Source organism: Tamandua tetradactyla, chromosome 8, assembly GCF_023851605.1.
Source record: "Tamandua tetradactyla isolate mTamTet1 chromosome 8, mTamTet1.pri, whole genome shotgun sequence".
NCBI lineage: Eukaryota > Metazoa > Chordata > Mammalia > Pilosa > Myrmecophagidae > Tamandua > Tamandua tetradactyla.
In genome coordinates, this window is record NC_135334.1 from 108,080,318 (window position 1) to 108,202,861 (window position 122,544).

A 122,544-nucleotide genomic window follows, 5' to 3' on the forward strand; every position below is an offset into this window, starting at 1 on the left:
TAACCAAACATAGAAACTGTCTTAAATACAAGGCAGGATTGGAGATGGGGTTATCCAGAAAAGATTTGTGGATAACTCTGTTGACTGAGGCTTTGGTCCCTGTATGTTACAAACCAAGTCAACACATTTTTTTTTCTGAGACCTGTATAAAACCACTGTCAGTCTGGACTGGAAGGAACAGAAAATGGGCAGTGTGAAGGAAAATTAACCTCAGAGGCATAAAATAACCTCATGGAAGCTAAGTCTGAAGCCAAGAAACCTCAGGGCCAGGAAAGCAGTTCCACCCGTGCATGTGGAGGGGCTGAGTTTGCCCCATAGGCAGAGGGCAGGCCTTCCACCTTGATGTTCAGGAAGAGTTCTGGCGCCCCAGGCCTCGGAGAGGGTGGAGTGCATAAACTGAGGATTTGGGGGAGACTGGCTGCCACCCCATTGTTCAGAAAAAGTTGAGATTGTGCTCAGGAGAATCCAGGTGCCACCCACATGCTTGAGGAATGTGAGGCCAAGTAAAAGGTGGTCTCCCCAGTGTTCCCCAATGTTGCAACCCTCATCCCAATGTTTGCAGTGAACAGGGCCACTGAGTAGGCCTTTGGAAAGGATAGGATTTTTGCCTTCTAAAGCCCTGAGCCCTGAATGACTCTCAGATTTTGAAATCTAATAGAGTTTGCCTTGCAGGTTTTCAGAATTGTTTAGGTCTGGTGACCCCTACATTTCTTCCAATTTCTCCCTATGGTAATGGAATTGTTTATCCTATACCTGTTTCTTCTTTGTATATGGAAGCAGATAACTTGCTCTAAGTTCAGAGGTTCACAGGCAGAAGATAATTTTGCTTTAGGACAGGCCATGCTTATAACTGACTTTGATGAGATTTTGTACTATTTTTGAGTTGGTATTGTATTTGTATAATCACTGAAATGATTTAAAGCTTTTGTTACATTGTGATGAAATGAATGTATTTTGCATATAGAAAGATCTAGAGCATTGTATGCAGGACAGATGAGCATTGTTAGGTGAAGAACTATGTCTATTATTGCTTTCTATTTAGAGATTAAGTGCAGTTTAATGTGATGTGTATATTTGCCAAGTTGACAAGGAATGGACACTGTAGCAGTAGGTTCAGGTGTTACATAGACCAAGTAATGGTTGCCTAGCTGTTCAATTGCTGTGGACTTAAATCATTAGCATGTGAAATTCTTGGCCATTACTAGTTCAAATATTTCTTCCACAGTTAAGAAAATATAACACCTTTTGAAATCATCCTGCAGTTCTTGGACATTCTGTTCTTTTAATTTATTTATATTTTCATTCTTTCTTCTCTTTGTATTTCAGTTTGGAAAGTTTCTATTGACGTATTTTCAAGTTCATGTATTCTTTTCTGGCCCATGTAGAGTCTTGGAATCAGAGAGCAAGTACATCCATTTTAGCACATTAAGTCTTTCAATCCAGAAACATGGAATGTCTTTCCATTTATTTAGATCTTTAATTTCTTTCATCAATGTTTTGCAGTGTAAAAATTTTGCATTTCTTTTCCTCCATTTATCCCTAAATAGTTCATTCTTTTTAATGTTATTGTAAATGGAATTTTCTTAATTTCATATTTGAATTGCTCATTGCAAGTATATAGAAATTTAATCAATTTTTGTATATTAATCTTGCATACAACTATAAATTTCCCTCTAAGTACTTTTAACAGTATTTTTTTTTGATATGTTGTGGCTCCATTATCATTCATCTTTAAGAATTTTCTGATTTCTCTTGTGACTTATTGAATATTTGGGAATATGTTGCTTAATTTCCATATATTTGTGAGTTTTCCAAATGTCCTCGTCTTCTTGACTTTTAATTTATTCCATGGTAGTTGGAGAACATGCTTTGCCTAATTTCAATCCTTTTAAGTTTATTGGGGTTTGTTTTTTGGCCAAGTATATGATCTATTTTGGAGATATTCCATGTACACTTGAGAAGATCGTATATTCTGCTATAGTCGGGTGGAGTGTTCTATAGATACCTATTAGGTCTAGTTATTTTTGAGTATTGTCAAATCTTCTATTCCTTTTTAATCTTAATTTCTATCTGTTATTGAAAGTGTAGCACTGAAGTCTCCAATTATTATTGTTGAATTGCCTATTTCTAGTTCCACTTATGTTAGTTTGCTTGATGTATTCCTGATCATTTGGTGTTTTTATTATCATAAAATGTTTCTTTATATCTCTGTAACATTTTAAAGTCTGTTTGTCTGATATTAGTACAGGCACTCCAGTTTCCTTATGGTTGCTATGCATGATAGATATTTTTGATCATTCTTTTCTTTCAATCTATTCGTATGTTTGAATCTAAATTGTATCTCTTGTAGGCAGGATGCAGTTAGATACATTTTTATCCATTCTGACAATCTCTTCTTTTTGATTTGACTGTTTAGTCCATCCCAATTTAATGTTACTGAAGGTATCATTGGATTTATGTCTGCTCATTTACTTTTTTTCTAGGTGGCTCATGTCTTCCTCCCCCCTCTATTCTTCTTTACTGCTTTATTTTGCTTTAAGAAGATATTTTCTAGTGTGACATTTTAATTCCTTTAATGATTTTCAGCATACATCTTAAAGTTTTTTTCATTTGACATTGCTCAAGGGCTTACATCATAACTCATTGGGATCCATTTCAGATTTATACCACCTAATTCCAGTAAAATATGAAAATATGACTCATAAATAGCTTTATTCTCTTTTCCCATTTTGTGGTTTTATTGTTATACATAGTATATCTATATATGTCACAAACCCTAACACATAGCTATAATTGTTACTTTACATAATTTTAAGGCTTTTACAGAAGCTAAGAGCAGAAAGAAGAGCAAATATATATTTACAGCTTTTGTTATATTAACCTTCTTATTTACCATTTCTGGTTCTCTTCATTTGTCCTGTGGATTTGATTTATCATCAGGTAATTATGACATTAAAATCTGACCACATTAAAATCCTTATATTCCTTGGCAGGAGTTTTATGTGGAGAATTTCTTTGGGAGGATGTTCTGAACCTGAACGAAGTGGTGGGAATAATCTTTGAAAATTCACAGCACAAGAGTGTCACTGATAATATATGAGATATGAGGAGGGAGTGATGTGCACTAGGATGGCACTAAGAAATCTTGGTCCTGGACACCTTCACCATCACTTTTCCATTTTTGTGTATGGATTTGAATTTCTATCTGAGGTCACTTTCTTTCAGCCTGAAGAACTTCCTTAAGTATTTTGTGTATAGTAATTCTGCTAGTAACACTTTCTGTCTGTTGTTTTCTAATCTGGGAAAGTCTTTATTTTGCCTTCACTTATGAGAGATACTTTTGTGGCTATAGAATCTTTGGTTGACAATTTCGTTCTATGAGCACTTTGAATATGTTTCCCCTTTGCCTTCTGGCTTCCATAGTTTTTGCTGAAAATCAGCTGTTAATCTTTTTTGGATTCTGTACTGGCTTGAAACTGTTATGTATCCCCCAAAAGCCATGCTTTTCTAATCCAGTCTTGTGGGTGCAGACCTACTGTGGGCGGGACCTTTTGATTAGGTTGTTTCCATGGAGATGTGACTTACCCAATTCAAGGTGGGTCTTAATCCTTTTACTGGAGTCTTCCATGAAGAGAACAAAAGGCAGAAAACATAGAAAGAGCTCAGAACAGACACAGACATTTGAAGATACAGAAGAAAAATGCCCTAGGAGATGTCAGAAGCTGAGAGAGCCATTTGAAACCAGAAGTCAGGAGAGAAGGACAGCAGACATTGCCATGTGACTTCTCATGTGTTCTAGTTTACAATCTTTATGAAAAGGGAATTTTTTTAAGTAGCACATTTACAGTTCTAAGTCTGTGAAAATGTTTACATTAAGGTACCAACAAGAAGTTACCTTCACTGAAGAAAGGCGGAAAGTTCAAGGTTTCTCTCTCAGCTGGGAGGGCACATGGCAATGTCTGCTAGCTCTCCCAGACTCTTCTTTCATGAAGCTCCACCAGGGGCACTTTCCTTCATCTCCAAAGGTCTTTGGCTGTGTGGACTCTGCTGGTACTGGCTGCTCTAAAACTTTTTCCAAAATGGTTCGTTCTTAAAGGGCTCCAGTAAGCAACTCCACCTTGAATGGGTGGAAACACATCCCCATGGAAACCATCTAATCAAAAGTTACCACCCACAATTGGGTGGCTGACATCTCCATGGAAACAATAAAAAACTCTCACCCAGCAATATTGAATGAGGATTAAAGAACTTGGCCTTTCTGGGGTACACAACAAATTCAAAACAGCACACCACACAACAAAGAAGGCCTGGATGTAATCAGCCTTTCTTGAGAGAAGCCATTCTCTTGTTGGTGCCTTAATTTGAATGTTTTCATGGCCTTAGAATAGTAACTTGTAACTTAATAAATCCCCCTAATAAAAGCCAATCCAGTTCTGGTATTTTGGATTCCAGCAGCTTCAGCAAACTGATACAGATATTGGAAGCAGACAACTTACTCTAAGTTTCACAGGTCCACAGCCAGAGGAGAATTTTGCCTTAGGCAGACCACACCTGTGACTGATTTTGATAAGACTTTGCACTGTTTTTTACTTTGTGTAGTGTTTGTATTATTACTGAAATGGTTAAAACTTCTTGTGATATTGTGATGGAATGAATGTATTTTGTGTATGGGAAAGAACATCTTTGGGGGGCCAGAGGGTAGAATGTGCTGGTTTGAAACATGCTCTTCTAATCCAGTATTGTAGGTACAGACCTGTTGTGGGTAGGATCTTTTGACTAGGTTGTTCCAATGGAGAGGTGACCCATCCAATTGTGAGTGGGACCTTTCAATTAGGTTATTTCCACAGAGATGTGATCCTACCCATTCAAGATGGGTCTTAATCTCTTTTTGGAGTCCTTTAAAAGAGGGACATTTTGACAGATGTTTGTCGATGCAGAAGGAAAATGCCACAAGAGAAGCTAGAAGCTGAGAAAGCCATTTAAAACCAGGAGTCAGGAGAGAAGGGCCAGCACACAGCATCATGTGCCTTCCCATGTGGCAGAGAAATCTCAGACACAATTGGCCCTTCCTGAGTGAGGGTATCCTGTTGTTGATGCCTTAATTTGGACATTTTCATGGCCTTAGAACTGTAAATTTGTAACCTAATAAATCTGCTTTGTAAAAGCCAATACATTTCTGATATATTGCACTGCAGCAGTATTAGCAAACTGAAACAGATTCCCTGTAAGTAATGAGTTGTTTTCTTTTGCTGCTTACAAGACTTTCTCCTTGTCTTTGACTTTCAGCACTTTGACGATCTCTTTGCATCCATCTACTCGGAACTCCTTGAATTTCCTGGATGTGTACATTATTGTTTTTCAATAAATTTTAGACAATTTATTGAAATTTTCAGCTGAAATATTCTGCTTCTTTTATTCTCTGTTTTCCTTCTGGTACTGCCATTATGCATGTGCTGGTGTGCTTAATAGTGTCCCACATTTCTCTAAGACTCTGTTCATTTTTCTTTCTTCTTTCTTCTCTGTTTTTTGAATTACAAAATCTCCATTGATCTATCTTCAGTTTCACTAATTGCTTCTTTTGCCAATTCAAATCTATTATTGATCCCCTCTAGTGAATTATTCATTTCAGATATTGGACTTTTCAACTCAAGAAATACCATTTGGTTCTTCTTTTTATATACTTTCTACCTCTTTTTTATATACTATATTTGATGACATACTGTCATCATACCTTCCTTTACTTCTTTAATGACAGCTTCCCTTAGTTCTTTAAACATATTTATAATGACTACATTGAAGTATTTTTCTACTAATCTGACATCTGGTCTCTCTCATACTCAGCTTCTTTTGCCTGATTTTTTTCCCTGTGTATGTGTCATATTTTCATAATTCTTTGCATGTCTCCTATTTTCTTTTGAATACTAGATACTTCAGATAACATATTACAGCAATTCTGAGTACTAGTTTCCACCTTGTCCCCCCTCCCCCAACCTTGTTTTATGCTTATTTATTTGTCTAGTACCTGGCAAAACTATTTCAGTGACATTTATTTCTCCCTACATTGTGGAGGCTCTCACGACGTTCCTCAGAAGATGCATCCTCGTTCTGGGATGACATTCATTGTAGCAGAACTCTCTTTGACTGTCTCTTTTCCTGATCATACCCAGGTATTAGAATCCACTAATTCTCATTGCTTTATTGTTTTAGATAATGTTCTGGAGTATAAATTGCTTCAAGGTCTGGTTCTTAAATTCAGACTCCTTTGCATGGGTAGTTTTTTAAGGTCAGTGTTTGAAGTTTGTTCTGACCTCAGGAGAGTGCTTTTTAGTTGTCTCTTTCTGTGGTTCTATCTGGTAAACTAGCTGGTCTGTGGTTTAGCTCTTATCTCTTAAAAAGCTACCAGTATCTTAATTGCCTTCCACCAAAATCTCTATTGTTTTTTTAGAGTGCCTTGGGATTGAATTTTCCCACACTCTGCCTCAAATAAAGTCAGTTTCTTTGAGGAGTGCTTTAGAGCTCTCTGTTTTCTGGCTTGCCTCCCCCAGAGGACAAAATCTTGAAGCCACATTTCTGGAGCTGGGGGCAGTGACAATGATGTGTCTTTCTCTGAGGTGCATGCCTGCTTTAGGATGGGGTATTAGTTTTAGTAGAGGGCAGTATCTTCTGGTCGTCTCAGCTTGCTTCCCCTAGTATGGACCCTCCACCCTACAAAGGAGCTGGAGTGAGGGCAGCTGGGGCCCTATTATTCTTGGTGAGCCACATCTCAGATAGATTTTCTTGAATGAAATATTCTTCATTTGTTGTATGCCCTTAGAATTATCATCAGAGAATTTAAATGTTTGTGGGTATTTTTTTTTCTTTATTAGAAATTACTTGTGGGTTTACAGAACAATCATGCATAAAATACAGGATTCCTACCATCTTGTTAACACTTTGCGTTGGTGTACAATATTTGCTGAAAGCCCATTTTTATAATTGTACTGCTACCTATAGTCCACGGTTTAACTAAGGATTTACTGGTTTGTGTATTACAGTTCCACAGATTTTTTTTAAACTTTTTTTATTCTGTTACATAATCTAACATTTCCACTTTTAACCACACTCAGATATGTATTTCAGTACTATTATTTATGTTCATAGTGTTGTGCTGCCATCACCACCAACCATTAGCAAAACATTTTCATCACTCCAAATAGGAACTCTATGCATTTTTAAAATTTATTAATTAAAAAAATTAACAACAAACAAACAAAAATATTAACATATCATTCCATTCTACATACACATCAGTAATTCTCAATATCATCACATAGTTGTATATTCATCATTTCTTAGAACATTTGCATCGATTTAGAAAAAGAAATAAAAAGACAACAGAAAAAGAAATAAAACAATAACAGAAAAAAAAAGATTATACATACCATACCCCTTACCCCTCGCGTTCATTTATCACCAGCATTTCAAACTAAATTCATTTTAACATTTGTTCCCCCTATTATTTATTTTTATTCCATATGTTCTACTCATCTGTTGATATGGTAGATAAAAGGAGCATCAGACACAAGGTTTTCACATTCACAGAGTCACACTGTGAAAGCTATATCATTGTTCAATCATCCTCAAGAAACATGGCTACTGGAACACAGCTCTACATTTTCAGGCAGTTCCCTCCAGCCTCTCCATTACATCTTGAACAACAAGGTGATATCAACTTAATGCGTAAGAATAACCTCCAGGATAACCTCTCGACTCTGTTTGCAATCTCTCAGCCATTGAAACTTTGTCTCATTTCACTCTTCCCCCTTTTGGTCGAGAAGGTTCTCTCAATAACTCCGTGCATTTTAAACCTGAACTTTCCATCAGTTTTTCTTGCTTTTCTGCAAAGCAGAAATGAATGGCAGACTTCAGCCATTCCAAAAGTCTCATTTCCATCTTTTATTCTGAAAGGTTTTCTCTTTTTTTTTTGGATATAGAACTCTAGGTTGACAGGAGCTTTTTCGCTTCTAGTACGTTAAAGATATTTCTCTACTGTCTTCTCACTAGTGTTTCCAAGAAGAAATCTGATGTCTTCCTTATTTTTGCTTGTCTGTACGTTATGTGTCTTTTTTCTCTGTCTGCTATAAAGATATTCTCTTCATCACTGTTTTTAAGTAATTAGAATATGATGTGCTTTGATGGAGTTTTCATCATATTTCTTATGCTTGGGGCTAATTGAGATTCTTAGACCTATAAGTTTGTGGTTTGCATTGTCTGGAAAATATTTGGTCATTATTTCTTCAAATATTTTTTCTGCTCCCGTCTCTACTTCAGGGACTAAATTTACTTATATATTAGGCCACTTTAACTTTTCCCAGAGATCACTAATGCTCATTTCATTTTTAAATTCATTTTTCCATGGATGTTTAATTTTGGATAATTTCTATTGCAATACCTTCAAGTTCATCAATCTTTTCATTTGCATTGTTTTATCTGCTGTTAATCCCTCTGGGTCAATTCTGGGTTGATTTTGATTGATTGCTTATTCTCTTCATTATGGGTTATATTTTCCTGCCTCTTTGATTCGTTGTTTTTTTTTTATTGTATAATATACGTATACAAAACAAAGAAAGAAAAAAGCAATCATTTTCAAAGCACTCTTCAACAAGTAGTTACAGGACAGATCCCAGAGTCTGTCATGGGCTACCATTCCATCATCTCAGATTTTTCCTTTTTAGCTGCTCCAGAATATGATCTGCCTCCTTGTAGTTTTGTTTGAATACTAGAAATTGTGAATTCTACCTTATTTGGTGCTGGATATTTTTTTATTCCTATACAATTTTTTTTTAGCTTTGATCTGGAATGCAATTAAATTACTTGGAAATATTTAGCTCTTTTTGGACCCTGCTTTTATGTTTTGTTAGGAAGTTTCGAAGTAGAGCTCAGTCTAGGCTAATTATTCCACACCACTGAAGCAAGACTTTACTATGGGCTCTATCCAGTGCCTTATGAAATATGAGTTTTTGCCTGCTGAGTGGTGAGAACTTTCCCCAGCCTCATATACGCACACTGATCACTACTCTGTGAATACTCAAGAAACCCTCTGCAGACCTCCTGGGTTCTCTCTGTGTGCGACTAATTCCTCTCTGGTACTCTGTCCTATGAACTCTGGCCAAGCTGGTGTCTCTGGATGCTCAACTCTATTTTTTCAACTCATGGAGTCTGCCAGGCTCCATCTTACTTCCTCCTCCCCGCACTGTGGCTTGGAAACTTTCAAGGCAATAAAATGGGGCAGGTGCAGCACTCATCTCATTTATCTCGCATCTATCAGGGATCACTGTCTTTCACTGCCTTCTTTCTAATGTCTTCAAACTACGGTATCATTTTTGTTTGTTTCAAATAGGCGGGTAAATCTCATCCCTATTGCTCCACATTGAACAGAAACAGAAGTTGGTGGCTATTTTTATTTTATTATCCACTTGAAAATATTTTTGGGCACCTACATTGAGATAGGTACTGTACTAGGTGCTGGGTATATAGTAATGAACCACCCATTCCTGCTTCCTGATCTCACAGCCCTTCCATCTTCTGGGGAACAGCTATGCGCAAGGCAATCAGTGTGCTGGTCCCTGGATCTATGAACATGGACATAAGTCATATGTGACCATTTCTCTCAAAGAATTCAGACTTAGGAGAGATTAAGACAAACTCGTTAATATCAAGAGTATCTTTTTTAAGATGCAAAAGCTCCAGGCATATTGAAGAAGGTGCAATTAATTCTTGGAGGTATAAGGAAGAATTCATGGAAAAGGTGACACTTAAGCTGGCCCGTGAAGAATGAATGTAATTTTGAATGATGAAGAAGTAGAAGGAGGTAGGGTTGCTCAATGTGCATTTTTTCTTAACCTGAAAGTAGTGAATTATGATTGCCTATGGGAAACACCGCCAATGCCCTTGTTGATTCTTGTTGAGAGAACCCTAATCTTATTTAGGTTTCCATGTACTTCAGTAGATCGTGTGTCCCTTCCTGCCTCAGGGAATGAATCTCAATTGGTTCAAATAGGCCATGGAAATCCCATTCCTGTTGCCTGCCACTGGATCAGCGAAGCCACACGATACCATGTTGGCCAATGAGACAGATGTGAAAGGAAGTCTGAGGAAGTTTTTCTTTCTGATAGAGGCAGGAAACACTCCTTTCTCTCCTGCCTTTGGGGGATGGGGGAGAAATAATTCCTTGATGATATCATCAAGTGATGAGTTAATCAACCTGAAATTGACCTAACTCCAGACTTCTTGATACTTGAAATATTAAAGTTTTTTTTAATTGTTCAAGTAAATTCTGCTTGGATTTTTGTTGTAGTTGATGCTGTTACCTGCAGCCAGATGGTTCCAAATTGACAAACAAATCTATTTGAAAATTGTTTTCCCTTTACACAGGTAAATTTCACTCCTCTCACTTCAGGCTCTTTTGCTTCATCAAGAATGGATATTAAACTGAGAGGTAACAATGTAATTGACAGTATTTTCACGCATGCATGTGGGAAGGAATGAAAAGCAATTTTAATAAAGAAGGAAAACAGTTTTACAGTGTAATACCTTGATTACTTTGTATCCTCACCATTCCTGACCTTTGGTTGAGAAGGACTTCTTTAGCTCTTATGAGGGGGTGGAAGACTGAAAATATAAGGGAAGAGAGTGAGGCAAACCCGGGGGGGAAATGATGTAAACTCTTCCGGATTCACAGCAGTGCTGGGATTTAGTAACTCCCATGGGAGCCAAGGCTGCCTCTGGAACAATCCACTGTTGGAAATCACCAGGGTCTGGCAGGAAGACAAGTAGAACAAGGGCCAAAGATACGCTGTCCTCAGTCTTGGGAGCCTGGGTCAATTTCAAGGACCCAGGTCTGCCTGTGGCAAAAGTTGTGAAGTAAGCAGACCATCTCCAGTCTGCTTCCACTCCTCCCCTCCTCTTCCTAATCCTCCTCTTCTCTTCCTGCCCCCGATTTCTTTCCTGTGCCTCTTCTGACTCCTCCTTTCCCACCCCTCACCCAACAATTCACATCCTACTTGCCTGATGAGCACAGGAAGTACTACGCCACCTACTTCAGGGAACTTGCATTTTAATAGGGAACTCTTACACGCCCAAAGTAATGCCTCTCTATTGCTAGAAATTCAAGCCTCTAGACTGACAAAAGAGGACATGTCTGAACTCAAGGTACAGCACTTCGTGCACTATGCAAGTTCAGCTCAGGTAAGGTGGGGTTCCGAGGACTGGATCCTGAGGTCTCACTACCAACCGATGGGAATGTCCAAGGTTGCAAGGACATAACTCCAAACTCCACTGTTCTCTGCCAGATCACATAGAACCTTATCCACACTCCCACTGTCTGGCTTATCCTGCTCACATTCAGTCTCAGTTTAGATGTCCCCTCCTCCAGGAACCTCTGTCTGGGTCGTGTCCCTCTGATGTGCCCCCACAGTACTGAATGAATGCCTTCCTCCATGAGCACTTGTCACGCTAATTTGCAACCCATGAACACACAGGGAGCCAACACCCAGCACAGCCTTGACATTTTGCAGAAGTGCAATTCACTGAATGAATGAATGATCTGTTCACATACCTTATAGGTCTGCAGAGACAGAAGTGTCTCCATCTCCCCTGTAACCACAGCACCCAATCTAATCCCTTGTCCAATCCGTACCCACCAGCCATATGTGGCTATTTTAATTTAAATAAGACAAACTTTAATTTTCAATGCCTCAGTTACACTAGCTACACGTTAAGTGCTCAATAGCCTCCTGTGGCCAGTGGCTACCTATTGAACAAGGCCGACGCAGAACATTGCCATCAGTACAGACAGTTCTATGGGACTGAGCGTCTCTATACTGGTAGCATTAATCCTAATGCAATATATAAACAAGATTTGCTTTAGAGCCATATTGCAAATTAGAGCCAATTTTGCAAAATGTGTTGCCAACATTCAGGAATCAAAATATAAAAATCTGGAATCCTGATTTTTTTTTTGAGAAGTGGGAGGATCTGCCAGCTTGAGGCCTGCATTCTTTTTGGCACCTCTAAGCTGGAGAATACAGGGACCGCTCCATTTAGAGGTGTCAGCTAAGGTGGGCCACAGTCCTCGAGTTTCTTATTGTCATACTGAAGTTACCTGCCCGGCCCTTCTCCGCATTTCAGTTTGCCACCCCCGGGACCCGGCCCACCCTGGTCTCTTTCAATTTGTTGTGTTTGTAAAACCACTCTCCAAACTTTGGTAGGTGGGGTTGAAGTTTAACAATGTATCTGGAGGCGGGGTGTCGGGTGAGATCAAGGACCCCAGTTAGAAGTTGGGGAGGGGCAGCGCCTCCCTCCTTTCAGCCCTCCGGAACTGGAGGAAGAGAGGGGGCATTTTATCCAGAACATCTGTTGCTTGAAAAGGAACTTCTTCCCAGTCTCCTCCGGAGCCCTCCAGTCCCCAGCCCGCTTCCCCTGGGCCCGCCCCTCGTGATGAGATCGCGGGGAGGGGCCCGAGGCGAAACCCGAGCCCCGCGCCCACCACCCCAGGCAGGCGACGTGGCTCGGCGGCCCGGGCCTCCCCCCGCAGCCCGGAGGGCCAATGGGCGCGTGAGCGGGGGCAGCCCTAAGCTTCCCGGCCCGAGATCGGGGCGCGCCCCTCGGCTCGGGCTCGGGGCGGGCACTGGCTGCCGCGCCGGGCCGTCCCCTCCCCCCGCCCGGGCCCCAGCCCCGCCGCCGCCGCCGCCGCCGCCGCGCCCCCAGTCTCGACCCGCGGCTCTCGTCGCTCGCACGGGCCCTCCCTCCGGGCCGCCCTCTCGTCTGGACCATGGCGCGCGGTGGCCGCGGCCGCCGCCTGGGACTGGCGCTGGGGCTGCTGCTGGCGCTGGCACCCTGGGCGCTGCGAGCCAAACCCACGGTGCGCAAGGAGCGCGTGGTGCGGCCCGACTCGGAGCTGGGCGAGCGGCCGCCGGACAACCAGAGCTTCCAGTACGACCACGAGGCCTTCCTGGGCAAGGAGGACTCCAAGACTTTCGATCAGCTCACCCCGGAGGAGAGCAAGGAGAGGCTGGGGTGAGGCCGCGGGGCCGGGCCGCGCTCGGGGCGGGTGCAGGTGCTGCCGGGGGCCGCTCGGGAGGAGGCCACGCGGGGCGCGCGCGGCAAAGCGAAAGCGAAATCGGGCGCGTGGGTCGTAGGGCGGGGGGCTGCCGGGCTCGGCGGCGGGGCCCAGGCCAAGTTGCTCGCGGGCGCCGGGACCCCCGCGTGGGGGTCGCTGCAGCGTCCCGGCCCGGGTGGCTTCCCGCGGGGACGCGAGAACGTGGCAGCAGCCGCTGGAGCCAGGGCGGCGAGGGCCCGCCCCCTCCCCTCGGTTGCGTCAGAGGGGAAGGGAGAGAGTGTAGGAAAGAAGAGTTTGTCCAAAGTGGCCTTTTTGCGACACGAGTTCTTCCCCACCCCGGTAGTTCTCGCAGAAGGGGACTTTGAGACACTGCAAAGGAAATTTCAAGGATGAACATAAATGGGAAAAAATGAAGGGAATACGCCGAGGGGGAGGCTTGACTCCTGGCTGATGCCTTTGGGCTGGCCCTGGGGACCGCCTGCCTTTTTGGTTTAATCTCCCGGTAAATCTGGCCTAGGAATATAAAAATCCGATTCTTAAGAAGAGGGTTAGGGGATGGGAGGTGGGGCAGGAATGGAAACCGGTCCCCTAGTTCCTGTTCCAGTAATCAGTTCTTTGGCAGCTAATTGTTGGGGGCAACGGACTGGAGGGTGACTCGGGGGTGGACTGTGAATTTCCCTGTTGAAGGCAGTTGGGTCAGGAGCCAAACCTGGGAAACAAAACTTTGGTCCATTTCATCTTATCTGCCCAAGATACCCTGGGGAATCATGCAGACATTTGTGCAAAAGTATCTGGAAACCATTCAGCGACGGATCAGCAGCCAGCCTGGTCCCAGCTGGAGGCTGGACTGCAGGGCATCCAAGCAGGTCTGCCCCCTGGGCACTGGCCCCGGGAAATCCTGGTTGCTGCAGGATTCTCATGTCCCAGTATAGAGAAATGCAGCCAGCTCTCTGCTGAAGGAAAGTACCAAAGGCCAGTGTGTGTGGTTAGGATATGAGGCTAAATTATACCTATTGTGCAGGTGCACCGTCTGCCTGACTGTGATAGAAAGATCTCTGGACTTTCAAAGTCACCCTCAAACAATTACCTTTTATTTTGCAGAGAAGTACTTTCTCTTCTAGTTTGGGACTTAACAATGGGCGCCATTGCTGAGTTTGGTCTATTGTATTGCTTTGAGGCACTTGGAGACTGATTCATTCTGGACCCCTGAGTGGCCATTATGCAACACTGTCTGTCACTGGAGAAGAGGCCCGGGAGAGATTTTTGGAATTTGGAGTAGGGAGCTCAATTTGCGTTCTCATATCTTCCAGTGTAATGCCTGCATCAGGATGGTATGCCTAGTGGTGAAAGCAAGGGCTCATGGCATGGGCCCGAGTTTGATCCTTGTATGAGCGTCTTAACTTCTTTATTTCATGCAACAGACATTTGAATGGCTGCTGTGAGCCAGGTACCATGTACCTGGCAAGCACAAAGATGAAACCTCATGCGCTAGGTCTTAAGTGTTTACAGTCCAATGCGGAGGAGTGAGCAGACACGGCACACAACTGCTGTAGTGGTGGCACGGAAAGGGACAGCGAGCACATCTGGGGAGAAGGAGCCCCAAGGGGGCAGGGTGGAAAGAGGGGTGGTTAGGGTTTGGGGGTGACACGTGATCAGAGCTTGAGGGATAAAGCTTGCCAGATGCACAGCCAGGGAAAAGCATTCCCCAAGAGAGCCCAATTATATAAGTTTTGAAACTTGTTCTGGGGGATGAGGGTTTGGAGACTGCTAGTGAAGGAACAGGGAAGAAGTGAGAGGAGGGAGTGAAGAGAGAACCAAGGGCAAAGCAGGAAGTCCCTCAGTGAGATGGAGGTTAGATATTATCTTGTGCTGGTTGAAATGCGATCATCCTAAAAAGTTGCTAGGAAAAGTCAGACTGGCAGTAGGGCAGAGAACAACTGAGGCACGTGGAAGGTAGAACTGGCAGCTCCTGCTCTTGACTCAGGATGGGGTAGAGGAGGGAGGGGGAACCCAGGGGTCCGCGGGGCTGAGCGCCGCTCTTCTATCTCTGGCCTGAGCCACCTGTGGGTAATGGAAGCATCACTCACCTGTGGGGGAAGTCCAGGCTGGAGGGGGGAGGGGGCAGATGATGGGCCCAATTTCAACAGGTGTGAGCCTGAGAAGCCACCTCCCTGTCCCCAGCTCCTCCTTTAATGGTCCCCTCGGGTCCCCTCCAGATCTAGGCCGCAGTGGTGGTGGTGGTGGGGGGTGTGTGTGACTGGATCTGGGCAACTTTGTCACCACCACCTGGCCATGGATTCTGAAAACGCGACAGCTCCTAAGGACCCCTCTGGACACCCGGGCCAGAGGGTTGCAAAATGACACCCACAGGGCACACATATGGCCATATACAGGCCACACGGAATCTTCAAAAATGTGAATAACTTCCCAACATTTAAAATGTGGGTGATTTCACACCCAGATGCCGATTTCTGGTTTCTCTTGACACCTCTGGGTCTGGCTTCCCAGGTGGCAGTCAGCATCTGATGTGGAGTGGGGCAGCCTTGTTCAAGGGCCAGGGCAGGGGACCTCCAGGTGGCCTTAGGCTCTGCTTATTTCTGTTACCTGCTGGGTGGTGTTGTTTTCTTCCCACCCTTGTAGTAGAATCACCATCTTAGTCAGGATATGTTCAGGCATCCTCTCCTTTATTCCTCACAAAACTCCTTGTGAAGGAGTTTCGAGTTCCAGTCTACAGAGGGGAAAACTGAGGCTCAGAGAAGTCAAGACACTTGCCCAAGGTCACACAGACAATAGAAACCAGAGCCAAGACTGGAAGCCAGGTGTTCAGATTATATCCTTGAGTTTTATCTACATCACAGCAGCCTTTCCCTGATATCTCACTCCTGAGATTTTTAAAAGAGAAAGGTTAAGCTCGTATTTATTCATCCAATAAAGATTTATCAAGCCCCTACTGTGTGTCAGGTGGAGGTGTCTTGGAGGTTAGTTTGGAATGGGTTAGATGTTGGAATGGGTTAGATGTTATCCTTTACATATGAGGGGTGTGCATTCTGATGTCATTTGTTCTCCCCTGGTCTGAGATTTTGTCCCAGAGTTGCCTTGGGTGACTGATGGGCACGTAATCCATAGCAGTGTTCCTAGGACTGGGGCAGTGCCTGGCACACAGTAGGTGGGTTGTTGAAAGAAAGCTGTGGTGTCAGGCTGCGATTTCCCAGGGATAAGGGTGAAGATGCCTGAGGTTTGGTCTTTTAGTTTTGTGATCTGTTAAATCACAAATGAGGGGACACTTTAAAGCTATTAGCAACATTTACACTTTCCTGAGAAAGGGGGGCCCCTGGACTCCCAGGTTCCTGTGGCAGACCAGACCTGAAGAGTGAAGGAGGCAGCGTGTGGAGCAGTGGTTCCCAGCCTGTTTTCCAACAAGGGGGCTTTGACTATTCACCCTTTCCCTCTCTGCAAAAAAAGTATAGGAGATTTCGTCCATCTACCTGCCCTTAAGTATTAATGAATTATTTTCCCATTTTTAATGGTCAGAGTTTCTGTTCACAGTATGAAAGTTTTACCGATGAGTTGATAGAATTCCAACTCAAAATGAAGAACTAGTGCCATTATTAGCCTGCATGGATGGCCTCATTACAGGTGAATGGACTACTTGGGCGAAACTTTTTGAAATGTTGGTAATAGTTTGTGGGTGTCTTTGAAGTTCCCTGAAAGGATGGTGCCCCTAACTGGGTACCTAGAGAAGGAGAATGGTGAGTTCCGAGGCTGACCTTTACTCTGGACTTGGGTATGGAGTACCTTGGTGGAGTCCAGTTGGAAGTTGCTAGAAGCTGGTCAACTGTGGAGCAGGAGACACCAGTGGGCATCAGGGTCTCTACCCCACGGGCAGGGGTTTGGGCTCCTGCGAGCTGCTCAGTAGGTGACATTTCCTGAATAGACTCCATGATGTCAAGGCTTTTTCACTCCCGACATTTTGTGCTTTGTCCAGCAAGAGCTGGTCTCTTTCTGCTTTAAGTTTCAAATCTTTTAGTCCAAGGTGGTGGGATATAAACAAAACAAAGAACTCACTCATATTTAGATTATATAGAAATTCCAGTTTTGCTTTGGACCTAGTGCCAACTTAGGTTCTCATGCCCACTGTACCAAATACTGGCTGTGTGATCTTGGAAAAGTCACTTAATTTCTCTGGGCTTCTATCCTAAAATGAGGGAGTTGGTCTAAATTAGGGAGGGCTAATAGGTTTTATCTTACCAGTCGTAGTTATCTTCAGAGTACATGTTGAAAAGGACTCTATAGCCGCATTTAGGTTTTTCTGGCCAGAAGGGCGTGATTCATTAGCAGTGGCTGCCATTGGCAATGGTTGGAGAAAAGGCATATCATTCTTGGAAGGGATAAATGATAGATCCTTTCCAGTGTCATCAAATAGCTGATTCCATTTTAATTGTTTATGCATTTTAGCTTCTGGAGCTATCTGCCCTTCTGTTGGATGAGGCTGACATCGCCTTGTGGTCTTTTTCTTACAGGAAGATTGTTGATCGAATCGACAATGATGGGGATGGCTTTGTCACCACTGAGGAACTGAAAAGCTGGATCAAACGGGTGCAGAAAAGATACATCTATGATAATGTTGCCAAAGTCTGGAAGGATTATGATCGGGACAAAGACGACAAGATTTCCTGGGAAGAATACAAACAAGCCACCTATGGCTACTATCTAGGTAAGAGGGGCTGCAGGCATGTTGACACAGCTGGGGCCCTGATAACAAGCTTCTTGCACGAGACCTGTCACAACCTCCTACATAGAACCTGCTTGTGTAACAGTCTCTTCTGTTTACTAAATATGCAGCAAGTTCTTCCTCTGAGTGAGGTCCTAGACAGGGGATGGAGTGGGGTCAGGGGACTAATAAAAGCTGCCTTAGACCTACCTTGCTGCTCTCCCTGAGTTCTTGGCCACTGAGGCGTGCACCCAGAACAAAACAGAAAGAAAACATTTGTGTGGTACAGTTTCAAAATGCAGAGTTTCAGATAGTAAGAACCAAGGGTGGGGGAGTGGAGCAGTCAGGGAAGGCTTCCTGGAGGAGGGGGAGGTTGGGGAGCCGGGCCTTGAAGAATGGGTTTATATTTGGCGAGGTAGAGATAAGTGGGGAAGGTGGGCCAGTTGGAGGGGCTGCGGACAGCAGTGCATTCAGTAACGGACAGGGTGTGCGTGAAGACAGACTGGATTAGGGGAGAGGTAGGGGCGGGTGGTGCAGAGGCCCAGGGTGTAGACCTGCTGGGTGCATGATAGAGGCAATGAGGAGACAGGCCTGAAGAGAACTAAAGACACACATGCAGGGCGGGCCGCGGTGGCTCAGCGGGCAAAGTGCTTGCCTGCTATGCCGGAGGACCTCGGTTCGATTCCCGGCCCCAGCCCATGTAACAAAAAACGGAGAAACAGAATACAATAAAACAAGAAAATGTTTAAAAATGTTTCCCTTTCTTCCTTCCTTCCTTCCTTCTATCCTTCCTTCCTTCTCTCTGTCTTTCCTTTAAAAAAAAAAAAAAGACACACATGCACATACGTGGCCAGGTTAAGGGAGATTGTGAAAGCCAGGCACAGGCATTTAGACAGAATGTCCTGGGCACCAGGGATCCTCTTTGTTCTGGATCAACAAACGAAATGATGAAAGCAGAGGTCTAGAAAGAGAGATATGGCATTAGTATGGTCCAAAGCCTGTGCTCTTAACCACTTGTTAGAATGCCTCCAAGAAGCCATTAGGGCCTAGATTATGGGTAGAATGAAAAGGCAGATACTAGAGGCATTCTGAAAGAGAATGCTGCAAACTCGATCGGCCTTCTGTCCCATGTCTTCCGTTTGTGCATGAAGGATGAGTGAATCGGAAGGAAATGCCTTCCTTAGACTCACGGTTTAAGCTTTTCTGTTTGCATCCTGCAGGAAACCCTGAAGAGTTACATGATGCTTCAGAACATCAAACCTTCAAAAAGATGCTGCCACGTGACGAGAGGCGGTTCATGGCTGCAGACCTCAGCGGCGACCAGATAGCCACTCGGGAGGAGTTCACTGCCTTCCTGCACCCCGAGGAGTTTGAGTATATGAAGGAAATTGTGGTTTTGGTAAGATAAATGAAGAGACTGGGCTGAGAGAGAAGGCGACACTCAATGTTAGGTACTAAAATCTAAAACCTTCTTCCATAGAGAGAACCTTTTGCAGCCTGAGGGCAATCAGAGAAGGACTCAAGTGGAATGCATTGGGATGTTGGTTTACCTAGTCAGCCAGCAAAGGTGGCTGGCTGCTGTAACAAGTAGTCCTCGATGTTAATCAGTTAACACATGAAAGCTTATTTCTTGTTTATATCAAGTGCAGTGCAAATGTTCCCAATCAGGTGGCTCTCCCAGGCAGTTCTCCAAGCACTGACTAGTACCAGGGCTACTTCCATCTTGAGCTCTGCCATCTTGTGGCCTCAAGGTCGTGCTGGCAACAACCAGCTGCCAGGCAAAGGGAAAGAGAGGGAATGAGGAGAAGGTACAACCCACCTTAACCCTTGTGGCCAGGAAATGACACATCCCTTCAGGTTACATTCCACTGGCTCCACCCAGATGGGAGGAGGCAGGGAAATAGGGTTTAGCTATGTGCCCAGGAAGAACAAGTGGATTCCATGACCAACTAGTTAGTCTCTACCCCATTTTTCAGCTTTGAGGAACTAGAAAAAGACTCCAAATTGGGATGCATTGAGTTATTAAAAGTATATGGAAACTTGAAGTAAAAAAACTAGAGCTGAAAAGCTTGCTGCCCATAGAGCTGGGTGTTTGGAGAGTGAATGGATTGGATTGCATGGCTTTGCAGGATGGCAGTGTTTCTAAGGCCTCTCAGTGTAGTTGTTCTCCATACCATCTCAGTACCTCCCAAATGTCTTCATTTCTCATGGCAATAAAATCAATGCCATCACCTGTTTCCTGGGCAGATCTCTCAGGCTAGTTCCAGCTGTAGTGCTGCTGGGAAACAGGTGGCTGAAGCTTTTGTTTATAGTCAGCTCTGGACTTTTTTAGTTCCTGGGTTTGTAGGTAGGTCCCCTCTTGCCTCGTGTTCCATCCACATGACCAGCATGATCTTTGAGTAATTTCTGCTTACCCGCCAACACCATTTAGTGACAGCTAATTTGCAGAGGAGGATGATGATGGGGAATTAACTGCAAGTGGATTAGGTGCCTTGCGGATCAGCCACTGCTCTTGGTTGTTTACTGTGATCAAGGTTTGCCTTTGAGTTTCTGAGACAATGGACAATAAACTCATTTCTGACCCTAGCAAAAATCTCTTAACAAGTCCAACATTCCTTTATTTATTTTGGGGGTATGTGGTCCGGGAAACTGCCTTTATTTTTTAATTGCCCACTGTTATCATGTGTTTCTGAAACCAGCTCAGTGTTCGTGGTCCCAGTGTGTCAGCACTGGAATCCGTTTTTGCAATCACCTAGACTAATTGTTCTCAAGCTGGGTTCCTTGCAGGTACCCCAGAGGTTTGTTTTGACTGGACGGTGGAGATGGTTGCCTGGTAGCACTTCTTGATACAAATCAGAGCAACTCTGGGCTCCCAGGTACATGTTTGTTTGAAGAGAGGGTTCTCCTGTTAAACTTGCCAGGTAGGGGAATGGAGATAGAAACCCCTGTTCTCTGTGGTCAAAACACAGAGACACGTCAGAAGTTACCCAGCATTCTTCTGTAAAAACTGGACAAAGGAAGACAAGAGCTAGAATTTACAGATTCATGTGACCATCTCACATTCTGTTTTCCTCTTTCCTTTCTAGGAAACTCTGGAGGACATTGACAAGAACGGGGACGGGTTTGTGGACCAGGATGAGTATATCGGTGAGTGCTGGCCTGGAGTTCCACTCAGCTGCTCCAACTGGGTGACATACCTCCACCCACGTGTCTAGCTTCTCCCCAGACGTCTCTTTTACAACAGCTGCAAGTTTGTAGGTCTCACTCCCATGACCTCCAGTGAGCAGAGCCTTCCAGCCTGATTTGCCAGGCCAGTCCTCACAGTCTTGTATCAGAGAGCCATTATTAGACCTCATTCCTTGGAGAAGAGATGAAAAGGCTGGCCCTACCACGAGGCTGGTCAGCAGTTCTCCCCACAGCTCTGACTGGTGCCCTTTGTCACACTGCCCAGTTTTGCATTTGTGCAATAGGATTGGAGATCCTATAGGTTTACAGTAAGGCTAGAGCGAAGTTTCAAGAGACAGACTCTAAAATTGGACTGTGGGCCAGCAGTGCTGAAAAGCTCTGAGTAGATGCAGCTGTCTGTGATCAGTGGAACTGTTTCCATGCTCCACAGCCAAGCTCTCTGCAAAAAAAAAAAAATTCCTTCTTTGCATTTGCACTGTGTACACGTGCCTCCTAATATAGTTATTTTGTGACTCTGGTTTTTGGATCCTTTGGTTGAAATTACTGTCCAAGTTAGGCATAATAACTTAAGCAGTGTTGAGTGCATTTTTAGGGAACCATGAGCACTGGCTGAATGAGACTCTAATTAATGCACTTGTGCTGAACCTAGCATCGCTGGTGTGAGCCCTCGGCAGGAGCCCAGGAGCCCTCCTGGCATACGAGAACTTTCCACTGGGTTCACATCAGCTGCTGCAGTTCCTGCCACATGGCTCTAAATGCAGGTTGCCTTTCACCAAAGCCCTTCCAAAACCTTTATTTACTTTAGTAAAAGTTGGAAAATCACTTGATTTGGGTCCTGGACTATGAAAGAGGAATGGGCTATATGTTGACTATATATACTTATTTGAGACAGTTAATCACCTTTACATGTAAAACCAGACCTGAGATGCTAGGAGTCTCTGGTTCTGTGGCTGTACCACCATACCCAAAAACAAGTGCCTCAATAACGAAAAGCAAAGTTTCCTCTGATCATTAGAAATTTTTAATCCCAAGAAGTGAACGCTATTCCTTGTATGTCTGTGATAATAGGCAGGTAGCTCTTTCCACGGTAATTAATGTGATTTTGGCACTGCCTTTGTAGAATACAAATGCTGACAGCTACCTTGTCTGGGCCACAATGAGAAAAGCCTTCAGACCCTTGGATATCTTGTCTTGACAGTGATGATGGAATCAGACTGACAGAAAAACATGACTGATTAAAACAATGTAGTGCCCTTGATTATTTATGTTCACTCTTCCCGGCCCTTCTTAGCTCTGCATTGGAACAGTACAATGTCAGGGCAAAACACTTGGAGTGGCTTTCCCTGAAAGAAATATTCCATTCTTTACACTGGGGAAAGAGGCATTGCACTTGAAGATCTAATTGAGGAATCTGCAGTCAAGAGAGACCTAGCAAGGGATTTTCCATTATGGAGCAGTCTTTTCCTTGGATAAGACTTGGTGAAAAACTGGTGGTGGTGTGGGAAGGACCCTGGAGTTAGGAGTCCTAGCTTCTCCATTTACTAACCATACAGTCCTGGGAGATGGTCTCTTTAAGCCTCAGTTTCTTCATCTGAGAGATGGGTACAACTAGCACCTATCCTTGTAGGATTGGATGAAGCTCAAATTAGCTAATCGCCCCAACAGCCCTTTCTCAAACTGCAGGGCATTGTGCAAGTGTCAGGTGTGGGTCTGCACTGTGGCTGAACCAAGGGTCTTGCCTCTTCTCTTTCTTCATTCGCTTCCATCTCTCTCTGCCTCCCAACACTTTCAGGCTGTGCTTCTATTAAAGAAAAACTGCCCACAGCGTACCTCTCTTTTCCAAAAAGACCTAGTGGCAAAGCCAACAGTGGATAAACTTTGCCTTCTTTTCTCTGCCATTTCAAAAATTGGGTTGATCTAGCCTATAGGATTGTTATAAGGATCAAATATAATGAAATGTGTGAAAGTTCACCGGAAAAGATACAAACAGTGGTAGCAAATACAGTGAATAAGACTGGGTTGGAAGTCATGTCCGTGACTTCTGCTTCTCATACTAGCGATGGGTCCTTAGGCACGTCTACACCTCAGTGCATCATCCATAAAGTGGGGATAATAATAGCACCTACTTCTTAGGGATGTTGTGAAAATCAAATGAAGAAATGCATTTGTGAATAAATACTTTGCATAGTATCTGGACCGTAGCAAGTGCTTGTTGTTGGTCATTAGTATTTTGCAGGGGCTTTCACATTTAATCTCAGTGACTCTGATTTCTAAAGTGTAATCTCCGTTTTACAGAAAAGGAAACTTAAGGCTCAGCCACTGAGCTAAGTAACTTAATCACCGTCACTGAAAGTCAAAGGCGAGAGGGAGGATTCTTCTCCTGGCTCCTAAGCATAGTCCTCCCACTCCACCAACCAGCCTTCACAGGGGATAAATTATGACATTATTTTCATTGAGAAATTTCTCCCCAGCTGCTTGGGTGAGGATTCTTGATTGGTCATCACCTTTCCCATAAACCTAAGAGGTCAAGTTATTGCTGATTTTTCTCTTCCCATTTACCTTTGTAACTGGAGAACAACCTTCTCTTCTAGCGGATATGTTTTCCCACGAGGAGAATGGTCCTGAGCCAGACTGGGTTTTGTCGGAACGGGAACAGTTCAGTGAGTTCCGGGACCTCAACAAGGACGGGAAACTAGACAAAGAGGAGATTCGCCACTGGATCCTCCCTCAGGGTTACGACCACGCGCAGGCCGAGGCCAGGCACCTGGTGTATGAGTCAGACCAAAACAAGGTACGTGGCGATCTTCTGTTATCATCCATTGAAGGGAGTCGGTTTACGTAAGACTGGCTTTGTCTGCTTCCTTGGCGATAGCGTTGGCCCACCTGGTGCATCCTTATTGGTTTTTCTCATTCTCGTTCTAACAGGAGTGACCTGTTAACACGAGCCAACTTCTAGGTAACCCACATGAGCTCATTAGACCCGGATGTTCCTGGACGGTCTGCTTTGGGCCACGAGCCTTACTTAAGACACATCTAAGATTGCAAACCATAACTTTGAGCTGGGCAGGACATGGATTTAAGAAGTATGGCCTGCACTGCCCTAGGACAAGCTTATTCATCCATTTGTTCAATGCATGGGTATTTATCAGACATCAGTGATGTGTAAGGCATGTGGAAGCCCAGGCTTTAAAACTCAGAGAGCACAGACTTCTGGCTCTGACGCCTAGCATTTCAACACCTGTTGAATACATATCCAAAAGTTTAAAAAAGATTTAGAAGTCCTGCCTATTCCCACCTTGATACTTTGATCACCACTCCTAGTTCTCAGGAGAGAGTCAGATGATCCAGTGAGATCACAGAGGGGAAGTGGAATTCTTCACAGTCCTCAGTTTGGGGAATGCCAGCACTGCTTTTTGACATAGATTGTCGCTTCTAAATTATTTGATGACTTAACTGATAGATTTTAGGACCAATTTTATTGCCGGAAGCTGTTCCACTTGGGGTTTGGCAGTGCAGGTCATGGTAGATGAAGGTACCCAGCAGCTTCTTAATTATTAAATGGAGTGCTTACAATGATGTAAGGCAATGAAATCACAAGAACGTTATACTGAACTATTATTACTCATAATTACAGGAGCTTCTGTTATAGACCTCTGTCCTCTCTCGTACAGGATGAAAAGCTAACTAAAGAGGAGATATTGGAGAACTGGAACATGTTTGTTGGAAGCCAAGCTACCAATTATGGGGAAGATCTCACAAAAAATCATGATGAACTCTGAAACACACTCACTGTCACAAGGCAGACTGTTGTACACTTTGTCGTCTTGGTTAATTGCTGCACTTGTCTAACTTACACCAGTTGTGTCTCCATCTCCAAACAGGCCGTCTTATTACTGCAGATTGGGGTAAAAATAGTTTTCCACTCAGTATGTATGATTTCTCTCAGAACACACTAAAATTTTAGTAAATTCTCAATGAGGACACATTGCTAAAATATAACTTTTTAAGTTTTTTTCCCATTAAGTTTAAACTCAAGGGAAATGAAAATTAAAGAAATCCCATTATTCAGAAGTTGGGTGGTTTGGGCGTTGGGCAATATATGAGCGACTCCTGTGTATTTCAACTGAAAATGTTTTTCCGTTGGTCACTGTTAAACAGTTGGTGAGGGAAAAGTCTGGTTTAGTTACCCTGGTTTAATCTAGGTAGAGTTATTTCAAAGCAGGTCTAATAATTCACATTCCTTCTTCTTGACTTTGTACCTGAGCTGTTTTTGTGAATGGAACATAACCTCTGTGTGTTTTTCTGTACAGAACTGCTAATATGCAGAATGAATCCATACTTTTGTTTTTTACAAGAAGCAATCGAGAAAGATAATGTGAATAAGAAAGGAATTTTAGGTAAGGAAGAAATGAATGTCAAACATTTCAAGAACCAGAGGAAAGTAGTAAACACTTTAAATATACTTGAGAAAATTTTCTTGACATGTAAATGAGGTAAATCTGATTTCTGAAAGAGTAAACACAATCCATTTCCCTGCTGATCATCCAATGGAATGAGGCTGTGGGATCCGATGGAAACAAAAGTCTGGTGGGCCCTGGAACATGCCCTACCTGGTCCCAGTGAACCCACAACCCCTGGACCTGCCCCAGGACAGCTTACCGTGGAATAAGGTCAAGGTGAGATTCCAGGACATCGAATAAACCTGTAGAAGCAACCCTGACAGGTTGAAATTCCACCTTGTAAGGAAGTGAATGAAATAAAGGATTTTCTGCTGTGTCCTGTGGTGCTTGGCTTCACATGTTTTATCTGTGATGTTATTCATATAGAATTATACATTGAGATGGAATTACATGAATAAGACGACAACAGTTCTGTTTGTCTTTAATTCAATTACTAGAATGTTCAGAATTTGTGAATCTGATAAATATGTATCTCCACCCTTCTTTCTTGAGGCTAGTTAGGGATTTGGCAGATCATTTTAACTCTTAAGGTCTTTCTGGGACACGTTTTAATTGGGAGAAAATCCAGACTTTTTAACCACGGCCTGCGTGGTTCCTACAAGACTCGGCCCAGGCAGCTCATCAGTGACATCTCACTACTCTCCCTGTCCCCTCCCGTGTTCCTGTCCCACTGTCTCCTGAATACACCACATTTCATTCCCAGGTTTGGCCCTTTGTAAGTTCTGTCACCTCGGATTCAGAATATCCATCTCCCACATCCCACTGAGTCACACTCTCGTTTCATTTTCCTACGGCTACTCATTACCATTGTATTTTGTAGGGCGGCCATATAGTTTCTACAAACTGGGTGGCTTAAAGCAACAAATTTATTCCTTCTCAGTTCTGGAGGCCAGAAGTCCGAAACCAAGGCATCTGCAGGGCTCTGCTCCCTCTAAAGGCTTTAGGGGCAAATCCTTCCTTGCCTCCCCCGCTTTTGGCAGCTGCCAGCGTTCCTTGTCTGTGACATGCACAGCTCCAGTCCCTGCCTCCATCCTCACGTGGCCTCTTCCCTGCGTGTCTTAAAAGGACATTTCATCGGATTTAGGGCCCACTCACATAATCCAGAATGATCTCATCTGGAGATGCTTAATTACATAAGATTATAAAGTGTCTGCAGTTTTCAAAAAAATCTAATTACTAGAATGTTCAGAATATGCCTTTATTTACCAGTTTAATAAATATATAGTTCCCTCCATCTGCAAAGATCCTTTTGCCAAATCAGGTCATGTTCACAGGTTCTGGGAGTTGGAGATGTGGACACAACTCTTTTTTAGGGGTCACCATTCAGTTTTCCACACTATTTGATGTAATCTTGTTCATATGCTGCCTTAGCTCCTGCTAGAAGGTAAGCTCCGTGAGCAGAGGAGTCTGGTTTTCTTATTTACTGCTGTTTCCCAGGACCCAGAACAGCAGAATCTAGCTTACAATTAGTACTTAGTAACTACTTGCTGAACAAATGAAAGGTTCGTAGCTTGAACCAAAGGAAATATTCCTCAGAGAAAAAAACATTCTGTAAGAAATATTAAAACTGCTAAAATCTGCTGAATGGCAAATTGAGTAATTTGCCCTAGATTCCACAGTAATTAAATAGTGAGGTCAGAACTCAAATCCAGATGTTCCTGGCTTCAAAATCTCTGCTGTTTAGCACTAAGTTTCATTGCTCGACATACCTGAATCTGATATATGTTCTCTTTATTTCTTTGCATATTGACAGCATATGATTATATGGTGAGGAAATGAGAACAACTCTTAGAAATGGACTGATCTTTTTTAAGCAGTGAAAACCTATGTGGATAGAGACAGAGACAGAGGAGGGGGGGAGAGGAAGGAGAAAATAATAGTGCATAACCTAATTATAAGCATAATGCTTTTTAAAGGTGCTAAATTATTTTTTTCTCAAAAGGGAAAACTGATTGGTTTATTAAGTTGCACACAGGAAGATGTTAAATATATTTTGAACACTAAGTTTTCCCTTTCAAGTCAGTGCACATGAGAAGAGTGACCCTTAAAGAGAACAGAGCTCCTGGGGTTGAATTTAACACTATTTAAGGAAAGGAAACCTTAGCTAGGGGACATAACTGCTAACATGGTGATTTGTAAAGCTTTAGATTTCTAATAGGGTCTGACTCTTTCAAGGAAAGCATATTTCGTTTTTAGGTAACATTTCAAGTCTGATTATGAACAAAATGCTACAAAATTGATCTGTAATGGGAAATACTGTAATGTCACAAAACATTATTTATGTGCTTAATGTGACTGAAAGCATTAATTGCTAGGAGCCATAATCTGTCCAAGCAAAACATGGGCACACATTTTGTACCTCCGTCTCTTATTGTAGGTTTTCACGATGAATTCGAGTGTAAAAAAGTGTAGGCAGAAAATCTGCAAAACCTGAAGGTTTTCTTCACCTACTTAGGTTATTGTAGCTGTTCCCTTGCTAGCGAATGTTTATGAGTCATATCACTCAGAAATGCTACGTGGCTTCTTGTTAGCAGCTGAGCCAAAATGTGGAGTAAAGCAGTGAACGGCTGCCTAGAATTTTTTATTTTAAGTTTCTCTGGATTTATTTTGCCACCTTTATAATAAAAATCTCAACTTCCTCCAAAAACATGCAACTGGTATTTGACCCTCTTTGTAGTCTTAAAATAAGTTTATAGAGCTAGAACTTCTTTCTGAAAACCAATGAGTGCCATAATGTTCACTGCTTTGGCTCAGATTCTGGTATTAAAAATCTGAGCAGTGTAAAAATTGCACCATTGGTACTTAAACTCATGAGATTTGCACGAACTTGGAGCAATTCCCAGCCTCCACCCCACTTTCAATTCAGGTCAACTTAGGTCTGAGGCTGGGGACGTCCTATCTATGTACTATGCATCACACCTTCCCCTAGGCTTTAAATACCTCTGTTTTTCTCATACAAAACTTTATAAATTTCCAATTCCCCAAGGAAGCCCATGGAAACAAATGATAAGAATCAGTTATTTTCCCAACTTGGAATGGGTTAGTGTTGTGGGTGCATATGAGCATTTCATTTCTCTGAGGATAAATACTAACAGGTGTGTACCAGGCACCGGGCCAAGTACTTTACATACATTTCTCATTTAACCCTCAACAACTCTATGGGGTTGGGACTTGTGACAAGGAGGATGAGTTGGGTTTTGCTGCTGTAACAAACAACACTAACATCTCAGTTGTTTAAAGCAACAGTGGTTTAATTTAGTGCGCTGTGGTTCCGGGCTCAGCAGTGGGGTAGCTGAGCAGTGTATCTCCATGTCCACCCATATGCACTGGAGGGTCAAGCCCCAGGCAACAAAATGTTGCTCACTTTGATTGATCAAAGCAAGTGGCATGGCTCCAGCCAACTCCAAGAGGGCAGGGAATCGCAGTCCTATTGTTGCTCAGCGAGGGTAGGTCGAAAACACCGATGAGCAGCACTTAGGTTTAACCCCAGTATTCATGTCAGGGATCTAAAGATAACTAATATCTCAAGTCACAGGACTCATAAATTAGGTGGCTATGTAATTGCTTATCTAGGCCAGGACACCTCTGCCTGTAAAAGGGGGCGAGTGTTAACCAGCACCTCCCCAAATCCTGGACAGAGCATTAGCATTTAGAAAGACCCGCTCTGCTCCTCCTCTGGCTGTGCGCCTCCTCGTGGGTTAAAGATGTCATGTGTTAAAGGGTTCTGTGCATTCAGAACTATGCCTCTCCTTCTAGAACAAGTCTGGAGGACCCCCAAATCCCCTTCCCCAATGACCCCAAGCCTCTGCTAGAGCCTGGGAGGCCCTCTTCCCCAGGTGCATCTTCGAAAGGGGGGCAGAGCCATAAGTATGTGTGTCCCTAGGCCCAAAAGTGGTCAAGGGGCAGCTGTTGGAGGGTGGACTCAGTCTGAACACCCACTGGGGTATCAATGCACATATACGTCAACTCTGTTGGAGGGAAGAAAAATGGGTGAATGAATGGCCCACTGACCTCAGAGGCCGCAAGCATTAGGGGCAGACACCATGACCATGGCACAGTTAGGACCACGCTGGGAGAACTGAGATCTGTGGTTTCCCTCCTGGGAAACATCACATCCAGGATGTAAATCCAGGCCTTTCTAACGGGTGAACCCATCCTCTTAATCACTACTTTGCCTCCAATTTGGAACTCTTGCTGAAACCACCACTAGTGTCATCACACTTTCTAAAAAAAAACTAGTGGCAAAACACAGGTCATTTGAAGATTCAGAACCCCTGAGATGAGATTATCTAACTGAGTCTTTGTAACCTCCCTGAGATGAGATGCCGAGTTGATGACAGGAAGGACACTGGTCCAAAGATCTGGATGGATTTGCATTCTAGCTCTGCCACGTAGGAGTTCTGTGATCTTGGGCAGGCCACCTTCCTCCTGAAGGGCCTGTCCTGACTGTACAGTGGGGATGATAATAATAATAAAAATAATAACTCATCTCTCAGGGAGGTTACAAAGATGGCGTTAGATAATGCATGCGTGGGAACTGCGAGGATTGAAAAGTGACACTGATAAAGGGATTTCTTCCTTTTGACCTTCCTAAACAGGCTGAATGCCAGAAGTCAGGTTAGTCAATCACTAGGCTGCTTGTTAATAGTCTTTCCAAGTTCTAGAATTATTGCATGAGCGTTTGTTCTTAAAACTTCAAAATCTATTTATTACCAGGTAAGATGGTAGGGACCATGGCAAAGGAAGACAACTTGTGTTTTTTTCTCCTTTTTATCATCGCAAGGGTATACCAAACTAGTAATATTTGGCAGGGAATTGAAACTCAATTCAAAAATGGATAGAGAATCTCCAAATATCCAAGAAACCTTCAGGGATTAAACTGGAAAAAGTCACTAGGGTTTACGCTGCCCTGAGTAGCAAACCTGAGATCCAGAAAGAATAAACCAGCTGTTTTCCCTGGGGTCAGAGTGTCGAGGCAGTGGGAGAACTTATACCAGAACTCCAATTGCCCTCTTGAAAGCCTCAATGTCTTCAACTCAAAAATGGTGGTGATAACACCAACCATACAGAAATACAATGAGGATTAAATTAAGGCAATGACCCAAAGCGCTTGTCTAGTCAGCACTCAGTAAATGGTTAACACTTTTATCATCGCACCAAAGTAGGGTTCTTACGTGTTTCAGCATCAAAGATTTTATTTCGTTCGTGGTTACTTCTGGACTTCAACCCACCGCCTGACTGTTAAGGTTAAACCGTCAAAGGTTTGGCCTGTCTGTTGTTTTAAATATTTGAAAGAAAAGTGGTTTTGCAGCACCAAAGTTCACATCTTAAAAACAAAAAAAAAAAGTCACTTGGCTGTTATCCGTAAGCAGCTGAGGACATTTAATGAGTCATATCAGACGGTAATCTAAGACCATTACAAGCATAGGGCTGTGCTGCTAAAACACTGGCAGTTGCTTAGAAGCAGTGGGTGGGGCTCCTTTTGAGGGAAAAGGCTGCTTTCTATGGTTTTCTTCCTGGGCCTAGGAGCTGGTGTGGCCTGGAAGGCAATACTGAGTGGAGGTTGAGAGCATGGGTTTTGAAGTCAGCCAGACTCACAAGTTAAATCATCTGGGACCAGCTGCTTTCTCATCTATAAAACAGGGGCATGAGCATTACAGGTTTGGGAGGATCCAGTGAAATACTGTGTTCTAAGCCCCAGGGCCTGCCATAGGAGATACTTGATCATCGGCACCATATAACTTTGTATAAAAGTTTTCAAGGAATTGACAGTCATTTGAAGAGAACACAATATGTTAAGGAAATGCAAATAGTCTCTTTAGAGGATAATCTGAACTTTATTTTCTGAGCATCACAGTTCTGGGGGCGGGTATCTCACCCTGCCACAGGCCTCAGCAGCTTCGGGGGCCGGGGCGGGGGTGGGGGAGGGGTGCTCCTGAAGTCCTCGGGCCTGCTGGTGGCTGGATTCACAAAGACGTGGACTGAAGACCCAGTGATACAGGCCAAAGTATCAAACTGTGCCAGCGTCGGGTGGCTGGGGAAAAAGCCATCAGCGAGGGCATGCGGATCTACCGAGGGCGGCTCCTTGAAGGCTTCGATGGGAACAGGGCAAGTCAGCAATGCACGCTGGAGCGACCCCCTCTCTCCACAGCCAAGGCAGCCACTGGGATCCGAGGGAAGCCGATGGGTGTGTGGAAATGGCACTGATTGGTCACCATGAACCCCACCATGTCAGATGTCAGCAAGTTGGTTTTCAGGCCACAGTACCTAGAAGGTTAAATCCCAATGCTTATTCCAGGTGGCTGTTACGCTCCCTCCCAGCAGGAAGGCAGTGGGTTTCAGGGGTAGAGGGCTCCAGGCCCAAAGGGCCTCGAATCAAACCCCAGCTCCACCCCTTGGCAACTATTGGCAAGTTATTTAACTTCTCCATATCTCAGTTTCTGCAACAATATAACATTCTTAACAACAGAATTTGCCTCCTAGGCCCATCGTGAGAATTAAATGATGAGTGTCACTTAATAATACAGTATGCCATTTGACATATGACAGTTCCTGGACAACGTAAGTTCCCCTTACACATTGGCTATTATTAATATTACGATGTCCATCTTGTCCTTGCTTCCCATGGTGAAAAGCCAGGTACTTCTGTGTTAAATCAGAGAAAACTTATTTATTAGCTGTAGTTATTGCATCTCATCTATGCTTTTAGATGATAACCCTCATCAAGGACAGGGATTTTATCTTGTTCACTTTTTATATTTGTTGAACAGAAATAAGGTAGCACTTTGATAAAACTTAGCAGCTGAACAGATTTGGAAATAAACATAGTGTGGAGTTACATTCCCTCTTCCCCAAAACCCACTTACAATTTAGACGCTTTGATAACACTGTCTTCTTTACTTGAGAAAATTAAGATTGACTGTGGGAATTCACCGTAGAGGAACATTGTGACTTGGACAAAAGTTTGACTATACAGTTTTCACTGTTCACAGGAGGGGAAACAAATAATCTACAAGCCTTTGCCCAGGGCACTGTGAGTTCTTGGGGTCAGCCACCCTTGAAGTCTACCAGGGTCACCCATTGTGATATTAGATACATTCATTTACTGACATGAAAAGATGGCCAGTGGAAAAGACGAGGTTACAGGACTGTACATATCCTATGACCTCACTAGTTGTACAAGAACATACTGGTTTATGTAGATATGGTCTAGAAAAAACTTTGAACAGATAGACTCGAAAATGTTTTCTGTAGTTATTTAGCATTGAATTTTGGATAATATTATTCCTTCTTTTTGCTTGTATGAATTTTCCAAAATGAACATGATTTATCTTTACAATAAGAAAGAAAGTTACTTTTTAAAATGGCTGCATACAAATATCATTTAAAAAAACAAAAAACGAGCACTTAGGAGATGAGCAGGCATTTGGGTGAGTGAGACTCCTTCTACCCCACTGGGATCAGCCTCTGGTATCCTTTAGGAATGAATACTGTGAGAAGAAAAAGGGTGTTCTAGTTTGCTAGCTGCCGGAATGCAATATGGAAATGGGATGGCTTTTAAAAAAGGAAATTTATTAAGTTGCAAGTTTACAAGTTCTAAGGCCATGAAAATGTCCAAATTAAAGCAAATGTATAGAAATGTCCAACCTAAGGCATCCAGGGAAAGATACCTTGGTTCAAGAAGGCCGATGATGTTCAGGGTTTCTTTCTCAACTGGAAAGGCACATGGCAAACATGGCGACATCTGCTAGCTTTCTCTCCCAGCCTCTTGTTTCATGAAACTCCCCCAGGGGCATTTTCCTGCCTCATCTCCAAAGTCTCTGGCTGCATGGGCTCTTGTGGCTCTTCTCCAAAATGGTTCCCTCTGAAAGTGCTCTAGTAAGCAGCCCCACCATGAATGGGTGGAGACACATCTCCATGGAAACCACCTAATCAAAAGTTGCCATCCACAATTGGGTGGGTCACATTTCCATGGGAACAATCAAAAAGCTCCCACCCAGCAATACCGAATGAGGATTAAAGGACATGGCTTTTCTGGGGTCCACAAGAGATTCAAACCTGCACAGGGGGCAAAATGAAAAGAAGAGACATGTTCTTCAGCATGACTCTAAGGTCTGGTGCAAATCAAACTCTCTTGTTTCATTCCCATGCCTCTTTGTCACTATTGCTTTCCTATTTCTCTGCCATCATTTTTCCTTTTTAGGGCACAAAACAACAAAGAAATGGTGCCTCTTTTAGTGTATAGAACAGCCAAGAAATAGTGTCTCTTTCCACCAGCAGGCCATATTTTATGAACTTTCTGTCTTCTGTGTGAGCCTAGCCATGATACTTTTAAATAGCCGAAATGCAAGAGTACTTTTAAATAATTTATTGACAGCATGCCTGGTATTTGCCACCCTATGCTAGGTGCCTTATGCACTATACTCAGTCTTCAAAACAACCCTGCCAAGCAGGTCTCATTTACCCCCTTTTACAGGAAAGAAAATAAAGTGAAGATATTTTATAGGTTTCCCAAAGAATTCTGTACAAAATAAGCGGTGGCCTCAGATCCAAATTTCAGGGTCTCAATGTCCAAAGTTCACACTTACCCTGTGCTGGGTTGACTCTGTGATGTACTCCAGAAAAGCCTATGCTCTTTTAATCCAATCTTGTGGGTGCAGACCTATTGATGATAGGATCTTTTGATTAGGTTGTTTCCACGGAAAAGTGACCCCACCCATTCAAGGTGGGTCTTAATCTGCTTGCTGGAGTCCTTTAGAGGGAGAGATATTTCAGAGAGAGTTCAGAGAATTGAAGAGACAGAAATGTCCTGGGGAAGCAAAGAGGGAAAGTAACACCCAGAGACATTGTGGAGACAGCCATTGAAACGAGAATCAGGAGAGAAGGGCCAGCAGACATGGCATGAGCTTTCCTGTTAGACAGAGGAACCCTGGATGCCAGCAGCCTTTCTTGAGAGAAGGTATCTTACTCATGATGCCTTAATTTGGACACTTCCAAGGTCTTAAAACTGTAAATTTGTAACTAATACATCTCCATTGAAAAAACCAACCCATTTATGGTATATTGCATTTCAGCAGCTTTAGCAAACTGAAAAACCCACCATTCTGATTTTCTATATGATGAAACTTTACACAAAGCCAATATGTACATTGTAGTCTGGTGAATATACTGCACTTCTTTCTTTCTGTGATGTTGAAATGGCTTCATCATTTTTGGCAATCACCCCAGGTTTGTAAGATCCTTAACCGACATGAATTGGTTGGTGGTAACACTAGGATGCCCAGTGAGAAATACTTCCATTTTTTCCTTAATTTTTATTTTTGTTAGTTTGTTTACATGTACAAACAGTTACAGAAAATAGCAGTTCTCTCGCTGTCTGTACCACTGGTTATAGTCCAGGGCAAATAGTTCTTAGAATGAATTGATGCATTCAACAATCTCTAATCACACTTGCTATTTTTTAGGTGCTGAGGATACAACTTTGAGCAAGACAGAATTCCTGCATTTATGAGTTTTCAATTTTAGGGGGCTGGGTTGGGCCGTGTCTGCTTTTGTCCTCAGTTTGGCAAGAAGATGCCAGTTGTGCCTTTCTGGTTGCAGAACAGAGAAAAGTCAGGCTGCCCCTTTCCATCCTCCCCATCTGCTTCTTTGCTCCCTTACTTCCTTTCCTCAACAAACATTTATTGTGTCAACCTACTACGTTTCAAACATGATCTAGGCATGTGAGAGAGCAGTGAAGATGGTGCTGGTCCCTTCCCTCATGTAGGCTTAGTCTAGAGACGAAGCACTCATCAGACAACCATGACATAGCATGATGAATGATACGCCTGGGACACATAGGGGCTCGGCAAGCTTGTAGCAGAGGGCTAGCCTTGTTCTAGGGAATCAGGGAAGACCTGAGGAAGTGTCATCTAAGCCAAGACCTGAAGAAAGAGCAGGAGTTATCCAAGTGACCAATGGGGGAAGAATGTTCCAGAAGGAGGAAGGGCATATGGGAGGGCCCAGAGGCCAGAGAGAGGTCCACACATTCCAGAGATAACAGAAGTCCCAGAGGGCTGAAACACAGACTGCCAGAGGAGGCAGGGAGGGGGCGGGGGCCAGACCAGAAAGGGCCTTGTCATTGGACTTTCTCATGGAGCAATGGGAAGCCACTAAATGAGCTGCATGCATGGGAGAGGCAAGATCACCTTTGTTTAGTAAAATGATCCCCGGGGCTTCATAGTGAACAATGGGTTTGATGGAAGCAATACTGTTGGTGGGGAGAACAGTCAGGCAACTACTGAAGACTTTGGCAAAGACGATGGTGGCTTGGACTAGGATGATGACAACAGAGGTGGAGAGACCTGCATGGGTTCAAGAGAGAGTTTGCATACGATCTGACGATAAATTGGAGCAAAGGAGAGGAAAGGGCACAAGATGATTTCTAGTCTTGGGTAATTTACTGACAATTTCATTTATGGAAATAGGGAACATGGAGAAGGAGAGATTTTGGAGGAAGATGAGGAAGGAAAGTGATGAGCTCAGTTTTGAACAGATTAAGTTGAGGTGGCTGTGAGATTCTAAGGGCAGGCACACAGTAGGGATGATAATGCCACCAATGAGCTGTTATTCAGCCCTGACCTGCAGGCCAGACCTTCTGCTGAGAACACAGATGGAGGCATTTAGAGATTCTGATCTGGAGCTCAGCAGACAGGTGAGGGCTGAATCAGACCTGAGATCAGGGTCCCAGCAGCTAACGCAAAGACTGGGTGTAAAGAAGTAAGATGCGGGATCTGTGGTAAGCTGGAACACAAATGCACAGACTGACACTAATCACATTCAGATTTTTAAAGACCATTGGACAATATTCCTGACCAGCAATCCTCAAAATTATCAAGGTCCTCAAAAACAAGGAGAACCTGCAAAACTGTCACAGCCGAATGGAGCCTAGGGAGACCTGGCGACTAAATGCAATGTGGTACCCTTAGTGGGATCCTGAAGAAGACAAAGGACTTTAAGTAAAAACTAAGGAAATCTGAATAAAGATTGGACTTCATTGGATAATAATGTTCATTCATTGTGACAGATGTGTCATACTAAGGTAAGATGTTAATAATGGAAAATTATGGTTTGAGTATGGGAACTCTCTGTACTATCTTCTCAATTTTTCTGTTAATCTAAAACAACTCTATAAAATTTATTCAAAGTCCATTAAGAATATAGTGGGCAGAGGCAAGCAACTAAGTGAATGAACTTTAAGGACTGTATGTTGAATGAAATGTCAGAAAAAAAAAGACAAATATTATTATGTCCCACTCATATGGACTAAGTATAATATAACAACTCAGTGACTGAAGTCAAAAGCTGGTTGATCAGTAAGGGGTCTTAGATTGTAAACTCTTACAGTAGGCACATATATTCAGGAGTTGTAACTGTTATTTCTAAATGCTGAGATACTGAGCTGTTTGTATATAATCTGGCCGTTTGCAGAAACTTCAGGTATTCATGTGACATCTGAGACTCAGAGTTAGAGCTCTGGAGCTGTGAAAGTCAGCACTACCCACACCCCCTGACCCCAGAACTATTTAAAAAGTTGAAAAAGGAATCAGGCTTCAACTAGAGATATGAAGGAAGCTGACTGGATAGGACTGGGGTAGATCAGGAAACAGGGTAAAGGATGATATCATACATATTTTAAGACTTCAATTTCTGCGTGAGACCAAAGGGAGAGATGTTTAGCTAGTGCAAAATTTAAATTTTGGGTAGTACATCACGTAATTTAACTTGTATGGTCAGTTTATATGAATATCATAAGTACGTGGAATCTTGACTAGGGAGTGAGATCTTGTTGGTTTGTCCAGGTTAGTGGGATGCCCAGATTCATCCCAGAGTAATTTGGGCAGTGAATAAAGAAATATTTGCCAAGTCCCCTTGGGGGACTGGAGAGAAAGGAGGAAATATTCACCCTCTCCATTTGGAGAATTTCTGATACTCTCGTAAGCAGTGGGGACAACCAAATCAATAGGCTTCACCTATTTTTTATAGGGTTCACCCCTATAAAACTTACTCCTGCAAAGGATAGGCTGAGCCTACTTATAATTATGCCTAAGAGTCAATCCCAGAGAACCTCTTTTGTTGCTCAGATGTGACCTCTCTCTCTAAGCCAACTTGGCAGGTGAACTGATGCCCCACCACCACCATGTGGGACATGACTTCCAGGGGTGTAATCTCCCTGGCAATGTGGGAAAGAACTCCCAGGGATGAGCCAGAACCTGGCATCATGAGATTGAGAAAGCCTTCTTGACCAAAACGGGGAAGAGATAAATGAGACAAAATAAAGGTTCAGTGGCTGAGAGATTTCAAACAGAGTCAAGAGGTTATCCTGGAGGTTATGCTTATGCATTATTATATAGATATCCTTTTTAGTTTATGATGTATTGGAGTGGCTGGAGGGAAGTACCTGAAACTGTTGAGCTGTGTTTCAGTAGCCTTGATTCTTGAAGATGATTGTATAATGATACAACTTTTACAGTTTGACTGTGTGATTTTGAAAACCTTGTATCTGATGCTCCTTTTATCCAGGGTATGGACAGAAGAGCAAAAAGAAATATGGATAAAAAATAAATAAATAATAGGGGGGATGGGGTAAAATAAATTGGGTAGATCAGAATATTAGAGGTCAATAAGAGGGCAGAGTAAAGGGTATGGGATGCATGAGTTTTTTATTTTCTCTTTTATTTCTTTTTCTGGAGTGCTGCAAATGTTCTAAAAATGATCATGGTGATGAATACACAACGATGTGATGATATTGTGAGCCACTGATTGAAAACCATGTGTATGAAGATTTAAAAAAGTAAAAAGAATACACTGGGCAGACTAAATAACACTTTTACATGGCCTGCTTAGATTTGTCTTTTGGGCCCCGAGTTTGTGACCGCCGGAAGAGATGATAATTAAACCATGGGAGAGGAAGATAATCCCTGGGAGAGATTATAGAACGAAATGAATTTCAGCTAGACTTTCAGCCTTACACACACAGAAAACTGGCTTTTAATAAGCTCCCAATTGATGATCTTGGAATGTAACAGGCAACAATAAAGTTGCCTGATTCTGATGCTGCCACTTAAAATCATGTGTGTTGGAAAATAGGAAAGCCTATTTCCATGCTTTCTCATTCCTTTAGAATAAAGAAATGTTAGGGTTAGAAGATCCCTTGGTGGATCAGAATCTCCCGGGGAGCCTGTTAAACATAGACACGGGCTTCCCAGATATTCTCCCAGACCTTCTGGGTTGATCTGCAAGGAGAGGCCCCAGCACCCAAGTGATTCTGGTGCACATACCTGAGTGGAGAGCTGTTGCTCTAGGACCACCCTTTCAGATAAGGTAACAGCCCAGAGAGAATGACATAAAGTGCTCATAGTCACAGTCTCAATTTCCCAAGCTGCCATGACAAATATCACATGGGTTGGCTTGAACAACAAGAATTCACCGGCTCATGGTTTGGAGGCTAGAAGTTCAAAATCAAGATGTCACCTGCCTTCTCCTGGAGGTGGTATGTTTGGGTGATGGCCATGCTCTATCATGTGGTGGTCTCTGTCTCCTCTCTGTCTTCTGGCTTCTACTGACTGTCTGTTTCTGAATTTCCTCTATTTATAAGGCCCACTCTGATTCAATGTGGCCACACCTTAACTAATAATAATATCTTCAAAAGGTCCTATTTTCAAAAGGGTTTCCACCCATGGGAACATGTGCTAAGATTTGAACATGTCTTTTGTAGGAGACATGATTTAATCCCCAATAGGCACACAGCTAGTACGGGGCTGGCTCTGTCTACACCCTGCCTGTCTCTGCAGTCCCTTCAACTGGATCCATTAATCACCCTTAACCCCAGCCCCAGCCCCAGCCCCAGCCCCAGCCCCAGCCCAGGCTTGAGGACGAATGAGTTTCCAAGGCATTCATGGGTCAGAATCTGATCAGCAGTGGCCATGCTCCAACTACATCTGGGCTCAGCCTTACCTTGTTCCCCTGTCACTTGACCTGTGTGCTGAGGGCCCTGGGGCAGGAGGCATGTGTGCATGTGAGAGGCACGGTGCCTCTGGGTCTGTGTGAGGACATAAATGTGCCTCCTCCTGAGGTCTGGGGAGAAAGCGCCTGTCAGATGGTAGGAGGCCGTTGGGCATATGGCACAGACACACCTTTCAGAGGGTGAGGCTATTTTTGTTACTCACTATTAATAGCATTGAATGGGCCATAGCTTGTGGTCAGTTACCTGGAATGCCAGGGTAGAATTCTGGCACCAAGTCCAGCCCCACACTCCCTTCAACTAAGAATAAACACAGGCTTGGCAGCATGAACCTACAACCGTGATGACTCTTCAAGGAGCATCACACGGGCAGCTGAAGGGTAAATCAGGTCTTGGGAGTCTGCATGAGGGAGGCCTTTGACTTGGTGGCATCAGTCACTTCTGTGGCTACAAGGAGAAATGAATACATCTAGAAACACATACCTGGGGAGAAAATACTTAGATGTGACTAGGTATGAAATTTTGAAATTAATATGATGAAACCAATACTTAGAAATGGACTCTGTGTGTCTTTATATAAATAATTTCTCTTCATTTGCAAGCCTTTTTGGATGTTGCCATTACAGAATGATTTTGATGTATAGGGTCAAAGAAGGCTAATTGAAATCAATCTTATGCGTCACCATGTCAACTGTGTTTACAAATGTCTCCTACAATATAAAATACTGGTTAAGGGCTTAAAGTTGTTAAACCTGGACTTGAACTGTGGCTTGGCAGCTGTGTGACTTCAGTAAGTCACTCATACTCCCAGAGACCCAGTTTTCTCATCTCTAAAATGGAGATAATAACCCTAACCTAATAGGACTTTTGTGAAGATGAAAATCATGCCTATTTTATGTGTCCTGGCTGATTTCTGGACCCTAAAGATTTTTGGTCATGTCTGTTCTGAACCTTAAATGAAGTTTCAAAGGGTTTTGGTCTTTAGGTGGAGACTTATGTTTGCTCTTGAGCCAGACTTTTATTTTGGGAAGACCCCTTGTTTTCTGACCCTAGTAATCAACTGGGTTATGGACACGGTGACCTCACAGGGGGGGTGGCTATCAACAAAGGCCACTGTATTGTTCCTCCAAGTGCTTCCATGGACAGTGGGCGTGAGAACCAGGGGAGAAGAGCAGGAAGGAATGAACAGGATAGATGAGGGGTGGTGACTGTTATACTTCAGGAACTTTCAGGAAGAGCTGAGAGATGTTTTGCAGGACAGAGGGGACCGAGGTCCAGTAACTGAGCCAGAGAAAGTTTGATCCAATGCAATCTGCATAGTAAATACCATATAATGTAACTAATTTTTACTGCATTGTCATCATAGACAGGAATTTACTTAAAAGGTACGATGGAAGTCTTCTTGGTCCCTCAGTGGCAACTGATACAAATCATAAGCAATCTGTAGAGCTAAGACCTCCTCATCAGAAACTGGTAGGAAAATCTAGACTTCATCTTAAACTTTACTATCCCCACCCCTATCCCTCTTCTGGTGGAGCTTGCACTTCATCCAAGAGAGACAATAATGAATACATCATTACAAATTGAGGGTAAATACTCTGCTAGAAAGGGATATGGTTGGGTGACATCCTGTAACAAGGGAGCCTTACCTAGACGGAAGGTGGGCGGGAGAGTAGAGGTTCTGAAGAACTGAAAGGAAGCCAATGAGATCCTGTAGCTGAACTACAGGGCAGGAGGGGTGGATGGCACTGGCTGGGGTGGGGTAGAGAGGGAGAGTCTGATCACGCATAAGTTGGACTTCATTTTACAAGCGTGGGACACCCCCGTGGGGCTTAAAGGCAGGGGATGATAATGTTTGCATCTCAAAGTCAGCACTCCAGGGAACGGGGTGGTGAAGGCGAGTGTGGGTGCAGAGAGATTGCTTAGGACACGATGGAGACAAGAAGAGCTGAGCCTGGGTGGGGGCAGTGACGATGGGAAGTTGTGCCTTCCCAAGGAGGGGGTGAAAGGACTCGAGCTTTTCCCAGATGACTCGCTCCACCTCTCACAAACGCCAGTTTTTGACAGCAATAGCACCAGCCAAGGCAGGTGCCTTCTCCGACTCTTTCCAGTCTTAAGGCTATTGATGAAACATTCCCTGTAAGGAAGTCATGCCTCAGGTACCTTCTACTCTGCATGGCAATTCCTGTGATCTCCTCCCATTTACATCACAATGTAATTTTAGGGCTAGGTTTTCTAAGTGTTTCAAGAAGCATACTATTTCAAACCTAGAGGAAATGACCATAAAGATAAACAGATGTATTTGCTAACTTTGCTTTGCTTCCAAAAGGAATCAGAGGCAGTTAAATATAAAAAAGAGAAGAAAAGTCTTCTGAAAACCTTACATTTTGAACAACTGGTACCTGAAGAACACTGAGCTTTTCCTTTACTTTTTAGTTTCATGTTGCTTTGTAGCACATTTTGGCTTTATTTGAAAAGACAAATTGTATCTTACCTATGATATCATAAGTGACAAGAAAAAATTCTCAGAACCAAAATCTAGCAAGATCTGAAACTGAGTAAAAATCTAAAGAAGACTTTACCCCATGCTTTCTTTATCTTGTCACTTGGCAATATGGTAATATAAAAAACAACTTATGTTTCTAAACCAGATTTCCCATCCCCAAATATCAGAAGCTATAATGTATTATATTATATGTAATGAGTTGACAATAGTTCATATTAGGAAAATGCTCATATCCAGTCAATTTCAGATCATTGCTACCTCAATTTTCAAAGTTCATGCGTTGGGTACCTAAATTGAGGAAGTCTTATGAAAATCAGCTTCTATCAGAGCAGAGCAATTTCTTTATACTAGTGTTTTTGCAGGAAGTTCATTCTGGTAAATCAGTGTCAACATGACAAGAAAATCCAACATGTCTCAAGAGACACAGTATGTGACAAGCACAAATCTCCAAATCCGTGCTCAGAAACTGAATGTTAAAGGGTCTGGTGAAGAATTTAAGACAAAAAAAAATGAAAGATGTGAAACAAATTCATTAAAACATTTTGAATAGAAACAAAAAGACCATAAAATTATGCTCAATTAAGAGGAAAGCACAGTCTTAAAGGGTAAGCGTAGTAGATGACGCTGTGCATTTTCAGACATCAAGAAACAGAATCAACCATTAAAAGACAGCCCTGAAAGGGACATTAGATTAGAGGGAAACTTTGAATTGACCCACTAATGCTATCACAACTGGTGGACTCTTTGCCTTTGCTGGATTCGCTCCCTAAGTGAGAGATTTCAAAGAAATCATCTCTGAAACATGACTGTCAGGTCGTTTAAGCCCTCAGAATTAAACTGATCAGAGACAATCCTAGGACAACTGAGAAGTGAGGACAGAGGTATTTAAGTGAGGCTCCTAAAGCCTAGCATCTTGCAGTTGGTTATGGAAAAGTCCAATAGTGTGTGAAAAGCAACAGTTTAAACCCTATTTTAAATCACCAAGTGGCAGAAAATACTTAAAAAACATAGAGAACAATGTAGAATATGAAATGTGCCAGAAACAACTCTCTAAGGACTTGAAAAGCAAGAGAAGTCAGGGTGGGCCACCGTGGCTCAGTGGCAGAGTTCTCCCCTGCCATGCTGGAGACCCAGGTTTGATTCCCAGTGCCTGCCCATGAGGAAAAAAAAAAAGCAAGAGAAGTCAAAGTTGGAGGAGAAAGAGGATGGAGGAGCTCTGATATATTTTTTAATTGTCATAGCGGGAAGTTGAAAGAACTGCAAGCCTCCCCAGGTGTTCCTAAACAAGGCAGGTACCCCAGGTCAGAGGGCCCTCATCAGTCCATGCCTCCATGAGACTAGTTTGGCATCATTTATTTTTTCCATGTTTTTTAAATAATTCAATTTTTATTACATAATTAACGCATGCGCATTGTAGAAAAGCAGAAAATACAGATAAATATAAAGAAAAAAATGTACATTACCCTTTATTCCGTAACTCAGAGATAACCAGAATTAACCTATTTATGTGTGTCTTCCCAGACTGATTTTTAGGAAAGCAGATTTTTGTTTTATTTTGAATCAAACTGAGATTATACTGCAACTTGCTTTCCTCAATCAGTTCTATTTCAACAACTTCTTTCCATGTCAATAAGTATATATTTTTTACCATTATTTTAAATGGCTACCAAGTTCACTCTTGTAGGAATGTACTTAATCAATACCAAGGCAATTATTAAAACTTTTATGTTTTGAAATACTTTAAAAATTACAAAACAAAATTGCGAGAATGGTACAAAGGACTCTCATGTATCTTTTACACAGAGTCATCAATTTTTAACATTTTGTACATATGCTTTACCATTACTTTAATTATTTCTGAACTATTTGAGAGCAGGTTGTACATATGCCACTTGACCCCTAAATACATCAGTGTGTATCTCCTAACAGTAGGATAGTCTCTTCCATAAGAACAGTGCAGTTATCAAATTCAGGAAATTTAACATTATCTAATAATTGTATCTAATCTACAGTTTATATTTGATGTTTACCAATTGTCCCAATAAAACGCTTTATTAAAAACAAAACAAAATTCTGTTTCTGGTGCAGGATCTAATCCAGGATCATGTATTATATTTAGTTGCCATATCTTTTCAGTTCCCTTTAACGTGGAGCAGTCCATCAGTCTGTCTTCACTGCTGACATTTAAAAAAATACAGGCCAGTTATTTTACAGCATGTCCCTTAGTTTGGGACTGTCTAATGACTCCTCATGATTCGAATGAGGTTAGGTGCCTCTGTTGGGGCACAACACGAGGCCTGCTGGGTCCTTATCAGGTGTCACGTCCAGGGCACCGGATGTCTATTTGTCCTCCATCAGTGATGTTAATTTTGATCACTCCATTAAGGTATTTACTGGCCAGTTTTTCTACTGTATAGTTTTAATTTTTCCTTTTAATAAGTCATTTGTGGGGAAATATGAGGATTATCCTTACATAGTCTCATCCTCAGATAATGTCTTCAGCAGCCTTTCCCCATGCCCCTCTGCCCCCTGATTTCTTTTTTAAATTTATTTATTAATTAAAAGAAATTTAACAAACCAAATAAAACATTAAAACATATAATCAGTAATTCACAATATCATCACTTAGTTGCATATTCATCCTTTCTTAGAACATTTGCATCAATTCAGAAATAGAAATAAAAAGACAATAGAAAAAGAAATAAAATGAAAACAGAAAAGAAAAAAAGATTATACCTACCATACCCCTTACCTCTCACTTTCATTGATCACTAGCATTTCAAACTAAATTTATTTTAGCATTTGTTCCCCCTATTATTTATTTTTATTCCATATGTTCTACTCATTTGTTGACAAGGTAGATAAAAGCAGCATCAGACACAAGGTTTTCACAATCACACAGTCACATTGTAAAAGCTGTATATTCAATCATCCTCAAGAAACATGGCTACTGGAACACAGCTCCACATTTTTAGGCAGTTCCCTCCAGCCTCTCCATTACATCTTGAATAACAAGGTGATATCTACTTAATGCGTAAGGATAACCTCCAGGATAACCCCTCGACTGTGTTTGGAATCTCTCAGCCATTGACACTTTGTCTCATTTCAATCTTCCCCCTTTTGGTCGAGAAGGTTTTCTCAATCCCTTGATGCTGAGTCTCAGCTCATTCCAGGATCTCTGTCCCACGTTTCCAGGAAGGTCCACACCCCTGGGAGTCATGTCCCACATAGACAGGGGGAGGGTGGTGAGTCTGCTTGTTGTGTTGGCTGGAGAGAGAGACCACATATGAGCAACAAAAGAGGTTCTCTTGGGAGTGACTCTTAGGCCTAAATTTTAAGTAGGCTTGACTTATCCTTTGTGGGGTTAAGTGCCCCCTCATTTCTTGCTGAGACAAAATGAAACAGCCTCACATTACCTCCAGCCCTTTCCCCTTTGCCTTTCCTTCATTCTGGGGCTGAGGGTGCAAAGCATCTAAAGTCACTGGTTCTCAAGACGGATGAGGAAACACCAAGCTAGATAATTTCTGAGAGCCATTTCTGTATAATTCGTTGAAATAATAGACATCCTTTCCCTGGTATCAAGTTTAGGTCTTCAAATAACTCTTGGTTCTGTCTTGGGCCAGACTCTGCAGGATGTCAGGGAGATAAAAATGGATAAAGCCACAAAACCTTACTTGGATCACTTATGTTCTGTTGGGAAAGGCACAGAGAGCCACTTAAAATGCAATGGAGTAAGGGGTGCATGGGTGGTTCAGTGGCAGAATGCTCACCTTCCATGCGGGAGACCTGAGTTCGATTCCCGGACTATGCACCCAAAACAAACAAACAAAAAATGCAATGGAGTAGAGGCAACATGATATATTCGGCACATTGGCAGGCCCAGAGAACAATGGAAACATAGAGAAGTTGCAAATCTCACAGCTGGAGTTGAGATTCATGGAGTTGAGCAAAAGCAAGGTGTGTGTGTGTGTGCGCGTGCGCACGTGTTTGGGTGTGATGGTGAGTGGGGAAGGTATCTGTTCCAGCAGGAAAGTGCCAGGTGGGGAGCAGTAGAAAATGAGGCTGGAAGGTAGGGAGGCCCAGAGCATGGAGAGGCTGGTATGCAAGACAAAGAACTTGGGCTTGACTCTGCAGGGGGATGTGGTGTAAGCAGAAGACAACACGACCAGCAGGGGCAGTAGAGAGCTCAGATCTGAGGGCAACAAGCCTGGAAAGAGGGGAACATGAAAGTAGGTTATTGCAACAGTCTAGATGAGAGAAAAATTTGGTCTGAACCAGGACATTGAGATTAGGAGGAAGTGAGGAAACACATATTCAAGAAATATCTAAGAAATGCCTTAGAAAGTAAGGAAGGAACCGAGGTTGGCTCCCAAGTTTCCACCTTTTCAGAGAGAAAAATCATGAATGACATTACTTATACCAACTTGATCTTTACTACAAGCCAGGCAGTTGAGGTCAATAATTATTGTCCCCATTTTACAGATTATTAAACTGAGATTGAGAAAGTCAAAGTGACTTGTCAAAGGTGACATGACTAGTCAATGGCACCAAGTTCATCCTGGCACATGCTCTAATGAATGATACAAAATTATTCAAGATGTTGGAACAACTGGTCAACCATATGAGAAAAAGAGAGAAAACTTGGATCCACACCTCATACAATATACAAAAGTTAACTCAAAATGATTTATACATCAAAATGTAAATGCTAAATTTTAAAAATCTTATAGAATAACGGAGAAAATCTTAGTGGCTTTGAGTTTAACAGAGATGTCTTACATAGGAAACAAAAAACACAAATCATAAAGGAAAAATCAATAAATTGGTCTTCATAAAAATTAAAACATTTTGTTCTTCAAAACCCCATATTGCAAAAATGAGAAGGCAAGCCACAGACTGAAAGAAAATATTGGCAAATATATCCAACAAAGGACGTGGATCTAGAACACATAAACACATTTAAAACTCAAAAATAAGAAGACACACAACCCAATTAAAAAATGGGCAAAATATGTGAATAGACACTTCACCAAAGAAGATATAAAAGATGGCAATAAGCACATGAAAAGGTGCTCAATATCTCTTAAAGCAATGACACAAACAGACATTTGCACACTGATGTTGATAGCAGCATTATTCACAATTGCCAAAAGATGGAAACAAACCAAATACCCATCAACAGGTGAGTGGATCAACAAAATGTGGTATATGCATACAATGGAATATTATGCAGCTGTAAAACAAATGGTGTTCTGAAATGATGTCCTGAAGCACATGACAAGATAGATGAGCCTTAAGGACATAATGCTGAGTGACATAAGCCAGACACAAAAGGATAGATACTGTATGATTCCACTTTTGTGACCAGCATAAAGATATAATCAAAAGCTTATAATACAGAATATAGGGGACTTAGAGATACATAGAAGCTAGAGATGGGTGAACCATTAGCTAATGAGGTTGAACTCTAGTATAAGGGAATAGATAGGAGCGAAGGTGGCTCTTTAGTGGGTCTACAAGTAATATTACCAAATTGAAGATGAAGAAGACTGAATGGGGTTGTATAGACCTACACATCCTCAACACTAGAAATATGAATTAGTTCTTACAAGAATTACTTCAAAGATATAATTCGTGTACAAAGAGTGTTTAAGTCCAGGATACACGGGGAAAACTGCTATTGCATGCTGTGGGCTATTTTCAAAAGGAAACCATCAGCTGTGTTGTTTACCACAGCAACAGCAGAGGTAAATGGGGGAAGGGACAAGAGTTAAGAGGAGGTTTAGATTTCTATTTGGCGAGGGTGTGTTTATTGGTTTTCTTTCTCTTGGGAATAATGAAATTATCTAAAATTGAGAATGTTGATGGACTATGGACTTCGGGGCATTATACATGATGCCCAATGAATGCAGGTGGCTGAAGGATGCTCTGATGGAGAAGTAGATTGGCAAATGATGGTGTATCCTTATGAACAAAGGTTGTGCTGCTACCAAAAGGAACAAAGTCGTGAGGCATGTGACAATGTGAATGAACACATGGGACATTTGGTGAGGTAAAATAAGCCAGAAACAAAAGAACAACAATGGTATGGTCACCTTTAGAAAATGCTTATAAGAAAACAGGAGGCCAGATTGTAAGCTTTTATAGTAGACACATTAAGTCTGGGGCATGGTGATCATTTCTGGTTTCGAGAGATTTTATTTATATATATATACATACAAAACCAGATATTTAGAGATAAGAATGAAGTTGATCAGGTTGGGGTTAAAATAATTCAGAACGGGGTAAGGAAGACAGTGTCTAGATTTTAGAACCACACATACTCTTTGAGACCAATGGAAGAAAGGTTTATTTGGTCTGGAACTGATATTTTCTATAGCACATAATCTAATGCAACCTGTCTGTAGAGCTCATTTGAGCAACTGAAACACAGGGAGCACCGAATAAGAAAGAGGTCCTTTAATCCTGTATAGATTATTGTAATGCTTGGATACATCCTGGAGTATATTAAGTAGATAATCAAAAAATATTCGCAAAGTCCCTTGAGGGATGGGAGAAAGAATATGGAACTATTAAACCTTACCATCAGGGAATCCCGATACTGTGTCAAACTTTAGGGACACCCAAATCAATAGGTCATGCTTTCGATCATGAGGCTCACTCTTGTGATGCTTATGTAGGTAGCGGAGAACCTTAGACTACCTATAGGCATGCATAGAGTTACTTCTGAAGGACCTCTGTTGTTGGTCAGATGTGGCCTCAGTCTCTCTAAGCCCAATTCTGCAAGTGAAATCATTGCCCTCCCCCCTACGTGGGACATGACATCCAGGGGGTAAAAGACTCCTGGCAACGTGGGAGATGACTTCCAGGGATGAATCTGGCACTGGAACCATGGGATCAACAATTCCATCCTGACCAAAAAGGGGAAAAGAAGTGTAACTAATAAATTATTAGTGGCAGAGAGAGTTCAAATAGAATCGAGAGGCTACTCTGGAGATTGCTCTTATGCAAGCTTCAGGTAGACTTTGCTACCTATCATAACCTGCCAACCCCCAACCAGGACCATTCCAGCCAATTCTAAAGAACACCTAGAGCAATATATCAGATTCCACAAGGGTTCCATGCACTAGAGTAACTTTCCAGAAATGTACAACGTCCAGATGGGTCTCTGGTTCAGATAAGTCCTGAAACCTAGAGGGCCCAGCCTCTCCAGAACATCAGATAGTTCCATTTCCCTACCCCATATTAGTGACAGACCCGCCCGATTTGAAAAATTTAGAATGGCCATAGCCCAAACACCCCTAAAAAGAGGAATGGAGAGATCAAAGGTGATGGTGGAGTTATATAGTGAAGGTAGGATTTAACAAATGAATATGAATGCTGAATCATTAAATTGATATCTCTTTTAGTCTCCAGCATCTTAAAGCAGCTAGAAGTAAAAACCTAAAAGTGTGAAATTGTAACCCATGTTAAACTCTGAAGTATGTTCTACAACTAATAGTGGTGCTGTGCTTTGAAATTTATGGCTTTTTTGTATATATGTTATTTTTCACAAAAAAGGATGATTGTGATGATGAAAAAATATTTAAGTCCTCTAGCCTCCTATATTCTGGAGCAGCTAGAAAGAAAAATTTGAGATGATGGTATGGTAGCCCATGACAAACTCTAGGATCTGTCCTGTAACTACTTGTTGAAGAGTTGAAGGGTGCTTTGAAAACCATTGTTTTTTTATTTCTTTGCTTTGTATATATGTTATACTATACAATAAAAACGTTTTTAAAAAGGTGCTTGTGTTAGTTAGATTCAGTTGTCAACTTGGCCAGGTGAGCATACCTAGTTCTGTTGCTGTGGACATGAGCCAATGGTAGGTGAATCTCATCTGTTGCTAATTACATCTGCAGTTGGCTAGGAGGCGTGTCTGCTGCAATGAGTGACGTTTAACTTAATTGGCTTGTGCTTAAATGAGAGAACGCAATGTAGCACAGCCTAGCAGCTCGGCATTCCTCATCTCAGCACTTGCAGCTCAGCCCAGGCCTTTGGAGATGCAGAAAGAAGTCACCCCGGGGAAAGTTGTTGGAACCCAGGGGCCTGGAGTGAAGACCAGCAGAGACCATCCTGTGCCTTCCACGTAAGAAAAGAGCCTCAGTGGAAAGTTAGCTGCCTTTCCTCTGAAGAACCAACAAAATAAATCCCCTTTTATTAAAAGCCAATCCGTCTCTGGTGTGTTGCATTCCGGCAGCTAGCAAACCAGAACAGTGCTCAAAATCATTAGTCACTAGGGAAATGTAAATTAAAACCATAGTGAGAATCCCATTACATACTCACAAGAATGGCTAAAATTTAAGATATGGATTATATCAATGTTAGAGAGATGTGGTACAATTGGAACTCTCATATGCTGATGATGGAAATATGAAATGTTATAACTGCTCGGGAAGACATTTTGATGGTATCTTAAAAAATTAAACATACATCTGCTATACACCCCAGCCATTCAACTCCTAGGAATTTACCCAAGAGAAATGAAAGCATATTTCCATACAAGGACTTCATGCAAATATTCACAGCAGTTTTATTTGTAATAATTAGAAACTACCCAAATGTTTGTCCATAGGTCTATAAAAAACAAATTGTGGTAAATCCACACACTAGAATACTGTTCAGCTATAAAAAGGAATAAACACACAGCAACATGGATGAGTCTTAAAATAATTATGCTGAGTGAAAGAAGCTAGACCAAAAAACAGAGCATACTGTATGTTTCTAGAAAATAAAATATAATCTCTAGTAAGCGAAAGCAGATCATGGCTGCCTGGGGATGGGTGGGAGAAGAGGGGGAGGGAAGGATTACAAAGGGGCACAGTAAACCTTGATGGTAGTGATGTTTTCATGGGGGTATACATATGACAAAACTCTTCAAACTGAACTCTTTAAATATGTACAATTTATTTTATATCAGCCATATCTCAATAAAGCTGTTTTTTAAAAATAATACATTGGAGAGAGATAAGTTAATATCTTAGGAAATGGGTGTCTCTGAGTTGTATAAAAATGATCCTTTCCTTCTTTATCCTCTTCTGGGTATTCAAAAGTTTCCAGGAAGGACATGTTATGCTACCAAAATCACAGAAGCTACACCTGTGAAAAAAGAATTAGGACAACAGAGAAGTATGGAGAAAACAGTCTTAACTGGGTGAAAAAAGTCAAAGACATGACACCTTCCAAATGACAAAGGATAGTCTATTGTTTCAAAAGATATAACTTACCAGAGGAGGCTATGAGGGGTTTTTGTAACTTCTACAAGAATAAAAAATATCTAAATCTAGGGCCACTGATGAAGTAGGCACAATATTAACAAAATGTACCATTTAGCTGGACTGTCCAGCTCAAATATATTTGAAATATATCAGTGGGAAAAAGACAGAGGGAATGGGCAGAAGGAAAAGAGGATACCCACTAAAAATAGAAGGCGAACTTTTACATGATATCATGACCCATCATTTCATGAGGTTCTCCCATGAATACAAGGATCAAGGGATAATAAACATAATTAGCAAGTAGCCTGCACTGAATACCCCTTAAAAGATTACATACTGCAAAGTATAAATTAGGCCATGAAATAATGCTATTTCGTCTGACCACTAATTTGGGCTTCCATTCCTTAGAACTATTTGCTAAATCTGTCTGCACTGAGGATTCTCTCTTAGTTTTTATTAATAGTGGAAGTAATAATAGTTTTTAAAAAGGTTTCAGGGGACATAACTAGTCTATGCAGATGATAAAATATTTAAAAGCCCTCAGCACATTAATTATTTTAATATCAAGTATTGAGGTTCATCAAGTAATTTTTTATGTTCATTTATTCCACAAAAAGTCACTAAATGCAATCAACTGTGCTAGATCCTGGGACACAAAGTAGCAAATACAAGCCATGCCTCCCTGGAGTTCAAAATCTAATGACTGGGAAACCTACAAATAGTTGCAATACAAGGTATCATTGGCTTGGAAGAATAAAAAGGAAGTCAGAGACACCTATAGAGAAGAGGTAACACTGAGCAGGGTCTTGATGATTGTGTAGGAGTTCTCTGGTTAGGGAACGAGAGACCATTCTAACTGGAGATGATTGTATGCACAAGGGCAGAAAAGAACTAGGGAGGCAGGGATTATTCGGTAAATGGCAAAAGTTTCCATGAAGATTAAGAATGGGTTCCACCTCCACGGAACTGGACCTGAAGAAAATTGAGGCCCTTTATCCCATGCTGGAGAAGTTCAGGTTTATCCTAGAGGGAATGAGGAGAAGTGTCAGTTATAACTCTGTGGTTGTAATAGAAATGAAGTAGCTTGAGAGAGAGAGAGAGAGAGAGCTGGACTTCAGTCTTCAGTGACCTCACAGCTTCGGACAATCAGGCTAGAAAAGGGGAACTCTCTTCTTACTTTTGTCTTTTTTTTTTCTTCTCCCTACATTTATTTATTCTTTTGGTCTTGAGTGACAGAAAAATAACTCAAATAGTTCAAGCCAAAAAAGGGAATGTATTGGCTCTCAAAAATGGGACAGTCCAGGAGTAAATGCAACTTCAGGCACTGCTAGATGTAGGGATTTAGCAGACATCATCTGATTCTCTTGTTCTCTATTTCTCAGCTCTGTTTTCCTCTCTGTCAGTTTCATTTTGAAGATGGTTCCCCAAAGTGGTGGCAAAGATGGCAACTCACACCTTCCATTATTTATAGAGCTAAAGACTGTACCCAAAAGAAAGCCTCACCTCTGCCAGTTCTGGCTGAAGTTCTGGGGTGAATGATGATGAGCCTGGTTTGTGATCATTCCAGGCCAAGATGAACGTGAGACCCTAAACCAATCACTAGAGAGAGGGACAGAGTACTCTGATTGGCTGAGCCTGGATCACATGTCCAAACCTGAACCAGTCACTGCAGCCGGGGTGGGGAGGGGCAGAGCTCTCTGGCCAGGTCTTGGTTCTGTGCTTACCTTTGGGAGTCAGCCCCACATGGGCTGAGAATGAGGAAAGGACAGTTTTCCAAAAAAATACTGAGCAGTCAAAACATATCCATTACAGCTTCATTCTCCTTTCTCTGAAGACCAGATTTCTCATCTTTTCAATGAGTGTGTGTGATGGTTAATTTCACACGCCAACTTGACTAGGATATAATGTCCAATTGCTTGGTCAGCAAGCACTGACCTGATTGTTATTGTGTGGGTATTTCATAGATCGATTTAAATTATCAGTCAGTTGATTTCATCTATGGCCAATTACCTACAATCAATGAAGGAGATTGCCTTCAGCAATGAAGGGAGTCTCTTTATCCAATCAGTTGGAAGCCTCAAAGTGAGAACTGAGAAATTCAACAGCTAGAAGAATTTCTATCTGTATTTTAGCCAGCCAGCTTCTCTTGCAGAATTCAACCTCACCATCATCAACCTTCCAATTTGTGGCCTGTCCTACAGAATTTGGACTTGCCAATCCCACAGTTGTGTGGACCAATTCCTATAACACATCTTCAATATTTACATACATACAGTACTGTTTCTTTGGAGAACACTGACTAATGCAGTACGGCAAAAGGAATAGGGTCACCCCAAGTTACACTTTCTCTCTAGTTAAGAACTTCTTATTCTTAGCCCCAGTTCTAAATTCCAGGGAGAATCTGACTAGGGCAGCTTATCCAGTGACTTGCCATGGTGGGGTTGAGGACAACCTTAGGTTAATATGACTGCTATAGATCTATCTGTGAATTGAGAGTGAGTTACTGGGGTCATTAGGAGCAAGACACTTCAAAAGGTGTCTTTTGCAACAGATAGAGGCTTTTCACAGGAGAGTGGTATGAACTGATGGTATGAAAATAATTGTGGGTTGGCTTGGGAGCAGGAGAACTAATTATAAGGCAATTGCAAAAGGATGACTCTAAAATTTCTAGCTTGAGAGAATGAAAAGATGGTCGTGTTACCCACCAAGAATGAAACTGTAAAAGGAATCTGGTTTGGGGTGGGCTAGGAAGGAGGAGGTGATGAGTTTAGCTTCAGAAGTGTTTCCTTCAAGGTGCCTGTGAAACATCCAGGTGGAAAAGCTCAGTAGGCAGCTGGGAACAGAGGCCTGGAACCTGAGAAAGAGCATGGTGGATTAGAGATTTGGGAATCATTGGCTTGCTGATGGCTGCTGAAGCCATGAAGAATATAAACTCACTTGCAGAGAGCACAGAGGATGGGCAGAGAAGAGAGCTGAGGGCAAACCTGCATTTAAGGGGCTGTGGCAGAGGCTCTAAGTGCCCTGCCCATATCACTCAGCACTCCTATGCCCAAATATTCTAGTGGAATCCTATGAGAACTATTCATCCAGGCTTTCTCTCAGCCTGAGCGCCAACAAATCACAAGTGCCAGGGATTCACACTCAAGGGAATGCCCTAGCCAGTGACAATGGGTCTAGCAGAATGAATAGCCCAACTCTGAAGAATGCCCCATACCGTCTGGCAGAGTCCCTGTAGGATTATATCCCAGTTGCCCACAGCAGTAACTTCCTCATTAGCATATCCTGTAGTGGCTTCCTTCACTTCCCTGTCTCATTTCCCCACTTTCCTACTGTTGTGTCCTACAATAGGCCACTCACAAATGCTTGTCCAAGGTCTGCTTCTGAGAGAAACCACCCTAAGACAGGAATGCACAAAGAAGAATACGCCAAGGAGAATAAAACCAAGGGGTCTGAGAGGTTGGAGAAAAAACAGGAGATCATGGTTTCTGTGCTGGTTTGAAAGGAAGTGTGCCCCCTAAGAAAAGCCATGTTTTAATATAAGTCCCATTTCATAAGGTAGAATAATCCCTATTCAATACTGTAGATTTGAAACTGCAATGAGATCATCTCGCTAGGTGATGTGATTTAGTCAAGAATGGTTGTTTAACGGGATTAGGGGATGACATGTCTCCACCCATTTGAGTGGGTCTTGATTGGTTTATTGGCATCCTATAAAGAGGGAATATTTTGGAGATTCAGAGAGATTCAGAGAGAGCAACACTACAAAGCAGAGAGTCCACCAGCCAGCAACCTTTGGAGATAAAGAAGGAAGACACCTCCCGGGGAGCTTCATGAAACCAGAAGCCAGGATAGAAAGCTAGCAGATGATGCTGTGTTCACCATGTGCCCTTCCAGCTGAGAGAGAAACCCTGAACTTCATCAGCCTTCTTGAACCAAGGTATCTTTCCCTGGATGCCTTTGGACATTTCTATAGACTTGTTTTAATTGGGACATTTTCTCGGCCTTAGAACTGTAAACTGGCAACTCATTAAATTCCCCTTGTTAAAAGCCATTCCGTTTCTGGTATATTGCATTCCAGCAGCTAGCAAACTAGAACAGTTTCCTAGGACCAAGAGAGGAGAGAATGGGAGAGAAGGTGGGGTTCCATTGGAAAAAATATGAGTAGTGACTTATGCCCTTGAAAACAATAAAATTCGAAATATATGCATATCCAGTTCCCAAAGTTTTCATCAACCTAATGAGGACTTTCACGTATGTCATATTCAGGATGAATATCTGTAAGAAAGGTAAGCCAAATTCATAATCTCCTGAAAAGGAAATCCCTGAAGTCCCAGAAAAAAAAATGTCCTCTGATAGTTAACAAAGCAGGGGAACTTATAAACAAAGCTGAGCCTCAGGCAGCCTGTTGAGGACCTGTGCAGGTATCTGAGAGTGCAGTGCCAGCACTTCTAAATGCTGTATGGAGGATGGACTCCCTGATGACCCTGTTTAATGACCTGTCTGTATAATCACGCCTTGCCCTGTAACTTCGTGGCGCCTGCTCACTATGACTCTGGGCAGGCTTTGTGACTTGTTTTGTAACCCAGAAATTAGGATTTAAGGGATGATTTTGATTACCGAATCATTCCTTTTTGCTTTCTGGGAGTAGACAGGGGAATACCTGAAAGCCCTAAACTATAGAAAATTCAGCTACCCTGGTGTCTGAGATGAGTGTGAAAGCCCTTATCCTGTAAGAGCTGTTACACCCTTCATCCGGTCATTCTCTTTTAGAGCAAAGGCCCTAATGCTAATGAAGTCAGCCATTAACTACCTCCTTCCTTTTGGTTTACACCTGTAGTACTGAAGAGATATCTCTGTCTCCCCTCCTTTCAATTTATGTTCTTTTGTTGAAAGGATAATGATAACACTTGTCTCCTTTTCTGTTTTGAACTTACTATCCGAAATGACTTCATCTCCCACTGCTAAAATCCTTAAAAACCTTGAACCCCCTAAACTCAGGGAGACAGATTTGGGGCTGTTAGGCTGTCTGCTCTCCTGCTACACATATAGTAATAAACTCTCTCTTTGAAACTCTGATGTCTCAGGAATTAGTTATTGAGCATGCCAGGCAGAAGAATCCATGGCCTTGGTCTGTAACAGTTTTGACCAACAGAATATCATGGAAGTGACACTGTTTGACTTCCAAGTGTAAGTCTCCAGAGACCTTGTAGTGCTTCTGCTTGCTCTCTTACAGCCCTCTGCTGAGAACAAGCCTGGGCTTGCATGCTGGAGGCTGAGACCACATGAACAGGGACAAGTCACCCCAGTTGTCCTAGTCAAAGCCCCAGACATGTGAATCTAGCCAAGATCAATAAAGCCACCTAACTGACCGCAGGTACAGGAATGAGCCCAGCCAAGACCAGAAGAATTATCCAGTAAAAATAAAAGACTGAGGAACAAAAATAAATCATTAAATGAATTTGGGGGTTACTTGTTATGCAGCAAGAGCTAACTTCTGCTCTTGCTATGATATAGGCTTCACGCCCATTAATGCTCAGTGAGTGACCAGGGCTGGAAGGGAAGGCAAGTTACTTTGGAGCCAAGGTAATAAATATGAGGTGGTTTCCTTGGAGTAGCAGACTAGTGGTGCCAGCACAGACAGAGTTCCTTTCCCTGCTGCACCCTGAGTAAGGAAGCCATATGGTCAGAGTTCCACTGACTTAGCAGTGGCCCATAACAAAGTGGATGTGTTCAGAGCCCTTCCAGTTCTTGTAGGTTCACCTCCTTTCCCAATCAGTCATGTGACTTCTGCCAGAGATGAAAGAGACAGCTGCCTGAAGAGCACAATCACTTCTCTCCTTTGACCCTAAACCTCATTCCTTGAGGCTGTCTCGTGAGAAAGTACAGATTTGGTTCAGAAGAACATAGGGAAGCTGGAAATAAGGTTCAGTTTGGAAATGGGCTCAAGGAGGCATGGAGAAGTTGCAGATGAGTTGTCATAATTTGTCAGGGCTCTAGGACAGGGTCTAACACGCACTTCTTTGTTCCTTGCCTTTTGTTGCCCCTCCCTTTACTCTTTGCCCATCCCATCTCCAACTAAATAACCAGTCATGCTTTCATATATCCAAACGCTAGCATGGCAAGGGTTCTGGTGTTTTCCCCAGGAGCAGTGGTGAGCTTTGAGCTGATTTGTACCAGCTCACAAGAAACAATTTTTCTGCACTTTTTGTGAGTTGGTTTAAAAGCAAGGTCATTATTCAAAATTAAATATGTAAATTTATAACTAAATAAATTATATTACAACAAATTAGTAAATACTCAAAACTCACCCATCCTAATTCTTTGACCGCATTTTACTATTACCTCTGCTTTCGAGGTCCTTTCTGTCTATTGGACCTGTCTGGTGGGAATACTATATAGTGGTGGGCTGCTGCACCTCTCCTTCCAGTTCCCCATCAGACACCAAGTTGACAGCTTGAAATCAGCCATGGTGGGAGTATGTTCACCACAGAAATCAGCAAATGCTATAAATCAAGGCTTGATTTATTGTTTTATTATCTAGATGAGTTGGGAGTGAGAAGGATCAGCAAACTTCTGTAAATGTTTTAGGCTTCGTGGGCTATATGGTCTCAGTTGCAACCACACAACTTTCCTCTTATAGCACAAAAGCAGTCATAGACAATCCCTAAATGAATGGATGTGGCATTATTACAGTATACTTTATTTATAAAAAGGGGAGCATGTTTGACAAGGCCCAAGAGCTATAGTTTGTTGATCCCTGGTCTAGGCAAAAAACTTAAGAAAAAGTTAATAATTCAAGTTAACTTTAAAAGGGCACCCAAAGCACAAGCAACAAAAGAAAAAATAGATAAATGGGAATTCTTCTAAATCAAATGCTTCTGTACCTCAAAAGACCTTGTCAAAAAGGTGAAGAGGCAACCAACTCAATGGGAGAAAATATTTGGAAATCACACATCAGACAGGGGTTTGATAAGCCGTATACATAAAGAAATAATACAACTCAACAACAAAAGAACAAACAACCTGTGCTGGTTTGAAAGGATGTATGTGCCCTTGGAAAGCCATGTTTTAATCAAAATCCCATTTCATAATGGCAGAATAATCCCTATTCAATACTGTATGTTTGAATCTGTAATTAGATAATCTCCCTGGAGATGTGATTTAATCAAGAGCAGTTGTTAAGCTAGATTAGGTGACGACATGTCTCCACCCATTTGGGTGGATCTTGATAAGTTTCTGGAGTCCAATAAAAGAGGAAACATTTTGGAGGATGAGAGATTTCTGAGAGAGCAGAGAATGACACAGCCACGAGAAGCAGAGTTCACCAACCAGCGACCTTTGGAAATGAAAAAGGAACATGCCTCCCGGGGAGCTTCATGAAACAGGAAGCCAGGAGAAGAAGCTAGCAGATGATGCCATGCTCACCATGTGCCCTTCCAGATGAGAGAGGAACCCTGACCTTGTTCACCATGTGCCCTTCCACTTGAGAGAGAAACCCTGAATTTCATCGGCCTTCTTGAATCAAGGTATCTTTCCATGGATGTCTTAGATTGGACATTTCTATAGACTTGCTTTAACTGGGACATTTTCTCAGCCTTAGAACTGTAAAGTAGCAACTTATTAAATTCCCTCTTTTAAAAGCCATTCTGTTTCTGGTATATTGCATTCCAGCAGCTAGCAAACTAGAACACAACCCAATTTTATAAATTATAGCAACTTATAAAAAAAATGCTAAAGATATGAATAGGCATTTTTCTGAAGAGCAAATACAGATGGCTCAAAAGCACGTGAAGATTTGCTCATTTTCATTAGCTATAAGGGAAATGCAGATCAAGACTACAATGAGATGCCACCTCACACTTAATAAGAATGGCTGCTATTAAATAAACGGGAAACTACAAATGTTGGAGAGGATGTGAAGAAATCGGAACACTTATGCACTGCTGGTGGGAATGTTTAATGGTACAGCTGCTATGGAAGACTGTTTGGCAGTTCCTTAGGAAACTAAATATCAAGTTGCCCTATGACCCAGCAATAGCACTACTTGGTATATACCCAGAAAAGCTTAAAGTAATGACACAAACAGACATTTGCAAAACTGATGTTCATAGCAGCATTATTCACAATCGCCAAAAGATGGAAACAATCAAATGCCCATCAACAGACAAATGGATCAACAAAATGTGTTATATACATACAATGGAATATTATCCAACAGTAGGGTGAAATGACATCCTGCAGCACATGACAAAGTGGAAGAGCCTTGAGGACACAATGCTGAGTGAAATAAGCCAGACATAAAAGGATAGATACTGTATGACTCAACTGTTATGGCCATGGTAACGGTAAAATCAGAGGCTTATGATACAGAATATAGAGGACTTAGAGGTACATAGAGGCTAGAAAAGGGTGAATGGTTAGCTAATGAAGTTGAACTCAAACGTAAGGGAATAGATAGAAGTGAAGGCAATTCTCTAGTGTATCTATAAGTAATATTACCATATTGAAGGTGAACAAGATTGAAAGGGGTTATATAGACCTATGTGTTCCACTGATTAACACTAGAAATATAAATAAATTCTACTTCAAAGGTATGATTCGTGTACAAAGAGTGCTTGAGTCCAAGGAACAGGGGGAAAACTGCTATTGGATTCTATGGGCTATGTTTAAAAAGAAAACATCAGCATTACCACAGCAACAGAAGGGGCAAATAATGAGGGGAGGGACAAGAGTTATGGGGAGGTTTACATTTCCTATTTGGTGAGGGTATGTTTATTAGTTATCTTTTTCTTGGGAACAATGAAATTATCTAAAATTGAGAGTGTTGATGGACTATGGACTTTGGGCATTATACATGATGCCTAATGAATGCAGGTAGCTGAAGAATGCACTAACTGAGAAGTAGATTGGGGAACCATGATGTATATGTATGATCAAATACTATGCTGCTACAAAAAGGAACAGTCATGAGGCATGCAACGATGTGAATGAACCTGTGGGACATTTAGGGAGGTGAAATAAGCTAGAAACGAAGAACAATTACTGTATGGTTTCCTTTAGAAAATGCTTATAAGAAAACAGGGCCCTAGATTGTATACTCTTACAGTAGACACATTTAGTCTGGAGTGGCAATTATTATTTCTGGATTTTGAGAGGATGGTTTATATATCTATTACCTGGTATTTAGAGATGAGAACCAAGCCGATCAGATTGGGATCAAGGTAATTCAGAACACAGGGGTAAGGAAGATATTGTCTATATTTAAGAACCGCACCTAATCTTTGAGACCAAAGGAAGAAAGGTTTATTTGATCTGGAACTGAAATTTTCTGTAGCACATAATCTTACTCAACCTGTCTGGAGAGTTCATTTCAACAACTGAAACACAAGGAGCCCAGAATAAGAATGAGGGCCTTTAATCCTGTATAGCTTATTGTAATGCCTGGAAACATCCTAGAACATAATCAAAAGGTATTGACAAAGTCCCTTGAGGAATGGGAGAAAAACATGGAACTATTAGACTTTACCATCAGGGAATCCCCTGATACTGTGTCAAACATTAGGGACACCCAAATCAATAGGCCGAGACCTTGATTTTTTATTTTAATTTTTATAATGTGTATCTTTTTTTTGCATTTTATTTAAAACAAACTTTTTTTGTTTTTGTTTTTAATTAGAAACAACAAACATACAAACGTTCTTGACATGGTTATAATTAATGGCTCACAATATCATCACCTAGTTGTGTATTCATCACCACCATCATCTTTATGAACATTTGCATCTCTCCAGCAAAAGAAGGAAAAAAGAGAAAAATCAGACAAGCCATATTCCTTACCCCTTCCTTTCACTGACCACTAGTATTTCAATCTACTTAATTTATTTTAACTTTCGTTCCCCCTATTATTTATTTCTTATCCATACTTTTTATTCATCTGTCCATACCATAGATAAAAGGAGCATCAAACACAAGGTTTTCACAATCACACAGTCACATTGCGAAAGCTATATCATTATTCAATCATCTTCAGGGAACTTGGCTACTGGAACACAGCTCTACAGTTTCAGGCCCTTCCATCTAGCCTCTCTAATACACCTTAAACTAAAAAGGGGATATCTACATAATGCATAAGAATGACCTCTAGAATAACCTCTAGTCTCAGTTTGAAATCTCTCAGCCACTTTATTTTGTCTCATTTCTCTCCTCCCCCTTTTGGTCAAGAAGCTTTTCTTGATCCCTCAATGTCGACCCAGCTCATTCTAGGATTTCTGTCCCATATTGCCAGGGAGGTTTACACCCCTGGGAGTCATGTCCCGCATAGAAGGGGGGAGCGCAGTGAGTTCATCTGCCGTGCAAGCCCTTGATCTTGAGGCTTACTCTTGTGAAGCTTATGTAGGTAGAAGCTTAGCCTACCTATAAGAGTTACTTCTGGAGGACCTCTTTTGTTACTCAGATGTGGCCTCATTCTCTCTAAGCCCAACTCTGTAGGTAAAATCATTGCCCTTCCCACTACGCAGGACATGACATTTAGGGGGTGAAAGTCTCCCTGGCAGCATAGATGACTCCCAGGAATGAGTCCAGCCCTGGCATTGTGGGATCAACAATTCCATCCTGACCAAAAGGGGGGAAAGAAGTGTAACTAATAAAGTATCAGTGGCAGAGAGTTCAAATAGAGTCAAGAGGCTACTCTGGAGGTCTCTCGTATGCAAGCTTCAGTTGTACACTGCTACCTATCATAACTTGCCAAACCCCAACCAAAACCATTCCAGTCAACCCTAAAGAACACCTGGGACAACACATAAGATTCTACAAAGGTTCCATGTGTGGGGTAATTTTCCAGAAACCTACAATCTTCAGATGGGTCCCTGGACCAGATAAGTCCTGAAACCTAGAGGGCCTAGTCTCTCCAGAATATCAGCTAGTTCCATTTCCCTACCCCATGTTATTGAAAAAATGGCCATAGCCCAAATACCCCTAAAGAGTTGGATAGAAAGATCGAAGGTGATGGTGGAGTTACACAGAGAAGGTAGGACTTAACAAACCAATATGATTGTTGAATCATTGAATTGATATTTCTTTTAGTCTCCAGTATCTTAGAGCAGCTAGAAGTAAAAACCTAAAATTGTGGATTTGAAACCCATACCAAACACTGAAATCTGTTCTACAATTAATTGTTGTGCTGTGTTTTGAAATTTATTGCTTTTTTTTTTTTTTTTTTTTTAAAGACAGAGAAAGAAGGAAGGATGGAAGGAAGAAAGGGAAACATTTTTAAACATTTTCTTGTTTTTATTATATTTTGTTTGTTTGTTTGTTTTTTACATGGGCTGGGGCCGGGAATCGAACCGGGGTCCTCCGGCACGGCAGGCAAGCACTCTTGCCCGCTGAGCCACCGCGGCCCGCCTGCTTTTTTGTATATATGTTATTTTTCACACAAAAAAGAAAAAATAGTTGATCATGATAAAAAAAATATTTATTTCTTCTAGCCTCCTATATTCTGCAGTAGCTAGAAGGAAAAATCTGAGCTGATGGTATGGCAGTCCATTACAAACTCTGGGATCTGTCCTGTAACTACTTGTTGAAGAGTGCTTTGAAAACTATTGCTTTCTCTTTCTTTGCTTTGTATATATGTTATATTATACAATAAAAAATGTTTGGAAAAAAAAAAAGTGTGTCAGTTCTGTAGCCGTGACCAGAATAAAAAAATTGAGGAAATGTTCTTCTAGTATACTAAAGCTATTATCTTTTTTAGCTCTCAAAATAGTATTATCATAAATACAAAACATTCTCTATCATAAATACAAACTTTCATGCCAGAAGTAGACTTGTTTGTCAAGTTTGACTACGAACAGAAAAGTGCTTCAAAAAATCAACAAAAGCGCTCTTTCTCCGCCGGCGGCGCTCCCACCGCCAGCCAGCCCTCCTCTCCCTCCTTCTCCGCCGGCGGCGCTCCCGCCGCCATCTTGCCCTTCCTTTTCCCCTTCTGCTCTGGCGGCGCTCCATCCGCCATATCCTTCCCTTTCCCCTCCTGCTCCAGCAGCTCTCCAACCACCACCGTGCCCTCTTCCGCCTTCACCGGCTCCTCCGCCACCGTCCTCGACAGCCTTGCCACCCCCACCTTTCCTCCTCCAGAACAGCTACTGGGAGAGTGGAGACGATACAGAGCAGCTCCTGGAGCCACGACGGAGATCAAAGGGACGGCGTACCCCATCCTGGAACAGCTGACTGTCTGGGAGAACCAGCTCTGGTGAGATCGCCGAGGGGTGTGGGCTTTCCCGGGTGGGACGGCAAGCAGCCGGAGTCCCTCCCTTCCTCCTTCCCAGGCCAGCTGACAGAATTGGGCAGGCGGTCCCCTCAGGCCGCGGCAGCTGGCGCCCCCACCACGCGAGGCCCCCTGGACCAACTGAGAGAATTGGATTGGAAATCCCCAGACCACGGAGAACGGTGACGGGGGGGTCCTTCCCAAACAAGTGACTCCCCGGCCGGCTGGGAACGGTGTACTCTCCTGGGCTGCGGCGGCTGGCACCCTACCGCCACGCTTGGTGCCCTGGGCCGACTGGGAAATTTGGTCGGGCGCTCTCCCGGGCTGCGGCGGCCGGCGACCCTCCCCGTGTTCGGACCCCCGGGCCGGCTGGCACTCTTCCAAGCCACTTCGGCTGGCGAACCTCCCCGACAGGGAGAGTTATCCAAAGGTAAAGGACCCACAGCACCTTTTACTGGTGGAACCCGCAGACAAACGTGGGCCACGAGCGCCACCTACTGGGCAGGATAAGAAAAACAGAACCCAGAGATTTCACAGAAAAATCTTTCAAGCTGTTGGGTCCAACACCCAGGGAAATCTGACTAAATGCCCAGACACCAGCAGAAGATAACGGATCATGCTCAGAAAATTGAAAATATGGCCCAGTCAAAGGAACAAACCAATAGTTCAAATGAGATACAGGAGCTGAAACAACTAATGCTGAATATACGAACAGAAATGGAAAACCTCTTCAAAAACGAAATCGATAAATTGAGGGAGGACATGAAGAAGACATGGGCTGAACAAAAAGAAGAAATAGAAAAACTGAAAAAACAAATCACAGAGCTTATGGAAGTGAAGAATAAAGCAGAAAAGATGGAAAAAACAATGGATACCTACAATGATAGATTTAAAGAGACAGAAGATAGAATTAGTGATTTGGAGGATGGAACATCTGAATTCCAAAAAGAAACAGAAACTATCCGGAAAAGAATGGAAAAATTTGAACAGGGTATCAGGGAACTCAAGGACAATATGAACCACACAGATATACGTGTTGTGGGTGTCCCAGAAGGAGAAGAGAAGGGAAAAGGAGAAAAACCAATGGAAGAAATTATCACTGAAAATTTCCCAACTCTTATGAAAGACCTAAAATTACAGATCCAAGAAGTGCAGCGCACCCCAAAGAGATTAGACCCAAATAGGCGTTCTCCAAGACACTTACTAGTTAGAATGTCAGAGGTCAAAGAGAAAGAGAGGAACTTGAAAGCAGCAAGAGAAAAACAATCCATCACATACAAAGGAAACCCAATAAGACTATGTGTAGATTTCTCAGCAGAAACCATGGAAGCTAGAAAACAGTGGGATGATATATTTAAATTACTAAAAGAGAAAAACTGCCAACCAAGACTCCTATATCCAGCAAAATTGTCCTTCAAAAATGAGGGAGAAATTAAAACATTCTCAGACAAAAAGTCACTGAGATAATTTGTGACCAAGAGACCAGCTCTGCAAGAAATACTAAAGGGAGCACTAGAGTCAGAAACAAAAAGACAGAAGAGAGAGGTATGGAGAAGAGTGTAGAAAGAAGGAAAGTCAGATATGATATATATAACACAAAAGGCAAAATGGTAGAGGAAAATATTATCCAAACAGTAATAACACTAAATGTTAATGGACTGAATTCCCCAAACAAAAGACATAGACTGGCAGAATGGATTAAAAAACAGGATCCTTCTATATGCTTTCTACAGGAAACACATCTTAGACCCAAAGATAAACATAGGTTGAAAGTGAAAGATTGGGAAAAGATATTTCATGCAAATAACAACCAGAAAAGAGCAGGAGTGGCTATACTAATATCCAACAAATTAGACTTCAAATGTAAAACAGTTAAAAGAGACAAAGAAGGACACTATCTACTAATAAAAGGAACAATTAAACAAGAAGACATAACAATCATAAATATTTACGCACCGAACCAGAATGCCCCAAAATACGTGAGGAATACACTGCAAACACTGAAAAGGGAAATAGACACATATACCATAATAGTTGGAGACTTCAATTCACCACTCTCATCAATGGACAGAACATCTAGACAGAGGATCAATAAAGAAATAGAGAATCTGAATATTACTATAAATGAGCTAGACTTAACAGACATTTATAGGACATTACATCCTACAACAGCAGGATACATCTTTTTCTCAAGTGCTCATGGATCATTCTCAAAGATAGACCATATGCTGGGTCACAAAGCAAGTCTTAACAAATTTAAAAAGATTGAAATCATACACAACACTTTCTTGGATCATAAAGGAATGAAGTTGGAAATCAATAATAGGCGGAGGGCCAGAAAATTCACAAATATGTGGAGGCTCAACAACACACTCTTAAACAACGAGTGGGTCAAAGAAGAAATTGCAAGAGAAATTAGTAAATACCTCGAGGCGAATGAAAATGAAAACACAACATATCAAAACTTATGGGACGCAGCAAAGGCAGTGCTAAGAGGGAAATTTATTGCCCTAAATGCCTATATCAGAAAAGAAGAAAAGGCAAAAATGCAGGAATTAACTGTCCACTTGGAAGAACTTGAGAAAGAACAGCAAACTAATCCCAAAGTAAGCAAAAGGAAAGAAATAACAAAGATTAGAGCAGAAATAAATGAAATTGAAAACATGAAAACAATAGAGAAAATCAATAAGTCCAGAAGTTGGTTCTATGAGAAAATCAATAAGATTGATGGGCCCTTAGCAAGATTGACAAAAAGAAGAAGAGAGAGGATGGAAATAAATAAGATCAGAAACGGAAGAGGAGACATAACTACTGACCTCACGAAATAAAGGAGGTAATAACAGGATACTATGAACAACTTTACGCTAATAAATACAACAATTTAGATGAAATGGACGGGTTCCTGGAAAGACATGAACAACCAACTTTGACTCAAGAAGACATAGATGACCTCAACAAACCAATCACAAGTAAAGAAATTGAATTAGTCATTCAAAAGCTTCCTAAAAAGAAAAGTCCAGGACCAGACGGCTTCACATGTGAATTCTATCAAACATTCCAGAAAGAATTAGTACCAACTCTCCTCAAACTCTTCAAAAGAATCGAAGTGGAGGGAAAACTACCTAATTCATTCTATGAAGCCAACATCACCCTCATACCAAAACCAGGCAAAGATATTACAAAAAAAGAAAACTACAGACCAATCTCTCTAATGAATATAGATGCAAAAATCCTCAATAAAATTCTAGCAAATCGTATCCAACAACACATTAAAAGAATTATACATCATGACCAAGTAGGATTCATCCCAGGTATGCAAGGATGGTTCAACATAAGAAAATCAACGTAATATACCATATCAACAAATCAAAGCAGAAAAATCACATGATCATCTCAATTGATGCAGAGAAGGCATTTGACAAGATTCAACATCCTTTCCTGTTGAAAACACTTCAAAAGATAGGAATACAAGGGAACTTCCTTAAAATGATAGAGGGAATATATGAAAAACCCACAGCTAATATCATCCTCAATGGGAAAAAATTGAAAACTTTCCCCCTAAGATCAGGAACAAGACAAGGATGTCTACTATCACCACTATTATTCAACATTGTGTTGGAGGTTCTAGCCAGAGCAATTAGACAAGAAAAAGAAATACAAGGCATCAAAATTGGAAAGGAAGAAGTAAAACTATCACTGTTTGCAGACGATATGATACTATACGTCAAAAACCCGGAAAAATCCACAACAAAACTACTAGAGCTAATAAATGAGTACAGCAAAGTAGCAGGTTACAAGATCAACATTCAAAAATCTGTAGCATTTCTATACACTAGTAATGAACAAGCTGAGGGGGAAATCAAGAAACGAATCCCATTTACAATTGCAACTAAAAGAATGAAATATCTAGGAATAAATTTAACTAAAGAGACAAAAAACATATATAAAGAAAACTACAAAAAACTGCTAAATGAAATCACAGAAGACCTAAATAGATGGAAGGGCATACCGTGTTCATGGATTGGAAGACTAAATATAGTTAAGATGTCAATCCTACCTAAATTGACCTACAGATTCAATGCAATACCAATCAAAATCCCAACAACTTATTTTTCAGAAATAGAAAAACCAATAAGCAAATTTATCTGGAAGGGCAGGGTGCCCCGAATTGCTAAAAACATCTTGAGGAAAAAAAACGAAGCTGGAGGTCTCGCGCTGCCGGACTTTAAGGCATATTATGAAGCCACAGTGGTCAAAACAGCATGGTATTGGCATAAAGATAGATATATCGACCAATGGAATCAAATAGAGTGCTCAGATATAGACCCTCTCATCTATGGACATTTGATCTTTGATAAGGGAGTCAAGCCAACTCACCTGGGACAGAACAGTCTCTTCAATAAATGGTGCCTAGAGAACTGGATATCCATATGCAAAAGAATGAAAGAAGACCCATATCTCACACCTTATACAAAAGTTAACTCAAAATGGATCAAAGATCTAAACATTAGGTCTAAGACCATAAAACAGTTAGAGGAAAATGTAGGGAGATATCTTATGAAACTTACAATTGGAGGCGGTTTTATGGACCCTAAACCTAAAGCAAGAGCACTGAAGAAGGAAATAAATAAATGGGAGCTCCTCAAAATTAAACACTTTTGTGCATCAAAGAACTTCATCAAGAAAGTAGAAAGACAGCCTACACAATGGGAGATAATATTTGGAAATGACATATCAGATAAAGGTCTAGTATCCAGAATTTATAAAGAGATTGTTCAACTCAACAACAAAAAGACAGCCAACCCAATTACAAAATGGGAAAAAGACTTGAACAGACACCTCTCAGAAGAGGAAATACAAATGGCCAAAAGGCACATGAAGAGATGCTCAATGTCCCTGGCCATTAGAGAAATGCAAATCAAAACCACAATGAGATATCATCTCATACCCACCAGAATGGCCATTATCAACAAAACAGAAAATGACAAGTGCTGGAGAGGATGCGGAGAAAGAGGCACACTTATCCACTGTTGGTGGGAATGTCAAATGGTGCAACCACTGTGGAAGGTAGTTTGGCGGTTCCTCAAAAAGCTGAATATAGAATTGCCATACAACCCAGCAACACCATTGCTGGGTATCTACTCAAAGGACTTAAGGACAAAGACACAAATGGACATTTGCACACCAATGTTTATAGCAGCGTTATTTACAATTGCAAAGAGATGGAAACAGCCAAAATGTCCATCAACAGAAGAATGGCTAAACAAACTGTGGTATATACATACAATGGAATATTATGCAGCTTTAAGACAGGATAAACTTATGAAGCATGTAATAACATGGATGGACCTAGAGAACATTATGCTGAGTAAGTCCAGCCAAAAACTAAAGGACAAATACTGTATGGTCCCACTGATGTGAACGGACATTCAAGAATAAACTTGGAATATGTCATTGGTAACAGAGTCCAGTAGGAGTTAGAAACTGGGTAAGATAATGGGTAATTGGAGCTGAAGGGATACAGACTGTGCAACAGGACTAGATACAAAAACTCAAAAATGGACAGCACAATAATACCTAATTGTAAAGTAATTATGTTAAAACACTGAATGAAGCTGCATCCGAGCTATAGGTTTTTGTTTTGTTTTGTTTTGTTTTGTTTTGTTCTGTTCTTACTATTATTAGTTTTATTTTTTTTCTCTATATTAACATTCTATATCTTTTTTGGTTGTGTTGCGAGTTCTTCTAAACCGATGCAAATGTACTAAGAAACGATGATCATGCATCTATGTGATGATGTTAAGAATTACTGATTGCATATGTAGAATGGTATGATTTCTAAATGTTGGGTTACTTTCTTTTTTCCGTTAATTAATAAAAAAAAATCAACAAAAGCATCAAGAGCACTTGGCTTTACAAAATTTACAATAAGAGTATTGTATATGTTTGTATGATTTGAGAATTGTGTGCCAAACATATTTTTTTCCAGTAAAATGTATAATGAACTTAGGTACCTATGTACATTCTGGTTGCTATCTTATAAGCACCCAGCAAAAGAGTAGAAGCAAACAGATCCAAGGGGAGGGAGCTATCGCCAAATATCACAAATCAAAAGTATGTGAATCTCTTTTCAGGCCTGCCCAGGAATTCTATGGCAACTCTGTTTTATAGAAACGAACACTGAGGCTTGGAGGTGTGAAGTAAGTTATCCAGAAGCACATGACTAGTGATTGATAAGGGTGAAATTCAAGCATAGGTCTGTTTGACTCCAAAGCTCATCTCTTGCCTGCCTCATGGGAAAGTATATATTTGGTTCAGAAGAACATAGGGAAGCTGGAAACGAGGCTTAGTTTGGGAATGGACTAAAGGAGGCATGGAGAAATTGCAGGTGAGTCGTCCTCATTTCCAGGGCTGCTGTGGACTGACTGGCTTAAACCACAGGAATTTATTCTCTCACAGTTTTGGAGGCTACAAGTCAAAATCAGTGCCAGCGGGATCATGCTTTCTCTAAAGTCTGCAGCACTCCGGGGGTGGCTTCCCAGGTGTCTGCCTTTACTATATGGCCCTCTGCCTCCTCCTGTCTCCTTCTCCTCTGTTCAAATTTCCCGTGCCTGTAGGGACTGCAGTCACATTACATTAAGGCCCACTTTGATTCCCTTTGGCTTCATCTTACTAATAATATCTTCAATGATCCTGTCTACAAATGGGTTCACACCCACCGGACCTGGGAATTAGGACTTGAACATATCATGTGGGGGAAGCAATTCAATCCACAACATGAGCCAGATGAAGGACGGTCAGGCAGGCCTCCGGGGAAGGGACACGTTGTGCTGGGGGCACACCCACAAGGCCCAACATTACCGATGCAGCTGAGAGCAGATATTGGAACATGGCGGTCAGGGAACTTTACTGTGCCATGGCTGCAACAGTAAGGACATTTCAACTCATCAGTGATGGTTTGTAATGATGAAAAAACTGACTGCACATAGAATTAAATGATTTTATGATACAAAACGGAGCATGCTTTTCAAGTAATATTCAGTCAGAGATTAACAGGAGGTGCTTGGCCATGGATGGAGTCACACTGGTGGGTGGATGGTAAGGTACACTACGCTTGTGCTGATTTACAGCTTGCGGGGGGGGGGGGGGGGGAAGCGGGGAGGGAGAGGTGTGAATGATCTTCAGGGCTCAGGCCTTACTCTTTGGAAGACAAGCAAGAAAATAGAAGGTCCCCGTGGCAGTCCCACTCCTACAGGGGGGCTGTCTGTGGCCTCCAGTGGCAGGAAGGCTGCAGAAGAAGATGTCATCCCTGGGACTTGACCCAGGCCTCACCCAACCACCTGACTAGGGGAATCCAATCCCTGTTTTCTCAAGGCTCTTTCGGTTGCAGGTGACAGAAAATCAACTCAAATGGCTTAGGAAAAAAGGAGAATTTATTGGCTTGCACACATAGGAAGTTTGAGGGTGGCCTCAGGAGCTCTAAGGACTGAAGCAATGGTCTTAAAAATTATCTCTGTCCTGCTTTCTCTCTAGCGCTGCTTCTCTTTGTTTCTGCAGGCACCACCTCCTACAGCAAACAGAGGACATGAATGCAGACAACTCAAAGCTACATGGTCCCGGCTTGACACTTCCCCAAGTAAGAGAGAGCTCCTGTCTGCCAACATCCAAATATGAATTCTCATTGACCCGTCTTCAGTCATCTGCCTATCTCTGGTCCAATCAGTAAGTCCAGGCAGAAGGTAGTAAGATTGCCCAGACCTGGGGTGGTCCCAAATTGGCCACCCTGCTGGGACCAGCCATGTGGAAGAAAAGAGCACAGTCCACTGAGCATGCAGGTGCTGTTACCTAGAGGAGGGGAGGGATGTCAGATGAATAAAGGCTTGAGTCCCTTGATGAGCAGAACTTTCCATGGGAGTCTCAGACACAGATCAACTGTTAACACTAAGGCTACAATTACTAAGGGCCAGATCCTCAGCGTCTTGGAAAGACAGGGAGGGAGGGAGGAAGGGATTATAGCCACTACGGGACTACTGTATGTAGGGAACAGAACTTGTTGGAACACATACTGTCTCAGCCAACCTTTACAATTATATCATGCCCATTTCACAGATGATGAAACAGAGGATCAGGAAGGTTAAGTAATTTGCCCAAAGTCACTAGCAAGGCATACTGCTAGTAAATGATATCACTAGTAAATCACAGCACTAATAAGTGCCAGACTTGGTGAGTAAGGCACAGTTCTCCATCCTCTGGGAGTGACGAAGGGCTAATTCCTGGTCCCCTCTCATATCAGGTCTCTTCATCTGAGCACTGCAACATCTATTATGACCCTTCCCAACCAGATTTTCTTTGTCTTTTTTTCCAAGCTTGAGATGAAGCAAGATGTCTTCTCTTTCATCTCTGATTATTGGGCTGGGGAGGCTCTTCCAATGTCCCTTAAAAGACACAGAAAGAAGTCAGAGACAAGCGCAGAAGTGGTACATACCACATTACCAGCAATCAGCCTGTCCTTGAGCCTCCCCTGTCTGTACACTTGATATAACAAAGCCAAGAGATGTTGGCGAGTCAGCACATGACGTGGGAAGCTGAGGAACAGTATCAGCCTGCCCTTGGCCCTGACTCCTACCTCTCTCTCTTGCCAGCCGTATGACCTCTAACAAATTACTTAACTTGTTAGCATCATTTTCTTCATCTGTAAAATGGGGGGTATCACACCTGCTTTAAAGACGCACCAAAGAGAGATTATCATTCACATCCTACTCGCTTTACCCACAGGTCCTACCCCTTCTGGCCACAGCAGATGAGGGAATTTTCCTGACCCAAGGTCAGACAGTCCACTAGCTGGAAAGAAACCACTGACCTTCCCTACAGAGTGTTACGTAAGAAGTGCAAAGACCATATCATACTCTACTACAGACTACAGTTAACAGTACTATTTTAATATTCTTTCATCAGTTGTAATGAACATACCACATCAACGCTAAGTGTCAATGATAGTGAGTATGGGGTTTTTATTTTTAATTTTTTGTAGCAATGAAAGTGTTCTAAAATTGATTGTGGTGATGTGAATGCACAACTCTGTTATTATGCTGACAGCCATTGATTGTACACTTTGGATGGATTGGAAGGTATGTGAATAAAACTGTAAAAAAAAAAAAAAGTTTAATAGCAAAAAAAAAAAAAAAAAGCACAGAGACTATTTCCAGGCAGCAGTGGATGCTTGAGGTGAAAGGCCCTGAGGTTGGAATGGCTATAAGCACAGAACTGATGAGCAGAGAAAGCCGTTCAAGAGAAAAATAAAAGATGGTAAATGCTATGGGACATACTATGAGAAAGAGAGATGCTGGATGAGAAAGTACCAGGGCTCTCGCATGATGAAGCCCGTGAGAGAGGTGCCCGTGGACCCACTCCTGGTCCTAGACTGAGCAAAAGCACCAAGTCCCCACGTCTGCTGAGCCAGGCTGAGCAAGTTTCCATTCCTTACATCAAAACAAAACAAGACCAAGTAGCAAGGGGAACGGAAGGACCGCTGTGAGCGTTAAAGTGCTGGCACACAGTAGCTTATGTTAGTGCAGCTTTCCTGGCCTCGATTGAGGTTGCTGAAACACATCCAAACTAGCCCCATGTGACTGCGGCCAAGTCTGTATTTGGGTCAACTTCTTTTCTATTCAGAAACCACGGCCAAACTAACTCTGCAAGATATACAGCACAATTAGTGTGCACCTCTTAGCCTTGGCTAATTACCTCTTTTATCAATTAAAAATATTTTCCCATTAAGCCTAGGAGTGGAGAGGGAGAAAGGAGTCTCTTCTCTATTTCTAAAGCCTCTGAAAAATCCAGCAAGATAATGTCAGTGATTTGGTTAATTTCAGGTGCACATCAGGCTATTCAACCTAGGTGGATTTAATGACTCAGGACAGGTCGGGCGATGAATGTCCCTGTAAATCATTTATAATTGTGAGCATAAAAATTAAAAATCAGTCTGAAGAGCAAGATAACGTAATGCTAATGACAGAGAGCAGTAATCTGAAGATAGAGGGTCCTTGCTTTAATCAGGCCCATTTGGATGACGGAACGCCAGGCCTCTAGGGGATTGTTCTGGAAACAAAAGGCTGGGGACCTACTTCAGTTTTTAATGACTCACTATGATAAAAGAAATTAAATTAACTGAATTTTCATATTATAATGATAAAACTTAATAGGAATTTTTCCCCTTCATACTCTTTATTTTCCTCCTAGTCATGATAAACCAAAGTCTATTCTTACAAGCATGACTTTAAAAGACCTGTAATATTCAGCCTTGTCATCTTGAAAGTCCAGTTATTAAAATATGTTCAAATAAAGTGATTGCCAACTGTAAAGGGGGGCAGTTTCTAGAGGCCACTGATTTAAGAAATTTAGAAAAGTCTTTACTTTGTTTTCAATGATTATATGATACTGTAGTACTCCAAGTCAGCTAGATTCAAGACAGAGAGTAATAAAACATCAAAATTTTCCCTGTGGTCCTTGCACACCACTTTTGAGCAGTCTCCTTCCCTTGCCTTCCTGCCTGGTGAACAATCAATCATATTTCCAAGTCTAATTTGAGGTGAAACTTCTTCTAGGAAACCTTCCCTGACCACAGCCCCTCCTTCCCCTTTTTTCCAGAACTTCCCCACTGTTCTGTTAAAAAGAAGAATTAAATAGTTTAAAAGTTTACAGTTCTAAGCCTATAAAAAGGTCCGAACTAAGGCATCCAGGGAGAGATACCTTAATTCAAGGAAGGCTGAGGGTCTGGAACATCTGGGTAGTCATGTGGCCGGCACCTATTGGTCTCTTGCTCCTGAGCCCCATTGTTTTCAGCCTCTGTTCCTGTGGGGGGTCCGCATTTTGCTTCTCCAGGGCTGGCTTTCATCTCTCAGCTTCCCTTGGCTCTCTCCAGGTTCTGGTTTGCTTAACTTCTCATCATGACATCTTCTGGGCTCCAAGCACCTCCAAACATCTGTGTCTCTGTTCTCCAAGTTTGGCATCTGTTTCAGCTCTGCTCTGTCAGCTCTCTCTCTATTGGCTCTAAATTTCTTCAAAATGTTTCCCCTTTGAAAGGATTCCAGTAAACTAATGAAGACCTACTTTGAATGGGTGAAGTCAAATCTCCATCTAATCAAGAGGTCACACCCACAATTGGGTGTGTCACATCTCTGTGGAGACAAGTTAATCAAAAATTTCTGGCTTAAAGTATTGAATTAGGATTAAAAGAAATGCTGCCCCAAGATTGGATCAGGTTTTTCTGGGATACAATACTTACAAACCAGCACACCCATCCTGAGAGTTCATCATTCTCACTTTTAGATTTCCTGTGAACACTGTACATGAATCTAATACCGGACTTCTCACATTGCATTGTAACTTAAATATGACGATAACTGCATTCTCCCTTACAAACCTTTAAGCCCTTTGAGGGGACACTATCTGGAAACTGAGCTGTTGACCCTCTGAACACTGGGATATTGTAAGGATTAATAAGTATTTGCAGGCTGACTGAGATCTATTTTAACTTAACTTGGGAGAAACAAGTAAAGGAAAAGTAAAAAAAACACCAAGCTGAAAATTAAAAAAATACAAAGAGAGATAAGAAAAAAAAGTGTTTCTTTTAGTTGACAAACTTCTTTAAATAGATATACACACACAGAATCCAGATTCATGATGATAAGAAAAAGCATGGGATGTTTTCTCTGGCCCTTTTAAAAATTTCCAGGAGCTTGAGATAAAATTAATCTTCTCTTGAGCAGTGTGCTGGTTTGAAACTGTTGTATACCCCAGAAAAGCCATGTCCTTTAATCCTCATTTAATATTGCTGGGTGGGAGTTTTTTTATTGTTTCCATGGAGATGTAATTCACCCAATTGTGGGTGGTACCTTTTGATTCTTTGGTTTCCATGCAGATGTATCCTTACCCAATCAAGGTGAGGTTGCTTACTGGAGCCCTTTAAGAGGGAACCATTTTGGGAAAAGCTTCAGTGCTGACAGAACCCACATAGCCAGAGATCTTTGGAGATGCAGAAGGAAAATGCCCTCGGGGAGGCTTTATGAACTGAGGAGAGAAAGCTAGCAGACGTCACCATGTGCCTTCCCAGCTGAGAAGAGTGTCCAGAAGCCAGAGACCCCAGCAGACGCCAGCCAAGTGCCTTCCCAGATGACAGAGGTGTTCAGATGACATCAGCCTTTCTCGAATGAAGGTAACCTCTTGTTGATGCCTTAATATGGACATTTTCATGGCCTCAGAACTGTAAATTTGCAGTATAATAAAGTCCCCTTTAAAAGCCATTCCATTTCTGGTCTATTGCAGTCCGGCAGCTTTAACAAACTAAAAGCAGTGGGGGTGATTTTGCTCTATATGATTTCCTCATGAATTGTATGTAGTCGTATTGTGAGATAAAGGAGTAGGGACTTTTTAGTTGCAAGCGACAGAGACCGATTTCAATCACCTTAAGGAAAAGAGTCAGGGGTGGGTTTTTTATTAAGACATAGATATATCTCATGAAACCCAAGGGCAAGAACATAGCTGGGTATTCGGGGAAAAGAGAACTGGGAACTGAGAAATTCTCTCTTCCATGGGAGTTCTCTCTCTATCCCAGGAATCACATTCCCTCTTAGTCTCTCACCCTCTATATCACCATGGCAAGCCTCAGAATCACTTGGAGGATGTGTTATAATATGACCTGGTATAACTTAGTGTATAATAATATGATACTTCCTACACAGAATTTTTTCAGCATTAATTTTAAGGAAGCAGCTCAGATAGGCCTTTAAAAAGATCCCCATCTAGAAGTTTTGCAGCTGGCAAAAAAAGGCAAAAGGATACCACAGATGGATACAAGCTTCTCCCACATTCACATTATGCTGGGGTTCAGGGTAGAGATTTTTGAGGGTTCTAGTTCAACAGATGCCGGTTCCTTCTTCTGCAACTTGGAACCCTGCTTCCTAGTATCTTGATGACCCAATGAGAACTGCAAAATATGGAAAGGGGACTGCTACATATGCAAATGCCCAAGGTAGGAGTTTCAGTCTCAGATGAAGATAATATGAGAAGAATGTGCAAAATCAGACTCACAGAAGACTCTAAATTCTCCCCAAAACTGGAGGGAGCACAGTTGTCATTAGCATCCAACAGCTACTTTTCCAAACCCACTGGAAGAGTGACAAATGCTTTAGGTGCAAGACTGAGACTCAGTTTCATGTAACATCCTGCACAGTTCCACCTGCTTCAGATGCCATACAGCCACTCCAGTGTGTCTCCTTTCAGGAATGCCTAAGCCCAGGCAGGGGTGTGATACCTAGAGACACCAGCCTCTCCTCCCAGACCCATTTATCATGTGTCTACTCCTCGCTCACCTGAGACACCTTTGACTGGCTGGAGATGGACACCTGGCCCAACTTGTTTCTTTAGGGAAATTAAATTTAGGTCATGGAGACATAGTCATTTACCTGTGGGCAGCCTAGCTAGAAGGTCCTGTGGAATGAGACACTGAGGACACCATTTTGGGACAGCAAGGCCAAGGCTATGTGCAAGCAGGGCATCATGCTGAGTGGTAAGTGAGCCCTGAAATCCACCTGGCCTAGCTGAGCACCCTGGAGAAGTCAACTCCAGGATTCCCAACTTCTCCTAAGCTTGTACAAAGTTGTCACAGGGCTAGTAGTGGGCCCTGTGTACAAGGAGATGAGTGACAGAGGAGACAGGTCTGTAGGGACAAGAATGAGCAAATGGAAGTGCTTATGAAAGACATATAGCCCCGGTGTCCTGAAAGCTGTCAAGCCCTTTGTGCAAGTCCTGATAATGCCCAGCTCTGCTTTCTGCCCTTGGCCTGCAGAAGAAGGCTTGGCATCCTATAATAAATTCCCCCTCTTAAGGGAATTTTTAACAGGAAGAATTCCTATTTCTTGAAATTAAAAATATCCCATTGTGATTAAGCTTCACAAGGGCAAGCGCTGTGTCTTATTCATTATTAAATGCTCAGAGCCCAGCACAAGGCCAGCCCACTGCAGTGTTCAATAAAGATTTGGGACATGAATGCATGAATAAGGAAGTTGTGATATGAGTGGTATAAGAAAATGTCAGCATTTGAGATTCCTCACCAAGCCTATGGAACAAGGAAAAGATGAGGGTTTCTTTGGAGAAATAAATCAGTAATGTTTTTCACCAGAAGTCATTGCCAAAATCAACAGTGCAAAGAAAATGTAGTTTTGTCTTTAGCAGGAGCCATACTATTCAGAGGGCCATGATGCTCCCTTGGCAAATAAATAAATAAAAATTACCTCTATGGTGAAAAAATATCCAGGATTAAAAAAAAAAAAATGACCCTGAAAATGTTCTGCAAAGTAAAACACTAAACTGGAAATTTCTGAATCCTTTCTGGAGTCATAGATATTACAATTGAGATGGGTTGAGAGACATCAGACCATCCAGCATTGTTCTTTATAGCAGCTCAGAGAGGTTCAATAACTTGGCTGAAGTCACAAAGCAAGTATATGGGAAGGGGACTTAGGTCCCATGTCATTTTTCTCTTAATGCAGTGTTTCTACTATAACAAGCTGCTCCCTGGCAGAAGGGATTCTTATTCTTTCCCATTTCTGTGCTTCTCCAAGTAAAAAAACACCTTTTATGATACCCATGAGAACAGTTTCCATTTATTATTCCATTTATTATATCTCAGTCTTTTAATCCTGGTCAAATGGTTGAACTACTAATGACTGCATTTATGCATTTATAAATTGAGCACACATTTAAGAAACAACAGCACATCAAATACGTCAGCTTCATTGCAGCTCCGTTAAAAAAAAAAAAAAGGTTTAAATGGCCAGGAGGCCAAAAAAAAGTGCAATTTTCTACCGTATTATTGCCTGTAAAATATTACAAGTGCAAAATGTAATTATCTTAATGCTATTTTTGATATCATATCAGCAAATTATGCCGAGTCCCCACTGTGACACTTCTATCAGGGTAAGCATAGCCTGTTGTGAGTGCCAATCCCCGGGGAAAATGAAGTTGCTCACGCCGCTGCCATGCTCCTGCAATTAGCCACCTTGAAACTGCCAGGAAAGGCTGAGTTCAGAGCCACTTATGGAATGTTTAACCTGTGAACATCTTGGACATTTATCTCCTGTTTGGTATTTTTTTTTCCCAATTAATCCCCAGAGAATCATCTGCAAAGAATCGTTTATGTAATAAGAACTTTTCTCCCCTTATTTTCCTTCTTAATCATTCCTTCTTAATCATCAGCAAATCCCCTTCTGCTATTAAAATGCACACCACGAAAACTGGAAAAATAGCTAATAAGTACGTGTTGCCCTGAGGCAATGCCACGAGGAGTAAAACACATACAATGTGATGTGTTGGGGGATTAGCTATCTTCATGCTATGCAAACAAAAATAATAACCTCCAGCAACCTTTGGAGATGAGTGGTTTGTTTTCTAAAGTTCGGAAGCTTTATTAGGAGATTAAAAAAGCATTGCAGGGGACAAAAAGCACGTTTTATGGCTTTGAAAAACAGCTCCATTTACTTTGGGTATAAAAACAGCGTGCAGAAGCAGGTACGAGGTGGTTCAGTGGTAGAATTCTCTCCTGCCATGCCAGAGACCCAGGTTTGATTCCCAGTGCCTGCCCGTGCAAAAATAAGTAATTAGTTAAAAAAAAACAACACAAACAAACAAAAATTCAATAAACGGTGCTGCAATAACATGATATGCACATGGAAAAATAATGTAATGTGACCCCCACCATACAGCGTACAAAAAAAAAAAAGTTAAAAACAGTGTGCTGAAGCATGGGCCAATTCACAGGGAGGAGGATGCTGCCTGGGCAAACATGCCCTTCCAGGCATCTAAGGTACCAAATGTCATGCAGAATTGCAAACAATTCTTCCATCAAAACAAAGGACTCCATTTTCATCTCACTCTTACTGAGAGCACTGCTAAAAATTAGCTGAAAAAGTCTTGTGATAAAAGTGCAACAGTAAATTGCTAGTAATTTAGCCTTCTGCCTGAATCCTGTAAAAAATGAAATGTTTGAGGCTGAGGACTGCTTGTAAAGAACTCTTTTATCCATGGGATAAAACTGGCCTCTCAGAAAAGGCAAGAGCTGCTCTGACTTTTCAACTTTTACAAAAGCTTAACTGCAAAGATGACAACATCAAGGTCAGTTACTGGCTGTGGAACATCTCTGCATTTTCAGTGTCCTTTTTAGGTAGGAAAACACCCTGTAGGCTGCCATTCCATGTGGAAAATGTAATGAATAAATCATCACCTCTCGGCTCTGTACACTGCCTTATAGAGTGTACAAGAGAGAGAAGAAAAAGTAAGACCTATTTATTATACATCGCAGCCCCTGGTCCTGCCTTGCGCACGTTCTTATGTAACCCAGGATGCCCGGGAAAACCAGGTGTTTGGGTTTACCTGTGGCCACTCGGCCTTCTCCTCCCAGCTCATGGAACTGTCACACCTCAGCCTCATAAGCTTGAAGAAGGGACAGAGAGGTGCCTCAGGGGGCCCCCACGGCTGGCCAGCCAGAGCCACCCTCCCGGGATGGTGGTGCTGAGAGAGCCCAGGGGCAGGAGGAGCCGAGGTGGGGCATCCATGCTCCAGGGGCAGGTCCCTGGGGCAGCAGAGCAGCCTTAGGCCAGATCAGACTGAAAGGCTCAAATGCAGACTCTGCCTGGCTGTGGGTTAAGTGACAAAACCTTTCTCAACCTCAGTCCCATTTCAGAGGAAGCACTTAATAATGAACTACTGCTATTATTAAAATTAACTTTGAAAAATCCATGAAACTGCACAACACAGTAAACCCTAAGTTAAACCATGGACTGTACTTAGAGTACCATCATAAAGTGTGCTTTAGCAATTGTAATGATGTTTCAAATCAATGCAAGGTGTTACTAATAGGATGGAATCCTGTATTTCATGCATGGTTGTTCTGGAGCGCCCAGCCTCTCCAATAAACAGCGATAAATAATAATAATAAATGGAATTATTAGTTAGAATAGCAGCAATGGCTTTTCTCCTCCAGGGATCAGTCTCCTGTTGGGGTCTGAATTTATAAGGAATGCCTGGTAGAAGTTGTTCAATAATGCAAGCGTTTTTACTCCCATCTTTTGAGAGGAAATTGAGACACAGAGGTGTAAACAGCCAGGCCAAGGGCAAGGCAGTGGCCATGTTCCCTGATCTAAAGCTCTATCCAAGACCCCAGGGTTCCGTCCTCATGAAGTCATCCCTCCTTCCAGCTATTCTGAGTACCATCCTTAGGCCACAAGAACCATTTTAATGCTACATTAAACCTAAAAGGCGTACCTTTTTATCCCAGTCCTTTTTAGCTTCGAATTTACAATATTTACTCCCTCTGTGTGCCGTCCTGAATAATCCCTGGGTTCGGGCATTGCGCTCGTGTGTATTTGTATTATAAATGATTCCAGTCCTCCACAGCGAACCAGAATGCTGTCTTACTTGGCTTCTTGGTTTCTGTACCACCCTGCTTCAGAGAGCCAGGTATTTGGGATTAAATCCAGCCTGAAATGTTATTTGCTCTGTTTAGTGCTTTTATGATGATTCTCTTATTATCTGCATGTGCTTCAGCGCTAATTGTACATTACAACGGCTGTAAGCAGGCAGCCTGTGAGCAAAACAAGAGGGGGCGGGGGGCTTGGAACAAGCAGTAGTTCCTTAGGATCCAGGCGAGGGAAAGGCCAAAGGAAAAGACGCCAAGAGGAAAAGGGAAGAGGGGCAATCTTGTTTTGCATTTCCCTGGAATGACGGCCCTGTGCTGCCCTGAGGATCAAAGAACTGTTTCAGGGCATTTAGCAAAATGCTCCAGGGTGAAAAATTACAGAAGCAAAAAATGAGTGTTATTCCTAAAAAATCCTATCTGTTTGCCCAAAAATAAACCTGACTTGTCATACTCTAGAATCCACTTATGATTAAATTCAAGGAATGTTAAAAAGGGAAATTCACAATTTAAATTTTAAAGAGTCAAAAGACTTTAAGGATAGCTGACATACTGACTTAAGCATGGAGATTAAAATCACCAAATGACAAATTCCCAAATCTGAGTTTGAATTGAAATTTTAAAAATCAGCCTTAAAATTTGAAAACTTTAAAAAGTAAAAAATTATGCTAATATAAGAACTCCAGGGACAATTATACAAACATTTCCGATAGCTCAGAATTCCCAATCAGCAGAGAGCTCATGATTAGTGAACTACCCTACCATGCTACATACAGTTTGCAAGCTATTTTAAGAGATCACATATGGTACTAAAATGTATCTATAGACATATGGTAATTCTTGGCATTTTTATTAGCTTAAAAATTATTTTAGTATCAACATTATGCACAGTATAATGAAACACAAATTATAATTAGAAAACAACTTGGTATCATCTCAAATTCATCTTTTGCCATCCCCAGTTTTCCGACAACTGCTTGCTGGAGATGAGGGACAAGCAACCACCGCCAGCCTGAGAGTTAGCTTCCCATCCCTCTCTAGGATTTCAGTTCCTTCCACATTTCAAGCATCAACCGATCAGGAATGGAGAAGAAGTGGATTTAAAAGAAACTCCTGCAGTTTGGGCTTCCAGGCCCTTCACTCACAGAGGCCCCTTTCAAGGCTCTGCACCTGATTTGGTAGTCATCATTTTATATTCCTTTTCATAAAGCACGCCTCCCAAATGCATAAACTTAGGGCCTCCTGGAAACTACCCGGGGGGTAGAATCGATGAACCTTGTTTAGCATCTGAGCCAAATCACAGATGGCAAAATGCCAGCCTTTCCTAAGTCCTTTCATAACAGCGCACTCAACGAGCTCAGACCGGTCTGCCCGATTTTATCATACCGCATGCAAACACCCCATGGAGAGCAGCTGATTCTGTGAGTGACACTCAGTCTGCAATTCTGCTTGTACAATGCAGGCAAATGCCACAGTAAAAGATGCTCTGATGGGATTTTTTTTCTTTTTTTTAAAAGCATGTTATCAAGACTTTGGAAGCCCTGAATTTCCATACTCAATGAAAATTTATAGATACCTTTGAAGTAAGGCTTGGCATTCCAAAGCAATGCTGCTGACCTATTTTGAGTAAGTTGTAGGTCTTTTTAAAACTGCAAACTTGCAAAATGGACATAGTTCAGCTTTTTGTCTAAACATTCGAAATTTTAATAGAAATTATGCTTCCAGTTTTACTTTTGTTTTGAATTTTAACTTACATAGCACCACTCAATCCAAATTGTTTTGCAATCTCCACTAAAATATCTGGCCTCCTTTTTCATTTTTTTTCTCACCTCAGCAAAAGTTGCAGATTTCACAAAGAAATTATATCTCAAAAGACCGTCCGGAGTCTGCTTATTATTGTATACCTATATTCCATCTTAGATCTTCTTATGAGTAGGGCATTTAGGAAAAGGGTGAAAGAATCGAATTTTATTGATCACTGGTTTTGCCATTTGCCATCATGCAATCTAATGTAAACCTCAAAATAATTCTATTATCTTCATTTTCTGGCTGTGGAACCTGAGGCTGAGAGAGGCAAAGAATTTAGCTCAAGTAAATTTAACTAACTAGTACCTTACCGAGCAGGGAGTCCAATCAATTCCATAATATTAGACAATTAAATATACGAATACACATATAACCATTCTCCCAGTATACATGAAAAGAACATTTATAAAGTGCAGAGATTTTCACCAATCTATGGTTCTCAGACAGCAAGGAATATATGTGGTTTGACAGCTCCAAAACAAAGAAGATATTTTGGGGAAGAGTTTAAGGGAGTGAGAGTTTATCAAGGACAAAAACAAGAGCAAATAATAAAGACTACAGAGGAAACCTTTTCCCAATTCTGGTCATGCAGTACTAGTAGTGTCACAAGGAGAAACTGTGAAGGGTCCCAAATAGATAATATTTTCTAAGAAAGAATGCCAGAATTCTTGGGCTGCAAGCTAAAAACTCTGATCAGCTTTACCAAGACATGCATTCTGGAACATACACTTGATGCTTGAGATTTAAGGAATAAATGTAAAACAGCAACCAAGACCAAAAAGCAGGGCAAATTCTTCCTAAAAGGCAGTGGACTCCTCACCCCTGGTTTTGTTCCTAGTTAGCACTGGATCATATATACCAGAGGTGAAGGGGGAAAGCTTCTGTAATGGCACCAAGATGACATTAGCTGGGAAGTGAGTTAAGAAATTTGAGGCTATAAGTCAGAGATCTGGACACAAGGATGTTTATCCCAGAAAGAAATGCTGTTGAGACTCACAGTGGAATTCAGTGGAGATGGAAGACTGCCCACCCAGTTATGAAACTGAAAGCTGACAGGTTGCATGAGAAATGGTTGGAGGCCCGAACACCAAATCAAGGGAGATGGACAGTCTTTGGTGAGAAGAATGGGCCTCCAAAATGAATTTGGGGCATGGGGTTGATTTTAGGTCTTTGGCATCGATAAAAAATGACAGCAGCGCTCGATTTGATCTTGGGAATCAATGCCAATTCCTTATTAAACTGCCAATCTTTCTTAGTGTCATCCTTAAAGATCTTGATTCGGTGACTGTACCAGTGAACCAGAAAGCTGCAAGTTTCAACAGCGCTCCTGGAAAAGTAAACACCAGGCTCCCATCTGAAGTTTCTGGAGTTTCTGGTGCTGTTCATCAAAGCGACTTAAGACATCAGTCACACTGGGGGTTTTCCTTGCAAACGACGTTGAATTGCTCACTTCCGTGAATAATTTGTAGAAAATATCTAATCCTAAAAACCACCTTTCAAGCTTAAAATAAACAGCTGGCACTGAGTTTTACAGAGCCCCCAAAGAACTGAAAAGTCTACCACTCCCCAGCCCCAAAGTGAGATTTCCCCAGCCGTGCATCTGGGAAACTGAGGCATGGCCACTGCAAGCTGAACTTTAAAGTGGAAATTTACGAGACCCTTAAAAAACTAATAATTTTGCTTTAATCATTTCTCCCTAAAAATTAATCCCTGGGTCATCAAGAAGCTCAGAAAAGGATTCAAATCACCAGAAACTAACCTGATTCCTGATGGGTCACATACATCCCTTCCTCTGGGGACAGGACTGGGGAATTCCTTGGTGTCTCAGCTCCCAGGATCGTGCAATAAGTTGGGTCACCTGTTTGTCTACACCAAGCTTTAAAAGGTGAGCAGATTCATATAACCCAGAGAGTAATTCACCCGTTTGTACTTAGCAGCAATTCAAACCTCTACCAGCAATCTGTACCAAATCACAGAATCCTGAATTCAGCTCTCATCATCATTTATTTCAGGTCTGGAGACGGAAATATATTTACATAGAAATTCTCCTCACTTTTTCTCCCATTGAGGCAGTGAGGCAACATTTCTCCAACAAGAGCAGAAAGGAGGATCAAAATATCAAGGACAGGGCGGGCCATGATGGCTCAGCAGCAAGAATGCTTGCCTGCCATGCCAGAGGACCCAGGTTCGATTCCCGGTGCCTGCCCATGTAAAAAAATAAAAAAATAAAAAATATCAAGGACAACATGATCATAAATGCAGGTGTGTGTGTACACATGTGTGTATGTGCATATGCATTTTCTATGTGCCAGACACAACTCTCTTTAATCTCAGTCTCACCTAGCATTCTGCCTGGAACATAGTAGGTGCTTAATAAAGATGCATTGAATGAATGAAAGAAAATCCTTTGTGCCCATTTTACTCTGAGGCTGAGAGATCACCCAGCTAGCAAGGGGTGAAGGCAGAATTCAAACCCAGGAAGGTCTGTCCATAAAAGCCCGTGTCCTTAACCACCTGCCTGCCTTCTTTTAAAAAAAAATTGCCTGAACACCTGGTGTGTGTCAGACATCGTGCCAGGGACAGGAGGTATAAAGATGAGCCCTGCCCTTGAGTACACAATCTGGTCGAGGAGATGAGGCCATTAACAAATGCGTGAGCACATAATAAATGCAATAATCAGAGCAGATGTGGCGCAAAGAAGATGGAGACAGAAGACAGCTCTCTGTCCAATGGGATAGGGGTCAAGAAACACCTAGAAGGGACTCCTGGCACTGGGTCACTGGAAGCCTGGGCTTAGGCAAGTCCTGGAGGTCACCGGGCAAAAAGCAGCCTGACCAAGCCCAGGCTGGAGGACTCCCTTTCTCATCACCATCAAACCATGGTCAAACCAGGGTCTTCGGAACTTATCCACAGAGCAGCAGAGGGACAGCCTGCTCTCGGCTTCTCCTTCACCCACGACGTGACACGAAGTCTGCTGCCATAATCGCCTTCAGCCCAACCCAGCCGGGACCAGCAGTCCCCACTCAACTGAAGCCAGGCAGCGACATGAAGGCCAGGCTGCACTCAAGGCCATCAACACAGAGCAGCACGCACCTGGACAGTCTGGAGTCACGGTTTACTCTCTGTCATTGCCTGCTGGGCCCCCTGAGACCCTTCCCCAGCCGCCTCTAGCCTGCCTGTGTGTGGCAGAAGCCACCTTCCCTCTTTCCACGCCGGAAGTGTCCTCAAGCACTCCCTGTCCAGACCCAAAGGGGTGAGGTCCAGGGACACACAGGACCCCCTCCTCTGGCCTACCAAGGGCCTCTTTCCTGTCTGAGCCCACCTCTTGCCTGGGCTTTGACAGTGGAACCTCCTTCAGAGGTGACCTTGCCCTCCACTCCCAGAGGTGTGGCCCTAACTCAGGACCGTGCCACGCCGGGACACAACATCTCAGAACAGGGAAAAGCAGGCTGGGGACTGCCTGATCAGCGCCCTCTCTGGCAGGTTTCAGCCGTGTGTTCATTCATTCACTACAAAAACAACAGGAAGGAGGGTGCAAGGGTGGTTCAGTGGGAGAATTCTGGCCTGCCATGCGGGAAACCCGGGTTCAATTCCTGGCCCATGCACTTCCCAAACAAACAGGCAAACAAACAAAAAACCAACCCCAAAATGCAACAAATGGTGCTGCAATAATGGGATACTAACATGGAAAAAGAATGAAATATGGCCCTGCTGTACAGCAGGAAAAATAAAAACAACATGGAGAACGCTCTCTGGACCAAGCACTGGTGTACAAAACAAACAAACAGGGTCTCAGTTCTCTGGGCCAGCAGGGTCAAACAGAAACATAAACGTGTAATTATAAAATTTCTAGTAGTCACAATAATAAAAGTAAAAAGGAATAGGTGAAATTAGTTTGAATGACATATTTAACCCAATAAATCCAAAACATTATCATTTCAACATGTAATATAAATAATTATGAGCAAGATATTTTCCTTTTTTTTTAAAACCCAGTCTTCACATAGCTCACACCTCAGCTCCCACACACAGCACACCCCAAATCACAATGGTCACATTTTGAATGTCCAATGGCCGGTGGTGGTACTCACTGCTCTGGTGGACACACAACCCCTAATGGTACTCACTGCTCTGGTGGACACACAACCCTAATGGTACTCACTGCTCTGGTGGACACACAACCCTAATGGTACTCACTGCTCTGGTGGACACACAACCCTAATGGTACTCACTGCTCTGGTGGACACACAACCCTAATGGTACTCACTGCTCTGGTGGACACACAACCCTAAAGGCATAACTAGCATCACTGAAAGAGGCTCCCAGTAGCTCTGGTTATGTCTCCATGCAAAGTGATATTCAGACTTAGAACTTGTCCCCTCACTTACCCAGAGGGCAGTGGCCCAAGGCTTTTCAGGGTGAATTTCTTTAAATCACCCTTTAACTCACACGGATGAGCTATTTGCTGCCAACCTCTAAGGCAGGCAATGGAGCAAATCAGAGTGGATCACGGCCTGTGCTAGAGACACTGTCAGCTCCCCAACCCGCGTGACCCCTGACAGCATCAGCCTCCTTGGGATTCCTGCTGTTATAACTTTGTTTTTCGTTTTTTGCATGGGCAGACACCGGGAATCGAACCCGGGTCTCCAGCACGGCAGGCGAGCATTCTGTCACTGCGCCACCCTCGTCCGCCCTGTAATAACTTCTTATGAGGGGAAAAGAGAACTTGTTGATATCCCTCCCACTGAGTTTCCTTCCCACAGGCTTTCACAACTATTATCTTTTGCTAAATTCAGTTCTATTTATTGTTCCTTGACCAAGTTGATTCTTATGTATAAGACAATTTGGGTATTACAGAAGTTATCAGTTTGGAGTTCTTCGGTTGCAAGCAACAGGAAAACCAACTCTAATGAACTCAAACAAACAACAGGAAAAGGGCACTAATGCTTTATCAGCTATGTAACTGGGAAGCCCAAAGGGGCTAAGCTTTAGGAGAGGCTTCATCAATTCCACCCATTTCACTAAGGCCCTGGTGCCCTGCTCTGTCCACTCGGCATTCCTCTGTGTCCACATATTTTCCAGCCTCACCCAGTAGCCCCTGGAGGCCCCAGGCAATCACCTTTTGGTCTCAAAGTAGCCTCAGCAGCAGCAAACCTCACATGCTGGGGAAGAGAAGAGACTCTTCCACGAACTCCCCACAAATCCTGGGGTTCACCCTCTGTCACTGGCTGGAACTGAACCCAGTACTGTGAGTAAGGGCTGGCTTCCCAAACCAATTTAAGCCACTCGGCTTCCTCCCAGGGCGCCCGTATGGCTAAGAATGGAGCAGGAGAAATTCTCCAGAGGAGAAACCAAGGCTCCTGGGTGCAAGAAGCTGGGGGTTGGACATTACAGAGGCCCCAGCAAATGTCCACCACAATCAACATGATGGGTCTGAGCTAGTTACTTTATCTAGCCTGATGTGTGGGTATTCAACTGGGGAAACGCTGAATCCTCTGGTAGCTACGACTATGTCACACAGAATTAGTTTCAATCCTCCAGAAGACCGTCATAACTGCTGAACTCCTCCGACTGGAGAAAAATCTCCCAGCACAATGCTTTTTAGAAAACGAGCCCTCTATCCTGGGTAGGACTTCCTCAGACCGCTCTATGGAAAGCCTGGACCTAATCCAAGGCTAGTAAGACACAGACGCCTCATAAGAGTTAAAAATTACCAAAACAGTTTTATGAACAAAGCTCAAGCGTTATCAGCTAGTACCCTAAGATTACACAGCTAAAGTCTGATCAAGCATGAGGCTGGCACATCTTTCAACATCCAGTAAAAAGATTTAAGGACACCTGTGATGTCAAATGTCTATGAAGGGTTCTTCAAATTGTTTTTCTCTCAAGCTTGTAACTTGTTGTGCTAGCTCCTCCTGATGAGAAATCACACTCTTTGTGTAGGGGACAGACTTAAGGGGTTTGGAAGCAAGAGAGATGCACTTTGAAAGAGAATACTTCTTGCTATTAGAGTATTCCTTAGTATAGTTCTGCTCCAGAGGGCATTCATATAAAGATATAATGCTCCTTCCAAGTTTATAATCTGCAGCAATTACTGCAATTAATTATCAGTGGCATCCCTGAGGGCAGGGACTGTCTGTTTGTTTACCACTATGAACCCAAGTCATGGGACAGACTAGGTGCCCAGGAAACATTTGCTGCAATGAAAGTAGAATTTATCATGTAGAAACCAGCCATTCTAACACAGACGCAGACTGAAGAAATGCGCCTGTGTTCTAACGTAAATACTTTCAGATGATTGGGACCAGAGGGATTAAGGGAGTGGTTGAGGATGGAATGCTTAGAGATTACCTAAAAGCAATTCCTCCAACAATTCTATCTGGCTTGCCTAGTGCTGGGGACCCAGAGAAGGAGAAAATGCTGCACTCACAGATGGTCAGGGCAAGAGAGACCCCAAAGTAACATAATATAATGTGATAACAGCTAACATGAGTATAAGATGCCTTGGACATGAGGACAAGGATTTTCCCTAGGATTACAGTAAAAGATTTTGGATTACAACTGGTCCTTCCAGAAGCTTCCACAAAGACAATATTTAAGGTCACCAGAGACCCAGAGCAGTGGTGAGGTGGAGGGCAGGAAGATGAGAGGAGCACTTGAATCCTAATCTCTAGAGCTGTTAAGTAAGAGTGGCTGATTTGTCTTCACGGATGGACAGACGGACGGATGGTCGAGTCTTCCCTTCATAGCCCTGAGAACCCATCTCAGGCCCATGGGTTCTGAGCCTGCTAGAACAAGGCCTCAGCGAATGGACATCACAGCGTCCTGGGGAAATCGGGAGGTGGCAGGGAGAGACTCGAGGTCCCTGTTTTAAAAGGAGGCAGTGGGATATTTCCTGGCATGCTATTTTGTTTCTGGCTGAATTTTTAATAAACAAGTAGTTCAGAAGAAGGGATCACATCCTCTCTGCTAGATAGATTCGTTTTTGCCACATGGTTTTCAGTATTCCTAATGAACTGTTAACAAGCTGTCAATTAAGTGCACAAATTAGGAGAGATGACATGGAGAGTTTTCTGTAACAGAGTGTACGCCTGGGCTGCAAATTCCGGGTCCATTGGACAGCCTGGGGGCCTCGCATTTGGACTTTCCAATGAAGAGTTTTAACCGGAATAGGGAAAATGTAGCAATTAGGCCCCAGAATGGGGGATTAAGACATAAACTAAACCTGGAATAATTTTCTTTCCCTTCTCTAATTGTAGGAGTCTTCTTGGCTTATAGCAAATCAAACCGTTCATTCTCTGCTGCAACTTGTTACCTGTTTTACTCAAATGGATGCTGACAGAAGACTTTATTCTGTGCAACTTTTATTGTCATTTCTTTTCCGGCCAATTGGTTCCGTAGGCTTTCTGCTGTTTATCAGGCGCCTGTTTGGGCTTCAGGGAAACAACTCCACACAAAGGAAGGAAAGTGCACAAATAACGAAGTTTGGATGTAATTAACCTTCCTCTCTGCCTGTCACTCCTTCCCAAGAGTCTCCAAAAAGTATGGCCCTAAATCTTTCCAACGCGTTCTATTGTCAAAGTTGAGAAAGTGAAGGGAATAGCTGAGATTGTCGTCAGCAGTACTGGGGAGGGTGAAGGCAGGTTCACAAATCCTGCCAGCTCTCCGGGACACAAAGGGACATGAAAGGTTTTCTGTATATCCTAAAAAGAAAGGAAACAAAAATCAGAAGCGCTCCCTGGAAGAGTTCCTTGCACAGAAACGCGTTAACAAAAAGACCAGTTACTGGTTAACTTCAGGAAAGAGTTGGACAGACGCACTAGGGGTGGGGGGTGGGGAGCATAATATGGTGAATGCAATGGCCGTGTCCGCAGGTCTGTGGTCACAGGAGTTGGTGGGAGTAGTTCTGGAAAGGAGGCAGCCGGGAGGAGCTGATGGGAAACAACTGTTCCCTCCCACATCCCCACAGGCAATCACTGCCTGGAAGGCGCCTCTGTGGCCTGGGCCCTACGATCTCCACCGACTCGGCCCTCTGTGACTCAGTTTCCCCACCTGCTGAACGGCTGGGATGCTGATGACAATCCTCAAATGGAAGGAGAAAGCCCTTGCCCCCCCACCCCCCGCTCCCCGAGCGCCCCCCACGCCCAGCCCAGCAGAGACAGACCCCGGGAGGCGGGGCTGGGAGGTTCCCGCGGCCTCCGCCCTCCCCGAGGCGCTGCCGCCTCCTGCTGTCCTGGGGCTGGGCCGTCGCCGCGCCACCCTCCCTTTCAGGCCCCTTCTTGCCGCGTCACCCAGGGTGCGGGCACAAGCCCCGGCCCCGTCGGGTCTGACCTCAGGCTCGGAGCACCGCGCAGGGCCCGGCGTGGGGCGGGAGTCCTGAACCTGGAAGCCGAAGACCCAGGCTCGAGTCCCGGCGCCGCCACCCGCCGAGGGGCAGGGAACGCACCGCTTAACCGCGTCCAGCTGGGCTTCCTCTTCCGAAAACGCGATGGTGGTGGGAAGAAAAAGGATGTGAGGCTCAAATGAGAGATAATGGGCGAACTCTGTAAACCAGAAGGCAAAACAACTACAAAACACACACAAATGCCACAGGTTCAGCGGCAGGATGCCTGCCCTCCATACGGGACGCGGGTCCGCCTCCCGGACCATGCACCCCCACAGGCCCCTCAATGCTTAGTCACATTGATTAAGCATTCCAGTCTGTTCCGGGGGTGACTCCTGCCTCTTTAAATACAAACTTAGTACAACAACGTGGTTTATCAGTTTATCTTCCTCAAGCTGCCTTCTATTTCATTCATCGTATCACCCGGTTCCCTCCTGGTCCTATGCTCATGGATGTTTATCCTATAAAGAAGTCTCTTCTGTTTGTTCCGTGACTCCCCGCGCACACAACACACACAACACAAGGGTAAAAGTGCAAGTGTCTCAAAACCAGCCTCAGAAAAATAAGCCACAGATTCATTGATAAGAACCCTTTTGAATGAATCCCTAACACTAGCCAGGTTTCCCAAAATGGCCACAGATCATTGTCCCAGGCTGGAGAATGGCCCTGTGGTCAGGAATGGAGTTGGAGGGACAGAGGAGGGGTCGGCCTCGCTGTGTCCCATATTTGTTAGCAGAGCTCCGATCAGCTTCACCTGGGCCCGTTTCAATTCGAAGTATTCCTGCAGGATTCACCATGACCTACCCCCCACCCTGCTTTATATATATATTTTTGCACTCTGCCAATTTCATTAAGCGATTCTCCCAGCTCTAAATGCCACTATCGTGGCAGGCTGAAAAGCAGTATTCCCTACCCCCAGCCCCTGAGAGGCCTAGAGGGGAAGTCAGCATGCACAATTATAGCTTTCATGTGTCTTTCTGGAGAGAAGAGTTAAGTGTTGTTTTATATATTTTCTCTGCACCATGCCAGTGATTTTCTCGGCAAGCATGAGCCCCTGCCATTGTGCGCCCCCCACCCCCCAATAAAAATTTCATGCAAAAGTTATCAGGTCTAAGGAAGACAATTTCTATTTCTGGTGGGCTGCTTGCTGCCACATGCTACTATGTATATACGCACAGTCACAAATAAATCACGGAAGAGAGAGGGGCATAAGAAATGGATGGAGAAAGAAAGAAAGAAAAAAAATGGTTAGAGAAATCAAGAGAGAGTGCTGTATTTATAGGAACTCTCTGCATTTACAGGAAAAAAAGAATAGTAAATTACTTTCTTTAAAAATGAGAGAAACAAGCCTACAATGGGCCTTTCTAATCCCATTCCCCAAAACCAAATTACCGAGCCCCAGGCATTCATGGCTCTCTTGTGCCCTCTAGTGGAAACAGGTGGTCAGTGTTTTTCCTTGAGTGACAGCCAGAGTCTCTTCTGCACTTGTCGGCCTTCTTATTGCATCATGAATTTTGATAAACCCATTAGGCAGCCAGGCAGCCAGGAGGACGATGTCTTTCTCACTTGATGACTGCACAATGAGGAGTAATATATTTTAATTTAAACACCATAAACCTATTGAGTGCTTAATTAACTTTAACCGTCTTTAGGGGAATGAAGCCAATTGGAGGGGGTCAAAAGGAGTTGTTTCAATATCAAACAGTTTTACATAGTCAATCCATTCATTCGGCCTACAGCTACTGATTAACACACAAAATTAACATGTTAGTAAAAATTCATATTCTGGCCTCGGGGGAAATTAAGATGCACATGCACAGGGCATGATTAGCACAGCCATTGTTTTCTCCCAACAATATAATTTAATGGGTTTTTAGAATTACAGAAAGAGAGACTCGGTGCTGGCTTGAATTGATTATTTACCACAAAGCTTTGAAATATAGAAAAGATAGAAAACATCACAAGCCAAAAGGGCGGGCGAACAGCGGCGGATGGACTCGGAGTGAGTCAATCTCACGGAGGAGCTTGGCCAGGACAACTGACCGTGAGGCTGGTTGGCAGCCACAGCAAGGCCTGAGCCTGGGTCAGCAGCCCCAGAGTGGAGAGGAAAAGCCGAGCAAAGCTGCTTTCCTAGAGAAGAGGAAATGATTTCATTTAAAATTTAATCACATTACATACACACTCAGTTTATGTCCCAGAAGGATTTGAGGCAGGTCACATTATTCAATCACATATAATAAAGAATAAGATTTTGTTTAAAAAAGGGGGAAAAGGTCAAGAATCAATGAGCAAGAGAAAAGGGAGCAATAAAATGAGATAGTTCCCTCATAGTCACGTGACAAATTTAGTTTTGAGCTTCCTGGCGGCCAAGGCAAAAATGCTGAATGCAATGGGATATACAATTCTCATGATCTGATGTCCTGAAGGTAACATAAGTTTCTTGGGATGGACATATTTCCTTTCCTTGTGCTAAAGTTTAGAGCACTTGATTGTGTGGTTACTTTCACTGAATAAGAGGATGGTCAATGTGTTTATCTACAGTTTAGTAAAAGATACAGAAATGTTCTTCAGAAAGAGCTTCTTATGTTACCACTCCATAAAAGACAAACACAAAACTTTAGATTGAAACTGCTGAAGCCATTTCTGTAGGGATTGTTTTCTGATGCTCTATCTTGAATCTCTGTGATGGTAGTAGCTTTAGGGTCCAGACTAGTACATAACTCACATGGAATTAGGAAATTTCAACAAGAACCTCAAATCTGACGTGATTGGCTTCAGTCTCTCCCCTCTATAAACTGTATGCACATGGCCAGGATTCTCCTAAATCCTCCTAAAGCATTAACTTTAACATACCCATCTTTGTTCAAAATCCTCCAGTGCCTCCTTGCTTCACACATGGCTTTATTTGCAGCCTCATCCCTCAGCACTAGTCCACACAAATCCAGCCAGCTGGACTGGTCTTTTACCAACCCATACTCGTGCCTTGCTTTTTCCCACCTCTAAGCCTCTGCTGTGCCAACGCCCCATCCTACCCTGGCTTGCCTGGCATCCGCCTTCGCACTCCCCCGCATCCTTCCCCACTCTCCATGAAGACGCATGTCCCCATCTCTACAACCTTTCTGCTGCTCCTGGCAAATGGTTTCCAAACTGCCTGCAAGATGAAGTTCCTCCTTCTTAGCACAATGGGCAAGGCCCTTCACTATCTGATGCCAATCCTGTCTCCTGCCATTGCTTTCCACGGATCTCAAGCTCCAGGAAAGGGAACTCCTTTTCCCCAACACATCACCAGTCTTCAAGTGTTCACCCTTTGGCCCGTCGTTCGTGGACTGAGTTGCGCGGACATGTCCTTGTTCTATACTCTGGTGGGTGTGGATTCATTGCAAAGAAGATTCTTCAAGATATTACTTCAGTGAAGGTGTGGCCCAACCGCATCAGGTTGGCCTTTAATCTGGATTACCGGAGCCCTTTATAAACAGAGGGAAGGTCAGATGGAGAGAGGAGCCACGGGGTACAGCTAGAAGATGGCAACCAACGGAACCCAGAAGAGAAAGGAGATGCCGCCATGTGCATTGTCGTGTGATAGAAAAGCCAAGGAACCTCCAAGCGTAGCCAGAAGACATCGAGCAACCTCTAGCCTAGGAAAACCACAGCCAATAAATTCCTATTGTTGAGTCAACAGGAAACTCCAATACTGACCTTCTGTCTCGACTGCCCAAACTCTGCTTTTCAGCTGCGCCAACTCCTCCTCCTTCTGCAAGACCCGGCTCATATGAAACTTTTCCTGTAAAGCTCTCCCCAACCCTCCGTGGCAGAGTTAGTCTCCTCTTGCCGTCTGCTCCCAAAGTACCCTGCCTGGCCTCTTCCGTAAGTGGGCACAGTTTACTGCAAGCATTCAGGTCTGCTGCCATCTCGCTCACCACAGGAGGTGCTCCTTGATGATAGGTCAAGTGTTTAAGGGCTGGTATTTGGGGGAGGGGGGGGTTCTTCAATCTATTTTGGCTGATGGTGCCTAGCAGTTAAGAGTTCAGAAAATACAAGTTGAGCTGAATCCCTCAGTGACCCTTGACCACATTTCCTGGGTAACGGGGGTGCAGGGTTCTGTCCCTGTGCTCTTCCTTATAAGGCAGAGGCAGTCATTTTCTCTGCTTAGTGTACTTTTCTGTCTCTTTCCTTCTCCCTTATTTCTTTTTTCGGTGGCTTTTTTTTTCGTTTTAATTAGAGCCATTGTAAGTCTACAGAGAAATCATGAGCAATGGACAGAGTTCCCGTATACCACACCCTGCCCACCTATTAACATTTTGCATTAGTGTGGTATCTTTTATACAACTGATAAGCCAATATTGTAATAATTACATTATTAATTATAGTCTGTAGTTACGTTGGGACTCACTGTACTGTACAGTTCTATTTTTTTTTATTGTGGTGACATATATACAACATAAAATTTCCCATTTTAACCACTGTTAGAGGCTTTTATTAGGTAAAAATAATGCCTGGCAAAGAGGATAAGTACGGGGAACCAGCTACATGGAACCAGAGAGGGAAAAAGGGAATGGCTGAGATGACTCAAAGAACATCAGAGACACGGTTTCTTGCTGCAGAGGGACTTTGACCCAATTTGTCTCCCGTTACCAGGAGCCAGGGAAGGCCGGGGCCCAAAGGTGCTAAAACCTGGTCACTAAGCAAAGCCTGCAAACCAGTCGGGGGACTTTAAAGAGCTGAGCTGAGGGCAGAGTGAAGGAGACGCCTGGGGGGCCGGTCCAGCACAGGAGGCAGGGCTGGGACTCACGAATGGGACAGCTGGGGTCTGGGGCTAAGCCCTGTGGGATCCCTGCGGGTCAGCTGTCAAGGCAGGAGAACCATCCAGGTGGGCTCCGGGGCTGGCACCAGGGTGGCCAAGGGGGCCGCAGGTGGAGCCTCAGCGTCTGGGTGACCCTGGGCTGCTTCCCCTCCTCCTTACTCGGGTTCCCCATTAACCACTCGGGGTCTGCTCTGTCTTCCCACAGCACTCAGAAGATGCAGATATTTTAAGCCGAGTATGTTCAGAGGGAGGGTCCTCAACACTGACTGAGGGGATGTGACGAAAAGGCACACACTGAATTCTCTGGTTTCGGTCCTTTTGTTGGGCTTATTTTACCCACTTTGATTCCCCCAAACTAACTGAGAGAAGGGGGGCAATCCTCTCCCATCCTGTGCTTTGGGGGTTCACACTCTGAGCTCTCCCTCCCTTCCTCTCATTGCTGTACTATTTTACCATAAATAAACGTCTGGGCACTCCACCAGATTGGGTGGAATGAGTGATTTGAGGTTAAAGAAGTGCTGAAGCTTCCAAAGGTGTCAGCTCTTCCCCTGAGATGTGAAGTCAAGACTGTTGGCCTGTGTATCGGCTGATCAGCCCCAAAGTCAGTCCTCTAAACTGCTGGCAAGAAACTTTCAGGGGAGAGGGGGCCATTTGGCATCCTTACCGAAAGTCTTAAACATGTGTGCGTCTTTGAGACCTGCCATCCACTTCTGAAACAAACTTACCCTCAATAAATAAATGCGGATGTACACAGAGACGTATTCACAGTATTATGCACAATAATAGATTGGTTAGTGAAATTATGGTATCTGTTCAATGGAACACCATCAATCTAAAGTAGATTAATATTTATTGACAGTAAAATATGTTCATGCTCTTTTATGAAATCAAAAGAGCATAGCATAAAGCCCATTTTATTTAAGAATGTATGTATGTATGTGAATGTCCCAAGTACGGTCTAGAAGGATAGTCAGCAAAATGCTCACAGCAGTTATCAGTGGGTAATAAAATCATGGTGCTTTCTAATTGTAACCTTTCTCCTAATCTGCAATTTTTTCATTTCCCACAATAAAACTGTGGTGCTTTTGTAAAGGGAAAAAGACAATAAGAGTTATTTTAAATTATTATTTTTAACCCAACCATGAAGCTGTGAGCTATTCCCACTCTTTCTAACAAATATGATCCCCAGGTTTTAGAAAACCTGTTATCTTACTTAAGTTTCTTCTCTGAGCAAAGATGCTTTGTCCTGTCCTCATCCTAAACCCCAGTCACAATCAGATGCTCTAATAACCTGAGCCCTCCCCCACCAACCTGAATATCTGGGCACCTCCATCAAGCTGGGTTTTGCTCAGAGACTAAAACCTTGGGAAAAAGTGCACAGGTTATGGGGACCGCCTGGAACTTACCCAATGGGCCATCCATGGAAACTCTCTGCTCTAAAGTCCAGCAGTTTGAAAAGCTGAGCTGGGGATAGTGAAGTAGTCAGGGAGTTCATCAAACAGAAGAGTCAAGGCAGCTGCTTAAATCAGAGCAAACAGGGGGCTGAATGGGGAAAGTTGAGGGAATGGAGCCCAGTGACTGGATCTCACAGAGCTGGGATTCAAGACGGGAAATGCTGGGCATCCATCTAGCGTTCCTTTTAACCAAGCCTTGGCATTTTCCTCCAGGCTGTGGACACCCTTTGAGATGCCTAATGGGCCCGGACCAGAGAGGGGGGACGAAAGAATCACTTCTCTACAGAGACCACCAAATTCTCCTGAGCAAGGTACATGTGAAAATACAGGCTAGTGGTGCAAATACCAATCTCATTGATGTGAACCAATTACAATAAGCAAACTCATAGCACTAGAAACTAGAATATAGGTAACCAGGAGACAGAATAGCCATAAAGAATAAGGAGCTGATGCTTAATTTGTGCAGAATTTCTAATTAGGTTGATTTAAATGTTTGGAAAAAGATAGTAGCTATGGTAGCATGTGGTTGTGAATAATGTACAGCGCTGAAATGTGTGTGTGTGTGAATGTGGTTGAAAGGGGAAATTTTGGGTCATGTATGTTACTAGAAGGAAAAGAGAATAAAGCATGGGACTGTATAACATTGTGACTCCTTCTGTGGATGATGACAGGTGAACAGTACATATATCAGAATGTTCTTTCATGAATTATAGCAAACATATATCACTATTACAAGGTGTTAATAATGGGGTGGCATATGGGGAAAATGCACTTACCACAAACTATGGACTATAGTTGGTAATATATATTTTTTTGATATGGTTTATCTCCTATGAACCTGTTTTTTTTTTAACTTTTTAATTAATTAAAAACAAATTACCAAACAAAACATTAAGATATCATTCCATTCTACATATAAATCAGTAATTCTTAATATCATCACATAGTTGCATATTCATCATTTCTTAGAACATTTGCATCGATTTAGAAACAGAAATAAAAAGACAACAGAAAAAGAAATAAAATGATAATAGAGAAAAAAAATTATACATACCATACATACCCCTTACCCCTTGCTTTCATTTACCACTAGCATTTCAAACTAAATTTATTTTAACATTTGTTCCCCTCTATTATTTAATTTTATTCCATATGTTCTACTCTTCTGTTGATATAGTAGCTAAAAGGAGCATCAGACACAAGATTTTCACATTCACAGAGTCTCATTGTGAAAGTTGTATCATTGTTCAATCATCATCAAGAAACATGGCTACTGGAACACAGCTCTACATTTTCAAGCAGTTCCCTCCAGCCTCTCCACTACATCTTGAACAACAAGGTGATATCTACTTAATGCATAAGAATAACCTCCAGGATAACCTCTCGACTCTGTTTGGAATCTCTCAGCCATTGACACTTAGTCTCATTTCACTCTTCCCCCTTTGGTCGAGAAGGTTCTCAATCCCTTGATGTTAATTCTGAACTCATTCTAGGGTTTTTCTCAGTCCCTTGATGCTGAGTCTCAGCTCATTCCAGGATTTCTGTCCCATGCTGCTAGGAAGGTCCACACCCTTGGGAGTCATGTCCCACACAGAGACGGGGAGGGTGGTGAGACTGCTCATCATGTTGGCTGGAGAGAGAGGCCACATCTGAGCAACAAAAGAGGCTCTCTTTATATCGACCAATGGAATCGAATAGAGTGCTCAAATATAGACCCTCTCATCTATGGACATTTGATCTTTGATAAGGCAGTCAAGCCAACTCACCTAGGACAGAACAGTCTCTTCAATAAATGGTGCCTAGAGAACTGGATATCCATATGCAAAAGAATGAAAGAGGACCCGTATCTCACACCCTATACAAAAGTTAACTCAAAATGGATCAAAGATCTAAACATTAGGTCTAAGACCATAAAACAGTTAGAGGAAAATGTAGGGAGATATCTTATGAAACTTACAATTGGAGGCAGTTTTATGGACCTTAAACCTAAAGCAAGAGCACTGAAGAAAGAAATAAATAAATGGGAGCTCCTCAAAATTAAACACTTTTGTGGGCATCAAAGAACTTCATCAAGAAAGTAGAAAGACAGCCTACACAATGGGAATCAATATTTGGAAATGACATATCAGATAAAGGTCTAGTATCCAGAATTTATAAAGAGATTGTTCAACTCAACAACAAAAAGACAGCCAACCCAATTACAAAATGGGAAAAAGACTTGAACAGACACCTACCAGAAGAGGAAATACAAATGGCCAAAAGGCACATGAAGAGATGCTCAATGTCCCTGGCCATTAGAGAAATGCAAATCAAAACCACAATGAGATATCATCTCACACCCACCAGAATGGCCATAATCAACAAAACAAAAAATGACAAGTGCTGGAGAGGATGTGGAGAAAGAGGCACACTTATCCACTGTTGGTGGGAATGTCAAATGGTGCAACCACTGTGGGAGGCAGTTTGGTGGTTCCTCAAAAAGCTGAATATAGAATTGCCATATGACCCAGCAATACCATTGCTAGGTATCTACTCAGAGGACTTAAGGGCAAAGACACAAACAGACATTTGCACACAATGTTTATAGCAGCATTATTTACAATTGCAAGGAGATGGAAACAGCCAAAATGTCCATCAACAGACGAGTGGCTAAACAAACTGTGGTGTATACATACGATGGAATATTATGCAGCTTTAAGACAGAATAAACTTATGAAGCATGTAATAACATGGCTGGACCTAGAGAACATTATGCTGAGTGAGACTAGCCAAAAACTAAAGGACAAAAACTGTATGGTCCCACTGATGTGAACCGACATTAGAGAATAAACTTGGAATATGTCATTGGTAACAGAGACCATCAGGAGTTAGAAATAGGGTAAGATAATGGGTAATTGGAGCTGAAGGGATACAGACTGTGCAACAGGACTGAATACAAAAACTCAAAAATGGACAGCACGATACTACCTAATTGTAATGTAATTATGTTAAAACACTGAATGGAGCTGCATCTGAGCTATAGTTTTTTTGTTTTTGTTTTTTTTATATATTTTTTGTATTTTTTATTTTTATTTTTTTCTCTATATTATCATTTTATTTCTTTTTCTGTTTTCTTGCTATTTCTTTTTCTAAATCGATGAAAATGTACTAAGAAATGATGATCATACATCTATGTGATGATACTAAGAATCACTGATTGCATATGTAGAATGGAATGATTTCTAAATGTTGTTAGTTAATTTTTTTTAATAAATAAAAAAAAAAAGAGGCTCTCTTGGGGGTGACTCTTAGGCCTAAATTTTAAGTAGACTTGACCTATCATTTGTGGGGTTAAATTTCATATGAACAAACTCCAAGACTGGGGGCTTAGCCTATAGCTTTGGTTGTCCACACTGCTTGTGAGAATATCAAGAATTCAACTTGGGGAAGTTGAATTTCTCCCCGCTCTCACCATTCCCCAAAGGGGTCTTGCAAATACTTTTCCAGTCACTGATCAAATCACTCTGGGATTCATCGGGGTAGTTGGTAATATTTTAATATTCTTTCATCAGTTGTAACAAAGGCAACACACCAATGCAAAGTGTTGCAGTTTTTTATAACTTTTATGTAAACCTACAACTCCTCTAGAGAAAACAATTTAAAAATCATGCTAAGGGAAAGAAACCACAAACAAAGTACTACATATTGTACGATTCCATCTGTAGAAAATGTAAATGTAAATTTATAAAGACAGAACTAAATGAGTGGTTATGCCGGGCTGGAGAAGGATAGAGGGATTGAGAGGTGACTGCTAAGGGGCATAGGGTTTCTCTTTTGAGTAATGAAAATGTTCTAAAATTGATGGAGCTGATGAATACACAACACTGTGATTATACTAAGAGCCACTGAGTGCACACTTTGGACAGATTGCATGGCATGTTGAATATATCTCAATAAAACTGCTTTTAAAAAAAAATACCTCAAAGAAGACACTGTGGCCAAGACTTTGCCACCCAATATCCATTCTTCCTTTCTTTATTACAGAACCCCAATTTTATTTTGGGTGACAATGCAGTCAACTAAAAGACTACATATCCCAACCCGCCTTGCAGATACCAAGGCCTTGAGATTAAATGCTGCAAAATGTGACATATACAAAAGTATTGTGTGGCGCTTCCAGGAAAACTCTTAAAAGGAAACTGACTCTACTGGAAATTTTGCCCATTCATCCTTCCCTGTCCTTCTTCCTGTTGCAATGACAGTTGATCCTCCAGCAACTTTTTAAAATCATGGTGACTTCGGGGTGGAGGCTATGTGATAGAAGAGAAAGACAGAAGAAGCCTGGGTCCCTGCCAATACCAGCCATGACTGCCTACCTCTGGGCTTCTTTTCTTTGAAACAACTGCAATCTTGTTTAAGTCCCTGATATTTGGGGTTTTCTGTTATATGTGGCCATTCCTACTCCTACCAGCTACCGGGGAGCAACAGCTACTTAGGGGAGAAAAACAGGGGAAAATAACGTAGAATTCTAAGTTAGGGTAGCAAAAATACTCCAGAGATTCCTTCTGGATTTTATGTACTATTATTTAAAATCATAAATGCTGACATTTATGCAACTGGTTGAGGGAATGCTATTATTTCAAGCATTAACAGCACAAAGCTATGGCAAGTTATTTCACTTAGAAGATGTTTAACACAGGTACCATAATTGAAACTTAATGGGTCAGGGAACCAAGAGGGACCTGTCTTTGTGTGTTAAGGACTCCTCTCTGCAGATCACAAAGACTCCCTTTTATGTTTAGGAGATGTAATTTTATCTAATGCAAATTACAAGTGAGCATACCACCCCAGAGCTTGTTGCTTCTTTTATGGCAGTGTAGTCCTTTCATTGTTTTAAAATGCTGCAGCCCCCAAAATGCAAACCTCAAGTTCCAAGACCCTTTGAAGAATGTTTAATTGTGCCAGTCTCAGGACTGATCAATCAGTATAACAATGACGTTGGACAAAGCTTCCAAGATGGCTTTTGAACAACAGCCTTTCCCAACATGAAGCTTTCAGGTACCTCGCTATTGCCTGAGTCTTTTCTACTCATCCTTTATGATTTATGTCTGATGCCCCCTCCTCTGAGCAAAGCTCAATTAGGTACTTGTCTCTGCCGTTCCCACAATGCCTACTGCTCACCTCTTTCATCAGGTTAGCTGCCACCTATGAGTCCTAATGACATGGGCTATCTCACTCGACCATCCTAAAATCCTAGAAAGTAGGCAACGTTTACTCCCCATTTCATAAATGTTGATACCAAAGCCTGGAGAAGCTAACAACTTGTTGGAGGCCTTGCAGCTAGTAAAAGTAATGATTCAAACCCAAATCATCTGACCCTAGAGGCCAAGTCATGCTGTTCTGTAAACTGCTTAAGTGGCGGTCTCTTACCAGTGCGTGTTTCTCACCCCTGCAGTGCTCATCATACAGTAGGTGCTCAACAAATGCAGAATAACAGGCTGGTCCAGCATTAGTTCATCCCTATCCACTACACTGACTTGGGTTAAAAATCAGACAAAAGTGAAAATTAGTTTCCAAGCCTGAAGAAGGAGCTCCAGAGAGATGTAATTTAACGGAAGTCTTTTTACCTGGAGTGCAACTCTCAGATGAAGAGGGAAGCCTCTTTCAAGAAGCATCCTGAGATGCTGAGAGAGGTGGTAGGAGGCAGATCTACATTTTTGCCTCAAAATCTTCACAGAAACAAAAGAGAACCAATGGCAGGTTGGAAATACATAAGGAATAGCAACCTGGACGCAGGCCCAGCCCTGAGCTCTGAATCCAGCAGGCAATGGCTCCACATTCAAAACGGGATTTACAGGGCGTCCTTGAAGAGGCTCCAGAGACTCAGCAAGGAGATTCGGCTTGGCCTGGAGGTTTTCCTCAGCCTCACAATTAAGTGTTCCTGCCCTGTGAAGAAGGGGCAGTACCTGGCAAGAGATCTTCATTCTTCCTCAGGATGCTCTCAGAAACCAGGAAGTAAATGATCAGGAGAAAGATAGAGGCCCCTCCCTTAAGTCCTCAGAAACAGCTTCCCCAAGGGACTTTCTGATGTTCTCTCTCTCTCCCTCCCTCTTTCTCCTTCTCTCTTTCTATGAAACCACTGTAGCATCCACCAGTGGGGAGACCAGGCCCTCCCAGCCCAGCCACAGGAAATGGGCGCCATGACGGATGGGGATGCCAAGTGAAAAGTGTGGCTTCCAGCAGCAGCACCTGGCCTCCTGGCAGCTCCTCAGCCAGGCTTGGAGTCGTGCCTGAGTTTTTTTTTTTTTTTTTGGTTTCTGATTTCAACATCTCTCCCTCCCCACCCTCCACTTAATTTTTTCTCCAAATAGCATTCTCGTGAAGGTCACCCCTATCCACCAGTGACCTAGTGATGGGCAGGATGGGGCCAGTCCTGAATGGCTGCCCTCATTTTGCTACCGAGTCAACCACAGACTAAAATCTAGCCTTCCTGAAGCTGCACATTTGATTGTGAAATGCAAATGAAATACCTTTTCCTCTGACAGTCTAGTAAGACCGCTTTTGTTGAGGTTGTGCATTCGTGGGCAGGAATCCAGCTCTGCAGTTGACTTGGGACAGGCCTGCCACCAGCCTTATCAGTGACTTACTGTGAGACTTTAGCATCCTGAAGAGGAAGGAGGCAGGCTGGGGACACAAGACTGATCTGCCAACCAGGTATGGGTTGGGCCAAAGACCCACCACTGTCCCAGCAGAACTGCTACCTGTCCCCAACCCCCCCACCCCATGGTCCCTCTTACTCATCCACTGTGTCCAGTAACTGAGCTCAGCAAATTCTATGTCCTTTCTATGCTGAGCACCATAATAAATGCCAGCTTTTGCCTTCTCTCCTATGGGCTATCAAAACAGCTTCCAGTTTCCTCTCTCTCTCATTCCTCCTCCACCCTACAGCCAAGCACAATCTGATTGTGTCTTCCCCATTGCCTAACTCCTCAGTACCACAATCTGATTCAAATCTACTTTTCCATCCACAATCCTCATCTCTGACAAGATCTTCCTTGCCCTACTCTTACTTTCATATTTTTGAGAACCACATCCCTTGATACTTTCAAACTTCTGCTTGTGTTGTGCCTCTGACTAAATTTATAAATTGCCTGAAGTTTGTTCCCCATGATCTGTGTTTGGTTTACTGCCCCAGGTAGGACCTCATCATCCTTCACCTGGGCTACTGAAGTCACTTTCCAAGATCTTCGAGCACCCAGCCTCTCCTCCCCAGTCCAGTCTTCACACTGGAGCTAATTATCTTCCTAAAATACAAGCTGATCATGTCACTCTTCAATGGCTCCCCGCTGCCTGCAGAATAAAGTTCAAACTCCTTTCTTGACATTCACATCCTCTTAACGATTTAGTATCAATTAAAATTTTGTAACCTCATCTCTGAGCACCTTCTAAAAGCACTTCTTCCCATCAGAATCATCACTGTTCCTTTCCATCCAGCTAAAACATGCCGTCTCTCCAGACAAAATTAATCCTGCCATTCATAGCATTTTACATTACAGTTTATATCTTAACTGAACATTTATCTGATCCTGCCTATTATTATATTTGGACTTTTATAGTGGACTGGCCCTGCCAGATTGTAAGCTCTTGGGTGCAAGACTCATGCCTCATCTAGCTCTGTAATCCTCCACTTTGTCTTGAGCACAGAAGATGTTCAGTGTATTTCCACTAACTGTAAATGTCATAAATGAATAAAAAAGTATGAGTTGTGTTTAAATAGGTACATATGGCATATAAAAACTGCCAGGGACATGATCATGGTAAGAAGTAACTGGATGAGAAACTGGCTTTTAAGGAGCTCACAGTATATTTGAGATGATACAAGCGAATGCATACTAAAAGGCCAGAAAGTAGTGTAAAGAAAAGCAATTGTTCTTCAAGCATGCATGCAAAAGGAAGCAGAGATTATGCACAATATATGCATACCACAGAGGGTGTGTGTGTGTGTGTGTGTGTGTGTGTGTGTATGTGTTTGTGTGTGTGGTGTGGTGTTATGCTATGACTGAATCACACGATGACTGGAATATAAAATATTTTCAACTTTGTTTTGGTGGGAAAAAAGGCACTGAAAGTGTTTATGTTGTGTACACAACTGTTAGATTGCATCACCGTGATCAGTCCATATAGGGGAGTCTCCTGAGACAATGCAGCCTGATGGTGCAGGGCCAGACCACCTGGGTTCAAATCCCAGCTCCACCACTTACTAAGAGCGTGACTTTGGGCCAGGTACCTCAGTTTTTCTCCTGTCAAGGGAGAGAATAATAAATACCTCTTTGACTCATTTTGAGAACTGAGTGTGTGTGTTTGTGTGTGTGTGTTACATTATTTATTATGTTACAGAACACTGTAAACTCTATGTCCACTATATAAACCTTCCAAAGAGGGACAGAGAGACTGTCCAGCTAATAAATATTAGTGTAGTACCTAGTATTGAGGTACTAACCTCTCCTTCTCATTGTTTTCAGGACCTACCTTTTAATGGAAGGATTTTTTGTAAGTAGCTAACTTCCATTAAGGGTTTACTTTTTTCATAGTGTAAGGCAATTGATCACTTACTCAAAAGGAATGCAGCACAGCAGTTAAGAGCTTGGGCTCTGGAACCAGGCTGCTTGGATTATTTGTAGGTGTCCCCATGACATGACAACCTCTCATTGTAAAATGGGAGTTGTGATAGTATCTACCTTATACTACTGTTGTGACTATTAATGATTGGAGCATGTGACATGCTTAGAACAGTACTTGGGATATTGTTAGTGCGCAGTAAATGCAGCTATTCTTATTCAATAAGCATGTCCTGAACACCTACTGTATGCCAGGCACTATTCTAGGAGCTGGAGATCCAGCAGCAAAAAAGACGAAGTCCCTGCCCTCTAGAGATGTAAATACTATTATCATCAGCCTCTAAACAGAGGTTTTGAAAGTTAAATATCTCACCTGAAGTCACTGGCTAAACAAGTTCAAGCTGGGGCTTGAACCCAGACTGGGCGCATTACCAAAGGACTCTTGCCCCCCAACATGGAGCCCTCAGAGAGTCAGCTTTACTCCTTCATAAACCCCCAGAGACACTGCTCACTGTCCACAGAATTAGAATTTGGATTCCTCAGGTTGCCATTCCGGATAATCAACTAAGTTACCAACCATCTTCCCACCCCACACCAGGGGAAGCAGCTCGAGACGGGTGCACAAGGAAGTCGGACCCACCAACTGCACCACAGTTGGTCACCTGACCCCAAGGCATCCAACCACAGGCTGCCCACGACCTATGACGTGGCCGGCACAACAACACTGCCCAATAACGACACAGTAATCCAATGTCCAATCAGACTCCAAGTCTTCCTCTAGACTGTGACCAGAACACTGAAGAAAGAACGGCAACCCGCGGGACCCAGAAGCAGGAATAAGAAAACACTCAAAGGGATGCAGAGAAGACCAGGGGAGCAGCAGCTGCACTGGAGGCACAGAGCTGGAACAAAGATCTGACTCCAGGTGCTGAGGGAGAGGCCTTGGTTCCAGGAGGATGAGAAGTCCCAGGGGACCCAACTTCTGACGAGAAGCTCCTAGGACTTGAGGGAGCTCCGAGAGTCTCAGATCCCTCTGTGTAGCCTTTCAAGACTCTCTACTTCTGCTCCACACACAACACTCCTGGGACCCAAACAGGCCACGGGAGTCCTGCTTGCACTCCTTGCTCTTATGGAGGATGAACCAGTATTTCAGTCGGACCTTGACTGGCATCCCTGCTCTGCCACATACGGTGTGACCTTTAGCAAGTGAGTTAATCTCTCTGTTTCAATTTTGTTATCCAAAAAAATGGTTTAAAATTCATTTCAGTGCCATTTATTGAGAACTTAATTATTAAAATGTAATTGAAGGACTATTTGAGCTAATTGCTTGACCTGTACAATTTCAAGTAATACTTGCAGCAATTCTTAGAGGTGGGAATTAGTCCCCATTCTAAAAGTAGGGAAAATTGAAGCTCAGAGTTGATTAAAGTGGCTTTGAGTTGCACAGCTAGGAAATACAGAGCCAGGACTGGAACAGAGATGGATGTGGTATCAAAGTGATAATACAGACCTCAAAGGGCTGTGGTTGGGGAGGATTAAATGGGAGCTCAGGGCTTGACTAGGAGCAAGCTACAATAAAAAGAAATTGATTGGTCTAACAAACTCTAATTTCTCCCCTTTCTTCATCCCCACCCCTCCGTCCTTCAAGACCCAGCCACCCTCACCTTCTCCCTGGTACCACAGAAATTTCCTTTAGCAGGTACCGCCTTCCACCTGTGATAACATGTCTGATTTCCTGTTTCTTCCTGGGCCCTCAATCACATATCCTATCTCCCCAATATGACTCCACTCACCGTGGGCCTCCTGCTTTCTAGGCCATTGCCTTGTGCACAGTGCATACCTGAAAAATGTGTGCCAATGGACTGACTTTCTGATCGTGCAAATACCATTCCATTACAGCAGTAGTTCTCAACTTCCCATACCTCAGGGGCAACTGACCCTCAGGGAACATTAGAAATGTCTGGAAGACATTTGGTTGTCACAGCTGGGGGATGTGCTATTGGCATCAAGTGGGTAGAGACCAGGGTTGCTGCTGAATATCCCACAATGCACAGGGTAGCCTGCACCCCCCATAGTAAAGAATTACCCAGTGCAAAACATCAATGGTCCAGATGTTAAGAAACCCTGGGCTAGAGCCGTAAGAAAATTAAGAAAAAAAACAAGATTTAGGAAATATAATAATAACAATAATAAACTGCTAGGAACAGAATGTTTTACTGGGTTGTATTTCCCTAAGTACTGCTCATGATTTTTAGATCTATTATAGTGAGACCCTGTGGTCCCAAACCCTATAACGCTCATTTGGATAAAATGCAATCAGTGATTAACTCCTGACCTCAGCAGTAAACTCATTCCAGCCTTTCCATTAACATCTCAATAAGCAATAATGTGGCCCCACCTTTCATAGGTTGAGTATTTTGGACCCCACTGATAACGTTATGGCCATGCTTGATTGTAGCTCCCTGGCGTTGGCAGAGATCACGAGCAAGTTAACACCATTCTGGCTAGTCTGACACCTTCTTATCATCTCTGGGTCTCCGCTGGGACTGGTCCTCTTTACCTTTACCTGAACAACATTTCTCCCTCATGTCTGCTAAGAGTTTGGAAATGGGCATATCTGGTTTCCTGGCGCTGTTCTGGCAATGGTCTGTGTTTGCGGTTTCGGTAAGGGCAGGCTGCTCCATCAACTACTGCACACTTGGTGCCTGAACACAGGATGCTCAGGAAACTACTGTTGAACAAACGCACTGACTCTGTTTCACCTGATTAAACCTCAGTTTCTTCATCTATAAGATGGAGATAATGGCACCTAGATATCAGCTTGATGCAAGAATTAAATGAAAGGAGATAATTTTTATAAAGCTCCCAGCACAGAGCTGTTCAGGGGCTCAGTAAATAACTGCTGTCCCTCCATTTCATTTTATAACTAGTAAACGTTGGCTGGCTCTTTCAGAATCCTGAGAGAGAACACGATTTCCTCCCCAAATCTTCTATTCTTCAAAGAAACCCTATCAAGACAGAGGAAGCTATAAAGCATTGAGAATGGGGTGGGTTTATTTTTCTGAAACTAATTAAAAATCCAAAGTTCTGCCATGCTTTCCAAGCCAAATTTATTCTCAATGTGGGTTTCCCATTTTAAATTTTAATTTGATTATGCACATCTCAGACTAGCAACAGGAATGGATGAGGGCCAGAGTTCTGTCTCTTTATATTTTCTCAGCAGTATCTACCTACTGCCAGTGTCTAATAAATATTAAATGAACAAAGGAAAGAATCACAATCTTAAGTTTTAGCCACTGGATTTCCCATGAGCCATACAAACATAAAAGCTTACCTACTTGTACTCTGGTTCACAACTGGACATAAAGTTATGGGATGAAAGAGTGTAATTGTAACACCAACTCTTCCAATAAAACTGAGCAGACCCTGTGGCTTCTGAGAGAATTTTCATAAGGCAGTATCCAACAGTGCACAGATATGGGGAGGCACTGAATGGCAGAACAGGTGAAAAAGCTGGCTCCAGACTAAGCTGAGTTCAATTCCTGGTTCCACCACTTACTAGTTGTCCAACTTCAAGTCTTGATTTTCTCATCTGTAAAATGGCAATAGTATACCTGCGCTGCAGGGCTACCATGAGAAATAAAGCTATAAGAAATACATACTACAGTTCATCATAAGTGGAAAGTTGGTAACTGTTGTTAATAGTAATTATTAAAGTATTACAAGTTGAATATAACATACATGTAAAAGACATACATGTATGGTAGACAAGAAATATCATAATGCAACCCTGAAAATAAGGCAACCCTCAAAAGTCAGTCCCCCATTATTCCAAAGAGAAAATTAGGAAAAGAAAACTTATAGAGATACAGACAAAACAGCCCAATATCTACTTAGAATATTTAATTTACTTATACATATACATATAAAATTCCGTGGTATACAAAATAATACATTGGTTTGGAAGTAAGGCTTCTTCCATTTCATGAAATAATTTTATTCTAACATCAGTCATTGTCATCAAGAGAGCCTTGGGTTTTTGTGGAGTCAGTTTTCCGGGGAACTACACCTTCATTTCCATTTTGGTTACGTGAAATACAGTGCTTTTGGATCTGCATATGAGCCAACACTAACATTTAATCCTTAGCTACAAGTACTATTTTCACATAACATTAGGACTGTGGCTTCTTTCAATTGTACGTGTTTGTATATTCATGAACTTCACAGCGCCACCATCGACCTTATTGTCTTTTTAATGTGATTTCTAAAAGGCATGTTTACAACACGATCTTTCATTTGCAGTTGTGAGGTCATGTCCAAAGGTATAATTCCTAAATCAAGTTTAGGATTTGATCTGATCCTCTATGAGCATCCCAAACGAACTTGATTTAGGTCATTTCAGGCTAATGTGATTTCCCCAAATAAAACAATGGAAAGAGAATCCCATAAGATGAGGGAACTTAAAGGGCTTTAGGACTAGAAGGCAACTTCCTCTTTTCAGAGGGGCAATTTTTTTGGAGGGAACCCTCTCACTTGTAAGTTCCTGCTATAAGCAGCATGTGCATAGTTGGATTTATCAATCCAGATGCTTTTTCTTACGTCTTGCTGCTCCTCATCGTTCAAGGCCAAGTTCAGATGTCACCTCTATGTGCCCCTCCCCCCATGGAGGGGAATAACACTCGTCACCCAGTTTCCCACTGTGCATCATTGTTTATCTCACGGAGCTTTGCAAACATTAGGCTCCTTTGTCTTTACTATGAATGAATTATTGTAAAAATTCAAATTGTTATAGAAATGTTTCCAGAATGAAGTTCATAATCTAAAACTTACCCACTGTTAAATTTTGGGCATGTATATGTCCTGAACGTCTCTATGGGCACACACACCTGCTCATGTGAGCGTGAACACATACGTACACACCCAGATACATTTTTTAACATATAAGGAATCATGCCATAGCATGCTATTTTGCAACAAGTTCTTTTCCACTTGATATATCATGGTATCTCCCTATGTAACAAATTATAAATTTATATTATAATTTTTAATGGCAGCATCATTTTAGAATGTCAAAATTTATTTAAGCATTTCCCCATTAATGGACCATTAAGATGTTTCACATTTCTTATAATCACAAGCAAAGCTACAAGGAAACACCTCAAAGTAACAGATTAGACAACTGAACATCTCTTTAGGACAAATTCTGAAAAGCCGTATGCCAGTTCAAAAGGGTATAACATTTAATGTCAGTTTTATTTACTCCCAGCCACAGTGCAAAACAGTACCTGTTTCCCCATAGCCTCACCAGTGTTAGCACTTTACAGCATTTTTAGCCTGGACTAAAATGAAAGGCCAAAAGAATGAATATTTTATTGTTTTTATTCCCACTTTTATTACTAGTGAGTTTGAGTATCTTTTTGATCAAGCCAACTATACAATTATTAATCGAATGCAATATAGTTACTTCTATTACACTAAATATACTTGAATAATACAGTATAGTTAGTTATTGTATTGGGTAATTATTCATGTATTTTATCACACTATATAATTCTTTAAGTTCTTTATAAATATTTGCTGATCATGACAGTTAAAGCTGGTTGGGTGCCAGGCACTATTCCAAGCACATGTCTACATGTCTTCAGTGCCTCTTCACCATCTGAGGGCACCTGCTCCATCCCTTAGTTCCACTGGTTAGTTTTCTTCCCCAGGTTGGCAGCCCTTTTACTTGTCTTAACTTGTCAGATTACCTGGTGTTCATCCTTAGCAGACATTGCAAAGCAGATAAGAACATAAACTTTGGGGTCAAGTCTACAGCCTAGCTTTGCCTCTCATCAGCTCTGTGACTTGGGAAGTCACTTTATTTCCCTGGGCTCCAGCTCCCTCACTTGTAAAGCTGTAATACTATTATTTATCTTCCAGGTTGCTGTAGAGATTAAATTAAATGAAAGCATTCAGCTCAGTGCCTGGCACATAGCAAACACTCCACAAAGAAGGCTAGACTTAGTGACATTAGTTCTCATGTGCTCCTTGAAGGGGTTATGATTCTCTTTTAGTTTGAAAAGGAATCTATATGAGTATGTCTTAAATACAATTAAATTTTGTAATAATGTTAATTTGGTTAAACATTTTCCATATGAAAAATGTTTTATTCTCACAAGAACCTTGTGAGGTTGGTACCATTAGAACTATAATTCTCACCTTACAGATGAAGAAGTGGAGGCATGGAGTGGTTGGGTGACGTGCCCAAAGACACAGATCTAAGAGGGGCAGTCAGGATTTGAACCCAGGTTCTCTCATCCCTAAGCTCACAACTTTAACCACAGCACCAAACCACCAGCAGCACAAGCCACTGTCCCTGCCTCTCAGCTGCCTCCCCATAGAAGTAGGGGTTGGTACGCATGCATCCCAAAGGCAGCCTTGATCTCTGAGAAGTCAGAAGGACACTTTAACCTTTAAAAGAAAAACATTAAGAATCAGAGATGCATGCCAAGGGGCGCTGGAAACCTGCATGACTCTACCTGGCACTCTGGCCCCTGGGTCATGACGGTGTCCCGGGGGGTTGGAATTCTCTGCAGAGCAGAGGCAGGGAGAGGCAGTTGGGCAGCAGTAGCCCCTAAACTGGGTGGGCACATCCCATTTAGAAATCTGGACTGGGACCTGTTAGCCAGGCAAAGAGAATAGTAAAGAGCAAAAGCGAAGGAGGAAGACGCTGAATGAGAGGGAAATTAATAAGGTAACATTTTTTGAGTGCTTGCTGCAAACCAGGCAACGTTCTAGTATCTTCGGTACACCACAGGAATTAACAAATCAGATCTACAGATGACACTTGCCCAGGGTCATCCAGTAGGAGAGCGAAGATTCAAAGCCCCTAGGTCTTCTGATTCAAGTCTAGGAAGGGGTCTCAGGATTCTGTGTATATGTGCCTGGGAGGGTGAGGAGCAGACTGTAGGGCAAGGATCCAAGCTTTCGACCAGAGCTGAAGTTTACATTGTTTTATAAAGTGCAGCCCCAGGTAAGGGTTCGTTGGAATAAAAAAAAAAAAAAGATCTAAAAATATAGCCCCATTCTATGTTTGGCTCATACCTACCTCCAACCATCAATCAATTCCACTAAATAGAAAAACATTCATTGCTTACTGTGCAAGGATTCCTAGCATTACGCAAACAAATCAGACTCTAAGACAGCAGTCCTAATTTCACACCTTCTACATCCCGGTAGGAGAAAGAGGCACTGTACTGCATAGCAAGAGCATGAGGTGAGTGGCAAGCGGGAGTGTAGAAGCAGACGAGTGCAATCCAACTGCCTGAGACAGGGCAAGGTTCTGCTGGGGAGGCATGTCTGGGGGGTGGGGGTGGGGGCAGAACTTACTTTCAGCTGGGAGAATGGGGAAGGGGGAAGGAATGCCAACAGCAGAGGTAGGAAATTTGAAAAGGGTGAGGTGTGTTAGGGAGATAAAAAGCTGTCCATATTGTTGCAGCACAGTGAGAAACCTTGGCTTGCAGAAGGGGCATTTCAGGAATGAGGCGGTCAGGACTCTGAGCTTTGTCCCCCTTTGTCGGACCCTTTAGAGAAGCTGGAGTCCTGAGACGGAGGAAGCGAGAAGAAGAATAGAAAAGATCAAGAGTCTGTACCTCCCAGCCTCACTGAGCCTGAAAGTCCTTCTCATAAACCAAGTATGAACGCCACCTTCCTGCAGAAGAGGCCAGAGGGAGCCTCAAAATAAATTCCTAATGTGCGTTCCTTTTGACTCAGACGATTCTACTTGTGAAGGAATGACTTATGTTTTACAGAAAATATTATAACATAAATGTCCAACAGGTAGGGTACTCGGCAAACATATTAAAGCACCTTTCTACAAATACACACGATTCAGCTATTAGAATTAATGTTGGGCTTGGTAACGGATGGTGGGGATGGCAGCACAACACTGAGAACGTAATTTACACCACTGAATCATGTATTTGAATGTGACTATAAGATGAAATTTTAGGATGTATGTATGTTACTAGAATAAAAATGTAAAAATACCACTATACAACACAAGCTATGAACCTTAATGTAAACTATAGACCACAATTAACTGTGCAATTATAATAATATTCCTGCATCAATTGTAACAAAGGTACCACACGAATGCAAAGTGTAAATACTGGGGGGGAGGTTGGATATAGGAACTGTGGATTTCCTGCATGATTTTTCTGTAAACCTACAACCTCTGTAATAAAAAATGTTTGAATTAATGTTGGGAAGAATATTTACTAACATGGAAATGATATAGTTAAGTAAAATAAATTAAATTACAAAATAAGGTTATAATATTAGTTAATTTTTACAAAAGAAAAAAAATGATACATGCAGAAAAACCAAAGTGTTCATAGAGAATACATGATTATCAATGAGTATGCTATTACTGGTGATTCTGGTTTATGCATAGTTTTTAAGATTTCTACAATAAACATTTATTACTTTTGAAATAAGAAAAATATCTAGGTTAGTCTGAACAATTCTCCTGACCCAGTGTAAAGATCAGAGACAGTTCTCTGATACCCGGCTCTTGTTTCTGTGACCCAGCCTCATACCTAGGCACAGAATTAAGGTAGGGTTTCAGGAAGTAGAGATTGAATCCTCACAGGGTCCCCGCACGTGGGAGCATATGCCTCTCAACCTCATTAATCTATCATCACTATCTCATTTAATGAAAAATGAAAAGTATATGAGATCAATTCATAATTCATACCTGGTATGGAGGCTAATATTTAAAATAGAACACTGCCATTTATTATGCATTGCTACTATGTATTGTTATATAATATTATGGAATGCACAATAAATGTATCATCTGCATTCAGGGCTCTATGCTAACCACCTTCAAATTATTTCATTCAATCTTTCAACAACTGTGGAAGTTAGATACCTGTATTTCCATTTCACAGACAGAGTCTAAGAGGTTAAATTACTTGCCCAATCCCTATCCCTCATGTCTAGTAACCAAAAGAGCCTGGTTTCAAACTCCTGTCTGACTTCAAAGACTTCTGTCTTTATACTATTCTGTCCAAAGAATCAACTTTTTAATATTTATAGAGAATGCATATGCATTGATGGAAGAATTCCAAATGTCCATTTAGGAAGTTTCCAAGTACGAGATAATGGGCAGCAACTGTGACAATCAAATAAATTATATTTAAAACAAAGATAATATGGTGAGAGTATTGCAACAGTGTAAATATGAGTAATTTCGTTGAATGGTATGCTTGCAAGAGGTTGAGATGGGAAAGCTTACCTCATATGTATAGTCCTACAATGAAAAAGAAAGAGTAACTAAAGAGACAATGGCAATTAAATACAATACATGATCTTGACAGGATCTAATACTGGAAGGGAAAGGGCCTAAGAGGATATTTTGGGGACTTAAGAAAAATTGGAATATAGAGTATTAGCTTTATATCAATGTGCAATTTCTTGAAATTGATAACTGCACTTAAGGTGGACACCTAAGTGGATGCCCTTGTTCTTAGGAAATGCACATGGCTGTTAAGAGTTCAAGGAACATCTGAACACTCAGATGTTCAGAAAACGGATTAAGTTGATAGACAACGAGACCAATAGATGGATAGATGGATTTATAGATTATAGATAGAAAGATAGAAGGGCACAGCAAATAGGGCAAAATGTTAAAATTGGTGGATTTGGATATCTCGTGATGGGTAGGGTATGCTGGAGTTCTCTGTATGGGGTTTCTATTATTTATGTACTGTCCTGTAAGTTTGAAAATAAATTAAAAACTATAAGCAACAGTAATAAATATAGTACTAAAAACTCATCACTTCCTAATTAATTTATTACATCTTACTACTAGCTATGCGTTTGAAGTTGTTTACACCTATTGGTATCTGTATCGGGTAGGGCTGCTGTGCATCCCTTCCCAAATCTGTATTCAGTGACATCATGTAAGTATAGCTTGAAATTAGTCATGGAGGGAGTACTCAAATCAGCAAACACTACAAATCAGGACTTGATTTTTGTATTTTGTTGGTTATCTAGACTTAAGAAAGTGATGGGGAAAATGTTAATAATACAGATTAAAATTTTAAAGCATGTCATCTTTGTAGTCATCCCATGGTGAACAGCAAAACATGAGAAAATATTCTTTCAAATGAAGGCTGTTATCTGCTTCAGCAAAGGAGTAGTTCACATCATTGACAAACAGGTAAAGGTCTGACATAGGTCTTCGCTGTTTCATTCATGTTGGAATTACACTCATTCATCAGTGAGGAGAGCAACTGCTTTGATGAACTGGATTAGCATTTAGTTGTAGACTGATATCAAATCATGGTTGAACTGCAACCATCGGTTGGCTACAGATAGAAGAGCCCAACCATCAGCAATGACAGCATTCTGTGATAATCAGTCGCCCCTTCGAGATTTCCAATAATAGTGCCGTATAGATAATGTTATTAGTAAAATGTGAGCATCTTTTATGTCAGTAAAATTGATACTAAACTTATGTAGTATATAAATGCATACCCTTTTTTCCTGGAGATTTGTTAGATAAATTATTAAACAATGGTTAAACATCTAAAGTGCACAACTGATTACAATCACGACCTTTTAGTGACAAATTCTCAGAACTGTACAAAGTCCTCAGGGAGGCAAGGAAGCCCTGCATTTCAGACCTGGCCCCTTTTAGAAAACACACATCCCAAATCCCAACTTCTTTAAGGTCACAAATTCTGGGCCCATCTTTCAGAGAGCTAACAACAGAGCACTCAATTAGAATTAGAAGCTCTCCCCTGGAACAGGAGCTAGAAACAAAGCAAACCCTATTAGAATAGAAAGCCTTCCTGAACACCTTGGAAAAAGTTAATCACAGCCTCTTCTGAGTCACATGTGGGTATTCTATTGTTGCACTTATCACACGATATTGCTAGTTACTGAGTGACTTGTCAATCACCCCTGCTAAACTGGGAGCTTCAAGAAAACAGGGGTGTCTCTTATTCATCTTGACATTTCCACTGCCCAGCTAGATTTCAGTCAATGTTCTTAAACTCACGCAAAGGGAGGGAAGAAGGGAGAGAGGGAGGGAGAAAGGTCTCCTTTCCAAAATTAATGACAGCAGAAATAACATTTGTCTCATTGTTTTACTTGGGTATTTCAAGTATGGTTCAAGTGTAATGGGTTGATCATGAAGCTATATCCAAACAGATGCAACAGCAGGTCAATTCAAGAAGGTCATCCAAATGTTTAAAAATACACTACATACATTTGTTATTCCTACTGTATATGGCACATGGCCATGATGATTAATGAATAATATCCTTGGAGTTCACATATATGATTAGGCTGTCTTTGTAAATATGACTTCCCCAAAGCCCCCAAATATATGGGCTGAGGACGCTTTACAAATAGAACCTATACCTATACTTACTTGCCTCTCTTTGAGTTTGTATTTGTAAAGTAGAGGGAAGAACAAACTACTGTTAGCTGTGGGGCTGTGTGTGGTTGGAACAGGTCCTATAGATAGGATTCTACCCGTCGGGTGTCACACCTACCTTGCTGAATTTGGGGACCCCTGCCCAGGGAACACCGGGGTCAGGAGACTGAGTTGCAGAGAGGCAACAGCTACTTTCCAGAACACGACTGATACTAAGTGAAATACCAACACACACACACACACACACACACACAGCAACTGCTGCACAGAAAGTCACAGCATAGGCAGTGTTCTGAGTTATGTCTGAAACGAAAAACTAAAAATAAAGGATGCCAAGCAGTACATTTAAGATAATTAAGTCAGCCTTTAATTCAATCAGTGGCATAGCAGACTTCAAAATAAGACCTAAATTCTCCTTGGAGATTCATATGAACGCTGGTCTTGGTCAGCTGTTTTAGTTTCTCAGCTGCCAAAACGGCCTACAGTGGTTTGGCTTAACAACAGGACTTTACTGACTCACAGTGTCAGAGGCTAGAAGGCGCTTTCTCCAGGGTCGTATTTTCTGGTCGGCTGGCCATCTCTGGGCTTCCCTGGATTTTCCATCATATGGCAATGCACATGGAGAATCTTTCTCCTCTAGCTTGACTCCCAGCTTCTGGCTGCTTTACATGGCTTCTCTCCCTGTGTCCAGTTTCCTTTGCTTTTTGAGGACCTCTGCCATATTGGAGTAGACCCACCCCCGTTCACTTTGGGCACACCTTAGCTAATAACACCTTCAAAGGTCCTATTAGCAAGTGGGATCACACCCACAGGACCAGGGGTGGGGATCTGAACACGCCTCGTGTGGGGGACATGATTCAATCCCCAACACCCTCCTTCCCGATTTCCAGGTACAGCTTTTACTTTCTTCTTTCAATAACTGGAAATCAAAGACAATTTTATCCTTCTTGCCTCTCTTGCACAAGGAGCTGGGAATTTTCTGGCATGAGCTAATTGAAAATACATTACCAATAACATGGGCTGCCTTGCAGCTCACCTGGCATCGAGGAGTTAACCTCACACATTCAGTATCGTCTCTTAAACCAGAATAATAAGAACAAGGGATGGGTTTTTATGGCAACCTTCTTAAGACGGGGCTACTTCTTTAGAGCACAACAGTCCAAAAAAAAAAAAAAATACTGTGCAAATGGAGATGAATGGTGCTCAGGCCACGGAGGTAATTAAAAATGTATTTTCCATCTCCTAGTAATTGAATTGTGTACAAGCTGCAAGTTAATGAGGTCATCTACCCTCGAGCACTGACAGGAAAGCAGGAATAATTATCTTTCAATTTTTTCTTATGTAGCAATTAATTTTAACCATTCGCCCACACCCCATTCCCACTCTCCTCACTCCAGTCAGTCAAAGTTGCCGCTAAACCGAATTGACAAGCAATTGATAGGGTGGCGGCACCGAGCCGCCAAGGCGGACAAGGTAATCAAGGGGCTGCAGCTGCCGCGGGCTGAGCGCTTCCAGGTGAATGTCACCTGAGATTTCGCATTCTGCCACTCGGAGGAAAAGGGACACACAGTGGTGGCGGATGGAACATCTGGCGCCAGGTGGGCTGGGAAGGGGCAGTGCTGACTTGGGAAGGTAACAGAAGGATGGACAAGGATTGATGGATGGACAAGACTTTGAAACAAAATGTCACTTATGAAAATTGTTAACCCAAAATGGGGGAGAAATGTTCAGCCGGTCGTTCAACTCATCTGGGGCTTACAATGTCGTCAAACTTCTTGGGGAGTTTTGGCTGGTTGACTTTGGAGTAGTGTCCAATTCTCCTAGAACCCCCAGGGCATAAAAAGTTTCTTTCCTCATTGGGCTGAGCAGAGGTTCATTGGTCCTTTTTCTTATCCTTATTCTCGGCCCACTCTTCTATACAGGCCAGGGCAGTGCTCGGGGTGATTTAATCCAACTCTGCAGCTCTGTGGCTGATGGCCTAGAACATACCGTGTGGCTGCAGGGAGTGATCAGAGTCGCCCCTATGTCACAGCAGTGTGCTCAACGTCTAGACCAAGTCCTATGTTGGTCACACCCACTCCACCCCACTTCTCTCTGTAATTGATGAAATTGAAGCAAAATCTCACATTTGACAGGTTTCAATCAACATGAGTAAATACTTAAGAGGGAGAGAGGTTGGCTAGGTTTTCATTCCTTTACCTTATTCAGATTTATTAAGTACCCAGATAAGCTTTAGCACCAAGTTAGGTGGCCATATGTCTCAGTTTATGTCTCTTGCTCAGTTACTCACAGCACCTGCTTTCACTGCGGATGATAATTTACATGGCCACTTGGCATGGGGTGCCACGGAGCGAAGGGCGCGATATAGTAGGGTCAGCACCACCTTGAACTTGCGAGCTCTCATCACTCCTTGAGGGCACGTCACCATGTCTTACTCTTCGTGTCCAGCACCGTCTGGGAACACAGTGGCTTCTCGCTAAATGTACAACGACCGGGCAAATGCCACAGAACCATAGAAGTCGGCAAGGGAAACTACACAATCAGGCAATGTGGTCTTTCTATCAAACCCTGTGCTGAAAAAACATAGATCTGCACTGAGGGCAGAATGAGAAAAGGCTGGTTTCTCGATTCTTAAATCTCAGTGGGCTTTTTGAAGAATGTCAAACCAGGCAGAAGGCATGGCTGAAAATCTTTACAATCTCCCAGATATTTACACAAAATGAGTTTCCATTGAAAAGTATGGCCTAATAGGCTTGAGGAAGAGAGAAGGATTAGCCAGCCCAGAGGAAAATAAAATTTTTCTAAAGCTATCCTTCAGCTCATCTTGGTTTCTGAAGAAGTCTAGACTCTTTTCTTTGTTCCTGCGGCTCTTACTGAGTTTTCACTTCCGTAATGTCTATGATATTTCTCCAAGGGGGCCACAAAAGGGAAGGCAGCCAGGGTTCACTGCTACTCTGGCAACCCAGGTGAAGTCAGGAATCCATACACAGCAGAGGAGAAAAGAGTCTCCCTCCAAGCCTATAAAGAGATGGCAATCCCGCTACCACCCGTGGCCTGAAACAACTGCAGGAGGACAGTAATGGGGGAAACTTCCTCAAGCCACTGAGCAAAGAAGAGCAGCTATTGTTGCAGGTTTGCCGCTTCTGCAATTGCATGCACCTCTGCAAACTCAGAACACAGGGATAGTAGCATGGAAAGATGCAGTTTGTGCATGGCTGCTGCAAATTAACGTACAGGTTTTACTCTCACTTCCCCAACTACCCCCCTAATAAATCTCTCTCGTAGGAGGGTGAAGAAGCTAGCACTGACTTAGTTCTATCATGTGCAATCCTATGCAGCATTAAAACTCCAGTTTACAGGTGAGGAGGATAAGGTTCAGAGAAGCTAAGGGATTTTCCCAGAGATGCAATTTAAGAGGTGAACCCATCAGATTTCAAAACCTTTGCCTTTTCCACACCAACACTCCTGTTTATTAAGCATTTGCTATGAGCCAGGCATGTATTTTACACCGAAGGAAACTAGGGCTCAGAGGGGGGAGTTGCACAAAGATACAGAGCCACCAAATGAATGGTAGAGCTGGGATTCAAAGCTGTTGAGGTCTAATTTTGAGACTCAAACCCTTATTCTCCACACTAGACAGGCTCCCAGGCCAGGCTCCCCACGCCTCGTTGAATTTTTGGAGCTACTCACAGGTAGCCACTCACAACCATCTCAGGCAGAACTGAAATATGCTAACTTCTTGGAAGCTGGTTCAGGCAGGGGGTGATTCACGTGCAAACATGCACAGGTGGTACATGCACACACTCACACACAAACATATACGCCAAACGGTTCGCAGTCAGACGGCACGGACTCGCTCAGTTTTGAAAGGAAGAGAAAGCACCACCAACGGGACAGCCCCTGTCACCTGCTAGAGACAAGCTGTTCCAGCTCCCCTGTGCAGAGCCTGAGATCAGTGTGTGATCAAATACAAAGAAACCCAGCTTCATTCTGCCAAACTGCCATCCAAATAGAAGTCTTCCCAGGACAACAGATTTTTCTGAGGAGAATACAAAAGGGTGGACAGGTGGTTTCCCATGGAAAAGCGTCACCCATAACTTCCTCTCCAGACTCCAGGCTGCCTGGGCAGGTCTGCAGAAGAAGAGACAAGCTGGCTCAAAAAAAGACAGTTTTTGAAATGCAAATGTACCTTCTGAGTTGTTTGGGCATTTTGGTTTAATACACAAAAAAACTTCTTGGAAGAAGGTAAGTGGTGATGATGATGACAATAACTACTAATTATTAAACATGATAATATCAGTAGCTGCAATTTACTTCGCATTTACTACTTGCCAGGAACTGTGCTTTTTACATGCTCTAATTTGATCATTGCAACAACTCTGTGAAGCTTATTCTATTCATATCTCCATTTTGTAGAGGAGGAAATGGAAGCCTGAAAAAGTTGTCACTTCCCAAAGGACATCCAGCTAGTAAGTCCAGGCATTCTATTTAAACCCAAGTCTATTTGATTGCAAACCCTGTTTCCTTAATATGTGTGTGGGTGTGCACATGTATATGTGTGGTATGTGTGTCCAGATGACCTAACATTAAAGGTAAGTCACCCGGGGCAACTAACCATCTGAGAAGCAAGAAGGACCTCAGGACCGAATGGGGTCCAACTCCTCCCCTCTGTTCCTTCACCAACAGGTCCACACGCTTGCGGACAAGCAGGTCAGCGACCACAGCAACCCTGTTCTCGGGGGGCGAAGGTGGGGGCAGCCTGCCCCTCTCTCCTTTATCAGACTTTCGCAGCCTCCAGATATTAGACACGGGGTGCTTTCCTCAAGTCCCTCTACAATGCCCACCACAGCCTTCTTCCCCAGCCCTTCCTGCGGTTTCCATCACACTTAGAACAAAATCCAAATTCTTCCCCTAGCCAACAAGGCCCTTCCTTTGTCCACATATGGTCGGAGACAGAGCAGAGGAACTGTCAGCACCCTGGCTAGGCCTGGACAAAGCAAGGACAAATCAACTGAGTAGAAACTATGACATCTCAGAACAAATCAAACAAGCAAGAGAGAACTATCCGTTTCCAGGAAGACCAAACAAAATAAATAAGTAAATAAATATGACCCCTTGT

General features: G+C 42.4%; 1 protein-coding gene and 1 long non-coding RNA gene across 3 annotated transcripts; one reads left to right on the forward strand and one right to left on the reverse strand.

Annotated features, from left to right (window-relative positions):
* The first annotated feature begins 12,796 nt into the window (after window positions 1-12,796).
* RCN1 (reticulocalbin 1) lies at window positions 12,797-25,772 on the forward strand. Its single transcript, XM_077114308.1, has 6 exons — window positions 12,797-13,056; window positions 17,620-17,813; window positions 19,031-19,209; window positions 20,897-20,957; window positions 23,588-23,787; window positions 24,668-25,772. Exons 1-6 carry the CDS (start codon window positions 12,812-12,814, stop codon window positions 24,773-24,775), a joined length of 987 nt encoding a protein of 328 aa, XP_076970423.1. The 5' UTR covers window positions 12,797-12,811; the 3' UTR covers window positions 24,776-25,772.
* Window positions 25,773-31,304: 5,532 nt separating this feature from the next.
* LOC143644827 (uncharacterized) lies at window positions 31,305-106,705 on the reverse strand. 2 transcript variants are annotated; one of them, XR_013156889.1, is made up of 4 exons: window positions 106,365-106,705; window positions 104,591-104,723; window positions 90,072-90,459; window positions 70,922-71,915 (listed from the first exon to the last, which is right to left on the reverse strand). It is a non-coding gene; the product is annotated as an uncharacterized LOC143644827 (long non-coding RNA). The 2 variants fall into 2 exon arrangements; XR_013156888.1 differs by lacking the exons at window positions 70,922-71,915; window positions 90,072-90,459 and adding an exon at window positions 31,305-31,723 and having other exon boundaries at window positions 106,365-106,698.
* Between the last annotated feature and the right edge of the window lie 15,839 nt (window positions 106,706-122,544).

Bases quoted from the DNA above. Each gene is read 5' to 3' on its own strand.
- RCN1 (XM_077114308.1), top strand. From the start codon at position 12,812: ATGGCGCGCGGTGGCCGCGGCCGCCGCCTGGGACTGGCGCTGGGGCTG. The intron at 13,057-17,619 runs GTGAGGCCGCGG...TTTTTCTTACAG, and splicing joins GAGAGCAAGGAGAGGCTGGG to GAAGATTGTTGATCGAATCG. The intron at 23,788-24,667 runs GTACGTGGCGAT...TCTCTCGTACAG, and splicing joins ATGAGTCAGACCAAAACAAG to GATGAAAAGCTAACTAAAGA.